Source organism: Cibotium barometz, chromosome 25, assembly GCF_041138505.1.
Source record: "Cibotium barometz isolate CiBa-2024 chromosome 25, ASM4113850v1, whole genome shotgun sequence".
Classification (NCBI taxonomy): Eukaryota; Viridiplantae; Streptophyta; class Polypodiopsida; order Cyatheales; family Cibotiaceae; genus Cibotium; species Cibotium barometz.
In genome coordinates, this window is record NC_141070.1 from 9,592,550 (window position 1) to 9,736,728 (window position 144,179).

Here is a 144,179-nt window from a genome sequence, read left to right on the forward strand (position 1 = left end):
ACCTTTGGAGCCCTGATCATGGTTAGTTTGAAACTAGTTGTGCTGGTTAGAGATATTTGCAAGAAGGTTCTGAGTGAGGAGGCCGCTTTCACTTCTTGAAGACAAATGAAATCCACTTGGATATTGGTTTGGAACAGCCAATTCTTTATTACTCTAGCTCTAGTAGCATCTATAAGACCTTTGGTGTTATATGATAGTATGGAGAACTCTGTCATAATTTTTGATTTTTTTATTGCGGGGGGGGGGGGTTTGACTCTTGCGGTCTTTTTTCTATGGGAAGGGGAGAGGCCATCCCACCGACTTGAGATTGTCTTTTTTGCATAGAAGACTCATTTTTGGATTGATCACATCAATTCTACTAGTTTGTTTAATTGTCACCAAAGAAATTGGCTTTTTATTTCCACCAAGCATGGATTCTTTCTCTTAGCTTGAGAAGGGCCAAGGTCGAGGTTAAATTTGGACCCATCTTGAAAGTCCATTTCTTCAACCTTGTTCTCTAGGTCACTGCCTTGGCTCTGCGAGTTTGGAACCTCTTCATCACTAGATGATTCTATAATCTTAAGTGTAGGTTCAGAAAGGTCCACTAGCAGAGGAGAAAATCTATTGCAATTTGGTTTTCTTGGTTGGTTTCTTGCAGGTTGGGAACAGTTTTGGGGTTTTCCTCTTCTACCCACCTGTTGGTATCCCTGGCTGTCCTTTGAGGGAGATGGCTGATTGACAGGGGGTTAAGCCAGTGGGCGAGAACTTGATAGGGCAATTTATGATAAAATGGTCTTTTGACTCACAGTGGAAGCATGTGTTGGGTACATTTTTGAAGACAAGGGACTGGTCTAGGGGAATAGGCAAGCCAGCGTCTATTACAATAGATTTCGGGAGATCTTTTCTCAAGTCTATTTTGATTAGGGCTTGAGGATGCCATCTAGGGTTGAAGTCAACATTGGCCCTAACCCCAAGGAGTCTACCTACGGGCTCGAGAAGAAGTTTGATTAAAGGGTGCAGATGTAGAGATAGATTCGGCAGTTCAACCCAGACGGGAAAGAGAGTCGGTTTGGGTCCTATAGGGGAGAAATCAGTTGACCATTAAAAAAGGGATAAAGTGGAGTTTTTGATAACCCATTGCCCAGCCCCTAGTGCATTGAGGGCCATACTTTCTTCCTTGAAGAGGAAACAAAAGTAATTGTTTGGGAGAGAAACTAGGTATGTTCTACAATCACGCCCACGAATCAACCAGTTATTCCTTATCTAGGATTTGAGGACCTCTGCAGGAGGTCGCGGACCATAACATAACCCTATAAGAGCTCTGGTCTAGTAGACTCCTTGCCACTCCTGAACCAGCATTGTAGGGAGTGAGACAAAGAGCTTACCATGTCTGCATGCTGCACCTTCTCCTCCAGCATCGCCAAGTCCTCATTGCGCGTGATATTGGGCTCCAACTCTGCACGTTCCCCCAGGCTTCTTGAGGAGGGAAACCAAATCTTCTCTCTCTCCATGAGGTATAGGCTCCCGACATGCTCTTCCCCCTATCTCTTGCGTTTGGGGCTGTGGGGGCTGGCTGGGGCCAGCTTGGTTCTCCATTGAGACTGACTGAGAGGAATTTGGGTTGGGAACTAGAAAGGCTTGGGGACGGGGTGAGAATAAGCCATTTTTATGCACAAAAATGGGTGACAAGTGTGAGATGGGAGAAGGTGGGTAGCTAAAAATAGCTGCCATTTGCAAATCCATCGCATGGCTGACATGTGGAAAGAGGAATCCCGAGGGCTGACATCTCCTATCTTCTTCATGATGAGGGAGAGCAGGGGCGGCGAGTTTGAGGTTCAATACTTGTGTCAGGGGAGCAAGAGAAATGGAACCTATGCCGGTTCTCGAGGTCTAAGGGGACTCTCGAGGTCGAAGGGGACGTGCCTAGTTTGGTTCCAGAGGTCCTTGTTGGGTGTCCCTCTGGCCTGGTGGCCATGAGGATAGACTGAATCACCTGCTTCGCAGCCCTGTGGTTGGTTAGCTGATGGGATTGGTCAGGGAGAAAGAGAAAGAAAAACCCTAATAGAAGTCGTCCATACACATACAGACGACAACACTCTCCCGTGTCCCCCACCTTCGTGTCATCTTAAATTATAAATTTTAAAAAAGGGTTTCATATATTCCTTGGCTACGGGATTAGCCTGGTGACCATTAGGACGGATTGAATCACCTGCTTTTTTGTAGCCCTGTGGTGGTCAGCTGATGGGATTGGTCAGGGAGAAAGAGAAAGAAAAACCCTAACAGAAGTCGTACGTACTACACATAGAGATGACAACACTCTCCCGTATCCCCCACCTTCGTGTCCTCTTAAATTCTAAATTCTAAAAAAGGGTTTCATATATTCCTTGGCTAGGAGATTAGCCGTGGATGAGATTTGTTTAAAATTTTTCACAAAAAGCTTTAGATTAAAGCTTGGTCAAAGCTTTAAAAGGCTTTAAATTTATTAACTTACATAAAAAAAAGTAAGCAATCCTTATCTTTTGTCTTGGGTTGGCTGCCTCCAAGCTTTATCTTCTCTTTATTTTTGTCTTCTCTAGGTGTTATCATGCACATTTGGTTTTGACCAAATCATGCCAAATTAGCGAAGGTTATAGCTAATATCATAGCTATTCTAAGCTATTGAACCTAGCTTCTAGAGTTATAAAATCTAAAAGCTTTATTATTTTAACCGCTCCAAAAGTTTTTAATCATGCTCGAATTGAAAGCTTGTGGAGTCAAAATTTAAGTGGCCCAAAACCTTAAGCATAATTTTTATACGAGGGTGTTAAATAGCTTATGTATACCTTTATTTCCCTTATGAAAGCATAAATTAAGACCTTCTAAAACCAAGAGATGGTGGAACAATTAGCAAAATTTTTCATCATGTGACTCTAAGAGCAAAGCTATTAGAGACTTCTCTTTAAACTTATATGTTAATTGGAAAATTATGACCATAAGGTTGTCTTCTTCAAGTTTGAGGGACACATGCCCTATATACCTTATGAAGGTACTTATAAAAGAATCAATGAATTTATGCCATAAATTTTGTCCATTGCTAGGAAGAATAACATGTTCAAGTTTATTTCTTTTGGCCTAGTTTGTATTAGAGAGAAATTATTATCTTGTCCTGTTTGTGTACATGTGAGTTCACATGGAATTCCACTAACACAAGTGCATGATCATAACTCCTTCTTTGAAAGGTTATACAAACCCTAAATCCTACCTAGTTAGAGACCTTCTTTATGGCCTTAAGCAATCGCACATGACCTTTCCCCAGTAATGTCTTTTGACATCAACTCACCTATGAATTGAACTTTTTATTTTGATTCTTAAAGAGAGTTACAGTGAAATAGTTAAATTCATGTTTTCACTGTATCAATCAAAGTTGTTAGAATTGATACTACTCATTCATTATATTCATGTTTATAATATGTTTGAATTTTGGAATGTATTAAAAGTCAATCCCTCTATTGTTTATTTACAATCTAACACCCACTCAAAACCCTCCCAAAGAAGACCAAAAATAGTTATAAGACACCACACCAACAAAAAGTGAAGGTTCTCATAGATTCTCTATTTTTATAAAAAGGAAAGTTCTGAGACCATCAGAAATTCTTTTCGTCTATGTAGCATTATTTTTCGAACATCTCCTCATCATGACACTTATCTACCATAGGAACTCCTATGACTCATGATCTTTGATTATTTGCTCTCTATAGTCTCCTACAAACTCCATGCTTGCTTCTTCTTTTTTACTCTCTATTCTCTCATATTTGCTTTTATTATTTACCACTCCTTTTTCCATAAACTTTGGCTGGCCACTATGCATGTATTTTGGCCACTAAAACCATCTTATTTTACTCTCTACACTTACTCTAAGGTCTACCTAATGATCTATTACAAATAGTTTAATTGTTCCCCACTCTAAGGTTACTCAATGACTCATGTCATCATAATAGACATTGCATGTATACATATGCCCATTACATGAAATTCCTTCTGCTTCTTCAACATCCCCTCTCAAAAGGAAGTTTATATCTTCAACTCTAAGTTCAAATTTGAATCTCTCATGTTTTTCCTTTCTCAATGCTTTTGTCATAAGATCTATAATTTGATCATGTGAATTGATATAGATTTCATCTATTTCTTTTGCTAATACTTTCTTCGGCACATAATGATACTATACTTTCACATGTTTAGTTCTTGCATGAAACACCAGATTATTAGCTGACTAAATCGAGCTACATTATCACAAAACATATCTAGCTTCCCACTTCAAAACCCAAATTGTCGACTAAGTAAAGGTAACATCAATGAAACCTCACACAAAGGTTGAGCCAATGCCTTGTACTTAGCTTCTATACTGCTTAAAGCCACTATTAATTGTTTCTTAGAAAGCCAAGAAACAAATCCATTTCTAGGTGAACATGCTATACCCGTCACACTTCTCGTACTTGGATCTCCTACCCAATCTAAATCATTGTATACCTATACTCTCAATTGTTTCTCTGTCATAAAATAAACCATGATTCATCATAGACTTCACATATCTCATGATTCTTTTCACTGCATCATAATAAAGTTTTCAAGGTCCCTGTATAAACTAACTAACTACACCAACATTATATACAATATGAGGTTTGGTGAAAGATAAATAAGCTTGCCCACTAGCATGTAATATAAGGTTATATCTCTGAAAAAATCTTTGGACTCAGCTCTTAGCTTTTGATTCACATCCATTGGCATGGCTAGTTGCAATCTTGCATACCAAAGTCTTCAAGGAAATCCAAGACATATTGCCTTTGGCTTAAACACATCATCTTCTGTCTTCACAATGTCTATTCCTTAAAATAACTTCAACTCATTAAGATCTTTCATTTCAAATCCATCATGCAACTATCTCTTCACTATTTCTATTTCTTTTACATTATTCCTAGTCACTATGAGATCATCTACATAAATGACTATGAGCCTAAGACTCCCATTCATATGTAGATGACTATAAGTGTAAGACTCCCATTCACTTCTCTTACAAAAAAAGAGTGATCAACAGGGATTTAGTCTTACACTCATAGTCATCTACATAGATGACTATGAGTGTAAGCCTCCCATTCACTTCTCTTACAATGAGTGTAAGCCTCCCATTCACTATGAGTGTAAGCCTCCCATTCACTTCTCTTACAAACAAAGAGTGATCAACGGGGCTGATATGAAACCCTATTTCACGTCTTGGAACTTGCTTTAATCCATATAGTTATTTTCTCAACTTACATACATGTGTCTTCTTTGAACTATCCACAAAACCCTTTGGCTGAACCATATACACTTCTCATGTCCGATTCTTATACAATGCATCCATTTCTTCCTTTGCTATTCCTTACTATTGTTTGCATCTTCAAAACACCTTGGTTCAATGCATTCATTCATTCACCTTTTCCATACACATATAGTTATTGACATAATTTCCATATGTAAGATGCTCTTCCACATACTACTTAATAAGTATACTCCTCCGCAAGTATGGTGACTCCCTTGGTGAACTCACATTCTTAGGCATCTCTGCACTTAGTGAACTCACATTCCTAGGCATCCGTGTACTCCTCCTTTACAAGTATCGTTACTCCCTTGGTGAACTCACATTCTTAGGCATATCTACACTTTCCACATATCCTATATGCACTTACACCCCATTCTTACCACATTTTTATAGGGAAGACTCCTCAAGTCCATGTGCATCACTATCTCTTGAGGGTGGTATACCAATAATCCTCTCATCCATCCATAGGACCCATTCAATTGATAATGATTGTGTATAAATTGACCTCTCTCAGACATGTTTTAAACTTCATTTGTATCCCCAAATACATGTACAACATTATCTTGATGTCCCCTAACAAGCAATATATGTATATGTGATGAAGATAAGGCCCTATTTTTACCTAACGCTAACATTTGTTGATTTTTGATTGAATGCTGTCCAAAATCCGGAGCTCCCCTCGTGTACTAAACCTTATGGTTGGTAGAGAATCATATAAATTTGCCTTGATGGCTTTCATTTGACTTGATTTGACCTTCAGAGCATGTAGAAACCTCCCTCTAAATCTGACCTATTTTTCAACCTTTTTTGAGGTTTGTCTTGCTTGTTTTGCTATACCATCAAAACAATGAACTATCCCATGTTTGGCCACATTAAATATACCATTTACATCATGTTTTAGATCTTTATATGTATTTACCACATCATTCACATCCTCTTCAATCATGATTTCACCCACCACAGCTTGACCTTGTAACTAGTTTGTAAACCAATCTTGCATACCATGCTAATACTTCATCAAATCTCACATCTTGGCTTATATAGCTTCTTTTTCATTAAACCTCACATCTTGGCTTATATATAACTTATTTTTCATTGGATTATATGTCCCAAAGTCTTTTCTCTCCTCACTCACACTAATGAATATGCATTTCATAGCTTTGTGTTGTTGTAGCTTCGACCTCACCTCTTAAGGTACTTGTATAAAGCATACACGACCAAATATTTTCAAGTTTCTTGCATCCACTTTATATCCAATGCATATCTCCTTTGGTTTTGCAACTCCAAGCATATGATTTAGAGCTCAATTGATTAGAAACACAACATATGTGCATGCCTTAGCCCAATAGAAGTTAGGCATATTCATCTCATTAAGCATGGGTCTAACTATCTTTGCAATATATCTGTTCTTTCTTTTAATAACCTCATTCATTTATGGTGTATAGCTTGTATTCCGTGCTCTTGTAAATAAACATCAAACTCAAGTGATAGATAGATACTTATCACCACCACCATCCATCCTCATACTCTTTACTCTCAAACCTATTTGATTCTCAACCAAAGCACAAAATTGTTTAAAGTTATCCAACGCTTCTGATTTATGCCTGATTTATACTCTTTGCTTGTGCATACATTTTCTCATACCACTGTAGTGCATGCATCCAACATAAACATCTGAACTTCTCTTCTTCCTTTTTCTATGAGCTCAACCATTTGTCCAACTGATAGTAAGTAATTTGTAATACTTGGAACACATAATACATTATGCAAATGTTTCTCCTCTTTGATGTCTATTATCTGTATTGGTATGTCACCCAGATGAGTAGCGGGATGAGTTGTGTCATTCTCAAAGTCACCCACATGAGTAGTAGGATGAGTTGTGTCATCCTTGATAGTCACATATGAAGGCATTTCCACTTCCTGCTTTACTTTAAACAATTCATCATGGCTGGTCATATGATTACTACAGCCTGAGTTGATGTACCTCTTCACATACATTTATACTCAAGCTTTTATGCTCATGATTCATATAAAACAATTGGTGCTCCTCTCTTCTTTCACTATGAAAGTAGATGCATAGTTACCTTGATTATACCTTCCTTCTCATACATCCCTATAAAAACATTCTCGAATCATGTCTCCTGTCTTCCCATATAATGGCATACAACTTCACTTCTATCATGACTCACACCACAGCCTCTTCCTTAATTTGCATACCCACTGTGATAGCCGCTTTGTTAGTATAACCTTGTCCATAACCTTCTTGAGATCCTCGACCTCTTGAAGTCTCTCATGCATATCCTCTACCTCTAAAGGCGCCTCTTCCACGAGACTCCATAGTCTCCTCTATCTTCTCTTCCTCTTGCTCTCCCTCAAGCTCTGCCTCTTCCCTATTGGTTCTCTCCTTGATATCCTCTTCCTCTTTGACTTCCTATTCTACCTCCTTGACCTTTTCCTCTTTGTTGGAATCTTCCTCTACTTGTGTAATATGTTGATCCCTAGTATCCTTCTACATTTGATGAAGCTCCTTCCTGTAAGTGATTCTCTTCTTGTATCACCTTTGGCACCTACTCTCTAGTCCATATGTAGGTAGCAAACACTTTATAATCTTTGCCTAAACCTTGCAAGCATGCATTCACTTTAACATCCTCTTTAACCATGTAACCAAATAATAATTCTAAAATGAGTCTACAAGGCTCTGGATCTTACCCACATAATTCATAATGCTCATATTGTTCCATTTCACATTGTGAAGCTCTATTTTTAATTGCAGCTTTCTTGCTTGTGATGCACTCTCATATAAATTTGCAAAACAATCCCATAGCTCCTTGACTATTGCATAATCCTCAACATGTGGAATAATTGAAAAAGAAAGAGTCTTAGTTATTAGATAAATTACCTTTTTATTCTTCAATTGCCATTTCTTTCTCGAGTCGCTTGATAAGTAGCCGTCATAGTAGACACTTGCTCTTATGTATGTGGCGAGTTTGAAATTGTCGAGGGTATCCATTGATTAGATCCCATGAGACCATTATCTCTAAATACAGCTTCATTTTGTCGTCTTGTGTGGTACTTACCTTTGTCCAATTTCTCCATTGTTGTAAGATTTACGTCTCCAAGTTGAACTCTCTTCATATGTGGTACTTACCTTTGTCCAATTTCTCCATTGTCAGATTTACATCTCCAAGTTGCACTCTCCTCATATTGCTTGTGACTTTTTTCTTATAAAGATAATCTCTCAACACAAGGAAGGTACAAGATTTTCTCTGATACCATGAAAAGAATTTGTAGCAAATCCACACTCTCATAGGTTTTGATCACTCGAGACAGGAAATTTTTGCGAACTCTCAAGAAAGAGCAAAAATCACTCAAAAATTGATAGAATTATGAACAATTATTCTCTAAACACATAGAAGATACTACCTATAGTTAATATGAGTGATTAGTGATGATAATTAACATAAAGTATGAACAATTTGTCAAAGACATTGAAATCTATAGTAGAGAGAGAAAATGGGAACTATAGAGAGAGAAAGTGTGTAGAGAAAACACAAATTTTAGACCCAAATTGATCTCTATTGCTTGTAGAATATTACATTAATGCTTGAGAAGCTATTTTGCACTCCAAATCTTTGATTCTTTTCTATCTACAACCTCCCACAAACTCCACACTTGCTTCTCTTTTTCTCTATATTTTCTCATCTGTTTTACGATTTACCACTTCTTTGCCATAAACTTTTGTTGGCCACTATGCATGTATTTTGGCCCACTCAAATCACCTTATTTTGCTCTCTACACTCACCCTAAGGTCTACCCAATGATCTATTTTAAATTTTCCCCACTCTAATATTACTTAATGACTCTTGTCAGATGGAGAAGCAGTAGAGAGGTTTATATGCAGATAAAGAGTCTACAAGATGTGATGAAGATAGTTTATATATGGATAAAGAATCTACAAGATCACATGACAACAATGGAGATCACCAAAACCAATGAAGAACTAGCACGCACGTGCATCAAAGCTTTGCCTTCAAAGTATGACAATTTGGTGACCTTACTAAACATACAAGTGCACAACATCAAATGGTGATAGTTTATATGTAGATAAAGAATCTATAAGATCAGATGGCAGATAAAATACCATGAGAGCTTGCATTGGGTGAGAAAGGAGAACTATGGTGGGTGTATATGAGTGGCGTTCATAGTGGCTTGTGTAGTGATAGTGAGATAGTGGTTATAGATGGGCAAGATAGAACTAAAATAGCAAACCCATAATTTTTTTCTCATTCATATGGCGTATTGAATAGGCAAGATACATGGCTACACTTTTACAATGATTGGTGCCATTTGGCAATGACCTTTTGTTGTTCATTGGTTTGTGCTATTGCACCCTTTTCTAATTGGACCACCTTGACTTTTCTCTAATGCTATTGGACCACCCTTTCTACCATTCCCTTTTCTTTCTAAAGGTGCCATTGGCTTTATGTAATGTGAGATTCACACAGCTAGCATCACTATTTTAACACCCCCCTTTGATGCTAGGCTAGTCATGACCATTAGCCTATGTCACCAAAAAGTGTAGGTGTCCCCCCCTTAAGCTAGGCTCAACCAATGGTGTATTCATTATGACAAAAGGGTGTGGGATACTCCCCCCTTGAGTGCCCACATTTGTTCATCGCTCATGGAGTCACAAAAGGTGTAGGAGTTATACATAAATTGGCTTGAGCTTACAAATTACAAAAAAAAAAAGCTTTTTCTCATTGAGGTCATATGAAACAGGTGGCGCATTTGATACAAAATTAGATTGTTGCTTTTTAAATGAGTAATTTAACCTTTGAATGCTTAGATTTTGTCCCAAATATCTTTTCTAACTCATCCCAACCCTCTTTGGCATTACTAATGCCAGTAATATTATGAATTACTTCATCCCCCAAAGTCGATTATGCAATAGCTAGGGATTTTTCATTTCTCTCCTCCCAAAGCTCTCTTAAACTTGACTCGGTTTGCCTCCCTGGCTGTCACTAGCCCCCATAGATTCTTTCTCATGAGTAAATACATAAGCTTGGATTTCCAAGTATGGAATCCAAAGCCATTAACCTTATTCACTTCAATAGTCTGTGCCATGGTGATGATGACACATTACAAGGAACTACAAATAGCAAGGTCTTACCACTTGGGACTCCCAAGGGTAGTGTCTAATGCCTTACAATAAAATGTGTTCAGTTGGGCTTACTAAAATGAGTGCAAGAGGTTGATTTGGCCACAATTACTTTGTTGAGCTAAATACCTTGTGTGTGTGCACTTATGCAAGCTGTGCAAGGAGGATTATGTGTGAGAGGACCTCAAGAGAAGGATTAATTTGATGAAGATTAACTCAAATAAAGCCAAATTAAACTCCAACAAATTGTAATTGAAGACTTTTGAAAAGGAAGTTGAAGTTGATTATCAGTAGCTTCAATGGAAGCTTGATGATGGGGTGGATAGCTGATGACAAAATTAATCCGTACGGCCACGTGGGTACTTAGATCACGACAAGACTTTAGAGCCTCTTATAAGGTTGCTAGATAAGCCTCCATCTCAAGCCGTTTTAGTTTAGTCTGCACCGTTTGAGAGAATAATCCTTTTTCACCTTGCTGCCTACTTTGCTAAAAACTGGTTGTTGAAAATTGAATGATGCAAGCTTTCCAAGAATGAAATTGCCAAATTAATATCTTAAAGAGGAGTGCCCTAGGGTGCTCTAAGTTCCCCTAAGAGGGTTTTACTCGTGGGTGTGTGTGTAGAGAGTAGTGAGCGAATAAGATGTGGGTGATAGTGGATATGGCAACAAGAAGGTTGAAGCCTAATCATACTTAGTAAGTTAATTAGAGTGGAGAATTGAAGCAAAAGAGTAGAGAGATGACTAATGCAAGCTCATAGCATGTAACCAAGCTCTAATACCAAGATAAAATACCATGAGAGCTTGCATTGGGTGAGCAAGGAGAGCTATGGTCGGTGTATATGAGTGGCATTCATAGTGGCTTGTGTAGTGATAGTGAGATAGTGGTTATAGATGGGCAAGATAGAACTAGAATAGCAAACCCACGATTTTTTTCTCATTCATATGGCCTATTAAATAGGCAAGATACATGGCTACAATTTTACAATGATTGGTGCCATTTGGCAATAACCTTTTGTTCATTCGCTTGTGCTATTGCACCCTTTTCTAATTGGACCACCTTGACTTTGCTCTAATGCTATTGGACCACCCTTTCTACAATTCCCTTTTCTTTCTAAAGGTGCCATTGGCTTTATGTAATGTGAGACTGTGTGCTCATAAGCACATAGCTAGCATCACTATTTTAACAATGGGAATAGTGGGGATCACCAAAACCAATGAAGAACTAGTAGAACCAGCATGTAGGTGCATCAAAGGTTAACCCTCAAAGCATGATAGTTTGGTGACCTCACCAAACATGTAGGTGCACAACCTCCCTACATCTTACTTTTAAGGATTTCAATGCAATGTTGGTGGAGGAGGAGATACATTTTAAAGAGAGGGATGATGGTGACACTACATTCTCTACAAATATAAAGAAAGGCAAGTGGGAGGGCTCTGGTAACCTCAATGCTTTTGAAAAGAAGAAGAAATCAAAGGCAAAGTGTTTCTACTACTATGACAAACCTATTTATGAGATCAAATCATGTAGATTGAGATGAGAATGATGACACTCTGAAGCCTTTAAAGAAGTATTTTGGGAATGCTGAGTTGGAATTACAAATTTTAACGAAAATTAAGACGATATGTGCAAAGGCAAAACATTCATCAACACTCAATAGTTAAATAATTGACATTATTAGCAGCATCTTGCCAAAATTTGACCAATAGTCCATAATTGTCAAATTTTGATAGTAGCCTACCAAAATTTGACCACTAATCCGTATGACGAGTCAAAAACTGTGGGGGAGTCCACCTGGGAACGATGCCAAATTTCTAGCCATGGGAACATGCACTATTTTTTTTGTTTCTAGCAATGGTAATACTAAGAAGTTATGTTTGATGTGCTTTATATGTAAGGGCTATATGCTGTTACAACCATAGCTGATTGTGGCTTGAAAAGGTTCTCTTCGATAAGGCTAATGCAATCATCATAGATGCTAGTGATAATATTCTAGGGAGAGGGGAATCTAGTGTAACAACTTGGTGGCATGGATGTTGTTACAAACATAGTTGATCATGATTAAAAAGGTTCTCTTTGATAAGGCTAATGCAATCATCATAGATGCTAGTGATAATATTCTAGGGAGAGGGGAATCTAGTGTAACAACTTGGTGACACTGATGTGTTACTTGGTTATTTTTTTATGTGATATGGACATATGATATATACATAAAACAATGTGATGTATGTTTTCTTTTGGAAGGAATATTTTTTCAAATAAAGAAGTGTATTGTGAACTGTTGTTTTTTGTAAATGAAGTGTGTGAGTAAAGTGGGGATTTCAATTATGGACGTGTAAGTAAAGTGAGTATGTGAGTTCATATTAACTTTATAAGTCCAGTGGTGGAGAATGGAAGGCTAGATCCATGGGATTGTGTGGATAGGCTGAGCCTACGAATCTAGTCAAATTTTTTTAAAAAAAAAAGATTAAATACTAGAAAGTGGGTAGCCAAGTAGACCCAAGAAGTGGGTACTTTCCAAAATAACAAATAAATTTGTGTCTTCTAGAGTAAGAAAAGACCTATGACGAGTAGATTGGTTAGAAAACCATAAACAAGGATAGATGCCTTGACTTTTTATAATTCAAGAGTTACGACATTTTGTTGAGCCCAAAGGAGTCACTTGATGTGACCTGCTTGTGAGAATTATGAGGGAATATACTTGGAGAAATCATTCACCTTTCCTACATCATGAGGATTATTCTAGTCAGACTGAGAGGATCTGATGGGATAGCCCAGCATTAAGACATTGGGGTACGAGGCCCCAGTGAGTCATTCTACCCTTAGTGTGATTTTGCTTCCATAGATATAGATGGCAAAGCTCCACACTCATGTGTGATAGCTATAAAGTGTGTGGAAAAGGAGTTAGTCGTGTATCTTTATAGGCCTCTATGTGCAGGGGTGGTGAGAGGCGGCCACCCCATGACATGATCGTGTCGGTGCATGGTCATAGTCAATGCCATCTTCCATGGTGTAGACTTAGCCTATAAAGAGGTACTAGACATTGCATATAACATAGAGCATTATCCCCACCTCCCATAACCATCCGAGCTCATCTTGGTTCCCATTACTGCATAATGTTAGGACATGTTATCAGAGAGTAAACTCTACCTACTCTATGTGAAGCCTATTTGGCAATGTGGAAATGTAATCCTAGCATACTATTGCTTGGACAATACAATATGAGGGTGTAGCATTGATATCTAACATGCGTATATTGAACCTTTTTCATATTGATATAATTAACGCTTTGGTAAACAAAAAACATGTTCATTATTCACTCCTTTAGACCTTGTTGATAATCTTATGAAGACACTCATATTTACACACATAAATTTGATGTTGCTAGATTATCTTATCAATCTAAACCTTTACGTGTATCAACAAATTCTATTCCTCTTTTGTAATAATGAAATGTGGGTGACCTTGGTAAAAACCTTCACCACCCGAACCTTTATGTGCATTCGATGCTATTCCTCCTATTATAATGACACGTGGACAACCATGGTAATAAAAGTCACAAAATAATGCATTTTTTACCATTTATTTAAAAGCTACCATGCTTGAAATATTGGATAGATGTAGGCGTTTGTGAAAGAAATATTTACCTAGACATGAACTTTAATGGGCTCATCAACATCAAACACTTTCTATCTAAAGTTTTGATCAAGATTTCATAAAGATTCTCAATATTAATGTACAACTTTTACAAGGAAAATAAGATGCTTAATCATTTTTTACAACTAGCTTGGAAAAACTTCTAGGGTCCTAGACAAAGCATAACCAAGAAAGGGGCTAAACATGCCTTAGGCAATAGCAAGGTGTTGTATCTCTTTAAGAAATGGATACAATGTACACCGTGAATCTCCACAATAAACTGAGGAGTAAAGCTAATTAAAAAATCCATGACCATGAAGAAGTGTACTGCTCACGTATTACCAGAGTATGACTATCAATAAAGCATATTTCTTTCCCTCATAACCATGAATAAAGTATGTTGCATCTTTATTATAACATGTGTGGGCCACTTGCTAAACTGTAAAAGACACAAAAGATTGTCGACATGCTAACAATCTCCTAGATTATCTTTATGTCATCTATTTCATTCAATTCTCTTTAGCAAACAATTTAAGAAGAAACGTAAGCAATCTAAAGTACACCATTGTGCAAACATAACAAACCGAGAATCTAACAAACTTGGCATAGAGTGGAAGGTGTATGAGAGCTTCATGAGACACCCACCCATCAACCTTGAGAATATGCAGCATGTTGTTGATTACCAATACTTGCTAAAATTCCCAACTTAGGGTGGAGTGCAAGGCTGCCTACCTACAACCCCATTTATACGACCATGTCCAGGATCCTTATGTATCCGATGGAAAAATAGAAGTTATTGTTCATGCATATGATCCCCAACCTTGACTACTAACTACCATAGTAGGAGATCCAATTACTCCATTATATAATGACGATGTTTAACTAGTACATAACCTCCATGATTCACCTCCTCCCCCACTTACATAAAGCAATGAATTTTCTAATTGAGTGAAAAAAAAAACCAAAGAACTCTTCCATAATGAGAGCACAATGTATATGCATGCATAAACTAAACAATAATATGTATATATGTAAAACAACTGATTGAGATCAACAATACTTAGCAAAAGAAGTAATTGGAAGTCAAAGTTGAGACTTAGCTGTATAAAGCGTGAATCGTTTAGTTTTATGTTTGTCACTATTCTATTGTGATCACATAACTTATTACTTCTTTTGCTAGGTTTTGTTGATCTCAATCAGTTGTTTTACATATGAAGCCAAAATAATTTAAAACTAAAAATAAACTTGATAGAAAGGTACACATAACTGACCTTCAAGAGTACCAAAAGGAAAAAATAAAGGCTAAAACGATAAAGAGAGATCAAATCACTAAGGATCATGCTTTATATCTAGTTGTTAAGAACCTAAATAAAAAAATTTAGTTAAATTTAAGTAGCATGAATAGCGACTCTATTAGTTAAGTTCAAGCCTTTACCTTGTAGTGTGAACAACAATGTGTCGGCTTGTCTTTGCTCACGTCTTCCACATGCCAATTACATCTTGGAAATTGAAGTCCAACAAACTTGAGCCTTCCATTGATATGCGCATCAAAGCATCAACATTTCTAGTGCTCAAGTGATTTCTCAACTTAGTCTTAATGGTATATTTTGAATGCTAAATCCCCTCTTATATAATGCTATGCTACGACAGTGGATCATAGAAATTCCTGCTAGTCTTGATAGCAAAGAATACTTATCTTTCATTAGGTCATTTCTTCCTATAACAACCCATGTGCTTCTTAATCTCCACCCCTCCCACTCATTGGAAGCTTAGTAGAGCTTAGAGTAGTGATATTCTTTTTTTGTTTACTAATGCGTCTAAAACTTCACCATTCACTCTCACCTCTTCTCCGTAAAAAGATACTAACAATTTAATCTCGAAATGGCCATAGTCTTTAAATTCTTTTCCCATAAAAAACCTATAAGGAGCCGAAGCTCTAAAACAAAATATAATTGTCACAAAATTGTTCTTTCAAATTCTTAATAAATGAGACAACAAAAGACATTTGAGATAAAATTGATTGATGTAACAAAGAGATTTTAGGCTTCCATATGCACATGGGACTTAGGAGCATTTACGCATATGGTGTTAGGACATGAAAACCTTGGGACTATAAAATACACTAGTCCTAAGATGATGGTACCTTGTTGTAAACCTTTTACTATCATTTGATATTGGATATCTTTACACTTCTCTAGCCTTTTCTCTAATCCAAGCTAATCAAGAGTAATTAAGCTAATCTTAAGATATTCCAAGTGTAGATTTCTTACATCAGTATCAAAGCTCTAGGCTTATACCTTGATACTTTGATTAGAAAATGATTAATGCTTAATTCATTTTTAAATTAGTGCTTCTATATATTTTTAGATTTTTTATTGATTCTACTTTGAATGGATTAGTAATAATCATTTTTTAAATTAATTTTATTTTTAACATAATTTTTAAATGTGATATTTTTTTGATTTGAGAATTAACAATGAGATTTATATTAAGCATTTTTAGATCTATATTAATCACTATTTTTAAAAACCCTAATCTACTCATCACCTCCTCCAAAATAAAGCTTGCACTATCTATAAGACATGACAGTTCTCCCATTGAGATCGTCTACATAAAAGTAACATCTAGATTAACTTAGATTTAACCTGATTAACCTTGAATTAGCTTAGATTAAGATGATTAGTCTATGTTTAGAGAGAGAAGAGAGAGTAAGGCTTGTATATTCATGATTATCAATAGATCAAAAGATTCAAAAGGTACAATACTCCTCATACCTTTTATAGTCCTAAGATCCATGTGCCTAATCTCACATGAAAATGACCCTAAGCCCATGTGCCTAGGCCCATCCCATGTGCATGTGCATCCTGAGAACACTTTGTTACAAACCATCTCCTCCTAACATGATTTCATCCTCGAAATCAAAGGGTGGTCGTACCCAAAGAAAGGATATATACAAGTGGCTACGTGCAAAAGCTAAAAATCACATCTATGACGGAATGTTGATGTAGCGGAAGACCCATACATGAATCATAAGACCCCAGGGAAAATCAAAAAAGATAAAGAGCTCCTGTCGTCGATGATGAGGCTATCTATGCAACCACCTGGATTGAAAGGAAATATGAGGCATGCAAAATCCAAGGCAACAATCCCACGACAATCTGGTACAAGTGGAACGGATAAGGAACCACTATCGATGACAAAGCTAGTCAAGTATCCTCCAAGATCCAATGGAAAATACACTAGTATCGTCCCAAAGATTAGATAATCCAAACAAGTGTGACAACATAGATGGAATGTAAATCCAGACAATGTAGGCTCCAAAGTAATGCCTCTCGAATCACCTGGATCCAATGTAAAATGTAGAAAGCCAATGTCAATGTCGTGACCGATCCATCCTTTTGGATTGAATGGATAAACACCCATGGCGATAACGTAAGACGAAGCTATAACTCCACCTAGGTCAAATGGATAGCCAAAGTGTAGATCATCTAACTATGAAACAAATGTGTAACCACACCTCGATCGAGAACAAAGTATCCAAGATCCTCGTCCAAAGTGAAATAACCACCAAAAATATCATCAAATCCATGGTCCAAATAACTGCTCAGGTGAGAATCTGGATGTGATGCATGTAAATCCACATAATGCACCATATAATCACATACCATGCATCACTACATCAAAAAGTAAATGCCCTGGCTACAAAGAAAACAGGATCGTGTCAACAACCATAGAAGCCAAAAGAACACATCTCAAGATCGGCATCATGCGAGGATAAGAGTGAATCAATGCTGTCATCCCATGTAGCACACTCAAAATGTCAAAAACATGATCCACTACATCAATAGGTATATGGACATGAGCCAAACCATGCACTACATCCTCATGTGCAAAACCCTCTATGTGTGTATAATGATCTAAGGTATCAATGTACTCATCAACATCATCATAATCATCATTGAAAAATGAGGAGATATTCTCACATGAAAGATAAATGGTATCATCCCCTAAATCATCATCTACGACATCTTCAAGGCCTCCAAGGTCATCCTCATAAACATGGTCTATTTCCATCAATGATTCCCCTATGTAACCTATATCCCATGATAAATCTATCTCCAAAAACAATATAAGATCTAAGGAGATGTCTAGATCAAATGTAAAGCTCTCTAGATCCATATGCATAATCCTCTCCTATGAAACCTCACCTCAACAAAATCATCATTATGCTCATGTGCAATGCCTTACTGCCCAAGTATATGCACTAAACCCAAGTAAATACTGTCAGGTATGCTATGAGAGCTAGGAGTAGAGATAGAATCATAGATATCACCCTGAATAGAGGATCTAAAAGAGTACCCTGACTCATCTAGTACTAAAAACTTACATCTATGCTCCTCATGCACTATCATATCCTCATCAACATGTGAAGTATCAACATCCCAAATCTCACACACTGCAATGGATGGATCAGTAGTCAAGAGTTGATCCCCGCGATAGTCTAATGTATCACTATCTTCTAATGCTTCACTATGATCCATTGGAAGGTAGGTAGACATAGACGTATCATCACTCACAATGCTCGGAATGCTCATTGCCATTCCTCCCACCAAGATTATGCCCACATGATCTGACTCACACATATCACTATCACTATCACATACATCATCATGTGTATGTGTCAGTGACAATACGTACATGAGTATCACTATCATCATGTGTATGTGTGCGATACATCAATATCATGTGTATTTATTTGTGATACATCAATATAGGTATGTGGGTGTGATACATCATATGTGCCGATGTCGATGCAGTATACATCCTCAGGAATATAATCACGGCTACTCAAGAATGTAGGACACTTAAATAAGCGACCATGGGAGTAATCCCAACTAATAAAACTGATCCATTTGCCTCCACCAAATATCTCAATGACCAACAATTAAAGGATCGCTAAATGTGCCAATCTCTCTGTATAGACAATAAGCTCCGCAACTCCATCCTCTATCTATGGCCTGAATGAACTATCTCCTCATCACATGAAATATATGATGAAGGATCCAATGGTCGAAGTCTAGATGTCCTAAATGTATGCACAAAGCCAACAAAACTGATCATGTCGAGTAACCCATGGTAGTATACGAAGCATCCCAACCAAGAATCTAGCATCACATGCATTCCCAATCATCAAGAATCACAAGATGATAATGTCGCCAAAGATAAGAAAGACCATGGCAAGTAGCGGAAGGGTAATGGTAATAAACCATGGCTATGTGTGAACACTGCCCACCACAAAACACACAATAAGGGTAAACACACTCGACGCTAAGCGTGACCAAAGGCTTTTAAAAATCCCAAATTTGAAACAAGATCCAAATTCACATAAGAATCACCACACAAGTGTCCAGAATCATGCAAATCCAAACCACATAGTAGAGTGCATAGTGAACACTTCCCAAATACAACAAATCGGGTCAATGTCTACAAATAACCTCCTTGAGACTCAAGGCATGTGAACGAAATCAATCACCGCATCTGATAACCCAAATTCATGTGGACCACTCTACGTGTGAACTGCCCCTTACTCCCAAGAAAAATAAGGTAAATGAGAAAAAGTATGAAATGAGGGTGTAATGGGTTGGGGTATATAAGTGTGAATGGCCTAATAAACCCTACAAAAAACTAAAGGTTCCTCACTTTGCTTCTCACGTGTCTTTTTTTTCTCATCTCTTTCTGCTTCACTCAGAAATTTCACTTTAAAACAAGATTAAGGTTTAGGCAAACTCACTACACAATTATTGTTCCATATTTTGAAGAAACTTGATTTTATGCACTTCTTGAAAGTCTATACCAAATCTTGAAAATCTGTTCAAAAGTGCAATGAATTTGTACTCATCACAGTACTTTGAAGCTCTGCGACAAAAATCTGAAAACTCTGGAGAGTAATCTGAATACTCTGCACAGCAATCTGATTATTCAGCACAGTAATCAAAATTTTGCACACTTCTTCAAACTATGTACCAATTGCACATAAAATCTTGAAATCTGTAGCAGTTTTGTACAACTCTACACAGTAACCTTGATTCTCTATACAACAATCTTCTTCTTGCAATCTTTTTCCAAGAATTCAAAAATTTGACAATCTAGAGCTGGATCTTGAAAAAATAAAAACTTTAAGCATTGATATTTGAAACTGTAGGCTCTCTAAGCAAGGTAATGCAAGAAAATTCCTCAATATTGGTTACTACAATCTCTACAAAGCCTAATTTTGAAAACCAAGAAAATCAAGATCAAGAAGATCAAGAAGTTCAAGAAATCAAACAACAAAGTGGATTAAGGTTCTGAAAATAATGATTAATATAAATTAAAAAATAATTAACACAAATTTCTTTAATAATCTTATCAACAAAAAATTCACAAATCTGAAAACTCTGTAAAAATTAATTTTAAAAATGATTAACACTAATCAAGATTTTAAAAATACAAGTCAAAAAATTGAATTAACAATAATCTAAAAATGATTATCATTAATTAAGATCAAAAAAATGCATTCTAAAAATTAAATTAAGCATAATTCAAAAATGATTATTACTAGTCACTACCTAAGCAAGCATCTAAGTCAAGAGCCCTGATACCAATGAGAGAAAGTAACATCTAGATTCACTTGGATTTAGCCTAATTAATCTTGGATCAATCTAGATTAAGCTGATTAGCCTATGTTTAGAGAGAAGAGAGTAAGAGACTTGTGTATTCATATTTATCAAAAGATCAAAAGATTCAAAAAGTACAATAATCCTGGAGCATGTGCCTTTTATAGTCCCAAGGCCCATATGCCTAATCCTCCATGTAAGTCCATGTGCCTAGGCCCATCCAATGTGCATGTGCATCCTAAGAACACTTTGTTACATTGTCGTTAATACTATCATGGAGCAGTTGGTCCATAAACAACGCTCACTTTTCAACAGCCAATCATGCTTCATGTGCTTCGTACTGCTTCAGGAACTAGTGTAGCATCTACTAAAAGAAATTACAACATGTTCAACAAACTCCATGACCTTTCATAAGACAAGGACCAACTATTATCTTTAGTCCCATGGCCTACTAGTTTCCACATCAACTCGAGAAAAAAAAAAGCAAGTAATTTATACAAATTATTCGAGACGGTTTCTCTTCGAACAACATTAGTGTTCGCATCATCCAAGATGATTGCACTAGCCTGACTAAAATGAACCCTCAGGCAAAGGTAACGATATGTGATGGACGTGACGCAGAGCAATTTGATATTCTCCAAAGAGGTGACATTCTCAACTTTTAAGAATCACTACAAAAGAAATAGTACACGAGCCTTCTACTGGACATTTCCCATCATTCCTAACCACTTCTATGATGGCATCTCCTATTGAGGACACGATTTCTTTTAACTAGTCATGTATTGGGATGCTCCACTATCAATGATCCACAAGCGATCAAGAACTAAAGAATGGTCTATCTTTATAAAAATCTCTTAGAACTCCGATTCCACTTCAACAGACTGAACATACTACTTTACTAATGTGCTTCCCTCTTATTGCATTTTGCTTGCATATGATCAAGCTTAACACAATAGAAGAGGGGTGATCAAAGTCCTCTTATTACCTTTCTTTGTACAAGTTTTTACCATCTTCTTTCAAGAGGGGTGATCAGAGTCCTTCCTCTTACCTTTCTTTGTGCTTATTGAGGAGGCAAAATGAGCACCATCTCTAGACTTCAAATGCATCTTCTCCTCCATGACCATAGCTCTAAAATCCTCTAAAATCAAGCAATTTGATATTTGAAACATCGAGGACATCCTCAGCTTTTAGTATCACTACAAATGAAATAGTGCATGTGGCTTTTGGTCGACAACCTTTACTGCTTCTAAGATGGCATCTCCTACTGGCTGTAAAGATGAATATCTATCCTTCTAACTTGGGACGTTCCACTGTTGAACCATTGAGAGTTGAAGAGTGGGCTGATTTACACAAACCTCCTCGATTACCACTTCAACAATATTTCCTTGAATCCTTTTTCTCCTGGGTTTCAACATGCCATTCTTATCATGTGCTTCCCTCTTTTCGCAATTTGTTTATAACAGTATTGTTTTAACTGTCTTCTTCTTTTTAAGTTAAAGAAGAGGGATTGTCAAAGTCCTCCCCATTTGCCTTTCTTTGTGCTCATTGAGCAGGTGGAATGACCACCACCTCTAGCCTTTGGACACATCTTCTCCTCATGAGCAAAGCCCAAAATCCTGAAAAGTCGAGCAAGATTTCTCACGGGAGTACTTAAAGAAATGGCCAATATTTCTAAACAAGTTGCAGATACTCGCACATATGCAAGATTTCGCTTGACTTACTGATCCCAATTGTTGCCATCCTTTCTCATAGATTCTTGATCCTCATAATGAATTGCTATCATCTCGAGCTGCTTCGACGCTAGCTAATTCTCGTTTCTTATTAAACAGTAAAAAGTTTCATTGAATTTTATTAATTACTGAATTCATTTTTTCCACTCATTGTGTGCCCCTAATAACATTAACCCCCAAATCGTTTAAGGTGGAAAATGCAATGTCTTCGAGGCACTCAAAGAATCACGCCAGTAGTATTACTGATTCAGAGACCATACGAAAGTCCATGAAATAGTAACAGATTCATTCTAACCTTTAACCTTACCTCTTCTTGCCAACGTGATAACTTAAAACTCCAAAATAGCTCCATATGTCTTGGTGACCAACCATGATGGTTCGAAGCAATCGTCCCTGAGCGAGCTCACGATCTAAAAATACCACTTGGCCGTCCATCCACTTGCCTTGCTCTCGTGCTTCCATCAACTTAATCGTCTGAACTCATCGTTGCTAGTGTGAATTAAAATCATCCTAGATATATTTGACCAATGTTTCGCAAAGGATATGGTATGGAGGCTTTATGCAAAACCTGGAACTAAGCCAAGAGTGCTAATAATTTCAAGTCAGAAAGTCTGTGCGCAACAACCATGCATTGATTGACCTCCGTAACGGGTGGTACATTTGGGCCAGAAAAATTAGAGATTAGAGCTGAAAACATACCTTGTATGATTCTGAGGATTTTGCTCTAGCAGTAGAGCACAACACGCTATAATATAATTACTTGTATGCTAGCTATGCCCACCCGAGGCTACGCTAGCTATGCCCACCCAAGGCCGTCATTCCTCTTGCAGACATATTAGGTACCTACTTCTTAATAAAAAAGAGAGCCTCAAAAACAAGCTTTGGATACTATTCAACCTTCAGTTTCAGCTCTCATTCCATATGAAAGCTCTGCTGAAAGCTGCTAACATGCATAAGAAACTCACTCCGGAGTGAGAAACCATCCACAATTCCTGGATGCAAGAAAGAAAAGATTATGTCAATTGGCGAGTGTTAAGGGGCATTATTTGTAAGCATATGTTGCAGCTTTTTCCCCATACATGAAAACAGAACATAAAGCAGCATTTTCATGCATTCAAACTCCCACACCTTGAGAATTGCACTCCACTTGGCATTATTAAGATCTCTTGACGTTTTTATATAAAGTATCAATCGTCTCCTGAAAAAAGACACATATATCAAGCTATTATTCTCGTCAAATGCAAGCAACTCACAAACTACTGACCAGATCCTGGGACTGTTTCAATTTTCAAGGGTTAGCCCACCCAACAGAACAGAAGGGCCTTGACCTGCTTGCTCTTCACGGTCTGGGCCCTCAAATCGTTACACCTGCTCCTCCCATCCACCTATCGTCTCCCTACGTGATGTAATAAGTCTGACACAAATGACCCCTACTCTGCCTGTTTTAAGGCCTCGCATTTGCATGCAAGGGTGTGCACAAGTGTGGCATCCTTGAAACAAGAGAGAAAGAAAGATGGCATCACAAATTTTTGTCATGAACCATATCCATGTATTCGCCCTTAAGAGAGGAGAGAAATAGCATAATGAATTTTGACATCTTGTCATAACCAGATCCTGGCTCCCTTGAGCACGATCAAGATCTACATCACTTACACCAACCCGAGGAGCCCACATAACTGCCTTCTTTTCCTTGGACTTACCTGTCACATAGACTCTGAGAAATTAATGCGACTTTCTTTCTTTCTTTTCTTTCTATATGTCAAGCGCTGTGCTTCTTTGGCTGGCGGTAGACTAGGGTATCATAGAAGCAGTAAGTGAAAATCTAGCATGTGGACGGACCATTCCATACAGGAAGAAAAGCAAAACGGTTGTGTGTCTGACCTCTCTCCTATGCTCGATCCTCTACAAATATAAACAACTCTCCAAAATCTCGCTGTCGTGTTACCAAGGTTACACTCTCAGGTCTCTCCCCTCAAAATTCCATTTAAGGCATCTAGATGGCACTGCATGCACTTCTAATTAAAACCTTAAAGGAAGAAAACCAACCTTGTAGTACTTCAGAAGCTGAGGGCGTTTCTTCTTGTAGGTGGGAGTAATCAAATCTCTCTCTAAATCAAAAGTCTGTGGCTCAAGATAAACAGCCTTAATGACCTCAAATCCCTTCAACTGGAAGATAAAAGATGTCGTCAGCCTCAAGCACCTGTGATAGGGCTTTGTGCAAGATATACAGAGCAGTTGCACTAGCAAATATTGATGTTAAACGCCATTTTTATGCTAGTATCAACAGCACTACTTGCTAAATTCAAGTTTAAACAGCACTACTTTGCTTCAGCTTATCACTAGAAAGCAGCTTACCTTCTTGCTTTTTGCAATGGCACCTAGCTCAGAAAGAACATGTTCTTTGACCTTTTCATTAGTACACAGAGATTGAAAGTCGCCCTCCAGCCCATTGGCCTTCGCCCAATCCTCCAGAATCACTTGGCTGGGAACAACCACAGCTACCAATGTTGATTCGAAACTGTTACCGTATATCCAGATCTGCAAACATTAAACACGCTCATCTGGAGTAGAAATAGCTAAATTCTTGAAAACATTATATGCAAAGAGACCTCTATTAGATACGAGGCACAGAGTACCCAAGTAGCACAAATCACAATCCCCCCTCCCCCCCCCTCCAAATCCCTAGGCATGCATGCATGCTTATGTGGGCATGCGTACATGAATGTGCATAAGACCGAACTGTGGAAGTTTGAGAATTGTACCGATTCAACAACAGGAGAAAAGCTGTAGACGTTTTCAAGGTTTTCAACTGCTACATACTCTCCTTGTGAAAGCTTGAAAATGTTTTTCTTTCTATCAATCAACTTTAATGCACCATCCAGTTGCCATTCTCCAATATCACCTGGATATACTTTCAAACCAGCATTAAGAACTGTTGCCATCTATTTCTGACGTTGAAAAAGCCCTCGTGAGCCTCAGGAAGAGTTACCTGTATGAAACCATCCGTCTACCAGGACCTCATCAGTGAGATCATTACGTTTATGGTAGCCAACAAATACACTTTTCCCTCTGATGCAAACCTCCCCACGAGGGGTGTCAGCAAGTGCATCATAACCCAATTCAGGAACCGATTCAAGGCACACTTCAATGTTTGGCAGTGGAACTCCGACAGTACCCATCATTGACATGACATCAGGAACAGAAACAAAGCTTGCCCCGCATGTTTCAGTCAATCCTGAAAAAAATGAATAGTATCAAAACAAGGTACGGTGAAAACAGGAATTAGGAGCTTTATGTATGTGTGGCTCTCCTAGGTGTCTTCAGTTTAGAGAATCATGCATTGTTTTATAGCAGCCTTCCAATTGAGGAGCTGTAACCTCAGACTTGGATCCCCCATGCAATAGTTGGCTAATCTGGAATCTTAAATATGACAAAAAACAAAAATGTGCTTTTCTCCATATCAAAGAGAGTTTAGTCTTTTTATCATAAAATCTGAGTAGAGTAGTTGCGTCCCCACTTTAAAGACTACTTCTTAAAAGTCTTAAAGTAATTATGAAGTCCAGGCCTGTAATTCTCTTGCTGACTATTGGCATCTTGATAAAACACAACCAACTTCTAAAAGATAACAATGAAGTCCCATCATCCTCTTCTAGCTAACAACAGTACAACTTGAACTAATGAGCTCTCTTCTAAGGCATCATAGATATATTTTATTTCTATTTATGTATACTTACTTATTTATTTTATAGTTATTTATTTATTTCCATAATCTCTCTCTTGTCTCAACACCTCAGAGTGAAGACAAGGTGTGACACCTCACACGTGGCCAGACCGGGGAGCAGCCAGGCAGTACACAGGACAAGGCCCGGGGCCATGCATGGGTAGCCCATGTGCAATCAAGCAGTTTTGTGCACAAAAGATGGCCAGTCGGGCTTATGCACACCTACAAGTATAAATATAAAATATTAAGTCATGGCCTAATGTAATGGGAAAAAGAAGACTTCAATACTTTCCACACATGTTATAGCGACGCGAAGCAGGCTGACAGCCCACAAAACCGTCAAAGGCATCTGCATTTCTCAGCGTTGGACTTCACAGAGCGTTTCCCTCTAGGCGAAGTGCTAGCCAGGAGTATTGAGCAGGTCACAAGGCTGTAGTTGACATTTTCACTCAGCCATATCTCCCGTATTTTCAAGAATTCAGTTGTAAGCTATTTCTCGTACATCATACAAAACAATAATGTGATTGCTTGGATAGGGAAGAGCCCCTAAATTTCAACATGAGTGCACGAGGTCAGGTTTGGGAAAAGCCACAACTCGGGTTCTTTATGGTGGTGCACCCCACCCACCTTCCTCAGTGCAAAGGGATGCAACCCTTGCCATCTCTTTGATCACTCGTTTAGTAGTGGTTCACACATGGATACAAAAAGTTGACACCAATGTCGCCATGACAATCGGCTTGAGAGATCTGCAAGCAGACATCTTTCTGACTACAATCTAGAGAAGTGTTATGAGAGTAGGCATCGCCATGATTAAAGTCCAGAGAGGCATCATCACCATAGCTACAAAAGGGAAGAGCGTCACAAGAGCACGCATCTAAGCTTTGGAGACAGCCGTCATCAGCAGTACATACTACAAAGCTATGGTTGGTCACACACGAAAAACTATGAACACCCTCTTATCTAAATTTTAGGGTGCACTTATATTTTGTAATTGGTACACATTTCATTATCAAGAAATCTACATCAAGGTGTGTGCTCTCTTCCTCTCACGCTTGTCTGCATCTCCACAACTAGGGGTGTGCATTGCAGCTTCCCTGACCCCAACATTTGGTATCAGAGCTGTCGTCAAGGTTCCAGCCTCCTGCACACAAGCTCCACCTCTGTTCACAGCACATCATCCCCTCTAGGAACCATACCGTGCGCACCCTCTCCAGTAACCTTGTTTTCTACACTCGTTATTGTCCCAGGAGAGGCCTACTACCGTAACTTAGCTGCCCACCTCCATCCCCGACCAAGAGGTCCACCTCCCCCACGCTGGCGGAACCACCTCCTCCGCCAGCCCTAGCCGAGCAGAGCCCACAGGGCCTGACACAAGGAACCCCACTTTTCGACCCCCTTTACGGCAGTGGCCCCCGCACCTCTATTTGTGCCCAACCTTCGACACACTCACTCCTGCATCTTCTCCTCGTTGTGGTCCTTCTGCACATTGATCTCTTGCACCACTTGCATATCTGCTACTTCTTCATCGGCCTTGCTCAGCCATTTTCTCTTGGATAATTTTCTATGCTCCATACATTGTTATTTTCAGTACACTTCTAAGTGTCTTCCTTCCGTGAGCTACTCGCAACGGTTGCATTCAGAGGGCACTCTATTTGCAGTGTGTTGGACAAGTAGCATTTAGTTTCAGACAGATTACCTTTTTGTAGGCAAAAATAGCTGCAAATGATGTATTTAGAATGCTTGGAAGTTGGTGCTAAGGCTAAGTTGGCTGGGATTAACTATCCACTATGGTCATACGTGATGAGGCATGTGCTTGTTGCCAAAGGCTTTTGGAATGTGGTGATTGGACTTGAGACACAGCCTTCCTCACCAACACACTGGTAATCTACTACAAATGCTTTGGAGGGACATACTGCATCTCCTTTGACAACATACCTTCTACCCTAGTTGCCTTCGTGCATCAGCAGCTTGAGACATAGCATATGAATGAGGGACATTTGATGGATGGTTTTCATGAAAATCAAGGATTTGAAAGAGCAGCTTGCAAGTGTGGATGAGGTGTATCTTTCCAGTTCATTGGTGCCCATCATTCTCAATGTGTTTCCAAATTCCTACCAGAATTTTGCGTCTACCATTAGACTCGTGATGAAGGGTAACTAACATTTGATGAGTTGGTTTCAATGCTCTTAAGAGCAAGAAGAGCAATCAAGGCAAAGCAGGTCTGTTATGCATATTGGGGATTAGGGCTTTGTAGCAAATCAACGCGGGAAAGACAAAGCATTCTCACATAGGGGTAATAAGTCTAGGAAAGATTCAGCCCAACCCTCTAGCAAGGAAGCACAGAAAGAGGGCGACAAGCCTAAGCAGAAGGGCAAGTGTAACTATTGCAAGAAGCCTTGTCCTTACATTAATGAGCATAGGAAAAAGCCTAGCAAAGGAGAAAGAGAAGAAAGATTCAAGCATGGTTATGGCTAATGCATCAGCACCTAGTGCTAAGAAGAAGGAATCCTCGAGCTATACACACAATGATCGAGCAGTCCATGTGCAATGTAGTTACGATCCTTCTCTACATGATGTATGCATGACAATGACCAATTCGTATGTCTAGTATTTTGATAGTGATACTAGCAAGCACATGACTTCTCAGTGAGATCTGTTTACATCTCTTGGGTCTGCTCCCCAAGGAGGTAATGTCACATGTGTGAACAACTCCTATCCTGCGAAAGAAGTTGGCAAAGTTGTACTCGTTGCTACAAATGATCTGCTCCCCAAGGAGGTAATGCCACATGTGTGAACAGCTATCCTGTTGGCAAAGTTGTACTCACTGCTGCAAATGGTGGGACAATTATTCTCTCTAATGTTTTGTATGTATGAGGCATTAAGAAGAACTTGTTGTCAATCTCAACCATTGCTAGGACAAGCCTAGTGGCCAGATTTTTGAATGACAAACACACAGTTCAAGATCGGAGTGATGGTGACACCTTGGTTTGCCTCGGTACATTATGTCATGGCCTTCATAGGTTGGAGATTGGCACATGATGCATGTTCAACCCCAAGCCGCACATGATGCCTATTCACCAAGACTTTATAGGCTGGATGAGAGAGGTTGACACATGATGCTTGTTCAATCACTGCCACACGTGCTATGAGTGATGGAGAGCTATGGCACGCCCACTTTGGTCACTTTACTTTGATAGTTTGTTGCATCTTAAAAGGCAAGATATGGAATCAGAGTTGCCACAACTTGAGACACTTGTCAAACATGTATGTGAGGGGTGCATTTTAGACAAGATGCAAGATGCAACATGCATCATTCCCAAAAGCTGGTTCAGTGCCTACTAAATTACAACTAGTACACTGTAATCTATGTGGTCCTATGAGGACACCATCTATTAGGGGATACCTCTACTTCGTGACATCTAATGATGATTACGCCAAGCATGGTTGGATTTATCCCTTGAAGCAAAAGTCAAAGGTGTTTTTGTGTTACTACCACTTTCTCTTTGCGGCTGAAATGTGTCTACATGTAAAGTTGGAACCCTTCATAGAAATCCAAGCGGGGGGGAGTATATGTCAAAAGAATTTTCTTGAAAGTGACATAAAACATCAATTTATGGTGCCCTACCTACACACCTCAGCAAAACGGTGTGGCAAAGAGGAAGAACATCTCTTATAGAGATATCGTGTTGCATGGTGAAGGGGCAAGATTTGCCTCACGGTTTTTGGTTGGTGGTTGTTATGTGTGCCACATGTGCTCAATAGATGTGTGAGTTCACATGTCTATGGTAGTGTTGACCACTACAAGACAAGGCTTGTTGCAAAGGGTTATGCTCAACAAAAGGGCATTGACTATGATGAAACCTTTGCTCCAACGTCACATATAACTACTAGTAGGTGTATCATCGCCTTGGTAGCACATTGTGGTTGGCATGTACATCAATAGATATCAAGATTGCCTTCTTGAACGGCGATTTGCATGAAAAGCTATATGTATCTCAACCTCATGGTTTTATTCAGAAGGACAGGAGAAGAAAGTATGCAGGCTACAAAAAAGCTTTCTATGAAAGTACCCTCTATGTCAAGAAGACTAAAGAGGAATTTTTAGTCGTCATTCTATACGTTGATGACATGCTGCTCAAAAGCCCTGAAGAAAAGATTTCAGCCTTCAAGACTGAATTCCAAGCTTCATTTGAGAAGACAGATTTGGGCACGTTGCATTACTATTTGGTTAGGCATTTAGTTTCTTCAAGGTGATTATGGTATTGTCATGTTTGATACGTGAACTCATCTAGAACCAGGTTTGGACACTTTTTTCCTCTTTAGGAGGTTTTTTTTCCCTAGACCATGTGAGCAGCCTCTTAGGGTGTACTTATCTTTTGTACTGGGTACACATTTCATTATCAAATAATCTACAACGAGTTGTGTGCCCTCTTCTCTCTCACACTTCTTTGCATCTCCACAACTGCTACATCCACGACTAGGCAAGCATAGCCCAAAAAAACAACCAAGCGTGTGAAGATTCGTGCAAGGATTTCAAGGCCCTATTCCTGATTCTGGCTAAGAAGTAGGCTCCCCAAGAGGATTCTTTATATCCATTGGAAGAGTTAGCCATGGAAACAGAGGTGATTCCTACATAATCTTTTACTTTTTTCATGTTGTCTTGACATCCAGTTTACTCATGGATCACATGTAACAGTTTTTTACTCATAGACATTCATACTATCTCTATCTATCTACACACATGTGCATGCACACACACACACACACATACACACGCACGCACGCACACACACACACACACACACACACACACACAGAGAGAGAAGCAGATGTGAAAGCAAGCCTACCGTAACCTTGTACTGCAATAGAACAGGTCGTCACTCTCAGAAACTCCTCAACATGCCTTGCAAGCGGGGCTGCCCCTGACATGATAATGCGAACATGACCTCCTAAACCTTGCTTTATCTACATTCCAAAAAGAAAAATCAGAGTCATTTTACATAAAGGGATACATCCTCACAGACATCAGTAATTTTCAATTCCAAAAAGCATATGGAGGCAAAATCAAACTCATTTTGACATTTTCACGCCTATATACAAATATATATATCACCTTACTGAAAACAAGATTGTCAAAAAATGGTGACGCCTTGTCCTGCTTTGAGCCCTTCAGCATGCGTCCAAGTTTGCTGCAAGGAAAAAAACAAAAAAAAACAAAAAAAGAGGAGCATATTTTGCACCACTTCAACATTCACAAGAAAATTGGAGAATGATCACAAACAAATGCAGCAGCAGGTGGCATGTGAACACCTGACCGAGCATATCTAACTACACTTCACCAAGAAATCGGGAAAGCATGAGCAGACACGCTTATACAAACTTACTAATGATAGCCCAGATCAAAAATTTTCTTTCGAAGAAAGCCACCTGCACTCACTTTTTGCAATGCACCTACACACATAAACAAAGAAAGACACTGGGGATTAACCAATCCTATAACTTTTATGTAATTTTTTGGCACTAATAACAGTCACACGCGATTTGTCCTTAAGTTGGTCATCAAATACTGCCTGCACATAATTTTCCGAGAGAGAGAGAGAGAGAGAGAGAGAGAGAGCTCCCTGCGCTTACTGCCCAGCCTCCACCAGACAGCCCCACCCCCCCCCCTTCCCCCTTCCCTTTCCTTCCTTCTGCGCTTGCTCCCCCTGCGCCCCCGCCCTGCACGCAAGCTGCCCCAGCCCCCCATCTTCTCTGCCATGCAGACACCCCCCCTCCCCCCAAACCAGCCCCCTCCCTCACACGGCACCCTGCCAGCCATCCCAGCTTCCACCCTACCCCCCCTTCCACCTTCTCCTTCTCCTGCCCTTGCTCAAAGCGAGAGAACTGTCACACCCGGCCCCCCTTTTTTTGGATGTCTACCCACACTGACGCAGCTCACAGATATACATTTTCTATCGACGAATTTCAGCTTTTGGCCTCTTCTATCACCGCCGTGGATAACAGCACTCAAGTCGGCAAGCGTGTTGGCACTGCAGCCGCCCCGCACGCAGGCAAGTTAGAGACCTGCTTCAGGCAGCCTTGGTTGGCAACCAGGGCCAGATCACCGACATTCAGTTCATGGGCAAGAGCTACGTTCGACTCCTTGACCCTCACCCGTGAGTGTCCTTGACTAGAGCCCACTCCAAGTATGGGAGTCACAGCTCTCCTTGGCACTCTGACAACATGGATTCTCACCTGAGTCAAACCCAATGGAACAGGCAAGAGGCTTTCCAGACAGAGTGAGCTTCCCAAGACTCCCCAAGGATTGCATGCCAATTCTTCCAGCGATTGGTAGGATCCTTGGTCAGGTACTTGAGACACTCCCCACAGTGGCTTTCATCATCGCCCAAGCAGCGAACATTCCGGCACTCCCCATAATCATGACATTACTGGAGTCTCTCCTCCAGGAGATCAACATTCCCTCCATGGACCAGTCCTTCTTCACTCAGTGTACTCTCGCCTCCCTGGTCAGGGTTACATCTACTTCCAGAGGGACATTTGGCATACGTGTGCCCCTGCCACCAAAGCACGGCAGGCCAGACTTCTCACCCCCACGCGTCTACAACTCCCGACTAGGAGGTCCATCTGAGCCTTGTCATCGACAGCCCCCCTCCCCAGGAGCTCCACCAGATCCTCGTCATCAACACCCCCCCCCTCTCCGCCACCTCAGTACTGGCAGAGGAGGAGAAAGCCCGCGTTTGGTTCCATCCCCCAGCTGAGGGAGGAGGACCCCATCCAACCACCTGAGTCCCTCCCGTCGTGAGTGGTTCGGCAACATAATCAGAAGCACCGACACGCACAGTGCCACCACTGGCATCAGGAGCCCTAGGCCCTTGTAGATGAGGAGGGCCGACTCCAGGGGCCTCATCCACAGACGCCTCGTCATGATTCCATGAGACGAACCGTTAGGAGCCCTCACATTCTGAGGCTGTGGCCGCCAGCCTCACCTTTGACCACAACACGACCCCAGTATACCACCTGCTTGCACTCTTTCCAAATCTTCTCAGACCTGGTGGAGACCCGTTCCATGCTTTCTTCAGGCGTCTCCCGGTGGATTCAAGAACACAGTTTGAGGAGACCAGGGCACCATTACAAGTTTGTGTGGTAGCTCTACCACTCTCCCCCTTCCCCACAGGATGGCGAGTTTGAGGAGACCAAGGCACCATTGCAAGTTTGTCGTAACTCGTACCACTCTCCCTCTACCCCAAAGGATGGCATCTTCTCCAGAAGCAAACAGGGTTTCATCTATTCATCTACTTTCACCTCACCTTTCTCACGGAGAAGGGCACCTTCACCGCCCTGAGATCTTGCCTCAGTAGGTGCCAGCAGAAGCCCTTGTGCAGTAGAGCCACCTAGCCACCACCATTAGAGGTTACTTGGAGCAGCTTCGCCCACTGGAAGACAGCCACTACTTCCCCTCGGAACCAGCCCCGAAGGTGCAGCAGTTGGAGTCTCTAGCCGTTGCACGACAACTCCGCTTCCTTCCATAAGGATTGCCCCATGGAACATCCGAAGCCTGGGTGGTGCCTGGTTTAATGAGGCACACAGAGGATCCAAGAGGAGCTTCAGAGAGCACTGATTGGTGGTGATCTTGAAATTTTCATGGTGCAGAAGCATCATCGCACAGCTGGCAGGATCCGCATTTGCGGAAAGATCCTTCCAGGCAGGAGCCACACAATCCGGTCCCTAGCTTTTGGGCCCCACGGAACGAGCGAGGTGTATGCTGAAAGGGTTAGGCACTATCATCCCCGACCACACCTAGTGGCTGATTCTACACATTGGGGAGACCCGCCTCAGCTCCTCGACATCTATGCCCCCAATAGGACCACTGAGCACACCTGCTACGACCCTATGTTTTTCTCTGGACAACAAGCAGGTGGGCACGGGCACGGGATGGACAGTGTGAACAGGCACCAATTTGGATATGAAAAGGAAACCCATATGTGTGGCCAGCCCAAGTATGAAAGGGGACAAAAAGGATTTTAAAGGTTATAAGGTTTTTAAACCTTTGATGATTCAAAGTAGAGTGGGTAAAGCATCGAGGGACATATGTGGGAAGTACTTAGTGGATGTATAGTTTAGATGCATTGAGTGCTTTCATATGCTCATGTTGTACCTTCAGTCGTCGATGCCCATGGGTGCAAGGTTGCGAGTAGCCCTTAGACTGTTATTTTGGTGTGTGTAGAGCATCTTGAGAAGCATATGGTTTGCGAATGCATATATGTGTCATGCATATGTTTGTCATATGTAGAATGATGCATGATTTTGTTTTTGGCTAACACAGGTTACGTGTTTCCACTTGGTTTTAAACTTTTGCTCCAGGTTCTGAAGGAACAAGCAAGAGTTGTTTGTCACTTCGATGTGACAGTGTGGCCTTATTGTCCAAGATGATTGTTTCATCACCCAGATGCACTTGAGGGCCATTGCTTTGGTCATATGGGGACTCTTTCTTCATTGGATGCTTACTGTGTTATTGAGTGCAATCGAGGACGCTTTGTTACGACCCTGTGTTTTTCTCTCAACAACAAGCAGGTGGGCACAAGCACGGGATGGACAGTGTGAGGGGCATCAGTTTGGATATGAAAAGGAAACCCATATGTATGGCCAGCCCAAGTGTGAAAGGGGACAAAAAGGATTTTAAAGGTTATAAGGTTTTTAAACCTTTGATGATTTAAAGTATTATTATTTTTGGAAGTTTGCGTTTTTGCTATTGGCTTTTTGGAAAGTAGGCGGAATCGCGTTTCTGGCTATTAAAGCTAAGGGTGGTGGCCGTGTGGTCATTGTCAGGTCGCCATGTGGTCATCGTCGAGTGGCACGTGGTATATATGGGCGCTTCACCTTGGACCTGGCGGCTGTGCGTACGACTACAACCAGGCGGGCTGCGTACGGCTGTGGGCGCCAGGCGGGCTGCAGCCAGCAAAGGGGCGCTAGGCGGCTGTGCGTATGAGCTACAGCCAACAACCGGCGACCAAGCGGGCAACAGCGGGCAGCAACAGGCAGCCAGGCAAGCGTCAGGCAGATGCAGCCAGCAACGGGCAGCCAGGCAGGTGTCAGGCAGTTGCAGCCAGTCGGGCAGATTGCAAGTGAAACAGGGGGGCGGCGTTGCTGGACAGAGACAACCGACCACTATTGTCTATTTTTCTCTCGCTTGGTGCTATGGAAAACAACCCTGGGTTTTTGGCACCATGATTGGATGGTGCATGTGTGGACTTTTCTCATGGAAACAAGACATTGGTTTTCGAGAGGAAACAGGACTTTGGTATCAAGGAAACAAGCCTATGGTTTATGGAATACCAGTCTTTAGTTTATCGAATACAGGTCTTTGGTTTCATGTGGAACCATGTCTCTCGATTCATGTGAACAGGTTGTAGTTTTCTCGAGGTAACATGCAAGCAGTGACTATAGGGAAGGACATATGGTTTGGTACAGCCCTATTGCTATTTGGGAAAGGGTTTGAGGGATCCATGTTAGCAATGGAAAAGACCTTTTCAAGCAGAGAGGTGTTGTACAGGTGTGCCTTCTCTATGGAATGCTTTGCTGTAATAACGAGAATTCTTTTTCTTGGTAGTCCTGGGTGAAAGCTTTGAGGGATCCTATTGGTGGAAGATTCTACAAGTTGTACTTTGTACTCAAATTTTGATGAAGTAAAGAAATACCGCAAGGGGCGCCCCTGCATTTTGGGGCCAATCGGTGTCTTTGTACTATTTGCAAGAGCACTCTAGCTTCCCCTGTTTGTTTCCTTTTCCAGGTCCCCATGGGTGATGAAGTGTTTTGTGTGCGAGTGTTCGTTTCACCGCCCGTCAGATTTCTGAAGGCCGGTTTCAACACCACCTTCGAGCTTCAGGTGCAACAGGGACTCGGGCTCCTGGTGCATGGGAAGAAACTTTAACATGCTTGAGGATCCCGAGGACCACAATGGTGGATGCCCTGACCCGACAATCTCTGGCCCCGAGGGCTCTACTAGGGAGGAGCTTCTCTTTCACATCCGCAGCCAGGACACCTGGCACCTTCCTAGGTTCGGCCACGCTCAGGGCAGCCTCACCTTCTCCCACTCCGACCGATGCACCGAGATCCCACTCTTTCACGTCTTGACGGCTGTGGGGCTGCATCAGGGGAGGCATGATCGGCATCCTTGCCGGCACAACATTCTCCGACCTTGCACCAGTGATTCTCACCCTCACACAGCCAGTCCAGGTGGACAGCCAGCATTCAGTGAGGATCCCAAACAGCATGATTCACAATCCCCGAATTGAGGAGATTTGGACCTCCTAGAGTTTCGCTCCTGGGCAGGCAGCGACCAATCTGGATGCTGCGCTGCTAAAGACTAGTATCTCCAACCCTCTACCCAGGAGAGATTCATGGCATTCAAAAACCAGGAGCAGAGCCTATCCTGCAGCTTAGTCTATCTTCAGAGGCTGTATGAGCAGACCCCGGAGAGTCCCTGGGTTCACTCCCAGATGGAGGCAGCCCGCACTTCCCTGGAAAGCCTGGAGGAGCAGCGGATTGAGTATATATCCCCTGCACGGCGTTCCTTCTGGATCCAGGCAGAGGACAGGGTCTCCCATGAGGTTTTTTGCTGCCTCAGGACCCCATTTTTGGCGAGAGGGCAAACAATAATGCGTGAGCTCAAGATTTGTCATCTCAAACTCTGCACTAAGCACCGTCTTGGTGAGAATAGTACACAACAATTTGTTTGTGCTTTTGGCTTGGCCATTTGCTTGTGGGTAGCACCACTTTCTTTATAAATTGTTTCATGATTGCTCACTATTTCTAGTGCAATGTACTACTTGTAAAATATTTCTAGTGCAATGTACTACTTGTAAAATATTCTAACCACATGATCTCCCATGTCCAATCCTCATATAAGACTGAACGGAGATTGTGTTTTCACATGTAACTGGTAGATACTCACATCTACTTTAGTGCAAGCATAAAACTCCAATCAATTTCCCCGTATGTCCCAAGCCCTCCAGCAACTTGAAGACAGCACACGCCTTCAAGCTACTTTTCACCCCACCAAATTAGAATCAACTTAAGGTAAGAAAAAGTCCACGCAATCCCATTAACTGAGATCCTAAAGGACAATGGTTATAGCATATTCCACCCCCATCATGTCCATGGGTTACACCCCATCCACCGGGTCGGAGTCCAAGAATCAAAATAACCCAGTGAAAATATCTCTGACCATTGTGGGATCCAACCACATATACAAAGTCAGTATCTCAAACCAACTGCTCTAGACATTAAGTCGAAGACTGAGAAGTTCCAAACTTCTCGTCTCTCTCATGTACAATCCCGAACCACCTCATGCATCAATATAATTTGGCCATCACAAGAGAGTATGTGATGAATCATAAAACTTGTCACCTTACCAGTGATATGCCAATGCTCAGACAACCAAGAAATTCCCTTATCTTGTTGTCACTCACAGACTAGCACTACTCACAGTTACCAGAGGTTAACTACTCCATAGCATAGAGTGTTCCAACAAGAAACCCACGAAGCCTTGGGAGATCTTACATGGGAATACCCTCTAGCGTCCCATACCACCATAGCACACCCCACATAAAACCCATGTTTGATCAAAGGTGGAATGGCCAACTTCCCCCCCCTACAAACCTGCCTTGAACCAACCGAATTTTTCTCCGAGCACCAAGGTCAAACCTTAGGTCAACTTGAGGGTCAATCTAATCCATGCAAAGTCAAGGATGAAAGATACCACCATGTTCACACCCCAATCCATGTCCCTAGCTTCTGCAATCAGCTCCACACGTTGTTTATAAGCCACTTGGAAACCTCAACCCAGGCATTCTAGGGTATGACCACCACCACAAGACTACCTAGCTCAGCATCTCGTCTTGGGTTAAGTCAACACGCTACAATGCAAGACTGCATGCCACTAGCCACCCAATGGCTATTCAAATAATCGCAAGGGTTCAGGGTAAAGCCAAGGGGTGTAATCTCTTCACCAATTTAAAAAGAACTATCCACACATGTGGAAAAGTAAAAGCATGTAACAAATTAGATTTCATCACCATTCAAGAAAGACCTCGAAAAATCAAAAATTAAAATTAGGGATTGAACAAAAAAGTATGTAAAAGCAAGCGACATGACGTAGCATCTGTGAAGTAAAGACTATTGAGCCATTCCTGGACCCACCAATGTGTGCAAATTCAAACTTGAATCTCTTTTAGCTAAAGCCTCTTGTCCTCTACCAAGGGATCCTGGATAACACGGTCCTGTTTATCTATTGGTGGTGGGTAAAAACCTAGCCATCCCTTTGGCTTCACGTACTCAAAGTCATCATCGTCGACCAACTAAACGCCGTAACTGCTAGAAGACTTCACCAAATTATTGGCTCTTGACTCCATGCAACTTCAATGCATACGAAATCAATTGTGCTAACTTGGAGAAAAGAAAATGACAAGAAGGTAATGGAGTACGAGAGTGAAAGGTTAGGAAAAAAGCCTTCGGGGTAGATGAGAGGGCTGAAGTAAAGTTTGTAGCTTTCGGAGATCAAGAGCTTCGAGATGACATATGTAGATTTTGCACGTGTATGTATGAGCCAATAAGAAGGAAGAGGCTGAATTTATAGGGGAATGAGTTTTAAAAAGCAATTGCTTCAGTTTTGTGCTTTTTAAAAGCTAAAGCTTAAAAATAAGCCCCCTCCCGCTTTAGTACCCAAAAAAAAAAAGGATCACTTGTGCTTTTTTTTATCTTACACTTTTTCCCGTTTTAACATCCATGCCTCTTTTAGCTTTTTTTCCCCCACAGCCCCCTACATCGCTGCCCATTGCCCACTGCCCATCCCAAGCCTTGCGCATCTGTTCAGGCTGCTGCCTGTTGAGCTGCACTGTTTTTTTGGGTCGCTGCAGCATGGCTGCCCGCCAGCGCTATGCGTGGCCTGAATGGGCTTTCTTGGCTGCGCCCCATAGCAGGTTGCTCTTGACTGACCTGTACCTGGCAATACAACATACCCTCTGGGCCACTGGCTGGCCGTTGCGCAAGCCTTGGCTAGCCACCTTTGGTGCCCACCTTAGCCCTCCTCTAGGCTTGCCTATCATGGCTGCCTTAGGGCTGGTCAAACCACCTTTATGGCCAGCCGCCTCTCATGCACACAAACCTGCCTCATCCAACTGCCCCTCGTTTTGTCTGCATTACAACCCACATACGCCTAGCACGCGTGCTTTTCTCATCTACAATCACAAGGGAAAAATCAAATTGCACAAGGAGATGCTTTAGGCCACCATGGCTTCTCGCCCTATGGTGTACAGCCTACATACAAGGTGTTCTTTCTGTTGGGGTAAAGGCACTATGCCCACCCTTGTAGTGTGTACAAGCCCATAAGTTATAGTACATAGTACACTTAGTACTTTTAATGTACTAAGTGCACTGTGTGTACTAGTGCAAAATATACATGTGTGATAGGGGAGTCACACACTCATTCTAATGAGTTGACTTATCCCCACATATGTCTCTCTCTCTCTCTCTCTCTCCCTTCTTCTCTGTGTATGTCTCCCACATGAAACCCTAATTCTCAGCTCCATCAACTGGTATCAGAGCTTTGGCTTCAGGAGATCCCTATGGTAGAGAGTGGTAGGGTTTCTACATCGCAGAGCTACTGTGGATGGACTTGTGAGCACCTTCGAGCTTGCTGTCGTGTTCGGCGCTGCAAGACAGTGAAAGTCGACTGTAGAAGAGCTGCAGCGTTGGAAGTCGCCTGTGTGCAGTGTTGGCCACGAGTTGCAGCAAGGCGTTGGCCCTACGTGGCAGGAGTTTAGTACGCAGCTGGAGGAGTCGGGCAGGAGTTTAGCGGCGCTCAGCCGTGAGGAGTAGTCGCAGCGTCAACACCCGTGAGAAGAGTCTGTGAGCGCCGTTGTGGTGCGTGTACCAACGTGCCGTAAGCCAAGGCCAGGAGGTCCCGTCGGCCACTGCACAAACTGCGCAGCCCGACTACTGAGGCGTTAGACGGCTGGCTACTAGGCGGTTGCGGCGGAGCCTGTCAGCGATTATGAAGGCGAGCTCGAGCGACTGGGAGGCGCTGAAACGTGGGTTGCAGTGAGTGTGGTAGGCTGGGCGAGCACAACCCGCCACCACTAGGCGAAGGCGTTGGGCGGATATATACACGGCAGCTTCTTTTGCAGCACGCCTGAGGAGCTCCCGCCACGTCAACAACCAGTCAGCACTTCAGCAAAGCAGCTAGGAGAAGCCTTAACCTGCAACCTGCAAGACCTACACAGAACAGCAGCAGCATCATCACCCCCTTTTTCTGCAACAAAAAATCAGAAATTACAAGGTATTTGCTTCAATTTTTTTTGGGATTTGCAATTGAGCAGGTACAATCATCAATTGAGCAGGTACAGGTGCCAAATTGCTCAATTTTTGAGCAAAATTGGCAAAATTGGGTGACATTGGTCACATTCAGGATCAATTTGCAGGAAATCGGATGTCAAAATTTGGGGCTTTCGATGTGATTGTGCAATTGGGCATTCATACATGCTGTATGATGTGAGAAATCTCACATTTGGGCCAAAATTGCAGGAAATTGCAGTGCAGATCAAAGGGCTTTTGTGCCGATTGGATTGATTTGCATGCAGGCACTCGCATTTGATGCTTTGGGCAATGTGTTGATGCCTGTCAAGCACTCAATGTGCCTGTAAATCAAGGGGCTTTTATGTATTGGATGTATATGTGGCCAGGGGGAAGCATTGTGAAGACTCTGGATGCCTTCATGTGCGTTAATGTACCATGTATGATCAGAAATTGATCTTAAATCAAGGGGCTTTTCAAGATTGTGTGCTTGTTGAGCTTGGCAAAGCAGCAGGCAAGACTTTTATTCCTTGAATCCTCAGAAATCCACTTGCAATCAAGGGGCTTTTGCCCAATTTCTGTTCGGGACTGTTGTATGTAGTGGTGGGGATTGTAAAAGTCTGATTTTCACTCATTTGGACAGCCAGGAGAGCATTTATTGCTGTTGTACTTGCTGGTACAGATTTGGTACAACTTTTTACAAGTTTTGGCATGGCTGTACATTGATTTGAGTGAGGAAAAGGTTCATTTTCAGCTGCTGTACTTGCCGGTACAGATTTGGTACATCATTGGTGAGCACTTAGTACTGCTGTACAGTACTTTGGAAGGGGAACATAGCACATTTAAGGTGCTGTCCTAAATCTGCAGCAACCAGATTTTGGTGATTTTATCACATACAGTGGGAGTAGAGTTGCATTTGTGCTTCCGCAGTGGGAGATAAACTTTGGGAGAACAACTGTGAGCACTTTGTGTGCTTTTTGTGGCAGGCTTCAGGAGAGGGCACTCCACACTAGATCGTATCTTTACACTACGGGGGATCATTGAGGAGGGGAGAGCTCACGGGCATTGGATATACTCCTGCTTTGTGGATTTCCGCAAAGCTTTTGATACTGTCCCACCGGCCAGACTGATGAGGAGACTACAGGATATGGGAGTGCCAGCAAAGATGTTGTGGGGGATTATTACACTCTATGAGTCAGTCACAGACAGAGTACGGGCTCCAGGAGGTGACTCAGAGATAATACACAGCACTATCAGGGTGAAGCAAGGCTGCCCCTTGTCTCCTACTCTATTTGGTCTATACATTGATGAGATCTCGGATTACATAGACAAACAGAGCCACTGAGTTATGCGGAGCTCGACGCCCCAGATCCCATGGCCCTCGCCCACGACCACGCCACCACAGGAGGATCCAAGCCATCATCTCCCATCATCGCAAGACCTTCTCGCGCCAGCTCAATTTTACCACCTTGAGCACCATGTCACAACGGCCCATGAGGGATGTATCAAGGTGATATGAGAGCTCTCTACTCATGTACCTAGATCAGATTTTAAAGTTCCAGATTTTTGTTATCTTTCTTTATTACTATTTTGTACCCAAGATGATGTACCTCATGGATATGATGTAACCTTTTGGTCTCATAGGTCATTTTGGCCTTTTGAAGTTGTTAATACAACTTTCTTTCTTTCTTTCTTTCTTTCTTTCTTTCCTACCATTATCTTTCCACCCCTCCCCGTTCAGTTGTTAACATGCAGGCTGCTCTATCGACGAGTGTTGGCTCTCTCTCATCTTCGAATTTGCAAGATAACTCCATGGCAGTCGCACCATCAGCCCTAACTGAGGCCGCCACACCTTGCTTATTCCTAGAAGCAAGCCTCGAGCTTTTAGCATCAACAATCTCCTCCCTCGTGGCCTCTTCACTTGTTTGCAGGACTGTGGCAAGCCACCTAGCACAGTGCCAAGCAACCCTCACTAGTGAGGGCCCAATGTAAGCCCAGCGGGGCATGCTATGACAAATTCCACCACGTATCCAAGAGAATAAAAAATAGAGAGGGAGAGAGTAGGGTTTAGAGAACTTTGCACATGACACACGTTGACCGGGAAACAGGTCCCGCCCCCTTTCAGGAATTTATTCAGGAACAATCCACGAGCTAGCAAACCAAGATCAATACAACAATGAATACAAAAGCAAACAGATGTGCCGATGTAGAAATAAATATCGTAGTTGATGTGAGGCACGAGATCCTGTTGCCGAGCACACCACAGGGATGGCCCACAAGATCTCTCACCGGGCTAGTACCAAATCCAACATACCCCAAGCTTGTAAACGAAGTACACCAGTGAATCGTGTAGATGATGAAGTATATGATGATCAGCCGTAGGTTTGATGCTCAATCCAGGGTAGAAACAGCCCACAAAGGCCGCACATGGGAATATGAACCAAGACTAGTCCACGTGGCATCACGGCAACCGTCACAAAACAACAGCAAGCAACAACAGGCAGCAGCAATCAGCCAGCGTAGATCAAAAGCAGGCAGCAGTTCTGTACAGCAGAAAATCAACAGGCAAACGGCACACACAGCCGTACGACAGCACCAACAGCAGATAGTCGAACGGCAAGTAATGGGTGCAGGCAATCGTACAACGCAGACACTAGGTGGCGCAGATCAGCAATACGGCAGCACTCGTACGGCGCAGAATAGCAAGGACAGTCGGCTATGAAAACTCACGCTTGGTTGATAATGTTGATGATGATGATGATGATGATAATTAAAAACGGTTCATGCTTGTTTTATACTTGAGGGAGGGGGGTCCTGCTTTTTGCCCAAAAGCTATCCATGCTTTTGCTTTACTTTTTTTACTTTCCTCTTTTGACTTTTTACAAAAAAAATCTTTTCAAACAAGGCCAATCTTCTACCAAGCATTTTTGTGCTTTGCTTTTCCAACTTTAGGGACCGGGACTCGATTTTTGGCCCTAGGGTTGCTTTTTGAAAAAGCAGCTTTTTCATTTCGGTACTACTCAATCCCCTCTTGCCAGTGATGCTCCTAGCTCGTAGTCAACTCAGTTTGACTGTTTGCTTTTCTTTGCTTTTTGACCAAAACTAGTGCTTTTCCATGTGCAGACCTTATGGTCCCTATCCCCAAACCCAGAAAAATTTCCAACATCCATTTTCTTGGACACGGCTTCTCACAAGTGGAGTTTGATTATCCCACAACGGCAAACCGGGTGCTTCAACAGATCCTCATCGCGATGCGCGAGTGTTCTTCACTCAATGGCTTCACGGCTTCAACCCCACATCCCACCCCCTAGCAGGATTTTCTAACTTCCCCATGACAATCTGTTTCCCCAGCCTCCAAAAGGAGTATATCCCCCTCTTGGAGTCGATGTTCTTCACTCAATGACATTACGGCTTTGACCCCGCATCCCACCCCCTGGCAGGATTTTCTAACTTCCCCATCAGAATCTACTTCCCCGACCTCCAAAAAGAGTAAATCCCCCTTCTAGAGTCAATTGAATAGGTCCTAGAATCCCCCCATACAACCGTCTCCATGGAAGCCAGGGCAACAAGGATTCCCTCCCTCCAAGAATGCAAAGCCTCGCCAGATGCCCTTCCTCGAGTCATTGCACTCCCCAGTATATGGAGAGGGGGGAGGGGGGGGTTGATTCTGCAACGAGTCAAGTACTTAGGTCTCCCAGGTAGTGCTTCATTTGCAGGCACATGGGACACCTGGCCAAAGCCTGCTCTCAACGGCAAGCTCACCAAGGATGCCCCAGCTAGGAGGGAGGAGGCCAGAGGTCAGCCACCTCCCCAAAGGCAGACCCTATAGTGGACTTAGACCACTGGGAGCCAGCTCGACGGCCATGCCGACAGAATCGCACCACACAAGGACATCAATGTCAACAGAGCCAGCCAAGTGGGACCCCCGAGGCAACCGTGCCTACTAGCAAACCGTTATACGCATCCAGGCAGTCACTCTCTCTCCCACCATGTTGGAGATGGGTGCCTCAGTGATATTGTCACTCATTGTCAGGGCATTGTAATCAAGATGGATCCCTCATATCCGCCACGAGGTGGTCTTGTTTTTTTTCTACATGTGTACCAATGGCAGTGTCCCTAAAGCCGGCATACCACTATCTTTATTGTGATGGATGGAGCCCCGAGTATCCATACAGTTGGCCGAGAGCAAAATGGATCTTCATGGAGGGTAAGATCAAGGCTCATTTAGCTTGCCTCCAACCTCAGACAGATAGTAACTACTCCCCCTCCAAACCATCCCCCAAAACCCTCTGTGCAGAGGGTGTGCCAAGCAGAACTAACTCCTCCCATTCATAGACATGCGGGTAGTTTCTAGGAACATTCACAGGATTTGCGGAACCCGTTTCCATAGCTGAAGAGGGGTTCTTCGCCTGGAGCTGCACACAGACGTAGTAGGCACAGACTTAGTAGGAGACTCAATGGACACCCTATTCCTTCAGGAAACCACCTCTCAGAAGGACACACCTGTAGAAGTGGGAAAGTCTTGCCAAGATGTAGTCACACCTCTTGGTCGGCCGCCATTGTTCTTGAGGGGAACCAGGGGGGTGTATGCATCTCAGTCTGTGAGCAATTGCTCCCGTCCATGCTGGACTCTGGCACCATTGTACAGGGGAGATCCCAGTGGGATTTCATCAGGGTTGGAGAGGACTGGGTGGATCTCCCAACATTTACGACCCCAACAAGGCGGTGGGGCAGACAGAATTCTAGAGTTCTGGATATAAGTGTGGCAAGAGCTACCCAAGGCATTTTTGGTGCACGGAAGGGGACTTCAACATGTAAGAGGACCCACACATCAGACAGGGAGGAGGACTAGACACTATCTCAAGGGCCGAGTACTCCGCTTGGGAGGAGTTGATATTCACCATGAGAGGACAGGACCCCTGGCACCTACTGGAGTCCGGACGCATCCACGAGAGCCTCCATTTTTCTAGATCAGGAGGATGCACACACCAAACCTTTCCTGCATTGAAAGATTTTATGTGGATGAGTGGGGTTGCAGCTGGGGAAGCATGGAAAGCGTCATTGCAGGCACCATGGTATCAGACCATGCCCCTGTCCTCCTTCACCTAGAGAACCCCTGGAGACCAGAAAAAGAGCGGAGTGCCCACATCGCAGAGAGCCTAGTCCAAGACACAGAGATTGGCATTAAGATCAAGGAGATATGGGGAGATCTCACTTTCAGACAGGGATCAGCTGCAACAGATCTAGACCTCGGTCTTGGAGAGATTGGCTCATTCTTATAGAGGACACACCAGGATAGACTCATTCTTATAGAGGACACACCAGGATAGACTCATCATATTTCGGGAGCAGGAATGGAGCCTTCGCAGAACTTTGGTAAGCGAATTCAGGAGCAAACTCCAAATAGCCCGTGGATGGAGTCCCACATGGAGACTGCCCACACAGAGATACACTCGATTCAGGAGAGGAGGGTGGAGTTCAGGTATGGCGCCCATGCTTCTTTTTGGACCCAAGCAGGAGACAAGGTCACGGAGGATTTTTTAGAGCTGACAGGACCACATCACTGCAGAGACGGGGTCCACAGGCTGAAAGGTCCAGATGGTACCATTGAGTCCGACCCGGCCCCAGGTGCATACCATTGCCACAGATTCCTACAGAGGGCTTCTTTCGGCCACTCCCCTCACCCCCTAGATTGATGCAACAAGAAAGAGGGTTTGGCAGCACACACGAGGTGGTCTGCCCAGGTCTGCAGAGCTTCTGAGTTCCCGTTTCTCGAGAGAATGGCTGAGGGAGGCTCTTTTTGTGTCCTGCCACACGGCAAGTGCCTCAAAGTGGATGGTCTTCTAGCGTCGTACCTCCAAATGGTCACCACTGTCCTTGGGAATCAGGTGAATGAGCCCCTCTGAAAGCCCCTCCAGCATGCGGCCAATGATCATGATCTCATTGAAGGCAGCCTGAAAACGATGGCATCCTCCATGAGGTCCCAGTAAGAAAGAAAAGGAAGACTGCAGTTCTTACAAAATCCTCGCCAAAGCCATCAGCTGCTGCTGCCTTCAGCCTCACCTTCCAGATTGGATTCATGGCACCAACGGGTTTCATCCAGGATAGGAGCACAGTGAATAAGATCGTCACCTTTTCGGAGGCGACCGTCATGGCATGTCTCCACCAGGAGGATATGGCAGTACTATTCCTGGATTTTGAGAAAGCCTACGACAGAGTAAATTGGGCTTTCCTATAGGGCACCATGCTTCAGATGGGATTCCCAACAGGCTGGATCCAAGGAGTCTCCACACTTTATTCTGCTGCCCACAGCCAGATCCTCAATCATGGGGACAAGGGGACAGATTCCAGATTTCCAGATCAGCCCGCCAGGGGTGTCCGGAGTTGCTAGACTCTTGAGTTTGCAGAGGACACAGCTGCCAACCTCTCAGGAGAGGAAGGGAACCTACAGAGATTTGAGCCGTCCATTGAGGACTTCTGCTTAGCTTCAGGCACTCAGATCAACTCGCACAAGTCGTGTGGTTTCTGGGTTGGCTCCTCACCCACCCCGGCTTGGCGACCAGTTTAGTCTTTTCAGTCAATCTCCCATGGCACCACGGTCAGGTATTTGGGTTGTCAGATCGGAATTGATATTTTTCCCGAGCAGCAACTTCCCCCCTTCTTCTGAGCATTCGGAAGAAGCTTCTTTACTAAAGTACTGCCATGCTATCTGTTTCCAGTCACGCGTGGATGTGGCCAGCCAGGTACTTCTGGCTACAAAGTGGTACATTACTTCTTGCAAGGCATTCTCTAGGGCATGCCCAGGGCAGGTGTCGAGGCTGATCCAGAATTTTCTTTGGGTTGGGACAACGGTCGGTCATCTCGACGCAGGCGACGGTGGAATGGGGGGTGATCATCCAGCCTCGGCATCGTTGTGAGCTGGACATCATTGAGCCTGCTATTCAGAGCTGGGCAAGCTAGTCATTCGTGGCCTCCATCCAGGTGGAGAGCCCTGAGAGGCCTTTCTTCTCTCGCGAATTTCTGCTTGCAGCCCCTCTCAGTGGCCCCTGGGGCCTGGACCCTTAGTGTGCATTGGATCTTCACAGAGCCCATTCTCGCGGTCTCAGTTCCTCCTTCGAGGACCGCTTTGTAGCTGGTTTGATTAGAGCTTGCGGTTGTCTCAAGCCAGCACTCATCCAACTGCCACCGACTTAAGATGAGCAGAAGAATCTGTTAGCCCTTGATTCCGGACACCCTCTTGAGGATGCCCAATAGCCACCCCCTGGGCGCTCGCTCACATTGCCTGGGGACCCCTCTCCACTAGTCCCACTCGACAAGAGTTGGCCAGCTTCATGAGCGCACCCCCCCCCCCCCCCCCGCGCGAGACACAAGTCAGACGCCTACATGGGATTCAAGACGGAGAGCAGGTCACCCTTGGAGCCTTCACACACCAAGACATCCCCCTTGCGGTCCTCGGCTCTGACAAGGAAAAGGGGAAGGGAGAAGGGGGGGGCGTGGATCCACACTCATTTTCTCTGTTGGCCATTAGGGTGGGGGGCGTGGATCCACTCATTTTCTCTGTTGGCCATTAGGGTCGGCTAACTCCCCCCCCTCCCCCCCCCCCCCCTCCCCCCTTCCCCCCCAAGGACTTCATCGACAGCTCTCTTCAGAGGGTGAGGATTCTTCGCTTCCATGGTCATCACTTGCACATTGTCACCTGGGGAGCAGTAGCCTGGACGATAGAGGCTAGCCCCACCCGTTTCTATGAGGAGGCTACAGGGAGGGCAGGCCCTCCAACTTTCATACTGCAGGACAAAGACAGTTCCCACTCCAAACTTATTTGCAGAGACTTGGTCTCCAGGCACTAGTCAAATATGGGAGATTATCAGCAGTATTGTTCCCTGGCATATATGGCGAGCCACTTGCAACGAGGCAATCAAGGGAACATTCAACCCCCCCTAGCTGAGTCCATCTGCTCCATTTAGACCGATATCATTCATACTCAGGTCCTTTCTCTCCGATCAGGACAACAGGATCATTTTCCCAGTAAAAAAAATAACAGTCAAGTGCATGCCAGACTATAAATCACTATTAAAGCTTTGTAAAGTTTTGGCATTAATAACAGTGTGCATGCCAGACTATAAATCACTATTAAAACGACACAGTCCCCATTGCTATGTATTCGTAATGCAAACAGACCAACCTGCATAAACCCTATCATAGACCCGAGGGACGCCGGCAAACACAGTTGGCTTTAAAGCACCAACATCCTCTAAGACAAGTTTTACGTCCTTGGAGAGCAAGTACAACACAAAGTTTAGCTAGAAAGAAAACGAACCTTTTGAAAGGTAAACCAAAAATGAAGAATAGAAAGCTACTGCAGTTGAAAGCAATAAAACAACTTACTCCTTGCCAAAACCCTATCGCAGCACCACTGCGCACACAGTATTCCTCAATCAGGCGATCAAATATGTGCGCTAATGGAAGAAAAGAGAAATAAACATCGTCCTCTGTCATCTGAACAAAAGTGCAACAAATCAGTCCACTGGATGGAAAAGCATGGCCAAAGAGAAGGGAACCAAAACTTTTATGCCAGAGGAAAGAAAAGAAAAAGAGAGCTTTCTAGAACCATATCCAGTGGCCCAAATACTGTGCAGAAAGCTACGCCAACTAGCTACAAGAAGCCCAATACTGTGCAGAAAGCTATGTCTACAAGCTACAAAACACCCAATACTGTGCAAAAAAAAAAAGCTACTTCAACTAGCGACAAAAAACCCAATACTGTGCCGAAAGCTACATCAACTAGCTACAAAAAGCCCAATACTGTGCAGAAGCTATGTCGACTAGCTACAAAAAGGCCAATACTATGCAGAAAGTTATGTAAACCATCTACAAAAAGCACCAATACTGTGTCCGATACTATTTAGAAAGCTATGTCAGCTAGCTACAAAAAGCCCAAAAGTGTCCAGGAAAATATGCCAACAAGCTTTTAAAAAAGCACTTTATTGAAGAAGCCAATTAAAATTCAGTCTTCAATAAACCGCATTTGCTCTACATTTTCTCTATTAACACAGATTTACCTTCTCACCCAGGGAAGCAAGTAATCTATCAACTCCAGCAATGACATCTGTGATATTTTCATGGGTTAAAAGAACACCCTTGGGTTCTCCAGTAGTACCACTTGTATACATAATGGTAGAAATGTCTTCCTTTTTGGGAGGGGTTAGGGCTACCGGATTCTTTGTACCCTGCATGAGCCAAAAAAGATCACAGTTGTAGATTAACAGCCTTCTTTTCCCAAGTAGAATGTTATGAAGGGATTTCAGACAACCCCCATTTAAGGACTCAATTAGGAAACCCAAAACCCCTTCATTACAACAAATAATGCTCACAAAGTTCCAAGGCTCTGTGTCAAAAGTGTTTTGCTCACCAAATTTACAAACTCAGTCCAAGAATACGCTGTGACATTGAAGCGCTCTGCCTTGTCTCGCTGTTCTTTTGAGATATCTCCAAAGGAAACCAGAGCTGCAGAGACGAATGTAGCCTTCCTTGATTACATTGAACACCTTTTCTTGAAAAGTAGAGAAAAATACATGAGTTTTTCATGGATTTCAGAGATTCACTGGCAATTACATACTTTTCAGAAAATCTGCACATCTGGGTACGTATTCCAGCATCTGCAGATTGAAATGTTGAAAAGTAAATAAGAAAATCTTATTAAGTGAGAATACAGACATCTATGATCTTTTTTTTTCCGAGAAAAGATCCTTTCATTAGTTATATAAAAACGCCCGTAGGGCTACAAAAGATCCTCTCTGCTCATAAGAAAACAGAGCAGAGAACAAAGCAAGGCAGCCAGGGAGACTCTCCCTAGGTGCTAAAAAATACAAGAATCAGTACAAAGAAACTGAGAGGCTGTATCATACAATAGGAGGGGGGAAAAGCCAAACAGGTGGCCTGTAGTGCCAACGGGGGGACCCCACGTGTAGGGTATAGAAGGGGCCGCTGCGCCAAGTGGTGTGAAAAGCCTGGCGCCACAAGATCGCCTCATCCGAGTCGCCCCGGATGCGGTCGTACTGTCCTCGCAAGGTGTGGATGAGCTCCTGCCAGATCCCCCGAACAATCTCGACTGGTGGCTCCAGTCTCCCCTCAAAGACCCTGAAACACCGGGCCCTCCAGGTGAACCATATGGTGAGGCTGCTGAGGAGCTCCCATCGTAGATCCCTCTCCTGTGTCCAGCCGGCGGACGAGAAGTCCGGTGAAGGAACAAGGCGAGGCTGGCCCCTAATGAATCTGATGGCCTGGCTGTCCTGCTCCATCTCATAGCCCATAGCAGGCCCAAACGAAGTCGACCAAGCAGCGGCACCCCACGTATACATCCCCTCTGGAGAGAGGGGGGGCCAGAATGCGCAGCATCCGCAGCCAAATCTACTGCGCCTGAGAGCAGTCCCATAGGCAATGTCTCTGTGTCTCCATAGGGTGGCCACATCGGACGCAGGCCGCCGGAAGACCGCTGTAGACAAGCCAGGTGCCAACTGCAGAACCCCTGTGAGCGACCAGCCACCACTGAAAAGTCGAGATCCTGCGTGCCTGTCGATTAGCCCAGAGCCTGGTCCAAAAGTCCTCAAGGAACTCCGGTAAGAGTCCCTGAAGCCGCCAGTGCCCCGATGCAGCTGGAGAGACCATCCTCCTCGCCGTCAAAATATGTCGCCCCAACCGAACAGTATACTGGAAAAAGGTGATCTCTGTGGCCTCAAGGGATGCATAAGGATCATGCCACTCGTACTCGCCAGGGTCCCACTCGAGCCGGGCCAAGGGGCGCGCTGCATATGCCCATATACGCCAATCAAAGTCCACATCTGAAGGGTCTGGGTCAATATGCCACTTCCGAGAAGCGGCGGCCACCACCCGTATCCTCTGAAAGATGCACTCTGCAACCAAAGGCGACTCCACCTCCACTCTCTGAAGCCTGCCCTCATCCTGGATCTCATAGTAGAGGCATCTGCCATCCTCAGTGCAAGCTCTGACAGCAATCAGGATCTCCAACTGAGTAAAGGCTCCCATCCACCGTGGGGCCACGGGCTCGAAAGGCGTGAACCACTCCTCTGTGAGTGCCTCCTGAATGTCATCCCTCATAATCAACCCCCCTCTGAAGTGACCCAGCCTCTCCACCTGGATCTCCTCTAGGAGACTGCAGAAGGCCTGCCAGACTCCAAAACTGCGTGCTAGGCCTGCCGCCAATGGTCCCCAAGCTAGACGAGGCCGAGAAACCCAGCATATGACCCTGCTCTGTGCGAACCGCTGGGCTCCAGATGAGCGGCTGTCTGGCCCGCTCCTCATCACAAGAAGGAGGTCTCTGAGAGAGCCCCGGTCTTAGCAACTCCCAAGCTCTCAGGATGATCAAGGCAAATCTGTCCTCCCATCCTCTACTAAGGCATGTCCTCCTCATCTCTATGAAGATCCATCGTATCTCTGGTGCCCAAGTGCCCCCTGCTGGGGGAGCCCGAGCCTGCAGCCGCTGCAAAAGGAGCTCTTTCCAAGGCTCAGCGCCTGGAAGCAGCCCCCGAACAATAAGCTTCCCCAATACGGCTCTACTCTGATCAACTGGATATTTAATGCCCAAGCCTCCCTGGGCCAACGGAAGTGTAATAATTGCCCAAGCAACCTTTGCCCTAGCAGGCTGACCATCCCGCCCAGACCAAAGAAAGTTCCTGATCAGCCTCTGTACCTGGCTGATACAAGAGCTCGAGAAGATCCAGCAAGACGTAATGTACCACATGGTCGCTAAAAGCACCTGATTTGCCACCACCACCCTCCCAGCCAAGGATAGCCGAGCTGTACTCCAATACAAAAGCTTCTTCCGAATGCTCAGAAGAAGCGGGGCAATCTGCTGCTCAGGTGACAAATCTAGTCCAATCTGGCATCCCAAATATCGCACTGCTGTGCCAGGAGGAATCCATCTAAAACCCGGGTCTGGGCTCCATGCCGGAGTGGGAGCGCTACCGATCCAAAAGGCCACTGTCTTGCGCCAATTGATCAATGCTCCCGAAGCTGCACTAAAAACCTGGAGCGACTGCTCTACTCGCTGAAGATTGGCCTCCTGGCCATGCAAAAATAAACCCGTGTCATCAGCAAACTTAGCATCGAGCAGGTCCTCCCCCCTGACTGGGAGCTGGAGTCCTCTCAAACCAACCTCCTCTACCGTCAGATACATGCTCATAGCCTCCGCAAAGAAGAGAAAAAGAAACGGGACGAGAGGACACCCCTGACGGACTGATCTGGTCAACTCAAAACTCGGCCCCCTTCCTCCTGCAATCAGCACCTGGCTACGAGCTGTGGAATAAAGAGCCGCCACCCCTCGAATCCAACCTGGCTCAAAGCCCAGGCGAAGCATAGTGCCCTCTAAGAAACCCCAATCGACTCTATCGTATGCCTTCTCAAAATCGAGAAGCATCACGACCAAGTCCTCACCAAGAAATCTAGCTCGGGCCGTCGCCTCCCAGAAGGTGAAAATGTTGTCAAGGATACTATGCTCCTTGACAAATCCTGTCTGGGTAGCATGAATCAACTCCCCCAGGAAGGGCTGGATCCTCAAACTCAAGGCCTTTGCTAAGACCTTGTAAATAGTATTGAGGATCGTAATAGGCCTCCAATGCCGAATATCATCTGATACTCCCTCCCCCTTGGGGATAAGAAAGATCAAGCCCTCTGTAAAGCTCTGTGGCATCACCCCAGTGTCCAAAACATACTGAAAGCCCCTGCAGAGGCCTGGCCCCAAAAGGTCCCAATAGCGCATAAAAAAGGCAGGCGTCAATCCGTCCTCCCATGGGCAACTATGACGCCGGAGGACCCTCAAGGCCTCAGCAAGCTCAACCTCTGAAAGAGGCTCACCCAGAACTGTACGCATACGATCCGTGACCCTCCTCTGCACATGGGCCCACACAGTCTGCCTGCAAGCATCCCGAGCCTCAGTGGGTGGCTCCGCTGAAAGCAAGTCTCTATAGAACCCAGTGGCTATGGCTCTGATCTCCTCGGGCTCAGTAGCTACCGATCCGTCCGGCCTCCCAAGGTAGCGGACTCCTGCTCGAGCATGGCGGACCCAGTAATCTCAAAAACTCCCCAATCACTCTATCACCAAGCTGCGTCCACTAAGAGGCCTGGCGACGATAGTAAAACTCATGTCTCCGCTCCTCTGCCTCTCTAACCTCCTGGTGTGCCTGGCTCAGCTGAGACGCCACCCACTCACATGTAGGCTGCTGCTCCTAAAGGCGCTGAAGCGAAGCAAGGCTACATCTCAACCGACGCTCCCTCTCGCGGGCCTCTCCCAGCCGTGTCAAGGCTGCAGCATGCAAAAAAGAGCTGAGCTCGATGAGTCCCTGGGCACACTGGCCTGCTGCATCCTGGCCATAGCTCTGACTATCATGCCATATCCTCTCAATGTCCTCAGCGAGACTAGGATCTGTAAGTACCCTCTCTGGGATCCTCAACTGCATGCTAGTCTCCCGTGTCCTCTCCTCAAGAGTCAAAATAACTGGCGCATGGTCTGAAAAAGAGATGCCATCGAGAATGCCAACGCAGCCCCCTCGCTCCCCTAACCTGTCGCCCACACAAAAGCGATCAATCCATGATAGATTAGTCCCTCCCTGCGGGCGATCCGACCGAGAGAAACTAAGACTGTCCTGAGAGCGGGAGAAGGCCTCATGCTGCCATGCATCAGTGATCTTCAATGTCATGCAAAATCGCTCCCAAGCTGCAAGCTCCATACCGTGCACTATAACATGATTGCCTCCCACCCTATCGGCCGGGTCCTCAAGCATGTTGAAGTCTCCCCCGACACACCAATGTGCGGCCTCTGGCAATGCATCCGTAACCTGGGTGTATGTGGAAGGACATAGAGACACATGTATGTGCATGTATCCCCTATCAAAAGGTGAAATTTGATAGGCAAAAGACACCAAGTTTGCTTCAGCTATTGCCTATTCCCACTCAGCCATGGGAAAGTATTACAATGAATTTCATTGTGGATTTGCCACGAACCCAATAGGGTAATGATGCCATTTGGACAATTGTGGATAGGCTTAGCAAGCAAGCTCAATTCTTACCAGTCAAAAAGACCATCAAAGATAAGCATATGGTTAAAATATATCTTGCACATGTGTTCAAGCATCATGGAATGCCGAAATCCATTGTGGCGAATAGAGATCCAAGGACTACAAGTCTCTTTTAGCGGGCCTTATTTGATAATAAGAACACCAAAGTGGACTTCTCATCACCTTATCACCCTAATATTGATGGGCAAAGTGAGGCTTCAAATTCAGCCATGTTGGATCTCTTGAAATGTTATGTGGCAGATCAAAAGTCTTCTTAGGAGAAGTACTTACCACTTGTGGAATTTGCATATAATACCACAGGAAAGGCCCCGTTTGAGATTGTTTATGGTAAGGTGGTTTTGCCACCCATCCTTCGCACAAAGGACGCAATATTTGCGGCTGACAAGCACATAAGAGACTTGGATACTGCCTTTGCTCACATGCGCACAGCCATTACAAGGTCACAAGACAAACATAAAAAGACTACCAACAAGCATAGAAGGCAATTTGATGTCAAAGAGAATGATTAGGTATTGCTGAAATTTGAGAAAGCAAGACTTGCAAACAAGCCTGGCAAAGAGGGTGCATACCCTAGGCTTGCAACCAGGTACTATGGGCCTTTTTGAATGATCGAGAAGAACAATGAAGTGGCTTTCAAGTTGCCATTGCCTAGTCATTGGCATATACACAATGCTTTTCATGTGAGTCTCCTTCGCAAGTATGTAGGGCCGGAGCCCAGTGAACCACTCATTGAGGATCCACCAAAAGTGGATGAGCTTGAGGAGATTTTGCAACCAGAACAGATTGCGTATCTTGTTGCAAGCAAAATTGTCCGGCGTAACCTTGTGAAGTTCAAGAACTATCTTCCCATTGATGCTAAATGGATAGATGAAGAGTTCTTTAGAGATTGCCCACACTTGCTTCAAACGTATCTAGATGCTTTTCAGTTGCAATCAACTGTCTAGAAGCCGGAGGGGATGTCACCATTTGGCCACCCATCTGGTCCACCCGTGCTTTCTCATTATGTATGTACATTGGATTGGCGTCCATGGCTATTGCATATGCCGGGGATTGTTAGGTTAGGGTTGCACACAGAGAAGTACAGCAACAAGCACTCTCAAGAGTGATGGTGATAGATGCTCACACAAAGAAGATAGCATACAATATGTGTGGAGCTTGGAGATTGACTTCACAATATCAAAATACAATAACTGTGGTGTCCTTTCACACCTAATATCCAAGGGACAAACCCAAAGGGAGAAAGGTGCCCTTGGTTAGCCCATGTTCACATGTAGCACTACTCATAGCATATATGCCAATAAATCCCCCATGTAGTGACTATGTGAACCTATACAAGGTGTGCAGCAGATCACTCACTGTACGAGAGTAAGCCTAAAGGTTTGCGGAAAGCTTCAAACTTCTCTGGAGGCAACGCCTTCATGAACAAATCTGTAACATTGTCCTGTGTAGCGCAGTAAGATAATGAGAACTCCCCTGCATGAATCCTCTCCCTGACATAGTGATAATGAATCTCTATGTGCTTAGTACGTGCATGAAACACTAGGTTTCGTACCACAGCTATAGCACTCTGACTGTCAGTGAGTATGGTAGTGGGTATCTGCTGAAACTCAAGAGTTGTACATTGATTTGTCTCATAGGTCGAGTTCGGCCTCTAGTAGACGTTAATACAGCTTTCTTTCTCTCTCTCTGTCAAGCTCTCTCTCTCAAGCAATGAGGTCCGAAGGAAAGGAAAAGCATGAGGCTTTTGCCTTAATTACCACCACCAGTGAGAAACCTACCGGTGAATCGAGGTCATGGAAATGGACGTGCAACTTTTGCGGGAAGGGCTACACAAGTAGCGCCACGAGGCTCCTTGCACATGTGTCCAAGCTTGGTGGGGAAGTTGCGCCGTGCAAGGAGATTCCTCAAGAAATTGAGGATGGTATAGTTAAGAAGTACTCGCACATCCGCAACCAAGGCAAAGGTGGACGTGGGGGAGCTTCCATGTCCCATACCGCCGCATCCGTGACTCCTTCCCCCATCCCATCCGGCTCCACCTCTGGCGATTCCAACTTCCAATCGAAGAGGCCAAGGCAGGAGAGCTCTCCGGCAATGACGCAAACCGCCATCAGTGCAAACATTAACAACCTCACCTATGTGAAGACAAAGATGAAAGCCGTGAATGAGGAGATTGCATGCACAGTCATCGATTGCAATCTCTTCTTCCATGCAACCGCATCAACCTGCCATAATTCACATGCCCAAAACTTGCATGCCACAATTATGCCTTGTGCATGACAGGTGTAAGAGTGGTAACCACATGAGCGTCATGCACTCTCCTGTCAAACCTGTCAAGCTGATATAGCCCATGGTATAATGTGCTGGAAGTGACCAATGCATAGCCACCTTCACGGTCTTTGATTGTGCATCTGTCATCCTCAAAGTTCACTGCATATCCTCTTTTAGCATAAGAGGAGACGGACATCAAGTTCTTCTTTATCCCTGCCACATACAATACATCCAGAAGACATAAGTCTGCACCATCTGCTGTGGTGAGGATCACCGCACCAACACCCTGAACTGGATAAGAAGAATTGTTTGCATATGTTACCCGCTTGCCTTCAGGGGAAGCCATAAGCTTCTTAAACAAATCGCTTCGTGAGGTAATGTGTTTAGAAGCTCCATTGTCAAAGTACCATGTGTCATGTCTTTCATTAACATTGAGAGACATATGCTCCAATGATGCATCATAATTGCAAGGAAAGTCCACTTATCCTGCACAAGATTTACGAATGCATCATCTTTTCTTGCAAGTGATGAAGAAGAATCTACAGCTTCTCGAAGTGGACAAAACTCAATGCCCACTGCCCAAACCTTATCCCCTTTGTACAAAGGGAGCAATCAGCAATGTGTCCATCCCAGCTTGCAGCACAAATCACTTGTCCTCTCTACCTGACACCCAGGGCGGACATCTCATCATCTCTCTCTTCCCTCTCTCTAGATGAGGGTGGGGCGCCCTCCTTCATGAGGCCTTTTGGCTGTATTTTGTGCACTTTCTCCTTCCCAACTCCATATCCAAGCTTACTAGTGTATTTTCCTAGCTTCAAAAAGTGTTTCTAGGTGGTCTTTTGTCATGTGCACAGTGTGTATCTACCGTGTGCTACACGCACGCAAGACTGGTTTCGAGGCTTGGGGAAGCTTGGAACTAGGCAGGCTGATTGACGAGCTGAGTTAGGGAAATACTAACGAGCGGGCACCCAAGTGTGGACGCCCAATGACCGGCCAAGAGCCTATAAAAGGGTGGCCAAGGTTAGTTATTGGGATATAGAGAGTCTCGCGAGTTTGTGAGAGCTCTATGGTCTTGGAGCCTGCTCTATGGTCTTGGAGCCTGGATCTAGTGCAGACGTGCACCTGGTTTGCGCAGCCGAGGCCGGCAGTGATCTCGAGGCCCGCGAGGGAAGCTTCGTGGCGGTATGGGACGTCGCGAGGAGGAGATTGGTTGGTACGTCAACCTAGTTAGCTCAGCTCGTGGCTCGGTGGGGACAGCCAAGACTGTGGGCTTGCCCACGGCTGTCATGGTTGGGAGGTGAGTCAGGCTTGCATCCCCTTGTTTGTTTGTTCGTTGTTTGCAGGATTCGAGTTTCGAACCAAGATCGATCACGAGCAGATCCGTGGGGATCTGACAGTGGTATCAGAGCATACCTCGTGAATGAGCAAGTCGGTAGGTAGAGAAGAAGAGGTCGAAGAAAGGTATGTGTTAAAAAGCTTGATGTGTTTTTTGTGCATAATGCAGTTTTCAGTTTCAGTATGTGTTTTTCTTCATCAAAGAAACCCATGTTGATGGGAGATGGTAGTTAGGAAGGGTTGATTGCTTTGCAAGAAGTAGGGAAGTTGTTTGTGCAGTCGCATGAACTGTAGGGAGAGAAACAGAAAAAGCACGTTTGCTTTTCGTTGAACACATAAGAGAGAGAGAGCGAGAGTACAAGGTTGACGTGTTGCTGGCGGGTGAGCTTACTGGTCGGAAAGGCCCTGCTGGCAGGCGCCTAGGCTTGCGTAGCCAGGCGGCCAAGCAGCCAGGCCCACGTAGGCGCCTAGGCTAGGCCAGGCGGGCTGGTGCCCAGGCCAGGCCGACGCCCAAGCCAGGCAAGGCAGGCGCCCAGGCCCCGTGGCCCTGTACCCAGGCGTACGCGAGGGAGGCGCTGTGCACACACAGGCGCTGGCCGGACTGCAGGCGCCGTCAGCACTTCAGCCGACGTTAGCAGTTGGTGACGCCTGCAGACAGCACGCCGGCAGACTATTCCTGGAGGGAAGAGAAAAAAAAACGAGGAAAGCCTTCGCCGTTTTAGGCTAGCTTTCGTTTTTTTTTTTAAGTTTAATTTTTTATAGATTAAAGAAACCCCCCCTCTCCAAGGTTTAAAAGTGTTTATTTTTTTTAGAACTTAGAATATATATATATATATATATATATATATTCAAGAAAAAAACAAAAAAAAACAAAAAAAAACACAAAAGCAAAGAAAAAGCCAAGCATAGCTTTTGGGGGCTTTTAGTTTTTTTTGGGAAACCTTTATAAACCCCCTCAAGTGGGCTTCTTGCCACACATCTCTCAAGTTTTCAAGCTCTCAAGTTCGCTCGCACTTTTGTCGTGCAAAGATCGAATTTTCTCTCCACGTACCCTCTTCACGATGTCGACCCAAGAATTGGAGTTGGAGCCCCTTGTGGAACGCGAAGACTTGCCGGCTACAGAAGGTACCGATGCCCATCTTTTTGACGATTTTGTGTCAAAATCAGATTTCCAAGAGTTCAAAGTAGCTCTCGAAGCTTCTTTGACGAAACGTCAGGCACAAATCGCAGCCCAGATGCAAACTTTGCAGAACTCCATCGCTCTATTGACCACTACCCTCTCTACTTTCTCGGGTATGGATACCTTGGCTTCAGCTTTAGGCCCCAACATTACTCCGGAACCGTTCGGGGGCGAACAAAAGCAGCGCACCAAGGAGATCGTGGACACGTGGCTACACAAGTGGCAAGTTCACTTTCAGTTTCATCCATATGATGATGGAAAGAAGATACAGTTAGCAGCAGGTTTCCTGTCCGGCCAAGCATTGCTTTGGTGGAAGGAACTCAACCCTAAGCCAACGACTTGGGCACAATTCGAAGACGTTTTCAAGAAAGAATTCCTCAAGAAAGAGGATGATTACGATGTTGCCCGGTTTTCCGCTTTGACCATGACCTCGCAGCACCTCACTTATGAGGTCTACCTCCAGAAGTTTCGTGACTTCCAGATGAAAGCTACAAGGATGGATCCCACTACTCTTTTGGGGTTTTTCGTAGCTGGTTTACCAGACTCGTACTGATTACAGGTTAAAAATAGCAAATGTAAAACATTGGACGAGGCCATTCATTCAGCTCGTATCTATGATGATACGATTGTCTCTTCCAAGTCGAAACCCGTTACCGAGCAGGGGAACAAGCATAAAAGAAAGTTCTCCGATTCTATGGCTAACACGACAGAAAAAAAGTCTTCGGACCAACCTTCAAAGAATTCAAGTTCGACACCAGCGAAGAAGAAACGACTCCTTAGGACTTTAAAGCTCAAGAAGGAAGGACGTTGTTTTATCTGCGAAGAAAAAGCACACATACGTAACGAGTGCCCAAAGCAAAAGGGTACCAAGTCAAACGTAGGACCCAAGCCAAAGGCAACTAACCAGTTGTCTTTAACGGGTAGGTCAATTACTGTACTTTCTCGCCCTAGTACTTGTTTTGATTGTCTGTTCAATTCTAAAGTATTTGGCTTGCATGATCTTCTCTGAGTTTATGGAGAAGTGAATGGCCATAAAATTCACATTCTTTTAGACCCTGGCAGTTCGCATAACTTTGTTAACTACAAACTTGTGCAGAAATTGAGTCTTGATACGACACTTAGCGACCATACCTATGACGTACGTCTACCTGCGGGAAGGCAAGTTTAGGATCGCAAGGTGGAGATGCTTTCAATCCAGATTCAGGACTACAAAGATACTCTGGAATGCTATGTTATGCATCTGGAAAATGTAGACTTGTTATTAGGGATTGAGTGGTTTAAGACTCTTGACGTCCAGATAGATTGGTCTAGTCATATTTTTTCTTTTCAGCATAGGGACACCAAGTATAGTATTTTAGGTGATTGTATCCATCCCTCTCACGGACCTCTTGTAAATACAATTGATTTTGGAAATATAATGAATTCTTCTTTGTATACCGCTTTCCATTGTGTATTGATTCCACTTTCTTCTTTTCTCATCTCTTCCATGGATGTAAATGAATTGAGTGTGTTTGAAAGCAAAGAATTACAGAAGATACTTGATTCATTTCAAGACGTATTTCCTAAGGAACTGCCATCGGGTTTACCACCTGAACGGGTAGTAGATCATCGTATTGACTTGATCCCTGGTGCTCATCCTGTCAATATTCCACCTTATAGGATGAGTCAAGCCGAGGAAGATGAGTTGGCTAAACAACTCGAAGATTATTTGAGGATGGGCCAGATCCGTCCAAGTAAATCACCTTGGGGTGCACCTGTGTTGCTTAGGAGAAAGAAGGACAATACTTGGAGAATGTGTAAAGATTACAAGAGATTGAACAAGCTGACCATTAAGAACCGTTATCCTCTCCCTAGATCAGATGACCTGATTGACCGATTAGCAGAGCGAAATATTTCACGAAGATAGATTTACGTACTGGCTACCACCAGATACGTATTCATGAAAGGCATGTCAAAAGAACCGCCTTTCGGACTAGGTATGGCCATTACGAGTTTCTCGTATTACCTTTTGGGTTAACCAATGCTCCAGCCACTTTCCAGCAAATGATGAACGATCTTTTTCGTGAATATTTGGGAAAATTTGTGGTGGTGTTCCTAGATGATATATTGATATATAGTCGTACTCTTGAGGATCATGTCAGACACCTCACGATTGTCTTATCTATTTTAAGACAGAATCGACTATATGCTAAGTTAAGTAAATGTGAGTTCTTTATGACCGACATCATTTACTTGGGACACAAGATCACTAGAGATGGATTGAGCATTGACTATGACCGAGTTCAGAAGGTTTTGGACTGGCCTATACCGCGAACAGTGAAACAACTTCGTTCTTTTCTCGGTTTGGTTGTTTTTCTTCGGAAATCTGTACGGGTGTACTCTCAGCTCACACTACCGATGACCAACTTATTGAAAGGTCGTGGACATAAGTCAAATCAGCCTATCACTTGGAATAACGATTTGGATATGGCCTTCAGACTTTTGAAAGATAAAGTCAAGGAAGCACCTATCTTAGCATTGCCTAATCCTAGTCGGCCTTATGTTCTTGAAACTGATGCCAGTGACTATGCTATCGGGGCTGCTTTATTTCAAGATGGTAGACCGGTTGCTTTTGAAACTAAAAAGCTAGACGACACTCAATCTCGTTGGCCAACCCTTAAGAAGAAGCTTTATGCTGTGATTCATGCTCTCAAGGTTTGGAGACATTTATTTATATGGCTCCAAGTTTGTGGTATTGACTGATCATCAGTCAATCAAGTATATGTGTGATGCGGATGATTTGAAAGGAAGGAAAGCTCGTTGAGCGGAGTTAATGCAAGATTTTGATTTTGAGATCTGTTATCGGAAATGGTCCATGAATAGTATTGCAAATGCGCTTAGTCGGATTAGAGAGGTGAATACTTTGTCGTTCACCGAGATTTCTACTGACTTATTTTAGTCATTGAGAGGGCTTTGCAAGACTGATAGTTATTTTGGTCCATTTTGGCAGAAGATCCAGGACGGGAGCTCATTGATTGACCAAGACTCGGTGACTGAGCAGTCTATCATTCAGGCTGCAGGAGGACAGTGGATGATTCGGAATGGTTTACTATTCCGTAATGACAAAATTTGTGTACCACAGATCTCGGACATTACGTCCAAGATTCTTAAGGAGTGTCACGACGCCCCTTCTGCTGGACACCCTGGGGTACACAGGACACTATCATTAGTGAAACACACTTTTTATTGGCCAAAGATGAAAGGGTATGTAGAAGATTATGTTCTCAAGTGTCAAATTTGTCAGGCAAATAAAGCTGAACGCTTTAGACAGGCTGGGTTGCTGCATCCTTTGCAAATCCCAAGTAATAAATGGGAAAGTATTTCTATGGATTTTATTATCGGATTGCCAAGAACACATCAAGGCCACGATTCTATTTGGATTGTGGTAGATCGCTTGACAAAAATGGCTAGATTTTTACCGACCCGGAAGACTATTACAGCTACCCAATTAGCTCGGCAGTTTATCGAGCAATTGTTTAGACTGTACGGGTTCCCGCAGGACATAGTCAGTGATAGGGACTCTAAGTTTACGAATGATTTTTGAAAACTTGTTTTTGAGAAGTTGAAAACAACTTTGAATTTGAGTTCCTCTGATCATCCTCAATCTGATGGCCAGAGTGAAAGAGTGAATCAGATTTTGGAGGACATGCTTCGAGCATATGTATCCAAAAGACAGAGTTCATGCGAGGATTATCTTCCTATGTTAGAATTTGCATATAACAGTACTAAGCATACGAGTACAGGGTTTAGTCCTTTCATGCTTATGTATGGTTTTCAACCTAGATCACCTGTTACAGTAGGATTCTCAGGACTTCAGCATGATGCAGCATGTAATTTTTTGCAAGATATGCAGGAAATGTTACAAGTTGCGAAGGAATCTATTAGAAGTGCTCAAGACCGAGACAAGTTTTATTCTAATAGACATTGTTCACCGAGAGAGTTCTCTGAAGGAACGATAGTGTATTTGTGAGTTCCGAAAGATTTCGAGACTTTACGGACAGGTAGATCTCCGAAATTATCCCCTAGATACTGTGGACCATTTCGTGTTACACGACGGATTGGTTCAGTTGCATATGAATTGAATTTGCCTTCTCATGTGAAAGTTCATCCTGTATTTCATGTCAGTAGACTTAAGGAAGTACTGGGTGGAGCAGATCAGTTAGTTACTCCTCAAGAAATTATAGATGTCGAGGACATGACATTTGTTCCGCACGAACCTGAAAAGATTCTTGGATTTCGTGGACGAAGATTGCGTAATACGCTTATCACGGAATACAAGATCAAGTGTAAGGATCGTGTTGAGGAGGACGCTACATGGGAGACATTGACTACTCTTCAGAGAGATTACCCTAGCTTTTTAGTGAGCTCAGGAGTGAGCTCTTAGAGGAAGGGGAGTATGTCATGTGCACAGTGTGTATCTACCGTGTGCTACACGTACGCAAGACTAGTTTCGAGGCTTGGGGAAGCTTGGAACTAGACAGGCTGATTAACGGGCTGAGTTAGGAAAATACTAACGGGCAAGCACCCAAGTGTGGACGCCCAATGACCGGCCAAGAGCCTATAAAAGGGTGGCCAAGGTTAGTTATTGGGATATAGAGAGTCTCGCGAGTTTGTGAGAGCTCTATGGTCTTGGAGCCTGGATCTAGTGCAAATGTGCACCTGCTTTGCGCAACCAAGGCCGGCAGCGATCTCGAGGCCCGCGAGGGCAGCTTCGTGGCGGTATGGGACGTCGCGAGGAGGAGATTGGTTGGTACGTCAACCTAGTTAGCTCAGCTCGTGGCTCGGTGGGGACAGCCGAGACTGTGGGCTTGCCCACGGCTGTCATGGTTGGGAGGTGAGTCAGGCCTGCACCCCCTTGTTTGTTTGTTCGTTGTTTGCAGGATTCGAGTTTCGAACCAAGATCAATCACGAGGAGATCAGTGGGGATTTGACATCTTTACTCTCCCACACACTCCCAATGACTGAAATTCAGCAAAACAGGTCTTATATTTGCTGTAATTTTTGGTCTTTGCTGAAAACCCTAATTTCAGCCTTCCTTTTTCAAGTTGAATCATAGGAGAAGCTTTCCCAAGGTTCCCTTCATCCTCTTAAAGACTTTTGTCACAAAGGATCGTATCAAATTGAAGATTGAATTCAACATTCCAAACGCTTCCATCACGAAGACTTCTGTTGTCATTGACTCTAGTTGCCATAGGTAAGCTTTGATGCTTAAATATGAAAGCAAGTAGCAAGAGAGAGAACCAAGACTCCATGTTCACATACCCTGTGTAATGTTCTCTCGTCCTACATGCTCTCTTGTAGATTATTGCTACCATGTGTTTGTAGAACAATAGAGAGGAGATGGTAGGAAACATTGGCACTTGAGAGGGCAGTGTGAGTTGCAAATCTACCCCGACAACCACACTGTTTGCAATACTGTATTCATTTGCATTGGTATGGAAATCTAGTCAGAAATGTCCATGACACTATGTACTTGATTCTCCCAAGATTAATATACACCATTTAAGAGGGATAGGCTGTTCTAGCTCATCATGCGTCTCTTGTCAATTCTGCAAATTACATCTTGTATTGAGCATATTGTCCATTAGATCTTGACGTATTTAAGTGTATTGATTAGCTTTGTGTTCAACCAAGTTACAATATGAGGTTACAACAGATCCTTCAAAGGATTATTCATGACACACAAAATGGGTTCCTCCAAGAAATATATTTGACATTATCTTCTCATTTTGGGAAGCTATAGAGTGGATTAAATCTAGCCAACAACCCCTTGCCATCCTCTTACTCTACTTCGAAAAAGCATATGATAGTGGATTGGGACTTCTTGGAAGGCACAATGGCAAGTATGGGGTTTTCCCACAACTAGATCAAAGGGGTTTCATGCATGTATAGGGAGGCCCATAGCAAAGTTTTGGCTCATAGTGGTTGAGTACTTTAGGTACGGTACGGTACGCGTATGAATACGTAAAGTACGCATTGGGATGAGTACTTTAAGTACGTTCACTTTTTATTTAAAAATGTGTATATAAAAAAAAACACATAGTATAAATCATTCATAATTTAGCAACACTGGTACACAAAGATACACAAAAAACAATTGAAATTCAAACATGTATGCTATATAAATGTCAAATGAGCTGCACTGCATACAACATGAAGTCCTACTAAAGCTGAAATCCTAGTACATACTACAAAGTACAAACGCCAATAGCCATATGGCCACCTCTTACTCATCATCATCCAAGCCTGAAGATGAGGATGATGAGTAGTCTCCATCTGTGAGGAGATCCCCATCAAAATCATATAGTGGCTCCCGGTATCTCCTCAACAATGGTAGAGGTCCCAAGTATCTCCTATGGAAGAATCTGCATCTGGTGCTCTGGACCACCTCTATCAATCGCTCTAGCGGCTCTCCCTCTGGCATGTGCACCACGAGTATACACCCTGGTGCCTCTAAAGGTGGAAGGACAACTCTACTGAGCTGAAGAAGTGAGGAAGCTGGTAGTGAGAGCTCAAGACCGAGCTCGAGTGACTCGTCTATCAATGGACTCGAGCTCTCTATGAAGCTATCTGTATATCTTCTCCTGCTCATCACATACTATGTCGCTCTCCTCGGCATGTTGCTGGCTGCGACGCTCGAACTCCTCAACATCAACCTATGGAGCTGTATTCACTAGTAGTTATTAGTGACTAATCACTTTAAGCTTACTATAAACTTCAAAGCGTATAAGTATGTCGTAAATTTTTTTACCTGTTTTCATCTATCCATCTTTCGAAGATTCCGAATTAGTCGAAGGTTGGCTCTGCAAAATATCAACCTCTCTAGTTGTGCCATGCTCAAGTGGTTTCGGATCTTCGTGTGGATAAGAGAGTAGGAACTCCAGTTCCTCTCACAGGCTCCAGAGGAACAATCCTTAAATCCACCAAGATTCAAGTCTTAGTTATAACAAATCTTAAAGCATGCACCCTACACTTGTAACTCCAAAGACGAATTTTTTATCAATATGTATTTTGTATTATTACCTAGGATAATAGCCGAAGTGCAAGGGCTTTTAGTTAAGGCTGATGGTATCCATGTGTCTCCCACCAATCAAGAGGTGTCTTACACACCTCTGGCAACATAGAAACACGCGACAATAGAATTCTTCAAGGTTATTGGAGTATCCTATCATCTCTCTATCAATGTGTACCTGTTGCTCATCGGTTAGTACATGACTCATGTACTGATCTCTCATGGATAGAAGCGTTGTGTCCATGAAAAGATCTGCACTCTTGTAGAGAGGATGCAATAGTGTTGCCATACTATGAATTAGACGACGCATCCAATCCCATTTCCTCTCTACAAGGCGCATAATCTCATCCACCGTGTGAATGTCAACAACCATAAGTACATACTACGAACTTCGAAGAGTAATTTATAAATACTAAATATTAAATAGACATTGCAATTTACAATTCAATATTTAGTGTTTACCTGGCTCTGGAGATGACTGTGCATGATGCAAGCTCTCTCTTCATCTTGTGGAAAAGATGATAGAGTATTCCCATGGTAGACCCCTCCATATCTGTGATACGCAAGAGGATAAAGAGAGGTTTCAAGACTATGGTTATGCTATGTGCTTTTGTCCAAAACTCCTTATCTAGCACTTTTCTTTGGATGGTCCTTGTGGCTTGTTGCTTGCGGCTTGCGGCTTCATGATTTGCATTGTGCATTTGCCTCCAAGGTGCATCAACCATCGATCGGCGAAGAGCATCTCGAACATCATACAAATGCTCCAAGACCAAATACATATGAGCAAATCTGGTCTTGGAGGGTCGTATGATATCTTTCGCACTATGAGAGCGAAAAATAGCCAATGCCTGGTGCTTCTTTCTAAAGAAAAAAGCTATGTGTGTAGCATCCTCGATGATGGGCTTCACCCAACTCAAGCTCCCAATATCCTCCATAAGGAGTGTGCAGCCCAAGGAGTCCACACAATGCTTGGAAACTCTTCCTAAATCAGCTCACCCATCCTCTTGTAGTTAGAGGCATTGTCTGTTACCACTTGCACCACATTCTCTATCCCACCTCCACAATAGCTTGACGAACGTGGTGGTAGACAAAATCAACTGTGATCCGCTCCCCTGCCTTGCTTGCATGTACTGCACACAAAAAATAGGCGCCAGGACATGAAGAGACCAAGATATTTATTATATGGCGCCGCCTCGTGTCACTCCAACCATTTGAAATGATGTCCAACCATCTGAAATGATGGTGCAACCAAACTTCTTCCAACCTTCTTTGATAGGTTGGAGAGAAGTCTCAATCCTCTCCTCCTCTTCCTCCAACATGGTGGTCCTCATCTTATTGTACTCTAAACATGTCCACCCATCCACATTGCCTACAGCTGCAACAGCGGCAATCATCCTCTTCCACTGGTCTATGCGTAGCACATTGAAAGAGATATTACACTCAATGAGAGTGCGCTCTATCTCAATCTCTGCCCTGAAATGATTGGAAAAAAAATAAAAATGCATAACTAATAGAGGTAACTTCTAAAAATAGAGGGCTTAGGGAATGATTGAAAATAGAGGAAATTCTTGAAAATAGGAATTTCTTGAATTGGGGGTAATGATTAATCTACATTAAAATTAACTTATTAAGGGTAAGATTAGTTTAATTAAGGGTTGAGAGAGAGAGAGTTTGTGTGTCATCAATGATCATTCATGAGAGAGAGAGAGAGAGAGAGAGAGAGAGAGAGAGGAGAGAGACGGGGAAAGAACTGAAATGAAATGATATATTAACGTCTTCAGAAGGCCAAAATGACCTATGAGACCAAAAAGGTTACAACAATTGGTGGATCTGATACAATGTCTCTGTAAGAAAAGCTAAAAACAACTAAACAACTACCTGAAACTGAAACAACTATGAGGAAAAGTACCGTTTTAGGAGAGAGAGAGAGAGAGAGAGAGAGAGAGAGAGAGGGACACACCTTAAGTAATAAGGCTTAGCAGCCCCTAGTACTAGACAGCAGACGGGCGCTGGTACGGGCCCGAGAGAGCCCAGTATGGTGCAAGTACGAGAACGCGACGGCGGCCCAAAACATGAACAAAAATGATTTTTTTTTAAGGTACGGAACCCTACGCGATGCCAAAGCGATGGGTTGGGGATTTTTTTAAAAATGTCCACATCAACTGTTCCGTACGCCCTACGAAACATACGGATCCGTATGGAACGTACTGAACCAATCCGTACCAATAAGGAATGCAACTATGTTTTGGCTTGCATGGGACGTTGTGAGCTCTTTCAGATTTTCCGCTCGGTTCGACATGAATGCCCCCTAGCTCCCTTATTGTACCTCATAGTAGGGGAGGCTATGAGAAGTTCATTAGGGCTATCCCAAGAGTCTCGGACCTCAGACTACCTCACATACAGAGGAAGAGTTATTGGACTCGGAGAAAGCCAATGATAACGCGATGTTTTTGAAGGCCTCCCATGCATGTCTCTATGCCTTCCATACAGCCTTGAAGATGTTTTGTTTTGCAATGGGAGCCACCATTAATTGGCACAAGTCAATGGGATTTTCGATCAATGATTCTCCACATGCAGACAAGGGCATGGATGTGGGGTTTACTTGGATTAAGAAAGAAAGAAAGCTATATTAACGTCCACGGGAGGCCGAATCCGACCTATGGGACAGATCAGGTACATCCATTTACATTCCACTCTGGGTATCGATGCCAAAGAGGCATAAAACTGAAAAAAAAATAACTCAAAATGAACTCTTAAGACTCGTAAGAGTTTAAGTTACAATGGGTTCTATTGCATCTAGTTCGAAATTGAGGTTCAAAATAAAAATAGCTATATTTCATCCATGGATGGATTTGCTCTTGAGGGGGGTGGAGTACGGAATTCTTTAATGATTGCTTGTCCTCCTCTGTATATTGCCCATTTGCCATTCTTTCTTGCTTCTTTAACTTTATTCAGCTCTGCCGATTTGTTCTTGAGTTGTAGCGGGGTGAGTTCATCAGCTATCCATACCTTTGCCCCTTGGAGAGACCTTGTTTGCTTCATCACTGCTATTTTCTCATTGTTGTCCATATAGGAGACTTTTGCCTGTGTACCCTTTACTATAATAGAGATAGGATCTCCTAAGTCCACGAAGGGGACTACTTTGCTCAGTTGTGCTGTAAGTACATCTGTATCTAATATGTAGTCTTCTCGAAGCTCTTGAGCTATGTCTGCCCTATCCCAGCCTTGAGGAAGACCACCGACCCTGATTACCTTTTTGTTACTTTCCATTCGTTCCTTTTCTTTGACCGCTGATATGACTTCTTTAACAAAATCTTGTGAGTTAACTGAATTTACCTTTGAAACATGGTTTGTCGTTTCTGTTTGTAGTGTTGTAGGTATGGGTCCTTCTCGTGCTTCCTCTTGCTTCGTCTTCATGGCTTGCACTTGCACTTTCAGCTCGTTGATTTGTTCATCTTTCTTGATAGTCTCGTGTTTCAGTGCTGCTGATTCTCCCTGGAGTTTCTTCAGTTCTTGCATGAGGTAGGCTTCCCATGGTGTCGGATTAAGAGAGGATGCACTACCACATACATTGGCTGCTAGGTTGACATTAAAATTCACAATAGTTTATGCATGTGCTCATGAGCATTAAAAGCAAAATTCAGCAATGCAGTACCAAGAAGCTTGATTTGCCATCTAGAGCCTTGGCGGTTAACCACGTGCTACTGGCAACTACTTGGTTTATCACTTCTTGTTGGGTTCTTTATAGGGGATGCATTGGCCAGTTACGTCACCTCATTCAGAATTTTATTTGGCCAGGATTAGATGGCACAATACAGACCAAGGCTAGAGTCGCTTGGGAAACCATTATCTTACCCACGGAAGAGGGGAGCTAGACCCAAAGGTGCAGCGTAAGGCATTGCATTGTAAAATGATTGTCAAAGGATTTCTGCTTGGCACTGAGCCATGGAAGGAGGACTTTCTCATGGAGCACATTACGAGGTGTACTCCAATTAGAGGAGCTGACTAGATATACAGCCCACACTTTATCGTTTCAAAGGCAGAGCATCGCCCTCCATCTTCCTCATTGGTTAGATCCCTTCTATGGACTTTGGATTGCATGAGGAGATTCTTGGTACACATACCTCCTGTAACATACCTTCGTAAGGGCTGTGGCACCGGTACCTAGCTTATCTTTAAGAAAACAACAACTTCACACAAAAAACCTTCAAATAACCTGAAAATAAAACAAAAGAGAGAGAGTACAAAGAGAAGACACCACACTAGGGGTCAGAATAGCCTTGGGCCCGATGAAGAAAACCATGGAAAAGCTCTTTCTGGCAAGAAAACTAATATAAAACCTGTTTTAATGGTTTTTGGGAAATAAAAACCTCCAAAAAGCAGTTTTTAGGGTTTTTGAAGCAGTTTTAGGGTTTCTGAAATTTCTATCTATACAGCTCCGTACACACGTCCATATCGCCCATGCATATGCCCATACAAGTCTAGGGCTGACCATACATCTGAAAACCAAGTTGTAGAAGGTGTTGATGGCGAAGACGAAGCTCTCCATGATCATAATGATGCCCACACACCTCCACAATCTCCTTCATGATGCTACAAGAGAGGTTCAAACCTTTTTATACTTGAAAAGGGCTCTGCTTTCTGCCAAAAGCTTGTCCGTGCTTTTGCTTTGCTTTTTTTCCCTTTTTGCCTTTGCTTTTGCTCTTTTTACTTTTATTAATAAAATATTACTCAACTTTTGGTGCTTTGCTTTTTTGGCTTTAAGGCCTTGCTTTTTGGCCTTAGAGCTGCTTCTTGAGAAAGCACCTCTTAGCTTTTTGGTCCGGCTCAATCTTCTCTTTCCAATCATGCCCTTGCCTTGCAGCTTTTTCTTGCTTTTTGACCAAGAATGGTGATTTTTCTCAATCAAACCTTATGGACCCTATCCTCTCGTGTCTTCTTCCAGCTGTCTGGTGTCCGGGCATGGATTTCATCATGTGAAATAGAGCTAGGAGGGCCAAATAGTTACACAAAAACATAGCTCATATTCAGTATCCATCACATCAACTGCATGTATCAATACATCATACATCTCTCACAGGCATCATAAATATATGCATCCTGAAACCACATAAGATAATCTTGCACATGACATAGCACTAGGGATTGAAGTTGGGCCAACCCCCCCTGATGTATCTTTGTTACCAACAAAGTATTCTCCTGTACAAGATGCGAGTGCCTGGGAGATCCACTCCTCTGCCAACACCAGTCTCCAAATTTATCCAATTCAGCGAAAACAAAGCAAATAGAAGCTCTTGGTCACCAACCAGAGCAAAGCAATCACCAATTGCTCAACAAAGAACGTAAACCCTCAGTCACCAACCAGGGCAAAGCAGTCACCAACTGCTCTTTAAAGAAAGCAAACCCTCAATCACCAACCAAGGCGAAGCAATCACCAACCAAGGCAAAACAGTCACCAACCAGAGCAAAGCAATCACCAATTGCTCAACAAAGAACGTAAACCCTCAGTCACCAACCAGGGCAAAGCAGTCACCAACTGCTCTTTAAAGAAAGCAAACCCTCAATCACCAACCAAGGCGAAGCAATCACCAACCAAGGCAAAACAGTCACCAACTGCTCTTCAAAGAAAGCAAACCCTTGGTCACCAACAAGAGCAAAGTAGTCACCAACTACCTTCCAATGAAACCAAGCCCCCCGTCACCAACCAGGGCAAAACAGCCACCAATTGTTTTCTTGGTTTCACGGCTATCCAAACAATTGTGCAATCCAACAACCCCAAACAAGCTCAAAATAGCATTTCAGCCAAATCGTTTAGTAGCCAGAGCGTATGGTCGAACCCAGGCACAAGTTGTATGGTTCCGACCCAAGAAACCCTTGTCATCTTTCGGAAATATGCTGTAGATCAGCACAGCCAGCGTGTAGGGAAGCAAGGGACGTTGTCGACCAGCCCTAGAGAGCCTGTATGCAACTCGACTGTCTCCCTATAGCCTGTATTCAACTCGGCCAGCACAAGAAAAGAGAGAAATCACTGTCGACCAGCCCAGCAGTACATGTTTTAGTAGTCGACCAGCGACCAATTGTCTGGCACCAATATGAGCAATCGGCCAGCTTTAAGTCTCTTCTCACTGCAATACAACAGCCTATGCTTTGACTTGCTCTATTTAGCCGCCCTGACTTTAGTAGACAAAGGAAATAATAATTAAAGAAGGTTAAGTGTGCACATTTACCACCTACAAAACACATAAAATCACCGCCTTAGTCCAAACAGGTGTGCACACGTGTCCACGTGGTGTCCAAGCATCCCCGATGCCCATGGATATTCACAGGCAAAATACCAAGCAATGTCCAGGCAAACAAAACGAGTCACATGCAAGTTCAGTTCACAGGCATGCTTGTGCCCAATGATTTGGATTAATTCTCCCAACCTGCAATCTTGTACACCAAAATAGTCGCGACCATGGGCACCACCCATTTTGGATCCAAATACTGTACTCACTAGAGCAACTGCCCTTGCATGAGTCCATAGTAACCTGGACCGACAGAAACGGTCGGTTCGGACCGGGTTGGAAACGGTGTTTCCGAGTTTCCGCGAGGTTGGAAACGGCAAGAAACGGAGTTTCTTTTGAATTTATTTTAGACATGTAAAAAACATGCATAGAGACTTGAAAGCACTTGCCCTTGAGAACACTTGCCCTTGGAGGCTTGGGCTTGAGCCTTGAAGCTTTGAAGAATGGGCTGCCCGGCAGCCACCTGTGAGACTGGAGAGCAGGCTGCTGCAGAGTACAGGCCTTGGGGCCTTGTGGGGGCAAAGGCTTGAGCCTTAGGGCCTTGGCCTTGAGCCTTGGGCCCTTGTGTGGCAATGGGTGATAGGCGCAGCGTTCGTAGAATCGCAGGAAAGGAGGAGCGAAATGAAAAAATCACACACGGCCCCCCGTTTAAACTGCCAAAAAAATGTACGGAAACGGCGTTTCCGCCGGTCTACCGTTTCCGGAAACGGCCGAACCGTTTCCAGAGGGTGGAAACGCCGTTTCTGGTTACTATGCATGAGTCCAGATAACTCACTAGGGTCATCAACCCTTCCATGACTAGGGTCACCAACCCTTGCATGAGTGTACAGATTCAGTAGTCTTTTTGTTATAACTTTTTTTGCGGGGTTTTTTCTGCATTGTGTTTTTGCATGTCAACAACCTGTATTTTGATGCTTTGATGACCCCTCCACGGTCAGCTGACATGGCTGGCAAACATCCCATTATGTGCAATGACTTTATCTTGGATGAGTATGGAAGACCTCTTGTGGAAACTACACATATTCAGTGGGCTGGCTGGGAGACGCTCTTCCACACAATGCTGGATCGGAAAAGGCTTAAAAGCCTCACGAAGGATCAGAAGGTGGTGCTTACAAGCATCTGAGGGGAACTAGTCACAGGATTGTGCAGATTGATGCTGCCATACCCAACCACTCGATCACAATGACCTTCTTGGAAGGGTTTTTGGAAGTCTTCTCACAGACAGATGTACCTCTACAAGTTATGGGCCTCCCCACGCCGAGGGAGGATGATCCTTTTCTCTATACAGGATGAATGGTATTCAGAGAAATGTGACATAAAAAATATCATCGAGGGGACCCCGGTGAGTTGGAGTGGAGAGATGCTACCAACCGGATGAGAGGCATGCCTTTCTTTAGTTATATTGTGTTGGAACACCAAGCATCTTGTCTTGGGACACATTCGGAGAGTCCCTACTCTCAGACCTCATTGGGAGGCTTATGATATCACACCTGACATTCGAGGACTTTTTCGTGGAGCTTGTGACACTCTTTATTTGGCTTTCTCTACTTGGTGGTCTCGCAATCCGCCGTTGGTGTTAGCCCAACATGCCCAAGATATGCAGGAGCTTCAGAGATAATCTACCATTGCTTATGGGAGTGCAAGGAAGCACAAAGGATTTGGACTGTCATAGCATCTCCCCTTGGTAGGGTGAGGAGAGATGCTTACATTTCTTTGGGTGCTATCATTTGGTTTACACAGTCGAGCCCACAACTCGGGTAAGAGGGGAACGATTGGGATCTGATTAGTCACGAAGATGCTAAACAGTGCCATCTTCACAACCTACCGAAGTCCAGATATGTCCCACCTTCACAGCATAGTCACCAGAAATGAGAAACGGAGGGGAAACGTTGAGGAATGAAAACGGGGAAATGAGTTTTTAGGGGTGGAAACGGCCGTTTCCTGTGACAATATCACTTGGGAAACGAGAAATGGCCATGGAAACGGATGGGGTCCTAAGACAGAGAAATGTGTTTCTAGGGACTGAAACGGCCGTTTCCTGTAACTATGCTTCACAGAGGTTGGACAGTGCATGGGAGATTATTTTGCTAGCATTGCAGCCTGGAACATTTGGAAGGCCAGATGCACTGAGGCCATTGAGGGCACTTTGGTTTATGATACACAGTGCATCTACGGGATTTGGAGTGATATCACCCACACCCTCATGGCCACTTGGGCCAGAATCCAAGGATCTTGGAGCGTTGAGAAGAGAAAACGCCGAGTTTATGAAAGAGTGGGGATCATGGCATCTTTTTCACTGCCACTCACATGGGACCTTGTTGGCAACACAAGCTGTCAAGTGGGCATCAACATCTCTCCATGACAAACATCACCCCTCTTATTTTGAGTAGAAGCTTTTATGCTGGACCTCCATGCACCTCTCCTTGGCAGGGTGAGTAGTGGTAGCCAACAAGGCTCTCTTGTGCTTTTATGCTGGACCTCCATGCAACTCTCCTTGGCAGGGTGAGTAGTGGTAGCCAACGAGGCTCTCTTGTGGGACACGTGAAAACGCAAGCAATAGTGACTATTCACTTGTCCTCTACAAGGAAGCCAGGCCTACAGCAAGTCCAGCCAGTTCCTCCTGCATCCTATCCCCTATACATAGGTGCTCCATGAGTCTTGATGACTCATCCCTGCAAGAACCCACAGCCAGTGTAGCATGCCCAAAGCTGCACACAGGCAAGGAACACAAGGAGGAAAGGTGCAGAAGCCACGGGCCAGCAGTGAATGCAGAAACATTATATGTAGAGGTCTACTGGAGGAAAACGCGAGTGCTCACGGTGCTGTAGGGTGCTGTCCAGAAGTTCATCAGATAGGCACCTGCCCAGGAGTACTGCACGAAGTCGCGCCAGTCTTTGAGGGCTGAATTCAGGCCACAGGTCAGTCCATACACATTCAGCAATAAAGCAAATACACCTTCACGGAGAGAGCCCTTCCAATGGTTATTTGGGACCCAATCTGGTGTAGTCTCTCTCTCATTCACTATCTTACGTGCGAATCGTGAATTATGGAATGCTGAATTTCTGCTCTAACCAAGTTAACGAATCCATCTCCAAGCTTCTGCATGTAACAGCCAAGATAGCCTCAAAGTCACCGTTCAGCTCCCCCAAAAAAGCTGAGGACAAGGGATAATAGATCCAATGGTGTAAAGCAGAGCCTTACTGGGCAAGCTTATTGTCTGTAGCCCCTAGCCAAGGAAGAACCATGAAGCGACTTTGTTTTTACTGTGCAACAGCAAGCAGCCTCCTCTCCACAAATTCGGTACCTCTTAAATTGGAGTCTTTTCTGAGACTCGGATATTCTTCAACCAGCTCCCTTCCCCAACCCCCTGCCGCCGTGTCAATGAGCAGCAGCTAAGCGAGCTTCAGGTATGGAACTCCCTCTTCCGCCACCCCTTGGGTGCCCCGCACCAACATCCCTTCCATTTGTGGTTTGACGGGGTTAGCAAACCTTACAAAAGAAATGTTATTTGCTAAGTAAGGAAAGTGTGAAGTGCTAAGTGAAGTAAGGGCTTGCATAGTTTGGACAAGTGAGAACAGCGAAGTGAATTCAATTCCAGGAAACCTTAAACTTCCTCCACAGTACAAGTCATTGGAGTTTAGAACAAAGAAAAAACTTCCTCCACAATATAAGTCAATTGTGATCACTGGTTTTCATTGGAATTTTGAACAAAGAAAAAAGACATTTTAAAAAAAAGAGCTTGAAACCATTGCATACTGCTGTCATTTTGGATTCATGAACAAATGCCAACGAAACCTCCGCATGCCCCACAATATATTCCACGGCATCTGGACCTTTAAAACAGAAGACAACAATGAAATTAGGAGACCTCAGCACACAGGGCCTAACTTTGTATTGACAATAAAATAGAATAACTATTTCAGCCATATCCCATTAAAAGAAAGAAAATTACTTACCAAGTGAGTCATACAGGGGAACACAATAAATGCTGTGACCATTGCAAGCCTGCAGTCAGTGGTAGCAGACCAGATAAGCAATTTACACATCTCTTTGACAACTGCAACTTCAAGCAATGCTGCTGGCCTATTCTTGCAGGCAGAATAAGCTAGACAAAACCAGGATTTTCCCAGAAAGTAAACTGAAAATGCAAGCAGGACAAGTTCAAGGGTTCTCACCTCCATGGCCATCAACCATTCTGGACTATTCGATCCATAAACACCACAACGTCCCCTCTGCAAATGTACAGCAGTGTTTGGAAGAAATAAGTCAAAATCAACAACAATGTCAAAGGGTTTCGTAAGAATAACATCAAACCCATATGGGCATCATGCTGATAGGGGAGAGTACAGGATTTAGTCCACTGTTGCGCATGGCCGAACCGACAGCAATGACTGTATCGTAAGCTTCTTTGTAAGTTCGCCAGACATAATCACCAACCTTTGCAAGAAGCATCAAAATCAGAAACTAAAAAATAGAATCAGGCCAAGCAAGCTTGAAACAATAAATGAATTACTAATTACTGAGTTCCTACCCTGGTCACCCACTCTTTGTCATCAAAGTACGTGTTTCACCTTCCCTCTCAAGCAAGGCAACACCTCTGACCTACTCCCACACTGTAGGAAAAATCTATCTTATAGAACACATTGAACCTCCCAACTTTTACTCACTTTGTCTCCTACTTTTTCTCGATGGCCAAGCATTCGTCTACTTGGATGTCTGTTCACACTTTCACTGCGACAAACACCACAGTAACATTTAGTGGCAATCGGCGAAGTTTTAAAGGCATCTACTTCCAAGAAGAACTTGAAAAGATTTAGTCAAGTTTATGAGTGGGATGCATGCTTTACACACACAAAAATGATGGAAAACTAGACCAATACTTTTGGCTCAAAGGCCACCTAAAAAAGAAAAGATCATGACAGTGACAGAAATAAGTCCTCTGCAGTGAGACTCACACCAAAGTAAAACAATACCTGAATACAAACTTTTTATTGAAGAGTTTTGTCGCAAGGATTTTAATAAGCTTTTTAGCAAGGATCACGCCACCCTTGTTGCAAACTTCCAGGCCCTGATGAGTGGTGTAATCAGACCCACAATATGTCCAAGCCATCGCTTCGAAATTCTACCAATCGCCTCTCATGACCAAACCAAATTTTCCCCCAAGAGACAAGGCTTGACACAGAGCTTGCTAGCATATCAGGCCATCGCCCTTTCATCGAGTTCTCTCCTATATTCCCTGTTCTCCAATAATGAGCTGGACAAACCTCTTTAGGCCCTTCCTCACAACGAAGTTCCCGGAAGAGGATGGCCTCCGACTCCCGCTAACATTGGGAGCTCTTGAAAGCCGCCCTTCGGACAGCCTTCAACAAGGTCATGGCAGCAAGTATTTTCCCAAAGTGCTTCACAGAGGGCCTAATACACTTAATACCCAAAGAAAGCCACGGGGAAGAGGGGGGGGGGGGTGTTTGCTGGGGGGAGGGACTACCTAGAGGTCAAGCAATGGCATCCCAACACCCTCACTCATGTGCATAAGCTAATCCCCATGCTCATGGACATGTTTATCCTCATTAGCATGTATATGGGTAGAATTAGATGCAGATTTAGACATGATTTCGCAGCCCTACGAGCACCCAAAAGTGCCCAAAAGATGCGCCTATGGATGGGACACCTTAGGGGCATAGTTTGGACACAAAATATGACTTTTAGGACATTGTTTTGTGGGCTGAGAAGGGGAAACGGACCTGCATACGACTTTGAGCCTATAAAAGGAGGCATTAGGCTTCAGCAATCATCATCAAGCAAAGATAAAGGAGGATCCAAAAACAGAGACTGCAAGTCAACAAGGGCAACATTGGTCGATCAAAGCTTCTCTTGTGTGTTAACAAGTAGAGGATTGCAAGGATCTTTAGTATGCATCACAAGATGACATGCATGATCAAGATCTAGGATATTCATGTATAAAATCATGTTTTACAATGAGGTGTATGATTAGCATTACACACTCGCAAAATGTGCAATCTGATCTGCTCCTGCGAGCTACGCCCCATCCCCCCCCTCCCGTCTACCCTCCCCCCGCTGCCCCTCGCCGTCGCGCGCCCCCCTTCCCCCCCCCCGTCCCCCGCCTCTCCTCCGCATCTCTCCCCCGCCTCCTTCCTCGCTTCCTCCCCCACCATCTCCCCCCCGCCTTCTCCTCCCCCGCCTCCTTCCTCGCTTCCTCCCCCGCCATCTCTCCCCCCCCCTCCGCCTCCTTCCTCGCATCTCTCCCCCGCCATCTCTCCCCCGCCATTTCTCCCCCCCCCCCCCCCCCCCCCGCCTTCTCCTCCGCTTCGCGGCTCTTCCCCCCGCCTTCTCCCTCGCCTCCCCCTCCGTCTCGCCCTTCCTCCCACCGCTAGCCCCCGCCCCCCCCCCCCCCCCCCCGGGCCTCAGCTCCCCCCTCCCCCCGCTCCGCCCCCGCTATCCTCTCACCTTCCGCCTCTCCGTTTCCTCGTAGGGCTGTGTCCCTCCCGTTGGTGACCCCGGTCTCTGGCCTTTTCCCTCTGGAGGACTCCATGGAAGCCGCTCCGACTACCCCTGCCGATTCCGGTCTCCGTCTGGAGTTCACAGCTGCAGATCAGCAGTTGTTTGTTTCCACAGTATCCGCTCTTGAGGCCTCCTCCTTGGTCTACAAGATAGTGGGTAGCCGTCCGATGCGGAGAGAGCTTCGCGACCTTCTGCAAGGCAGCCTCGTTGGCATGCGCATCGATTTTTTGGGACGTGGCTACTACCAGGTGGATTTCGAGTCCCCCCAGGCAGCTCAGACGGTGCTGGCTCGGAGCCCCATTGCCCTCCGCTCCTCCCGGGCGTTCCTGGCACGATGGACTTACAGTTTGGACCCCGCTTCTGACCCACTAGCAGGCGCGACAGGTTTCCCCATCACTATCTGCTTTCCTGGACTCCGCAGGGAGTACTTGCCCCTCTTGTCATCCATTGGCAAGGCGTTCGGGCAGGTGGTGGAGACGCCTCAGACAGCGGCCTTAGTGATAGCTCGGGCAGCAGGACTCCCGGCCATTCGTGTTGTGGTTCTGTCACCGGAGTCCCTCCCGAAGACGATCCTCCTCCCTTGTCTTTCTGGAGGACATCTGATACAGCGCGTGGAGTATTCGGGCCTCCCCGGCCAGTGCTACATCTGTCGGGAGATGGGCCACCTCGCACGCGCTTGTCCCCGCAAGGGGGTTCATCCTTCACGCTCTGCCGCCTCTAGACCCCCTTCAGGAGGCCCGAGGGGTGGCCATCCACCTCAGAGATCGGACATCCCTGGCTCGTCTCAGCAGGCGCCATCATCTGACGAGCAGGCCCCGACGGAGGATGCCGCGCAGTCCCAAGAGGCTGGCGGATGGCAGGAGGTTCGCCGGCGGAAACGCCCGGCCCGCAGGGACCGTCGCAGACACCAGCAGGCAGCACAAGCTGGCGGACAGGCTGGCGAACAGGCGACCCCGACTGGCGTCCAGGCACCTACCCGCACTTATGCTCCAGTCAGGGATAGGCGGCCAGCAGGTCCCACCCCGATGAACAAGGATTCAGTCTCAGTGCCCGTTGAGGCCGCCGATGGAGCCCCCCACGTGGAGACCCCGCTCCCGCCTCCCCCCGCGGGGGGCCCCGCCCCCTCCATGGAGCAGATTCCTGAGGATCCCGGGCCGCACTCTGCGACCCCCGGCCCCTCTTCCCTTCACTCGGAGAGCACTCCTTCCTCCCTCCCCTCTCCCCCCCAACCCCCCCCTCCCGCCTCCCCCGGCGGCCCCCCCTGACACCTCTCCTCTGGCAGATGCCTCTCCATCCTCTCCTCGCTCTCCCCCCTCCTCTCCGCGAGCCACCATCCCTCCCTCGGCCTCTCCAGGATACTCCTCCAGACCACCCACTGCCCCAGGGCAGCGCAGCTGGGTAGGCCAGAGTTTAGTTCAGCGGCTGTTCCACCGCCACTCCGGGCCGGTGGAGATGGCGATCATAGCTTCGCCTACCACAGAGTTCTCTCCAGCCTCCCCTAGGGGGCCCCCGCGAGTGATGGGGCTCCCAGTGGATTATGGTTTTTTCAGGTGTCTCCAGCTGGATGCTGGCCCGTTTGAGACACTGGTCGCGCCCGTGCGAGTTTGCGTGGTGTGCCATCCCTCTCGTTCTCCTTTAGTGGTGAGCAGCATGGTGGCCTTCTCCTTTCCTCTCAGTGTTTCCCCAGACACAACATGGGATTGCAACTCTATAGAGGAAGTTTTGCGTGATCAGATACTGGAGTTTTCTCACCACTTCAGTGACCTGGGGCTCACGGACCTATTGCAGACCCGATTACACTCAGCCCGCATGAGCTTGTTTGGTATAGGAGATTGGCGGGCGGATCCGATCCACACCTCAGTTGAGGCGGTGCTACTGATTCTCCTCCACGCCGCCCCGAGGGTGCAGCCTACCTTTAGATACATATATGCAGAGGATTGGTCTCACGCCTATGCCCTGGGAGTGGGGCTGGACATAGAGACAAGTCACCCTCTTTTTGGAGAGACTCCGCACCCGGACAGACAGTGACTTCTCCCTCCAAGCCGGCGCCCAAGACTCACAGAGTGGAGGGCAGCTCATCCGGGCCGGCTGAGAGGGGTGAGCCAGTGGCGGCTGCTTCACTTGCCATAGCTCATCCATGAGGATCCTCTCATGGAACATCCAGGGTCTTGGTGGACCTCGCTGCTACATTGGTCGGGGCAGACTTCGCCAGGAGATCCAGAGGGCTCTCGTTGGAGGACCCATAGATATCCTTTTCATCCAGGAGCACCACCTTTCTGCCGGGCGTACCCGCACCTACGGGAAGATCTTGCCAAGCAGGAGTCACACTTTTTGGTCACCGGCATATGGCTCCCAGGGGAACCAAGGGGGAGTATGCATCTCAGTCAGCGAGCAGCTTCTATCCGAGGTTGTGGATTCTGGCACTCTGGTCTAGGGTCGAGCGCAGTGGATCATCCTTCGGGTTGGGGAAGACCGCATTGGCTTCCTCAACTTCTACGCCCCTAATGGGGCGACCGGGAGAGCTGAGTTTTGGAGCACCATTAGGCAGTCCCTCCCCATGGCAGACCATTGGTGCCTAGGGGGGGATTGCAACATGCTGGAGGATGCAGAGGACAGGATGGGGGGCAGCCAGGAGACCATTCATGGGCCGGAGCTCGCTGCCTGGGAGGAACTAGTGCTGCAGGTGAGAGGCCAGGATCCGTGGACTCTCTCGGAGTTTGGCAGGTTGCAGGGAGTTTATCTTTCTCGCGCTCGGATAGACGGGCCACAGGAGTTAACCTTTCCCGCATCAACAGGTTTTACATTGATGAGTGGGCTTGCGATAGAGGTGGCACTGTGGGTATACTTGCAGGCTCCTCGTTTTCAGACCACTTTCCAGTGCTTCTCCAGATCGATGACCCTACGAGAGGAGAGCGAGGCCAGAGCGTCCAGATTCCAGATTGTCTCATAGAGGAGCCCGAGATTGCGACCAGAGTTGAGCAGGTCTGGCAGGAGCTTCAGTTCAGGAGAGGATCGGCAGCCAGCGATCTTAACAAGGGTTTGCAGGAGATCAATAGGATGCTCAGACAGGCTGCCCTGGACCGTCTGGAGGCTTTCAGAGAGCAGGAGAGGAGCCTGCGGAGGAGTCTAGCTTCCCTTCAGAGACTTCAGGAGAGGGAGCCTACGAGCCCTTGGATTTCAGAGCAGATGGAGTCAGCTCGCACAGAGATCAAATCCATCGAGGAGAGGAGGGTGGAGTTCCGATTCCATGCTCGGGCTTCTTTTTGGACACAGGCTGGAGACAGAGTGACTCGAGACTTCTTTGAGGCGACAGGGCCTCGCTTCAAACGAGAGGGTCTCAGGCGTCTTCGGCAGGCTGATGTCCAGGTGGTGGTGGATCCCCCCAGGGTTCGGGCGATCGCCACAGATTTTTACAGGGATCTGCTCTCTACTGAGCCAGCAGATGACAGGGTGAGAGAGGCTCGGGAGGCAGTCTGGAGCTTCACGAGACCGGTTGTGCCGGCCCATTTGCAGCACTCCCTTCTCTCCCCCTTCTCGGATACGGAACTGGAGGAGGCTCTTCAGGCACTTCCTCGGGGCAAATGCCCTGGTGAGGACGGTCTCTCAGTGGCTTTCTTCCAGGGGTACTGGGGTCTCTTCCATAGGGGTTTCAGATTGGCATTCCAGGAGATCATGGAGTCGAGAGACATGCCGGACAGCATGGCAGAGGGGTTGATTCACTTGATCCCCAAAGAGGGAGGAGACAGACTGGAGATTAGACAGTGGAGACCGATCACCTTGCTAGGCACGGCCTACAAGGTCCTAGCTAAGGCGATCAGCAGGCGGCTTCAGCCTCACCTTCCGGACATCATCCACTCCACGCAGACAAGCTTCATCCAGGATAGGAGCATCTTGGATAACATCTTTTCTTTCTGGGAGGCTACGGCTTTGGCTAGATTTCGGCAGGAGGATCTGGCAGTGCTCCTTCTCGACTTCGAGAAGGCATATGATCAGGTGGACTGGGCCTTCTTGGAAGGCACTATGGAGAGGATGGGCTTCCCCCCTCAGTGGATCCGTGGGGTCTCTGCACTCTACACATCGGCCCATAGCTACAGGCGTGCGCGGAGAGAGGTTCCAGCTCTCGTGCTCGGTGCGGCAGGGGTGCCCCTTGGCGCCCTTTCTTTTTCTTTTTGTGGCGGAGGCCATGAGCACTTTCTTGACGGCACAGGATACAGGTTTGCGGGGCCTCCAGCTCCCCATCCGCACCTCGGAGGAGCTCCTAGACTCGGAGTTTGCGGATGACACTGCTGTCTATCTTCAGGGAGGGGAGGAGAACCTCCGCCGCTTCGCCTCAGCCATGGACAGGTTTTGCAGAGCTTCGGGCGCTTTGATCAACTGGCACAAGTCGTGTCGGCTGTGGGTCAGTTCTATGCCCCCCCCGACCTGGAGGCCAGTTGATGGGTTTCAGTGGTTGCCCCCCGGCACTACAGTGCGCTATTTGGGATGCTATGTGGGCATTGACATATCTCCGGAGCAGCAGATAGCCCCCCTTCTTCTGAGCATTCGGAAGAAGCTTCTGTATTGGAGTACCGCTCTTTTATCTCTGGCTGGCCGAGTGGTTGTGGCCAACCAGGTTCTGCTTGCTACCATGTGGTACATCACTTCTTGCTGGGCCTTCTCGCGGGCGTGTATTGGCCAGGTGCAGAGGCTCATCAGGAACTTTCTTTGGTCCGGTGGCGACGGGCGGCCCGCCAGGGCCAAGGTGGCATGGGCTGTGATCACCCAGCCGAGGGAGAGAGGCGGCCTGGGCATAGTTGATCCTATTTGTCAGAGCCGAGCTTTGCTTGGCAAGTTGGTGGTTCGTGGCCTCCTACCAGGCGCTGAGCCGTGGAAGGAGTTTCTTGTTTCCAGGATTCTCAACCGCACTCCTTCTCTTAGCGGCCCCTGGACCCCCAGCATCAGGTGGATCTTTACAGAGCAGCGATCCAGAGGAGTGGGCCTTGGCTTCGAGGAGCGTTTTGCAGCTAGCCTTCTGAGGGCCTGGGAGCATCTGAGGCCGTCACTCTTCCAGACTCCCCCGGGCACCGACGAGGAGCGCCTGAGGCAGCCATTGATCTGGAACCCCTTGATCCGACTTCCCAGTGGTCATATGGTTGGATCGCGATCTCACGTGTCGTGGGGCCCGTTGAGCTCCGGCCCAGCCCAGTCCCTAGACGACTGGATATGTTTTCAGCAGCTGCCTCTAGAGGCTCAGGAGAGGAGACTCAGCGGGATGAGGGGCAGAGAGTTGATGAGGCAGGACATTGAGGCGGCCATCCCCCGGGAGTGGCGGACTCCAGTACAGGACCCTCCACCTCCACAGTGGATGGGCGTCTTGACTCGGCATTAGATCCTTCTAGCAGTCTGCGGCTCAGCAGAGAGAGTCGCCCCACTCACCTTCGAGGTGGGAGAGGGAGGCCAGCTTCAGAGGACCCGACTAGATTTGGATGAGTTCCAGGGTTGTATCTTTCAGAGGGTGCGGGTGGTCGGCTTTCATCAGAGACAGTGGCATGTAGACCCCTCACCGGCCTCGATAGGGGAGGACTATTCTTGGAGATTATGGGCTTGGGACAGCAGGCCTCTTATTCGCCTTCAGTGGGATCCAAGCGAGTGGCTTTGGCGAGATCCCTACTCGGCCCCTACCAGCCCAGGCACCCCCTTTTTTCAGTACACAGCGAGGCTGGGGCGGCGGATCCAGAGGCACAGTACAGCGGGCACCCCGGCGGCTGCCGAGCATTGGCGGCGACAGGGGCTCTCCCATGCCTTCCTTAGGGACTTCTGGCAGCGCCTTTGGGCCAGCTTCCGGCCCCGGAAGGTGACGCTTTTTCTCTGGCTTACAGCGCATAGAGGACTGGCTGTGGGGGCTTGGCTAGCTGTTGGCAGACACCCAACGTCCTGCCCTCGGTGCGGCCATGCACAGGAGTCGCAGCGGCACTGCTTATGGGATTGCCCATAGGTGGACTTTTCAACCTCGGGTGAGGTGTGTTCCCACTCTATACTTCTCCGCTCACAACCATGTTCTACCGAGAGTCCGCAATAGTCTCTTGATGGCTATCAAGAGACCTGCTTTCTCGGAGTCTGCCATGGATGACATAAAAGTAATAAAGGTTATGTTTGACCAGAATTATCCATGGGTTTCACGTGACATTAGAGTCAAGTGGTACAATCCCCAAAGTTTCTAGGTTAGCTCAAGTGGTACTCTTCCCCAAGCTAGTGGCTTAAGTGGTACTATTCCCGAAGCATGGGCTTGACAAGATAGACTAAGTGCTATAATTCCCAGATCTATGCCAAGTAGCGGACCAAGTGGTACGATTCCCAAGTCCTCAAGTTAAAGTAGTATGATTTCCTGATCCTTGGGTTATGGTACGATTCTCGAACCCTATGGTCAAGTGGTACAATTCCCAAACCAATGTTAGACGAGCTCATGGTTGTACAAGCATTGAGAATGGGAGGTTTTTTGCATGTGTGTTTGCACTAGCATAAGTGTGGATACTGGATTTATGCTTGAGTATGTGCATGTGTTGTTGCTTGCTTGTACAATGTATCTATTGCCCAAAGGAGCCGAGGATGCCCGGAACTATGCAACCTAACGACATGTTGGATTACTTGTTTGTTGACATATTTATGTGTTGTCTTTAAATGGGGAATTCCATAAGATTTAGGGTGAAAACCTTATAAACGCTGTAATTCCCACTATACTAGTGTAGTGGGCAAGCATTTTCATTTAAAAGGACACCCACTTTACTATACTAAATATAAGTATGGGCTTCCTATATTTTTTATTTAGTCAAAAGCCTCGTATTTTGTAATTTGTTGACGAAAGCTTATTTTTTAAAAAAAATTAAAGCAAGTTAAAGCTTTTCCCCCAAAAAATATGTATACATAAGTGTACATACATACATATATACAAGTTAAAGCTTTTTCCTCAAAAAGCTGCAATTGTATATATGTATACATTAGAGTACATACATACATACATAAGCTACCCTTGTATATATGTATACATAAGTGTACATACATACATACATACATACATACATACATACATATATATATATATATATATATATATATATATATATATATATATATATATGGGCTCTTGTGCACTTGTTATACATCAAGCCCTCTCCGCATGCTCTTGTTGTACATCAAGCCTCTTTAATCAAAAGCCTCGTATTTTTTATTTAGTCAAATGCCTCATATTTAGTAATTTGTTGAGGAAATGCCTCATATTTTGTAATTTGTTGAGGAAATCTTAGTCAAATGCCTCATATTTTGTAATTTGTTGAGGAAATCTTATTTTTTAAAATTTTTTAAAAGCAAGTTAAAGTTTTTCCCCCAAAAAGCTACCCTTGTATATATATGTGTGTGTGTGTGTGTGCGCGCGCGCGCGCGTGCTATGCTAGTCGTGCACATGTCCATACACCTGGGCTGCATCATACCTGCTCTGTACACTCCTCTGTTGAACTGCCGTACAGAACTGCTATGCACCGATCATACCTGTACCACCTGTACCTGCTGTCCGTATAGTGTTGACCTAAACCACAGAACCATGTCGTACCATCTGTACCCGATGTACCTTCTCCAACTGTTGCCCTACAGCTGCACTCTCAACATCCCATCCGTACAACCACTGTACTGGCACCATTAGTGTGTACTTCGTCTTCATCATCAGCACCTCCTGGCTGCACCGTTGCCGTCATCACCATCAGAGGCTACCCTATCATTGGTGTGACCTCCGCCTGGGTGTTGTTTGCGTGAAGACTACACACATGGCTGCCTATACACTTGGCCGCCACCCCAACTTTGCCAAAAGCGTTGGAGAGCTTTGGAATGCATTGAGCTTTGGAGACCGACACAGCACGTTGGCTTCAGATAATCACACATCTCGAGGAGTCTCTTGTCTTGGGTAGGTTGGTTAAGTACATGTAGATTCCAATAAGGCCACATGTGAGGTTGGTTGTGGAGCATTAGATGGTTGATCCATCTTACCGGGCACCCTGTACCTTGGCATGGGATGTTATGTCACCTACTCCATGGGGAGACGAGGGATTGTGACGGAGGAAGAGCACTCTAGAGACTTGTCCTCTAAGTACTCTTCCAGGGCACTGTTGCTTTTATGTTTCATGTGGAAACCTGGTGGTCCTACGGGACTCCCTCATGCTTGTACTTAAATACTCGTGTAATATATGATTACCAATGGGGGAGTCCCCTTGTTTTCCGGCCCAATGTGGTGTCCTTTGTTGTCATGTGAATGTGGGAATGGTTTATCAATTTGTCAACTTGTCTTAATTCTTGTTAAGTAGTTGAGTTACATTCATTAAACACAACAGATGAGTTACCTTGGTATTAGAGCTTTACTTCCTCACTTTTGTGAATCGGAAGACGGTCCAAAGGAATTTTTCTTCACTATTTGCAAGGATTAAGCTATATGCCAAGCCATTCAAACTCACATGCAGCAAGGACATCAAGAGTACAAGGAGGCTTTGCAGACGGAGTTGCATCTAAGGATCTGATGTTGTAGAATCTTCAAGAGGACCCCGAGATCAAGAAGATTGTGGAAGACGAGAAGCGTTTTGGCAATGGAAATGAGTTTCATGGAGGAGTTGAGATATGAGCCCTCTATATTGGCTTTATCGTACTTGGCTGAGATTGGAGAAATCTTCAAGGATCAGGATAGTGAGTATCTCTTCAAAAAGCTCAATCAATGGAATTATTTGTGAGCTACAAGGGAAAGCATCAGATCTGTCGTTCATCGGGAGGAAGATTCCGCAGTTTCACATCATGAGTCTTCTATTCTGGAGAGACCCGATACTAACCTAGTGCTGACAATCCTCCACGTGATACACGATCACGCTCATTGACATGCGAATAGGGACACTTATCATTCTCGGGAGGAAAAGAGGAAAAGCAAAGAGGAGGCCTCTTCTTCTAAGAAGAAGCGGGTCAAGGAATTCAAGTCTAGCGAAAAGACAATGAAGTTTGAGAACTTCATGGGCCAATTCGATACTAACAAAGCTTTGGCTTTCCTTTCTTAGTTAGAGATAGCCTTTTGTTATGAGGAGTTCTCCATAACGTCGAAGCTGCACTTTGTATCTATGCACTTGAAGGGGACCACAAACAATTTGTGGTTGGCATAAAAGCTTTCCAGCGATGCTCCACCCAGTTGGAAAGACTTCAAGAATTTTAGCCTCCTAACTTTAAATGGCACATCAGGCACGAGTGGGATAAGCTTTCCCAAAACGAAGGCAAATCCATCACTTCTTAGATCTTGAACTTTTGGAGAATATTGGTACGGGTCATACCTTTCATGACGATCTCAAAGAATGAGAAGAGGCAGAAGTTTGAGTCTCAACTTTCCTATCATCCAAAAGAGCCTATAGTTGTATCACAATCGCTCTATGCAGTCATTGACTAGCTCGACACTTTCCGCCGAGAACTTGCACATTGATCGGTTGCAAAAGAAGATCGATTTAGCAACGCCAAAAGGAAGGACAACACAATCCAACTTCAGTAAAATCGTGGACAACCACTCAAGAAGGATTTTTAAGGACTTCCCAGAGCTAAATTATGATTGTTCCATAGACAACTTCATATCTATGGAGATGGTTGCTACATTGGGATTCAAAAAACATGACACAGGAAATTCACACACAGTCAGTTTCTGTGTCACATGCACAAATGTGGACATATTTAAGCCTCTATTTTGGCTATCCTTTTTTGAGTATTGACAAGTTCTTTTTATGAGATTTTGGGTAATTTGTTGTCCAAAGACCTGGCCGCCCACAGCAATCGAGTACTAGTAGGGTCAGTTCCATGAGCCTATAAACAGGCAAATGCAATTCATTGTGTATTCATTTGATCCCTCATAGGTGGGACAGGTCATGGGCATAGATGTTATACCTTTTAGGAGGCCATGATTGGCTAGGATCTTGATATGTATATACAGAAAACACAGCTTCTTCTTCTCTCTATTCATCTTTGCATTTTTGCATAGTTCTGAAGACAGGGAATTCTTATGCACGTTACATTGGTATCAGAGCCTGGTGGAAGTCCTAGAGGTGCTGAATTGGCGCAGATTTGGCAAACGTGCAGTACAAAGATGGCTGTTTTGGGGTCCAAACAGAAAAACACAGCCAAGCGATTCTTCAACATCAAGTATTCAAGTGGTGCCAAACAGAGGGCAGCCATGGGGTAAAGAGCCCCCAGGTGGGTATCATGGGGTATGTAGCCCCATGATGCTCAGCCCAACAACCATGGTACAAAGATGAGGGGAGGAACAAGGGGTTGCACGTTTTCAAGAAGGGATCTAAATCTCAGCCCAAGAAAGTGCAAGCCTTCAGCCCAAGGGGGGGACAAGATGAGCATGTGCACGCAAAACAAAGTGTAGATTGGAACAATCCAAGATTGCGGCAGAACGTTTTCAAGACAAGATCTAAGTGGTCAAGAGTGCCTCAAGTTTTAGAAGCAAGATGCGAAGGATGGAGTCCACATGGAGTAAAGAGATGATGTCAATCATCCAAGATCAGTCGTATTCTCGTTATCAAGCTTAGCAAGAGGGGATGTCACATGCACAGATGTGGACATATTTAACCCTCTATTTTGGCTATGATTAGGAGCCTTTTTAGGCATTGACCAGTTCTTTTTATGGGGTTTTTAGTAATTTGTTGTCCAAAGACCTGGTCAACAACAGTTGGGTACTGATAGGGGCAATTCCATGAGCCTATAAATAGGCAAGTGCAATTCATTGTGTATTCATCTGATTCCTCATAGGTGGGACAAGTCATAGGTTTGCAAGGATGTTATGTTTTGCTTGGTATGTCGTGGCATGCTCGTCTTGACCTTGGAAAGAGCTACAAGACAAAGAATATTATCTTCATGCATAGAGGTACAGATATTGATGCAAGTGCTCCAAAGGATTCTATCCCACAAATTCAAAAGGCAATAAAGAAATCTATGACTTCATACTTGGTTTTTGTTTATGATGATGTTGAGCATAGTAATGTGAATGTGGATTTGCTTACTAGTGATAAGCTGAATTATCTTAATCAGTTTAAAGATTGCTTTTAGGAGTCATTGCCATGTAAGCTTCCACATGAAAGACCAAAGGATCATCGCATTGATTTGGTACCTGCTAGTTCTCCTCCTAATCCACCCACTTATACAGTAAGCGCCAATCAATAGGAGAAAAGCATGACTGACTTGTGAGACAGAGTCCTTCACCTTATTGCTCTCGCTGGTCCTTTTGGTTCAAAGGAAGGATGGTTTATTCCATATGTGTGGATTATTGGGCTCTTAATAAGATCATTATTAAGAACTATGTTTCTCATTCCTTGGGTCAATGACATCTTGGACAAGTTGGATGGTTCCGCAAGCTTTAACAAGATTGACTTGAAGATGTCATCACGTCAGGGTTGTCCCTCGAGATATTCACAAGACAAGCTTTTGGATCCCTACAGGTTGGATGGTTCCGCATGCTTTAACAAGATTCACTTGAAGAGCAGATATCATCACATCAGGGTTGTGCCTCGAGATATTCATAAGACAAACCTTTGGATCGTTTTAGGGTTGTATGAATATCTGGTAATGCCATTCGGCCATACCAATGCACCGGCTACATCCAATCAAATGAAGGATTGAATTCGCATGGATCCCATAAAGATCCGAGCTGTTTGAGATTAGCCAAATCCTAAGTCAGTACCAACGTACAAAGCTTGCTTGGCTTATGCTCGTATTATTAAAGGTTTATCAAGCATTTTGCGCATATTGCCTCTACTTTGCATGACTTGACAAAGAAGAGGGGTGTTTTTAAGTGGACTTCACATGAAAGGGATGCTTTTCATAAGCTCAAGGATGCAATCATTAGGAAACCAATGCTTATAATTCCCGATTTGCATTCAAAGTAGCATTGTAGAGATGCTTGACAAAGAAGAGGGGACCATGGAGATGTTTTCCAAGCCATGTACAATCCAGCAAGCACATCAAGCGCAGGGTGAGTTGAGGGTGCTTCGATGGATCATGAAAGCGGCAAAATGGAGGATCCTCTATAAACACATGCGGTTGTTGGGTGTGAAAAAAGAGGAAATCCTGTGAGAATATGTGAATATGAAGCGGAAGCAAATAGAGATCACACAAGAGAGAGTAGACAGCCAAGAAAGATCCAACACTTGAGCTAGAAACTAAAAGTATTGAATGTATTGAATTGTATTGAATGAAATATGAAGGCACAATGGCCATGCTTATATAAATCTCATGTAGAGCAGTCGGCCAGTAGCACTGGAGGACAAATGTCCATGACATATAAAAATGCCTAAAATAGCCTAAGAAATATAGGAAAAATCCCTTAAAATATCATATAAATGTCTAGATAAAAAGGGGATAAAATGGAGTAAAAGAGAGCTGGAGATGACATGTCCAACACCTCCTCTTAGCTCCAGCACGGAAGTCCGACTCCCCTACGAGTAAGGAGCTGGTCAATAGTATCTCGAGGAAGAGGTTTGGTGAAGTAATCAGCAATGTTGTCTTGAGAAGGACGATACTCCAGTGTAATGATGCTGTCGACGAGACCAGCTCACGAACAAAGTGAAAGTGGGCCTCAATATGTTTGGTCCTGCCATGGAAGAATGAAGTTCGAGCCAACGCCAAGGCACTCTAGATGTCTGTAAGAATACCGATCGGAGAATCCGAGAGTATATCAAGATTGCTCAACGTCAGGAACAACCATAACAACTCACAGCAGGTATCTAGATAAGCACGGTACTCAGCCTCAATAGAAGATAATGAAACTGTATTTTGCTTCTTGGATCTCCATGACCTAAGACCGGAACCAAGAGTGAAGCAATAACCAGAAGCGGATTGTCGAGTATCTTGATCACCTGCCCAATCAACATTAGAGTATCCAACAAGCTCAGAGACTCCTCTGAAAAAGAGACCACAGTCCAAGGTATCAGATAAGTATCGGAGAACCCTCAGAGCGGCCTACTAATGAGAATGTTGAGGAGCGGAAGAAAACTGACTGAGAACACTAACACCGTAAGAAATGTCAGGCTTGGTGTAAGTCAAATAAAGAAGAGAACCAACAAGCCTTTGGTACTATGTATTGTCCTCGAAGAGAGGAGAGGGATCATCACAGGAGAGCTTGGAGATAGGATCCATCGGATAAGAAATTGGATGACACTCAATCATTTGGAACCACTCAAGAAGAGCAAGAGCCTCTTTAGCTGTAGTAGACTCATATAACAGTATCACTATGCTCATCAAGGCGACGTTACAAGAATGACGAAGCTGTTGTAATCTCCATGCCCGTGTCATCAAAGATTGCGCTGAAGAATCAGTAAGCTGTGGTTTCCAACCATCGTGGAATCTTGGGGGCAATCTTTTCTTGCACAGGAGCAAAAGAAGGAGGAGAAGCCAAGGAGGGAGGAAGTGGGGGTGGGGGTGGAGAGGCAAGGGATAAAGAAGATTTTTCTGCCAAGATATAAACCAAAACTTTGCGTGAGTAATCATTGATAATAAGCATAAAGTACCTGACTCCTCCTTGGGTAGTAGGCCGCATGGGGTTGCACAAGTCCATATGAATGAGCTCCACAATACGAGAAGCCCGATGAGTAGCCTCCTGAGGAGAGGCATCTGGTGTTTCTTACCATGAAGACAAGCCACACAAGCAGAGTAAGAGGGTTTCAGTGGTGGAAGACCCTCGACCATCTTCTGAGAAGATGGCAGCTACAAAGAAGTATAATTCAGATGCGTATCCACATGAGCTACCAAGGCATAATAGCTTTGAAGAAGTTGCAACAGATGAGATTGGGACTCGATCAAAGAGCCTCCAAAGTCCTTCAACCAATAAAGACCACCTTCTTGGATACAATCTGCAAGGTGGTGGTGTCGATAATCTCAAGGAGGGAACTGTCGAAGTAGACACCATATCCTTTCTCCGCAATCCGAAAACTGAGAGGAGATTGCTGGAGAGCTTGGGAACATGAAGCACCTCCTGAATGGTAGAAGGCTGGCCCGAGAAAGAGTTAAGTTACACATTACCAACCAAAGAGGCCTCCAAGTTGGAAGCATCACCAATGGACATCGTCGAAGAGCTGGGACGAATGTCATGAAGAATGGTTCTGTCAAGAGTCATGTAAGTAGTACACTCACTATCAACCACCCAATCCGTAAGACGTGAGGTGGAAGGAACAGAGAGTCAGAGGGAAGCTCCTCAATACCGATGAAGACAGTCTCCTTGGTGGAAGAGGATTTTTGAGCCTGGTTGGTGGATGAAGAGGTTTGATTTGGGGGGGGGGGCGGGGCAGGGGAGTCTTAGCAGAACCACCTTCTCTCTTCTTGTTGCAACAATCAGGTTAAATGTGACCTTTGAGACCACAATAATGACAAGTAAGCTCCTTGTGAGAGGGATGGTTGGCAGATTGGTGGTCACCTTTGTTGCTCGTGGAAACCTTGGACTACCATTTGCTTTTGCCCTTAGCCTAAAGAAGGGTCTCGAAAGCACCCTGGCTGGTCTTCTTTCTCGTGGCCCTATCCTGAAGCATGCCAACAATGGTATGTAAATCACGAGTAGAAGGAAGAAGTGATACGGTATCACAAAAAGCAGAGAAAGTCTCGCGCAATTCGGCGAGGAGCCGATTGACAAAGTACTCGTTAGCTTTGCTCCCCAAAGAGACCAATTGTTTCTAAATGGTTATGAACTCCATAACTGAATCCATGATATTAGCAATATCAGCGAATCTTCAGATTGGAGAGCTGATTCTCCAAGGGGACCTTCTAAGCAGAGTTCTCACAGTGATACCTCCTCTAGATAGTATCCCACAATTCTTCTGCACTTTCCTCATCGTTGTCATCAAATTGACGAGCAATAGAGGGTTTTATGTTGAAGAAGATAAAGGCATGAGCCCTTGCATCTTTCTCAACCCAGGCATCAATCTCAGCCTGAGGAGAAGTAGCATCGATAGAGGCATTAGTACCAAAAACAATACCCCATAGCCAATGATATCGAAGGAGAGTCTTCATCTGTAGTGCCCAATCAAGATAATCCGTTCCATCTAGATGGATTCCTTGGGAAGTTGAGGAATGGATGAAGAGATGATAGTCAATGTAGAAGCCAGGGAATCCTCCTCTTGAATTTAAAGCAGAAAGGCTGCAAGTAGGTACCCAAGGAAGGCCCGCTCTTCCCTAGACGCTAGGTGAGGTGAAAGAAAGATGTACAATTGTACTCCTACTGGAGATCAAGGCACGAGGGTGAAGACAAAAGCCGACCTGATGCGCGATGAAGTAAGGGAGGGAGAGGCTAATGGAGCAAGTGCACGATGTTGCCACTAAGTCGGAGGTAGAGACAAAATACAAAATTAGGCCAAGAGAGGGCGGGCTCGGAAAAAAATAACGAATGTGCTGGTGTAGGAGAAACGCAACATTAAAGCGCTAATTTGTGTGATGAAGTAGATCTCCAAAACATAGCCGCCAACGGGGCAGAGGAGAAAAAAACGCAAGTTGAAAACTCTTCTTGCTAATCTGTGTAAGCACAAGATATGTGAGAATATGTGAATATGAAGCGGAAGCAAATAGAGATCACACAAGAGAGAGTAGACAGCCAAGAGAGATCCAACACTTTAGCTAGAAACTAACGTATTGAATTGTATTAAATTGTATTGAATGAAATATGAAGGTACAATGGCCATGCTTATATACATCTCATGTAGAGATGTCAGCAAGTAGCATTGAAGGACAAATGTCCATGACACATAAAAATGCCTGAAATAGCCTTAAAAATATGGAAAAAATATCAGATAAATATCTGGATAAAAAGAGAATAAAATGGAGTAAAAGTGAGCTGAAGATGACAGCTTCTGAAAGAACTCATCAATCCACTAGTACCAAGCCCGCGGAGCCTGCTTCAGACCATATAAAGCTTTCTTCAACCGGTACACCTGAGCCTATTTGCCTGGAACAACAAATCCCGGTGGCTGATCAACATAAACCTCCTGTGTAAGCTGTCCATTCAAGAAAGCCAACTTGACGTCCATCTAGAATACGGGCCATCTATGATGTCCTGCAAGAGCAAGAACGATGCGAATGGTAGTCATTCGGGCCGTCGGAGCGAAGGTCTCATCGAAGTCGACTCCAGGGCACTGAGCATAACCCTTGGCAACCAACCTCGCCTTGTGCTTATCCAAGCTGCCATCAGCTCGGAACTTCGATTTGAAGATCTAGCGCACACCAATCACCTTACGCTACAGTGGCCTAGGCACCAAAATCCAAGTGCCATTCCGTTCAATAGCATCCAACTCTGCTTGCATAGCACGACGCCAAGGCTCATGTGAAAGAGCCTCCTCCACAAAAGTGGGATCAAAAGGACCATGAATGATAGAGGATATATGAGCATAGTCAAACATGTTGCCCTCATGAATTTGTTTCCCTAAAACTGGAAGATTGCCTGAAAGAACCAAGCAGCGGAGCAGAAGGAAGCTCACGTAACCCAGAATCACGAACTGTCTGAAAGTACCATCCAAGCACAGATCTGCTCAAACTCGCTGGAGGAGGAGAAAAGTATCATCATCTTACTGAGAATCCACAGCTGGAGATGCAACAGAAGCAGAGGGAGGAGGAGGAGGAGGAGAAGGCGGAGAAGGAGGCGGAGGAAGAAAAAGCTCACCACCCCCCTCTGAAGATGTAGGGATCTCGTCGAACACCACATCACGGCTCACAACTTTGCCGGCATACTGATCATAATGCCTTGGACACAGTGCTATATCCGAGAAAAGTCATGCGCTGAGACTTCGAGTCCAACTTGGAGCGATGCTCCTTAGGCACATGTACATACGTCAAACAACCAAATACACGGAAATAAACAACAAAGGGCTTCTCACCATGGAAAGCCTCATATGGAGTTTTATCTGGAAGCGTAGCAGTAGGAGACCTGTTCTGAATATAGACAGCAGTGGAAGCCGCCTCAGCCCAAAAACATCGAGGTAATGAAGAATGCTCAAGCATAGCACGGGCCATCTCCATAATGGTCCTATTCTTCCACTCTGCAACTCTATTCTTTGATGGAGTATATGCTGTAGTAAGCTTTCTCCGAATGCCATGGGTCCTGGAATATTGTTGAAACTCCTGGGATGTAAACTCACCCCCTCTGTTAGTCTTGAGAGCCTTGACCGAGGAATCGGTCTCTTTTTCCACCTCAACTCTCCAGTCACAAAAGTGTTGAAAAGCCTCATCCTTGGACTTCAAAAAGAAGACCCAAATATATTTGGAGAAGTCATCCACCATCACGAGCATGTACAACATCTTACTCAAAGACGTGGTACTCATAGGGCCACATAAGTCTGCATGAACGAGAGCAAGTGATATCGAAGACTTGTGTGTCGCCTCCTTCGGAAAGGCGGCTCGGTGTTTCTTCCCTCGTAAACAAGAGAAACAAACAGAAGATGGAGCCTTGATGGTCGGTAAACCCTCAACCAATCCATCCTTCGAAGCTCACTGTAGAAGCTGATAGCTCAAATGGCCAAACCGAGCATGCCAAAGAGCAGAAGAAGGCAAAGCAGTGAACTTGTACAGACCACTATCTTGGACTCCATGAGCCAAGATGCTACCAATCTCCTTATCACGAATGGTAATCTCATAACGAGAGAAGATCACCTCCGCACCCTGAGTTGTAAGAGCACTCACTGACAAAAGGTTAAATGCCAAATCTGGAATGTACAAAACGTCAGAGAAGTACCTCTTGTCCTCGGAAGAGCGGAAGATGGGGATGGTGCCATGTCCATGTACTAGCACAGAAGAAGAATCACCGAAAGTGATCTCGCCTGTCCTGGCAGTGAAGTCCTCAAATCAATCTCGATGGGGTGTCATGTGAGCAGTAGCACCGCTATCCACAATCCATAACCGCGACTAAGAAGTCACAAGAGCAAGTACACAACGAGTACCTGCTAATAGAAGAATACCATCATCCTTCTTGGTCTAAGACACCGCTGTAGAGGGAGAGTTCTTTGCTTCTTCATCCCGCTTCTTCTTGTGACATTGGGGCGATTTATGACCCTTCTTGCCACAATAATGACACTCAATGTCCTTGTTTTTAAAAGATCTGCTTTTGTCTTTGTCTTTATCCTTGGAGTTCTTGTCAAAACCCCCTTTCCCTTTCTTCTGTTGATTCTTCCCTTTATCTCGTGCAGCCAAAGCTCCATCAGAACCACCAGAGGTGCCAGTCCGCTCCTCAAAGCAAGACTCAATCTGCATAATGGAGGGGAGAACTTCCTCCCAAGTAACTGGAACAGGACGAGGAGAAGAAACAAGAGACTAAAAATAAGCATCAAACCTCTCTGGAAGCTTGGAGAGAAGCCAAATAGCCATATCCTTGCCACAAATAGCAAGCTCGTCCCGGAGATCTTTCATCTTCGAGATGAAAGCAGATAAAGATGGAAAGGCAAAAACTAATATGTTCATAAGCTGCTTTTCCAACACCAAAATCCAACCCGGAGACTTAATCTCATAGAGATCTGCAAATGCCTTCCAAACTTCATGTGCAACATCTGCTGTATCCACATGAGAGAGAACAAAATCCTGACAATTCAACATCAGAAAGGAGAAAACACGACGATCATTCGCCTGCCAAATATCAATCTCTGCTTGAGTCACACCACCGGAAGCAAGGGTGGGAGGGGTGGCATTGGCAGGTGTAACGAGCCAATCCCAAAGATCCACGCCACACAAGGCACCTTCCACACTGTAGTTGGAACCATCCAACTTTACAGACTTTGCCCCTGTCGACGACAAGGCAAAAGATGGTTGCCTCTTACTACTCCATGAAACTGCTCTGAGCCGAGGGAAAAATTGTAGCCTAGAGTGTGCTGAGCAGAGAGTGCAAGAGAGAGAGAGATATATGGAGCAACTATGCTGAATATACTGAAGTGATACAGTCCCAAGCAAGAGACAGAAAGTGTCTCATAAGTTGGGCAGAAACTGGGGATGAATGTGCTAACACATGGCACTATTCCATCACCTTTGGCCTCAAATCCTTTGTTACACAAACACGTTTGCATCATAAAAAAACCCTCCTTGATGACATAAGAAGTCACCAAATCTCCATTCTATAATATGTTCCAATTCAATCTCCTAAGGCATCACATTTAACCATAAATGACAAATCTGGAGTAATCAACATTGGTCCTTTACTAGCATAAAATTTCAATACTTCAAAAGATTCTTTTTTTCAACTTAGGTTCACCATAATCCCACGGCTTTCTTTGTCCAATCATGCAATGGGCTAAGAACCACTGCAAACCACGTGACGAACTTACTAGCATAATATCAATCAGGTCTCTCTGTCTTCTTGCTCTAGCTTGTTGGAACAATTTGCAGCCAAGTGTCTCTTCTTTCCACATTGAAAGCACTTCCCTTCTCTAGCATATTCCTCAAGTTGCTATTTTCTTCAAAAGAGTGGAGATTTGTCCTCACTCGTTTCCTTCTTCTCTAGAGGCTAAGTTCTCGATTGGGATCCTCTTTAAACTTCTTCTTTTGGGATGGATCCCGGTTATCATTCTTTGTCTTGCCCTCCATCCAAGGCATGTACAAAGCCTCGGCTTGCAAAGTTTTGTCTTGGGCTTCCTCCAAAGATTTCGGTCCAACCATATACACAGCTTGCATAAGCTTAGGTTGAAGTCTATTCACAAACTTGCACATTTCCATTAGCATTGGAATAGGAGTATAAGAAGTAAATTTCAATGAAACAGTTGAAAAGTTGTAAAGATACTTGCCACATTCTCTCCAACTTTCAATTTTACCTCATCCCATTCTTTATGCACATCTGCTTCAAAGTTTGCGGATAGAAACTTCTTGTTTGAACATAACCTTGAAGTCACCAGTCCATGATTTTGGCTCGCTTCCTCCTTGCACCACCTTTAGCCACCAATTCAAGGCGGCGTCCTTCAAATGCATACGAACCATACGAAGCTTGGACTTTTTAGAGAAGTCCTTGCCTCCAAAAGCGGCATCAACTTGCTTAACAAAAGATAAAGCTTTCTCATGTACCGCTTTCCATAAAAAGCATCGAACTTGACTTGACGCTCTTCTCTCCCGGCTCGAAGTCCACTTTGTCGGTTATCGAACGCTCCTTTGTCTTCTTTTCCCTTACTTGTTCCAAAGATGATGTATCTGAGAGCGCAGGCATAGAAATAGCCTCCCTATTTCCTCCACGGAATACAGACCTAATGGCTCTAGATCTTTCCACGATAGTAACTCCTTTAGCATGAAGATAAGCTTTCGCAGCTTCAACTCCTTCGGCTTCGGTGGCTCTGTCCTTGATAAAGTCTTCAAACATTTGAGCCCTTCTTTTGTCATGTTCCCTCTTGGCTCTCCAACCTAGGAATTCCTCATCCGTGAGCAAACGCCTGAATTGTTGAAAATCATGGTACAATTCTGACAACACGGCAATGGTCTCATGGATAATGGATCGATGTAATATGCGGAAGCTTCGGAGAAGGATCGGTACTTCAAAACTCAGAAATCAACACTCTTTTCGCGACGGAATTAACGCACAAACTGAAAGGAGATGTGCAGAAAATAGAGAGAGAAGGGGGAGATGGAGAGGAGAGGACACAGTATTGGGTCCCAATTACCCTCTGTAGGGCCCCCACCACGGATGGTGTATTTGCTTTATTAGAATGATGTATATCTGAAAACAAATACAGAAAACTTGACCTTTTCTTGGCTGGAAAATCCTGCCCTTGACCTGAATCCTTCACCCCTTTGCGTTAGCAAGCCCTTGGCTATCTTGGCCCCTTGGTTTGCTTGAGCACTTGGTGAAAAATGAGATGAAAGATGGGATTGTGGACCTCTTCTATTTATACTACCCTTCAGGGGCAGTCGGCCAGCATAAGAGCAGGCGGCCAGCATCAGATATGTCCCACGACTGGATATTCAGCATTTAATGCTGAAAAATCCCATTAAATGCTGAAAAAATTCCCATAAATCCTGCGCATCACTTCCTGGCTGGCTGGTCATCAGGCGCCTGCTTCTGAAGGGCTGGGCATAGCGCTTGCCCACAATCCATGGGCTGGGCAGCCTGTATGGGCTGCCCCATACTTGCCCTACAGCCCTATGAAGGCTGTCCCCTCCTAAAAATGGCCTGATCTTTGCCCTAGGACTGTCCTACAGCCCTTCCATGGCTGGTGGGTCCAGCCTGGGCCTTACTAGCCCACATGGGGATGGTTTCACGCCATTCCCATGCCCATACTAAGCTCCGGGGTAGCCCTATGGGCTGGCCCCTTGTCCTAAACATACTCTACTCAGTGATCTAGCATTCGGTACCTTACCAGATACACAGAACCACTGACATCATTCTAGAGGGAGACTCACAGCGCGGACTGGCACTGATTCATGTGCAGGACAGTGCACACCTGACCTTGGACTCATGTGCAGGACAATGCACACCTAACCTTGAACGACTGAGATGGATCCCTGGCTAACTCGACCCGGACTGGGCTCACATGGGACCAGTTCACCATCCCAAGTCCTGCACCTTCTGTACAGAAATGTCTACGTGGCATCCAAGTGCGGGATGCACGTGACATCCCCTTCTGCTTAACTTGACGGAAGCTGCATAGCCTCCAAATAATCCGTCAATAATGCCGGATAGTCTTCAAAAAATTCTTTGTCGAGCCATACTGCTTCATGAGTTCCTCGGTCCTGAAACTTCGTGAGGAACTGTCGTAGTCTTCGGCCGGAGCCATGCTTGAAACGGTGCAAAAGGATCTATTCTGGAACCATGATTTCTGCTTCATCCACAATGTCTGGTTCCGCTTCGTCTTTGACCTCTGAAGGGGGTGGACCTGCATATGGCTTTAGCCAACTGACATGAAATACATCATGCATAGTCCAACTCGGAGGTAGCGTTACCTGCATAGACACCTCATTAATCTTTTTCCAGAAGGGAAATGGTCCGAAGCTCCTGAAAGACAACTTTGGGCATCGCTTGCCCACCTGCTTCAATCTTTGCTTCATAATCCGAAAATACACCCAATCCCCTTCCGAAAACTTCATATCCCTTCGTCTTTATTGGCCTGTCGAGTGTAGGCCTCTTGCGCTTTAGCCAATCTGTCTTTAACTGACTCTAGGATCTCCTGGTAAGACTTCGTCACTCTGTTCGCCTCCGGTACTGAAGACGAAGTCCTGGTTAACAACGACTGGAAAGGTCTTCCAAACGCTGCCTCATATGGAGTCCTGCCAATAGCTGAAGAAAAAGAGTCGTTCAAAACAGCTTGAACTAAAGGCAAAAACGATTCCCACTTACCTTGCTGATCGTGGACATAACACTTCAGCACATCAAAGGCCAACTGGTTGTATATCTCTGTCTGGCCATCTGTCTGTGGGTGGAATGCACTGGAAAAATTCAACTTAGTACCAAAATTATCAAACAATGCCCTCCAAAAATGACTGGTAAACTTGGCATCTCGGTCTGACACTATGGTTCTAGGAATCCCGCCAATCGGATACCAATGCCGAATGAATAACTGGGCAACATTCTCGGCGGTCACATTGGCCCTGCAAGGAATAAGCATAACAAATTTGCTAAACCTATCAACAATAGTTAAGCACTGCGTATTACGCTTACTCGGACTGGGAGGCAGATTTGTGACAAAGTCCATCGAAATGTCTTGGAAAGGACCCTCAGGAATTAGCAAGGGCTGTAACAACCTTATCTTCTTCCCACGAGGAGCTTTCACCTTTTGACAAATGTCACAACGTTGTACATATATAAACACATCACGCCTCATCTTTGGCCAATAGTATTGCCGTTCTAATTTCTCCAGAGTCGAAATCATGCCCCAATGACCACCTGTAATGGCGTCATGGACATCATGGAGAAGAGCTGCCCTGAATGACTTCATGACACACAGTAGACCTTTGTAGAAAAGCCAACCATCGCGTATCAGAAAGTGGCATGGTCCTGTGGCATCCAATGCCTGTTCCCACTGTGTACCGAATTCCTCGAAATCCGCGTACGTGTGCTTCATGTCTTCTAGTCCTGTACCAACAAGGTCAAGTCTAGTGGTCTGAATCGTAGATACTTGTCCCTTCCTGCTTAAAGCATCGGCCACTGGATTGGCCTTTCCTGGAAGGTACTCAATCATACCACCGAACTGCTGGAATATCGTAGATACTTGTCCCTTCCTGCTTAAAGCATCGGCCACTGGATTGGCCTTTCCTAGAAGGTACTCAATCATACCACCGAACTGCTGGAATATCTGACTCCAGCGGTGTTGTCGATCACTCCACTGTGCACTTGGCATCGTTTGAATCCAGCGCAATGCCTGATGGTCAGTGCGAACCTTGAAGTCACGGCCATACAGGAAATGTTTCCAATGTTTCAAGGCCTGTATAACTGCTAGGAGTTCACGATCATAGACTGAGTAGTTCTTTTCGGCGGGGAGTAACTTACGAGACATGTAAGCTTCTGAATGACCATTCTGTTGCAATGCACCTCCAATTGCGATGTTACTCGCATCGGTGATCACTTGAAATGGTTCGTCCCACGAGGCAAGGGCTAAACAAGGCGCTTCTGACAAAGCCACCTTGAGGTTCTGGAATGCCTCCAACGCTCATGGAGTCATTCAAATCTTTTGCCTTCTGGTTTTCACTCCCTTTAGCAGATCAGTGAGATCTGCCGAGAGATCAAAAAACTTGTCAATGTGGGTGGAATATACCTGGCATATACCCACAAATGATCTAATGTCATAAGCTGTCTGAGGTACTTCCCAGTTAACAATCTCGGCCACTTTAGCCAGATCAAGTCGAATGCCATCAGCACTAATTATATATCCCAAGAAATGTACCTGGAACAGATAAAATTCTGACTTCTTTTCATTGACATAGAGCTCGTTGCTTTCCAGCAACTTAAGGACTTTCTCCACATCAATGTCATGTTGCTCAACTGTAGCTGAAAAGATGAGTATGTCGTCCAGAAATATGAACACACTTTCCAATCAAATCCCGGAAAACACGCATCATCATGCGGTTAAATGTAGCTGGGGCGTTCGTCAAACCAAATGGCATGACCACAAATTCATAGTGGGCCCGTTCTGTACCGAAGGCAGTCTTGGGGATGTCCCCCTCTACAATCCGTACCTAGTGGTACCCACTCTTTAAATCCAGTTTTGAGAACACCTTTGCTCCATTCAGCCTCTCCAGAATATAGTCAATTCGAGGCATCGGGAATCTGCTCTTGATAGTTAGCTTGTTGAGTGCACGATAATCGACACACAACCGGAAAGACCCATCTTTCTTCTTGACAAACAAGATCGGTGCTGCAAATGGCGACATGCTGGGGCGGATGAAGCCAGCTTGCAACAATTCTTGGAGTTGGCGGTCCAATTCCGATTCCATTGCCTTGGAAAGGCGATACGGAAACTTGCTCGGGGGTTCCGAGCCTGGGAGGAGGTCAATCCTGTGATCCTCCGGTCTGGACGGGGGGAGCTGGGGAGGGAGGCTGTCCCGAAGAAAAATCTTCTGGAACTTTTCATGGAGAACCGAGTACTTCTCGGAAGCACTGGCCACCGTTTGGGCTGTCTGGATGTAAATCATCACACACTGTGCGCCTTTCCTGACTGCTCGCTTAGCCTGCAAGTGGCTTATGAGCGGAAAGTTTGGAATACCTGGCTCACACTTAATGGTCATCGGGGTGTTTGACACATTCCGATTGACATCAGGAAGAAACTTGTGAAACCACTGGATACCCAAAATTATGTCTGCTCCTACAAGAGGGACAACCATAAAGTCACACACAAACTCTATGCCTTGAATCACTAATTTAGCACCTAGAGCTTCATACTTGATGCTCGTTGTCATACCTGTGCTAAAACCCTCAACCTGTTTGTCCACCGGAGTCAACTCGAAACGGGCACGCCTAGTGGCCTGTTCCGTGACCACATCCTCCGTGATGCCGCTGTCAAACAAGACAACGACTCTCTGGCCACCTATGTAGCCAAAGGACTTGAGCAATTCGTTGCGCTCATACTCCTGGTCATGGGCGCCCTTTTGCTTATCTTCGAGCTCCCGGCTAATAATTGCTCCAACTGAAGCACCGGGGGTTGAAGAACTAGGGTTAGCCGCTGGGGTCTGTGTGGGAGCTAAGCTCACCACGGCTGTGGAGGCGGCAGCGGCCTTTGGAGGCTTCTTCGGACAATCCCGAGAAGTATGTCCTTCTGTATGACAAAAGAAACATCTACCCTCCTCCTTGTACTGAGAAAGCTCCTCAACACTCAACTTGCCACCTGTCTTGCCTGCCTCCGCTTTCTGGTCTGGAGTAAGCTTAGACGCATTGTTCGAGTTCTTGGAGCCAGAGGCTCCCGGGCTCTGTCCTGGGGAAGACCCCGTCTGGTTCTGGCTTTTGCCCCCCGAGGTGTTAGCCCTGGGAGAAGCCGGCTGGGAAGTCTTGGGCTTGCCACCATTGTGTTTCATTTGTGCACTCTGCGCAAGCGAGAGTGCGTCCTCAAAGGTGGCTGGCCTAAACATACGCACCTCCCATTGGATTTGCGTGTCCAGGCCATACAAAAACTGCCCTTTCTTGTACGTATCAGATAAGCCTAATTGCAGACATAAAGTCGAAATTTTATTGGCAAACTAAAGGATTGGTTGCGCATTCTGACGCGCTCCCTTGAACTCGTCTTCAAGTCGCTCAAGGTAGTGGGGCGGTAGAAACCGTTGCTTAAGGTCGCGGACGAATTCGTCCCACATAAGCTGCCATACCTGCTCTGGTGTGGACGTGAGCCCACTCAATCCACCAAGGAATGGCCTCACCTTCCAAGTACCAACTAGCTAAGATCACTTTGTCACTATCTGTTTTCCTAACTGCGGCAAAGTAAGCTTCAAATTGATGTAACCATGAATAAAGAGTTGTGGGATCGAGTTTACCATTATACTTACTGAAATTCATTTTCTCGGGAAAATGATTCGAGGGTGCCGCCGGTGTCAATCTGGCGTCCAAAGCTCTGAGGTAACGCTCGTGTTCAACGCATCGCATGGCATCGTCTTCTCGTTGTCGGATCTCCAATGCACGCATCTGCAACTCAAGCAAGGAGCTTGGCTGCGGCGGCTGAGACCCCGCGAGAGGGTCCCTGTGACGAGGATCTGGTATCTGGAATACGGAAGGAGAGGAGGAGATGGAAAACGGGACGCTGGAGAGCGGGAACGCTCCTCCAGAGCCAAGATCCGCGCCTTCTGCTCATCCAACTTGGCTGTCTGGTCTGCGATTGCTTGCATCATCTGGGAAATCCTACTCTGATACCACTGTAAGCTCAACCGGGTGTGTCGTGACAGAGTACACCACGTATCCAACATATAGAGAGTGAAGATAGAGAGAGAGAGAGAGAGAGAGAGAGAGAGAGAAGGGTTTAGGAAACTTTGCACAATACACACATACTAAGCAGGAAACAAGCCCCGCTCCCTTTCAAAAATTTATTAAGGAACAATCCACGGGCTTAGCAAGCTAGGATCAATACATCAATGAATACAAAAGCAAACAAATATACCGATGTAGAAACCCAAGTCGGAGTCAATGTCAAGGTACGAGATCCTGATGCCAAGCACACCACGGGGATGACCCACAAGAATCTCTCACCAAGCTAGTATCACATTCAAATCCAAATCCAAGACCAACTGAAGATTCAATCCCCAATCTAGAGAAGAACAATCCACAAAGAGTTTGTACAAGAGAGTATGGATAGCACCAAGTTCGCGTGGCTACATGGTAGCCGTTGTACGACACAGAGCAGCAGGCGGTGCAGATCCAGTCAGCAGCAATCAAGCGTCAGGCGACAGCAAGCCACGACACTAGCAAATCAATCGATGGCGACGACCAAGTGGTAGGTGGCATAGCTAGGCAGTTTAAGTGGCGCAACCTGACGACATAGGCAATGCTGTCAGCTGGCTGATGCGGCAACCAATAGTAGCAAACAGCGGCTTACAAGTGGTGGAGGCACTGGCAGCAACTAGCACCTGCAAGTGGCGGCCGCAGCAGCACAATCAGGCGGTGGCAATATAGCAACAGCCAATACAAGTAGCAAAATGGTGCACAACAATATACGGCACCCAGGCTCATGCGTAAAGTGGCCAAGCAAGGCACAGTAGATAGGTGGCAGTGATTCTAGCGACGACAGCTGGCAATTTAGTTGGTGCAACCAAACAATGGAACAGCAGGCGGCCATGCAGTTTCGTATAGCCGTATGAAAGGATGACTTGGCATAGGCAAGGGCCGACAGTGACGTTCTTGAGCAAAGGCAGCTCTGAGATTAAACTCCATGCTTGGTTGTTGGCGATGATGATCTCAACGTTTTGATGATGATGGTGATAACGAACTCAACGCTTCAACGAAGATGGCCACGGCTTAATGATGATGATGAAGACATTGCTCTCCAACTTGATGCTAAATAAAGGCTCGTGCTAGTTTTATAGTTGGGGGAGCCTTGCTTTTTACCAAAAGCTAGCCAAGCTCTTGGTTTGTCTTTTTCAATTTGCTTTTCCTCTTTTAACTTTTTAACGATAAAATATTACTTCAAATATAGCCAACTTTTCCAAAGTTCTTGTGCTTTGCTTTTCTGGCTTTAGGGCCTTGCTCTTTGATCCTAGAACTGCTTTTTGAAAAAGCGGCTTTTTGCTTTTCTGTCTTGCTCAATCCTCTCTAGTTAGTGGTGCTCCTAGCTCGGGGTCAACTCAATTTGACTTTTTGCTTTTCTCTGCTTTTTGACCAAAACATATGCTTTTCCTTGTGTCAACTTCATGATCCTTGTTTCCATGCTTTCATCAACTTGTCCAGTGTCCGGGCACGTATTCCATCATGTGAAAAGAGCTAGGACGGCCAAATAGTTACAATTATACAGGCAAGATGTTAATGCCAACCTGACAGCCAAGGTATCTAGCAATGCATCCTCTCTCAATCTTCTAAGTATATCCCACATCCAAACCTCAGTCTATCTACGAAGAGTCACCAATCCAAAATCCGTTGATTTGTGCCAACTGATGGTGGCACACCAATAGCCAAACATCTCCAAGGCAGTGCAGAAAGCATAGAGGCATGCCTGTGAGGCATCCAAAAACATCGCAGTATCATCTGCTAACTCTGAGTCCAATAACTCTTCCTCTGTGCAAAGAGACAACTTGAGGCCCGAAACCCCTAGAATAACCCTAAAAAATCTACTCATAGCCTCCGCTACTATAAGGTAAAGTAGTGGAGCTAAGTGGCATCCCTGCCTCCCAGAATGGAAGATCTGAAAGCCCTCACCACTCCCCGTAGGCCAATACTATGCTATGGGTCACCCTATACATGCAAGAGACCCCTCTGATCCACTCGAGAGAAACCTATCTATACCATCGTGCATTCCAAGAAGTCCCAATCCACACTGTCATCATAAGTTGTTTCAAAGTCCAACAAGAGAATGGCAAAGGATTATTGGCTAGATTTATTCCACTCCACAACTTCCCGAAATGAGAAGATATTATCAAAAATACTCCTTTCTTGGAAGAAACCATTTTGGGTATCATGAATACCCCTCTGAAGAACAAATTGAGGCCTCATACTCACTGCCTTCCCTAAGATTTTGTACGCAAATCCCAGCAGAGTTATGGGCCTCCATTGTCTAATACTGGTCTTGTCCACACCTTTCAGGACAAGGTGGATAAGACCCTCCATGAGTAAAGGACGCATCATAACCGTACACCACATCTGCTCTGCAAAGCAATAGTAACATCATCGCCAAAAACTACAAAAAGAAGGATGGAGAAATACCATCATCCCCTGGGCATTTTCCTTTCGAGGGCTGCAAAGCATGTCTCGGCTCATCCTTCGAATGGGGTGTCCAAAGAGCCGCACATATCGTCTATAATAAGCATAAGTAGAATGTTGTAGACAAAATTGTGTCAATCACACAACTGTTAGAAGTCATCTCCTGTCCAGTTTTATACACCAGGGCCTTTGTTGTGGGTGTGCCCGCCCTTATGAGGTGTTTTATCATTTTTCCTCACTCCCCGTATTTTTCCCCTATTTTTTCCCATTTTTCCAGTGGTTGGGAGGGTTGCCAGAGGATGCCAGGAGCACTCCAGTGCTGGCCGACTGCATGTTTCTCAGTCGTGGGCTACTACACTGCTGGCCGACTGCAGTTTCTCAGTCGTGGGCACTTTTCTACTGGCCGACTGCTCTCCCAGGGGCATATATATAGGCCCCCAGCCCCATACCACTATTTGTATCATTTCTCGGGATCTTCTTGTGTATATACGCCTACATCTCTCTCTCTCTTGTGCTGTTTTTCTGCCTGCATTTTGCTCTTGTGTTCCCAGATCTGGTCATCATCTCCGCTGCGTATTCTGACATGGTATCAGAGCCCTAGGCTCTAGATAGGTCTTGGGATTTGTGTGAGCAAGAGGGGGACTGTTTTGTGGCTGATTGGTGGACTGTTTTGGGCTGATCGGGAAGAGAAGGTGCAAGAGGGCTGATTTGCTGGACAACCACTTGCAGGTTTTAGTTCTTCTTTGTTCCCACCCACCCACCCTTTTCAGAGTACATCCCCGCTATGGCAGATCGGTTTGAGATGGCCGAGAGACATGTGAAGATCCCGACACTCCCCACGTTCCCGGTGGACCATCAGTTGGACGGGAGCAACTACGGCATATGGAAGGTGATGATGGAATCTGTTCTGGAGTCCTACGACCTCGCCGATTTCGTCGTTGGTGGTGTTCCACGGCCGGAAGTAGAGGAAGGGGAGTTACCGTCGATCCGAAAGGACCGGGAGGCCCAAACACGGATGTGGGATCGTGTCGACGCCAGGGTCCGTTCGTTTATTTTCCTCAACTGCACACCACAGGTAATCAATCATGTAAAGCATATGACGCTAGCCAGAGGTATATGGCAGCATTTGGCCTCACTTTACAACAGGGTATCGCCCATGAAGAGGATTTCCTTGGAAGTACAGATGCGGGTTATGAGCCCTGCAAAGTCGTCGACGATGCGGGAGCATATTAACAAGCTACAGGCTCTTCAGCAGGAAGTTCTTCAAGCTGGGAAAGAGATATCGTCAGAGGACATGGCCATCACGTTGCTGTCACACTTGCCCTCTTCGTACTCAGCATTTTACTCGTCTTTGATTACCAGTGGCAGGCTCAGTACCATCACGTGGGAGGAGCTTGTGCCCATGGTCATGGACCAGGAGGAACGATTCACGAACTCTCCTCAGGGTGGAGGTTCGGAGGCCTTTACTGGCCAACGGTCGAAAGGCCGTAACTCGGGCAAAGGGAAGGCTTCATCGGAGAAGTCTTCTGAGAAGAAGTCCGACACTGACCACGAGAAACTGAAGGTAGAGAGGACCTGTAATGACTATGGCGAGAAAGGCCACTACTGGAGGCAGTGTCCCAAGCGGAAGACCGAGAAGGGTGAAGACTCCTCAGCAGCAATCATGAAGACTCCGGCTTTTGTGCACCTGGAGGTGATGGACACCGATGCTTCATTTTCTTCAGGTAGGGAGGAGATTGGAGGACTCTCCGCAACGGATACTCGGGAGTGGATTCTCGATAGTGGTGCTTCCAGGCACATGACTCCTTCCCGTTCCGGTTTACAGGATCTCTGCAGGCTTTCTGGTCATATTCTTACGGGGGATACGTCCACTATCCCAGTTCACAGTGAGGGCAGGATGGAGATAATTCCCGATGGCAGAGGGGGGAAGCATTCCTCCCAGGTGTTGTATGTTCCGGCACTTGGTTTTCATCTGTTGTCAGTGCATCAAGTTTGCAAGACTGGCGTACGGGTGGAATTTGATGAGCATTTTGTTGCTCTCCGGGACAAAGCAACAGGCCAAGTGGTTTGGGAAGGCGGAGTGGAGAATGGAGTTTACAGGCTTTCAGCACTCTCTCTCCCAGGTCCTCAGGTTTGTGATGAGTGGCAGTCTGGTAATGGCCACTTGTGTGTGGATACGCTGCAGGTGCGGGCTTTCCGAGACCAAGTGGTGGATAGCTTGCCAGTAGATGGCAGCAATTGGCAGGAACTTTCCAGTACTGATGTTGGTAGTTCTTGTGTTCGTGAGTCAGAGGAAGCTAAACAGGTCACTTATGCTCTGATGTCTCGTAGTGTTCGGGACATAGAACTTCCAGTTGTTGAGGATGTTCTTTCCACGGGGACCTTTCGGAAAGCCAGGCTGGTGACGGGTGCTTACTTGCAGAAGGAGGTGGTTTCTCCACGCTTTGTGGTTCCGGATTCAGAGGGGGTGGTTGACAGGTTTCATCAGGTTTCCAGGACTTGTTTGTGCACCATAACAGGTGGTGATCCTTGTGAGCAGTGTGATGTCTCTGTGACTCAGAAGCTGTATGGTTCATGGATCTGGTTGATGGACACCAGATTGGACGGGAGCTTCCTGATGAGGCGGTTGAGCTCATGGTTGCAGATGTCTCTTTGGGAGGCAAGATTGCGTTTCCTGTGGTTTCTGCAGCATGCGAAGGATCATGGACTCTTGTACACAGGAGGGGGGTTGTTGGATGGAGTCCGACTCCGCGGTTGGAGTGACTCGGTTTGGGGAGGAGATCCGGACACGAGGAGATCTACTTATGGCCCAGGAGCAGTTTTACGGAGCAGGAGGAGGTTACATTGCAGGTTTGGGCTTCCATTGGAGGAACCCATGGTCATCCAGAGGCACTTTGTTCGTAAACAAATCGTTGCTGATGACATCTTGCTAGAGTTCTGTTCGACGAAGGACAGTACGGTGGACCTCTTCACGAAGTCGCTCTCTCAGGATTTGCTCAGGCGGCACCCCAGCTCCCAGTGGTTGGTTACACAACCAGGAGCTGAGAGGGGGTATAGAAGTCATCTCCTGTCCAGTTTTATACACCAGGGCCTTTGTTGTGGGTGTGCCCGCCCTTATGAGGTGTTTTATCATTTTTCCTCACTCCCCGTATTTTTTCCCTATTTTTTTCCATTTTTCCAGTGGTTGGGAGGGTTGCCAGAGGATGCCAGGAGCACTCCAATGCTGGCCGACTGCATGTTTCTCAGTTGTGGGCTACTGGACTGCTGGCCAACTGAGTTTCTCAGTCGTGGGCACTTTTCTGCTGGCCGACTGCATTTATGCAGTCGTGGACATTTTTCAGCAGTCGTGGGCACTTCCTTTGCTGGCCGACTGCTCTCCCAGGGGCATATATATAGACCCCAGCCCCATACCACTATTTGTATCATTTCTCTGGATCTTCTTGTGTATATAGAGCAGAGTTACATGCCTACATCTCTCTCTCTCTTGTGCTGTTTTTCTACCTGCGTTTTTGCTCTTGTGTTCCCAGATCTGGTCATCATCTCCGCTGCGTATTCTGACAACAACAACATTATGCACACCACACTAGGGCATTGAGCAACGTCAGTGGTTGGGCTCCCATCTCCCAGCCGTTGCTACCCCCTAAAAACCTAACCGGATGAGATATCTATGACAAGGTGCCACCACACCCTATATATGGCTCTTCGACTTCCCATGCTCTTGCATATGGGATAATCCACCACAACTTCCAATCATGCGATAACCCAAGAGTAGCTACGAGAATTGCCACCTCCAATACCCTCCTTCAATTCGAGCACCTCGATCAAACAGAGGTTAGGACCGCCCAAGACCACATAGGCCGAGCTCTGATACCATGTCAAAGTCACGGGACAACAGTACGCACGCCACCCTAGGACACTGAGCAACATCGGTGGTTGGGCTCGACGTTGCTCCCTCCCAAAAACCTGATCGGATCTATGACAAGGTGCCACCACACCCTATATATGGCTCTTCGACTTCCCAAGCTCTTGCATATGGGATAATCCACTACAACTTCCAGTCATGCGATAACCCGAGAGTAGCTACGAGAGTTGCCATCTCCAACACTCTCCTTCAATTTGAGCACCGCGTTCAGAAAAAGAGGTTAGGACCACCCAAGACCACACAGGCCAAACTCCGATACCATGTCAAAGTCACGCAATAGCAGTACGCACACCACCCTAGGGCACTAAGCAACGTGAGTGGTTGGGCTCGCCATCCAAAAACCCAGCCGAAAGAGATATCTATGACAAAGTGCCACCACACCCTATATATGGCTCTTCAACTTCCCATGCTCTTGCATATGGGATACTCCACCACAACTTCCAGCCATCCAATAACCCGAGAGTAGCTACGAGAATTGCCACCTCCAACAAAAATTGTCTAGCTGGACCTTGTGCGTGGTAAAACAAGCTAGATAACCAATCATGCAGATCTACAACCTTGTAGATGCTTTTTCAGCTCACGTCAGGCAAAATTCAAGATAATGAAGGGTGGACTGAGAGGAGGACATTCGCCATTGCATCCAATGGCTGTGAGATGACCCTCTGATGCTCATTGTAGGTCGATAATGCCACGGATGCCATGCTAGCACTAAAGCTAGTGACTTGTGAAGAACCATTTGGCTATTAGATTAGAGAATGTGTAACTGAGACATTAGCTTAAAAACGGGCTAGAGCAGACGCATATTATATTAAACATAACATCTACATAACTCGCATACCAGACAGATAACTGAAGGCCAAAATTTTCCCTTTTTTCTCTACCGCAAGAGATGTACATGGAATTTCAACAAAGGAATAAAGAAAAGTGTGTTTCCAGCCAGAACCAACGAAATCTGGGCTTTAGAGAAAGAAATGTCTCAGAGCAGAGCGATGGCTAAAGGGAGAGGAGGGAGATACTGTGCTACACACACACAAATACCTGAAGAGGTCCCAACAGGTTTCCAGATTCGGCGATGGCGATGAAGGCGAGTTGCTGGCAAAAACGCTTCGAAAGACGGGGCCAACGGAGGGGCGGCCATCGCCACGCGAGGGCTTGGAAGGCTCTACATGCTCAATGTAGCACTGCCGCTGCGGCTCGGCCATGGCGACCTCAGCTAAAGAACAAGATGCAGGAACTTAGGAAGAGAGGAGAAAAGGGCAAGCTCTCTCCCTCTCTCTCTCTCTCTCTCTCTCAGCGCGCGCGTTGCTGTCAGTTTGATAGATGAGCCTTTAAGGTTTACGGTAACACTGTCGGTGTCATGCTTAGGAATCATTCCTGCGCTCTGTTTTAGCGCTGTGTTTTTGTCCTTGGGACCCATGGTTTTAAACATTAGTTCAGCCTTCATATCCGACTGAAATCCTGGATCGTTCTATGGAGTGTCTTCTCCTAGGTCCTATGCTTTATTCTCCTCTAGCACTCCTACTATAGCAAAGCTAGCTTTGTTGCTAATACTCATATGATGTCTTCTCCTCTAGCATTGCTCCTAGTAAAACTAGCTTTGCTTGTAGCAATAGTTATAGCTTTGTAGTTGGTCTACACATCATGTGAAATTTCACATTTGAGAATGCACCAAGGTATTAAAGAAAATGAAAGCTAATAACCATTGGTATTACAAATACCATATCTTACTATTGTAGATAGCCTCGTAGACTTCGAGTGAAATCGTAAATAGTTTCCTCTCACTCAAAGAAGGCTCCATAGAAAATTTAATACATCTGACAAGATGTATTAAATTTATAGTAGTAATCATCTTCACATCCAAGCCCACTAATCCTAGGGAAGGATTAGTAGGCATCCCCTAAGCAGGAAGAGGTAATACCTTGCCCATGTGTAATAGCCTTACACATCCATGTTCTTATCAAAGAAGAGCCACCTATGGTGCCAAATCCCAAAGAGTGTCGGACGGCTTCATTTTGACCTCTAGTGAAAGGATTAGTACACATCCCCTGTGCATTGATAGGTCCAAGCCTTCCATGGATCATCATAGTCAACACGATATTTTCTCTGATGTGATAGGTGACGACTTCATTTCGACCCCTAGAGAAAGGATTAGTGCACATTCCCTACACATTGGTATGTCCAAGCCCATTAATCCTAGGGAAGGATTAGTGGGCATCCCCTATGCAGTAAGAGGTTATACCTTGGCCGTGTGAAATAGCCTTACACATCCATGTTCCTATCAAAGAAGAGCCACCTATGGTGCCAAATCCCAAAGAGTGTCATGCACACACTTTCGTGGCATCTTCAAGCAACCCTAAAGCTCAAAAAGATTACCACAATCCCACAATGCTCGTGTGCACCACACCACAATACCAACTCGCCATCTAACTGGAAAGACAAAGCTTAATCAAGCTCGCCAGCAATGACATCAAGGCTTTCGTCATGGATAGGCAAGCGACTCTCCTAGATAGTGAGGCCACATGGTAAGCCAAAACCTTAAAACCCCATTGTACATATATCATGTAGCACATCCTATTCATTGCACATATACATATATGTGCATGCGAGAATTATAAAAAATTCAAAACTAAAAAAACGACCAAAAAATAAAAACATGCACACTCAGGCCCCCTCTACAAACTAGCTTCCTTGGGGCCTTTTAATTTTCCTCCCCCTTAGACCCTTAAAACTTCTTCCCCTAAATTTTTAACACACCCTTGGAGAAAATTTCCACACGCACACACACAACCTGAGGAGGGAAAAAGTGACACGTTATCACGTAGGCTCACATTGTCACGTCATCACGTAGGCTCACATTGTCATGTCATCACATAGGCTCATATTGCGAGGTTATCACATATATTCACGTTGCCACATCATAAAATAAAATTCCAAAAAAATAAAAAAACACAAAACAAAAAAAGTGTCACATCATCACCCAAAATAAAAACTTGGAAAAAGTGTCTCATCATCACGTAGGCACATATATGGCACATTGTCACATAGGCTCATGTTGCCATGTCATCACATACAAAAAATATTAGAAAAGAGTACTATGCCATCATATAGACATGCATTTCCATATGCTCACATTGCCATGCCATTACCCCAAAAAACTTCAAAAAATGCCACATTATTACGTAAGCTCACCTGTGCCATGTCATCACCTTAAAAATTTTGAGCATACACAAAAGTCATTAAATAACATTTCTAAAAGCTTTCAAAGGAGATCCTTGAAGGCTATTCACATCAAAAACTCTAAAAAGTGGTAAGGACATTGGTTAAGCTAAACGGCATAACTCAATACACATATATTCCCCATTCCATAGAAAATGATAGCTTGTGTTGGTTATGGTTGAATCGATCATGCTCAAACACGATTGGTGCTGACCTCACCGAAGGCCTATTATCGTGGGACTTGGTTATAGCCTCAAAAACCTTCTAAGAAATTGTAAGCCTTCTTTTCGATGATCTCTCCAACACGTAATCTACATGTGCTAGTGAACGTTAGTGACATTAGCCTTCTAAGAAATTGTAATCCTCCTTTCCAATGATCTCTCCAATACGTAATCTAAATGTTTCGGTGAACATTAATGGCGTTAACCTTTTTGAGGTTGATGTATACCCTAAGTTTTCTATTCTTGTTGGGGATAATCACAATCGGTGATACCCATTTGGTATGCTTAATCCGATAAACAAATCCACATTGATGAGATTATCGAGATTGTTTTTTATGAGTTATTCATACTTGGGATTCATGTTGTAGGCTCTTTGTTTGAATCTTTTTGCACCTTCCATGACATCATAGAGGTTTCACTAGCTTGAGGGAATTCTCTTCATGTCCATGTATTTTCAGGTAAAAAGGTCTTGATACTCCTTACGTAGAGTTATCATAGCTAACTTTCTTACTTTGAAGTGTGATCTTTTATAACAATGAATACTAGCTTCGGTTCTTCACTTAGGTGAGCAAGGTTGACTTTCTTAATCTCATCGGCAGGGGAGGTATAAAGCTCTCCTCTTGAGCTTGTTTGAGTGTTTTTGTAGTGCCATTGTGTCCCCATGCTGTACAACTTGAAGTACTTAAGCACTTGCCTTAGATCTTCTTTTGGAGGCTTGATGAGCTCTTTGATCTTTTCTTCTCTCTCTACCTCTACCTTAGCTTGTTGAGATTTTGCCTTGCAAAAATAAAGATCCTTACTTTCTCTCCAGCCAACATTTCATGGCTAATGTCTTGGCCCAAAGTGTGAACAAAATTAGGCCAATAGTCCACTGAAGATGTGTTACAGGACCATGGTACATGGAGATTAGAATATTCCACAAATTAAATAATAGAAGAAGTAAAACATAAACACCATAGCATAATTCAAGAGCATAAAAATTAAAGAACACAAGATTGGGTAAAATCTCCCCCCCTCCCCCCCTGACGTGTGTGGCTCCACTCCCACACGCGGTATTTAAATCATACTATCATAAATTTAGCCCTTGGAGCCATAAATAGCATAGCTTTTTCCAAAATAGGGCTTTTACAAAATTGAACCATTGTCCAATGCTTTTAAAGTATCATATAAAAAATAAACATTGCCCAACATATGTATAATGGGCCAAACCATACAAAATCAAATATTTAGCACACATGTGCTCGCTAGATAATCTCGTCCAATGTCCACCTTGGTTTCTGAACTCACGATCTATACTCAACATAGTCCACAATGTTAGATCACAATTACTTTGGAATCACTTACAAAAATAATTATAACAAATGGAAATCATTTCCTACCATGCTTCACACATAAACCATGCATCACACATAATTAATTGGATTCACTCCCATGATAAAATATTTTGAAAAATCTCACTCCCGTGATAGTCCTCCCATTTGAGAAGACAATCGTCCTCAATTGTAACATGTTGGATTCACTCCCAACGTCATCACACATCTTAAAGTTGATTGGATTCACTCATGATCAAACTCCTATAATCTTTATGTTGAGATGTCAAGCTCAACACGAGTTGACACTCACGAGGCGCCTGCATGACCATTCGACATTATATCACTGGCGGGTTTGGTACCTAGCACTGACATATCTTTGCCAAAGATTTGACAGCTGGACTACATTGACTAGTCCACATCTATCCACTCCTATTAGCGTGTTCACATTATGGACTGCTTGTATATACTCTATTATGTGTGTTAGTCACTTTATCTTCTTTGTATACCTTTTTAGTTGTGAGAAGAAGAAGAATAATTTTTAGCCTCTCACCTTGTGTGTTTTCTTGTAGGGTTTGTGTGAGTGTGTGTGTACTTGCAAGAGCTCAAGCTCTCTTCTCCCCTGTATCTCACCTTGTGTGTTTTCTTCTCCCCTGTATCTCACCTTGTGTGTTTTCTTCTAGGGTTTGTGTGAGTGTGTGAGTGTGTATGTGCTTATAAGAGCTCAAGCTCTCTTCTCCCCTGTATCTTTTCATGGTATCAGAGCCTTGTTCATGTTAAGGGCTGAGCAGCAAGCAAGAGAAGCACAAGAAGCCGTACGAGTGTAAGAGCTTCATTTACTCTTCCCCCTTTGTGTTTACTACACCCTTATCAGGAGCTCTTCAGGAGGCACCGACAAACAAACTCCGATTGAGGAGATTTCTTCGTAGAAGCAAAGCTATAGGGCAATCATATTGTTTGTTGGACATCATTTTTTTGGGTCAAAAAAATGTTTCGAGTACGTTTGGACCTCCATTTTTCAGTTCGCAAAATCGATCCCAAGCATTGCGGGTAAATTTCGATTCTCTGCAGAACTCTGTTTTTGGAATTACAGGAAGGGCAATTAGTTGTGCAAACACTGTGTGTGCTGGAAAAAGGTCTCAACGTTGCCATTGGGTGTATATATGTAAAGTAAGGTCACTGATTGTGATAGTTTGGGTGCAGTATAGTACCGCTGCAGAGAATACAACAGTTCGTACAAGTCAAGTAAGAGTGTTGTTGTTGGTAAATTTGTGTTGTAGAAAAGATGTCGAATGATGGAATAAACCAGATTGTTACAGAGAAGCTTGACAAGAACAACTTCCATGCTTAGAGGTTTAGATTGACAAATTTCCTGATGGGAAAAGGTTATTGGGACTACATATTGAAGGTGAACATGATGAGGCACCGGAGATTAATCCAATTACTGCAGATATAAAAGAGTTCAAGATTGGAATCAAGGAGCAAGGAAAGTCATGTATTGGCTTTCTATCAGCATACATGACACTATGATTGGGCATATACAGGATGCCAAGTCACCTAAGGAAGCATGGGACACCTTGGTGAAGTTGTACGAAACCAACACCAAGGCATGAAAAATTCAGTTGAAGAATGAGCTTCATACTGTGGAGAAGAAGAATATGTATGTGAATGATTATGCTTTGAAGATCAAGGGCATTGTGGAATCCCTTGCATCAATTGGTGTTTCTGTTGATGATGATAATAAGGTGGAAGTGTGTATGCATGATCTCGGGCCACAATACAAGGTGTTCAAGATGTCTATTCAGATTCAAGAGAACATTCTCAACTTCACAGATTTGGTATCAATGCTGATCATTGAAGAGAAGAACTTGGGTGAAGATCAACAGTCTTCACAAAACAGAAACAATTCAGAGCAGCAATCCAAGTGCAGGTAGAGAGCGAGGTAGAGGTCATGGACGTGGCCAAGGTGGTGGCTGAACAGGTAATCAGAATTATGGTCAGCACAATAACAGTCCCAGGATTCACAACAACAATAACATACAAGTGGAAGAGACCAGCTTAGAGCCAGGGGGAGTCAAAGAGGTCCTGATAATTGGCAAAGGTAGCATAATGATACATGAGGGTGTTTTTATTGTGGTAAGCCTGGACATGTATAAGTAGATTTCTATAAGAAGCAAAGTGACGTGTGAAACGAAAAAGTACAGTAAAACAACTATACATCCTCTAGCAGAAATAATGAGGATAATGAAAGGTTATTTGTTATGCAACATGTGGTTAATGATGTGTCTAGAAATGATGTAGCAGCATGTAAGGATGATATATGGTATGTTAATTCAAGTGCTTCAGACTACATGATAAGTCATGGTGAGTTTTTCAAGGAAATGAAGTCTTGAAAAACCAAGTTTTGTCGAAACAGGGAATGACACTGCTCATCCCCATGTTGGAGATGTGCTATTATCTCTGCATGATGGTAAAGTGAAGTACCTTGCAAATGTGCTTCATGTTCTAAACATTACAAAGAATCTAGTTTCTGTTGGCCAGGTGATTGAGCAGGGTTTGCAGGTTCGGTTTAATCTTGATGGCTGTTATGTAGAAGACTTTAAAGATAAGTGCAGGTTGGTTACAAAAGGCAACAAAGTGGGTAGAATGCTTACATTGAAAGTAAATATGCTTGAAGTGAGTGCTAAAATGTTTGTAAATGGTTCAGGAGTTGTTGCAGATATAGACATTTGGCGCATAAGAGAATTGGGCGTGTAAATGTGCAAAGAATGAAGTCTATGCAAACTAAACAAATTGTGACAGGGTTGCCTAAGTTTAAAGTTGAAGGTATGCAGAAAGTTTGTGAAGCATGCCAATTTGGAAAGCAAACAAATCATGTATTTCCACATGACAGAAATGTGAGCAAAAATGTACTAGATGTTATGCATTCAGATGTATGGGGTCCTATAAAGACTAGGTCTATGGGTGGCTGCAGGTACTACGTAACATTCATTGATGACCACATGAGGAAAGTGTGGGTGTATTTCATGAAGGAGAAGAGTAAAGTGTTCACTCATTTTCAAAACTTCAGAGATAGGAAAGCGCATGTAAAGTGCCTAAGGTCAGATGGAGGGGGAGAATACTTCTCTGATGAGTTCTCTGAATTCTTGCAAAAGAATGGCATTCATAGACAATTTACATGTAGATACACTCCGTTAGCAAAATGGAGTTACTGAGAGAAAAAACAGGCACATTGCAAAGATAGCATGAGCATTGATGGCAGAGAAGAATATGTCGCATAGCTATTGGTGGGCTGCGCGGCTGTGTCTATATCAGTTTATATCATGAACAAGACTCCTACTGCATACATGATGTAACGCTAGAGGAGAAGTTTACTGGCAAGAAACTTGATTTGTCTCACTTGAAAGTTTTTGGATGTATTGCATATGTGCATGTGCTTACAGAAGATCTTTAACCTTTTGAGTTATTTCAGTACCTAACCCCACAGCTACTGGAGATCGGGGTTGAAACCCATACATAAGCATAAAAGGACTAAAGCTTGTAGCGACATGCTTTGCACTACTGTAGGCAAATTCTAAAATTAATAAGTAATTTTTCCAATTCGTTTGCCGTTTACTCAAATATACTCTTAGCATATCCTCGAGTGCTTGGTTGACCCTTTCTGGCTGACCATTACTCTAGGGTGGTCAACTGAGCATTATGTCCAACCTTTTGAACATTGCTCGCCGAAAGTGACTATTAAAATTCTGGTCTCTATCACTGACTATATTGGTTGGTAGCCCATAAAGTCGATAGATATTCTCAATGAAAAGCCAAGCTAACTCTGGCATTTTCACCATTTTTTTTTAGTCAGAATGAACCGAGATATCTTGGTCAACCTATCAACTACAACCTAGATGGCATCATAACCTCTGCTAGTTATAGGTAGACCTATAATAAAATCCATCGAGATGCTTTCCCACTTACCATCAGGGATCTCTAATGGTTGTAATAGCCCACCTATCTTAAGATGCTCAGCCTTATTGACCTTGCATTTTTGACAATGCAAAACATATTCTTGGACGTCCGTGTGAAGTCCAGTTCAATAGAATTGCCTTCTCACTAAAGTATAGGTCTTCCTAATTCTAGGATGACCTGTACTTGGACTATCACGACACTCATAAAGTATTTGGCACCTAGTGTCAGAGTCCGAGGGTACACACTCTTCCTTTGTATAATAAGTACCCATTATCGATGCTTCCCAACGATTAAGCTTATCTCTAGAAAGAGAAGAGATGGGTGTGGAACTATCATCTATACTCGCTACTGCTTGCGGAGTGGGAGGGATCCCTATGTGCAACAACTGTCTACACCTTTGCATATAACTGATCATGTTCACACTTGCCTTTGAGTGAATCTAAAAATTCACTTTTCAACTCCGTGAAACTCAACAAGTTGACTTTAGGCATGCAACTTAAGGCATCTGACATTGTATCGACCTTGGTTGAAAGTTGAATTCTTAGAGAATTTCTGCCCATCTAACTTTACGACCTTTCAAATTAGTTTGAGTTGTCAACCATTTGATACTCTCATGATCAAAGACAATCTCAAACTTAGCATCGTAGAGATAATGTCTCCACTTGCCTAGAGCATGCATGATGGCAAAAAGCTCACACGATCATACGTAGAATAATTCCATTGAGCTTTATCTAACTTCTTGATCTCAAAAGCTACCGATCTTCCTCCTTAAAGAAGCACATCACCAACTGTATGGTCACTAGTATCCGTTTCAACCACAAACGACTGATTAGAATCTACTATTGCCAACACAAGTGCAACAGCTATAGCAACCTTAATGTTATGTACACATTATATGTGCATATACTAGGAGGCTAACCCACCCTAGGCATGTGAACATGGGAGCACGGGAACATGCTCTAGTGGGGCAAGGGTTAGGTCTAACCTTGGGTTGAGAGGTTAGGGTTAGGCAACCAAGGATCACACATGGAAATGGAGAGTCAAGAGTCACTTGAGGGCCCTCCTATATAATAGGGGCATGGGGCATTCTCAAGGGATGTTCTCTTGTGTAGAACATTGTGTCTACTCTCTTGCCACTTGAAGCTAGAGCCAAGTGCTACTGGAGTGAAGTCATATCTCTTGGTGGTATGGGATACTAAGATAAGATATGTGATACTTCATTGTATTTATGTATGCACCCTTGGGCTCGGTAGTTGGGTGGATGAGTATATGCCTGGTTATTAGCTAGAGAGATCTTTAGGGTTTTAACACTTACGGCGGCGATCGAAATTTTGTTATTAGTCAGCACCCCAAACAAAGTTGTGACCCTTAGCCTTTAAATGGTCCATCATGGGAACCACTAACTTAGCATAATCTTGGATGAATTTGTGATAGAACCCTGCCAACCCAAGGAATATATACAATTCCTCCATATTGGCTGGATGAGGCTACTTAAGGATTGCCTCTACTTTCGTAGGATCCATCTGAATTCCATCTGCCGAGATCATGTGACCCAAATAATGAATCTCTGAGGCAAAAAAACTCACACTTGCTCTCTTTAGCATACAATACATTCTGCTTTAGCAGTTCGAACACTAATTTTAAGTGTTGCAAATGCTCTTTCTCAGTGTGACTAGAGATCAAAATATCATCAAGAAATACTATAACAAATTGACCAAGATACGGGCGTAAGACACTATCAGTAAGCATCATGAACGTACCTGGAGCATTAGTTAGACCAAACGTCATAACTAGAAACTCATAATGCCCAAATCTGGTACGAAAAGCTATCTTAGGCACATCCTCCATGCGGAAACAAACTTGACCTTAAGTCAATCTTGCTAAAGTATCGTGCACCTTGCAGTTGATCAAAAAGCTCATCAACTCGGTAACGAATACTTATTCTTTATCATGATTGCATTTAAACCTCGAAAAGCTATCTTAGGCACATCCTCCATGCGGAAACAAACTTGACCTTAAGTCAATCTTGCTAAAGTATCGTGCACCTTGCAGTTGATCAAAAAGCTCATCAACTCGGTAACGAATACTTATTCTTTATCATGATTGCATTTAAACCCCAATAGTCCACATATAAACTCGTAGACCCATCTTTCTTCCTCATTAATAAAATCGATGATGCCCATGGTAAATTGCTAAGCCTAATGAAGCCCCTGGCAAGGTAGTAATCAAGTTAACGCTTTACCTCACTAGCTTCACTAGCGTTAAGCTTATATGGAGGCTTGTAGACTGGCTTTGCATCCTTGAGCACTTCAATGACATGCTGGACATTGCGCTCAGGGGGCAAACCAGACAGAAAGTCACTTGGAAATACATCATGAAATTCATGCAAAAGATTTTGCAAAGAATTAGAAACTTGTTGAGTGAACTTAGGAAAAATTTTAGTTTGTTCATTATTATGCATAGCACTAACATGTTGTTTACAAATGACAGAATTGAGAGATTTAATTCTCAAACCGAAATTAAAATCACCACCACTAGCATCATTATGAGACAAAACTGAAGGAGACATGTAACACAAAAAGAGATTTTCTATTTCATGAGCATGTACAAGGCGATCCACTTTCAACAGAACAAATGAGTGGGGACGGAGGCACATCACGTTCACTTTGCAAATGAACTTGTTTACGATTGACCTCAAAATCAAAAGTATTATCTAAATAACTATGAGAAAGAGATGGTCCTATAACTGAAATAACCATTCACGACCCAAAATAACATCAGCTCTCGTACTTGAAAATCTACGTACATTTCATGTCCCTGAATAGTGAGTACGTGCTTAACCACTGTGTCCCATACATGCTTATCATGCCCATTAGCACGTGATACCATGTATTTATGATCACTAGGGCTTTGTGGTAATTTTAAATTTTTAACCAAATGATGATTCAAAAAGTTATGTGTAGCCCCATCGTCAATCATGACACGAACTCTTCATCCGTTGAATGTGTCCATGCATCCAAACCAAATCATAAGGGTCGAAAGAGGATACTCACATTGTAGAGGTTACACAACACTCATGCGTGTCGGTATGGCATACTTGAACTTTAAAAAATTTCTGAGAAGCTTCAAGTGGCAAGACTTGCACCGTGTGCACCGCCTTACAACCGCTCTTATCAATATCTTTACCATGGTTCTTTAGACAATTCTGTTTATCATGATTAGCATCCATGCAAATAAAACATAAATTTTCTTTTTTTAGCTCTCTCATAATCTTGTAGAGATAAGGGACCACTTGGCCCCTTAGCCTTCTTAACCGCATCATTACCTTGTTTGGCCTCCTTCTATTTGTTTCCCTTAGAACTGCGGAAGTCGGATGCTCCAACCCAAGGTGTCTTGGTTGTACATTTCTTCTCAATATTATCATCGAAGATCTATGCACTTTTTATGGCCTCTTTCAAAGTTTTAGGATATTGAGTTTTAACCTTAGTTTTAGATTCATTATCTAAACCATGTAAAAAACCTCGTACTTTATGGAAATCATCCAAACCTTCGAGGTTAAGAATTATCTCGCGATACTTGGAAATGTATTAGGTCAATGTAAGACCTTCCATCTTACAATTGTCCCAAGCATCCCAGTTGCGATCCTTCTCATTCTTAGGTAAGAATTCTTTTCGAAAAAGTACCTCTAAAGCAGCCCATGTCGTAGGTCAATCACTCTCACCGAGACTCATCCACCACTTGTAGGCCCTGCCCTCAAGCGTGAGAGTTACCTCGAGTGTGCGAACAACATCAGGAGAATGCTTCAAAAGGTGCAAGTTCATCCACTTTTGTAAAAAAGTATTCATTGCATCTTTATTACGCTCCTCTTCCATGCAGAACACAGGAGGTTGGGCATTTCAGTGTCTTGAGTTGACATCCCAGGAGTAGATTCCCCTAGAGTATCAACCAAGACACTCCGAAACCCTAAACTAGTGACCAACTACTTAAGAGTCTCTTGCATGGTCTGTAAACTTTGAGAAAGAACAAGTAAACTTTGCTCAATACATTGTGTGCGTGATTCTAACAAAGTATGTGCATGCAAATCCATAAATCCATGATCACCCATATCTAGATCAGCCATATTGGTATCCAAAGATGGATGACCACCATGCTTCTGTCCCTCTGAGTGCTCAGAATTTTTGAGGTCATGGTAACAAATTAAATTCAAGTGTAAGATGAAGATGAATATCTGACCAAAACCGGCTCGACTTGCTTGCATCGACAATATGTTATCTGGCGGCCTTGCTATAGTCACCGCTCTCATCCCCTTGCCGTAGAGAAATATCAAGAAAAAGCCTCCTCAAAAATGAGAGAGAAATCCTCTTCTCTACTAATGTGTATTGGTGGCACTTCAAAAATATCTTCTCTGCTTTGGGGTATACGAGAGAGAAAGAGAGAGAGAGATATAGATGCTCCTCTCCTTCCGCCTGTGAGAGCGCAACGAGAGAGAAATAGGAGTGTGGTTTCTCTCCATTGTCTTTGAGACTGTTGAACTCTGCTCTCTTTGTTTGAGGATGGGCACTGAAATAAGGAAAACAAGCTGGCTGGCGTGTGTATCGCCGTTGGCCTGCTGGCCGCTATTTTTTTAAATTTTTATATATATCTTGGTCGGCTCTATTATTGTGGCTCTCTGCAGCGCTTTGTTGAGGCCGGCTGTGTTGCTTGTGTGTTGTCTTCATGCGACTGTCTCCTCTTAGATGTATACAACAAACGACTGTTGTAGTTGGCTGAGAACAGCTTCCACAGCTGTGCACTACTTCTTCCACGATCTATAGCAGACTAGAAACGGAAGAGAGAGAGAGAGAGAGAGAGAGAGAGAGAGAGAGAGAGAGAGAGAGAGAGAGAGAGAGAGAGAGAGAGAGAGAGAGAGAGAGAGAGAGAGAGAGAGAGAGAGAGAGTAGTTTCTCTCACAAGGGACTTTAAACACGTTCCTATATAGCAAAAAAAAAACATATTGCTAGATAGATTACTAGAAAAAAAATGAACATATCTAGTAAAAGTCTAGATCTAGGAAAAGTGGAACACTTCCTAGTTCTTCATTATAGGAAAACACTTGCTATATAGTAAATAACTAGCAATAAATTACTATATAGTAAACTATATAATAAAAAGTTTTAATATAGTAGAAGTCATGAAAGCATTCACTATATAGTAATTGATCTAGGAAAACTTTCCTCTATAGCAATGTATATAGTAAAATATTGCTATATAGTAATCTATATAATAAAATATTACTATATAGCAAATCAATATGTAAAAAATCACTATATAATAATGGTTATAGAAAAATAATTTTATAAAAGGAAGACGTGATTTTATAAAGAGAAATACAATGAAAATCAAGTTTTTTTATTTTACAAAGACGTACTTTCACAAGTGCAAATTAAAGAATGGAGTGTAATTAGACTAATTATCTCAAAAAGCTTATATATATATATATATATATATATATATATATATATATATATTTATTTGCTTAAGTGAAACACAAGAGAAATGTATAAAGAATAAAGATATGCTTTTCATGGTTACAAATTAATGGGTGGATTGTAGTTAAATAATTATCCAAAAAAACAAGTAGATATAATTTTCTTAAGTGAAACACAAGAAAAATCTACAAGACACAGAGACATACTTTCACAAGTGCAAATTTAATGGCATAGTGTAGTTAAATAATTATCCTAAAAAAGTATATAAAATTTTACCTAAGTGAAACACAAGAGAAGTTCATAAGGCACAATGAAATACTTTCATAAGTGCAAATTAAAGGATTGAGTGTTGTTAAATAATTATACCAAAAAATAAGAATGCATCTTTTTTTTCTAAAGTGAAACAAAATAAAAATCTATAAGGCACAAAGATATACTTTCACAAGTGTAAATTAAAGAAAATAAGAGTTTATAGGTAAAGAGAAACATTTACAACAATGTCTATAAGCAACGAAATAAACTTCAACACTATAATAGTTGAGAAAATAGTTTTATTACAATTTATCAAGCATAAAAATACTTGTTTACATGGTTTCTCTTGTAACATATTCCACAAAAAGGAGATAGTAGAAATCCATATGCATATGACGATAATTCCTTCTATAACATTTGTTCTTTGTAGAGTCATGCTCAGGATCTTGGCAATGTTTGTTGCCATGTGACTTTTTTTCAAATGTGTTTGTAAGCTTGGGTCTCAATGTCTTCCGTTTTCATAGCTTGTTCCCTCTCTTACTACTAAGTACCACAACAATGTGTATTTGGTCTCATCATCTAAGAATGCATTACAAACTAAAAGCTCAGAGTCAAGATCTAATGATGACGAGAAGCTATAAAAACTTCCAAGAATGCCCTTAATGTCCTCAAACAAAGGTATTTTGTCTTGAGGATACAAATCCAACAAACCAGTTCCATCGATAAGAGATTTGATGAAGACAGTCATAATAAGTGAGCATGGATCCACCAATCCCTAAGGATTGCTCGAATGTATAGACAGCTTGTGGCCATCCTGGAGGAATTCAAACAAGTGAATTGATGTCACACGAAAGCTCTCGGATTCTTCTTTTAGCCCAAAACACCTGTACTGGAACAACCTGATGCAAAACACAAGTACTGGAACAACCTGATGCAAAACACAAGTAAGAGAATGAGAGAAGAGAGAGATATATGAGTTTTAGTATATTCATATAGTACAAAAACGATGTACAACTTGGCAAGCTATAGGTTGCCTTGAAAAGATGATCTTGGACTCCAAAAAGCCCTAGTCTAAGACTCACTACATAAACGGATGAAAACCTACAAAGATCTTGCCTTGTGCCTTATATAGGTCTTGGGAAAACCCCATAAGCTGGCCGAGTCGGCCAGCAACAAAAAACAATAGTTTGTTTACTAGCAACGACACCTACAACCCCCTAACCCACTAGCCAACCTGGTCTTGCATCCACACGAGTCGGCCAGTAACAAAAAACAATAGTTTGTTTGCTAGCGACGACGCCTACAACCCCCTGACCCACTAGCCAACCTGGTCTTGCATCCACACGATACCCTTTCTGGTGCCCACTTTGCCCTGCTCATGCCCTATTCTATCTATTTTTTGTGCTGCCCTTTAGGGATTACCAATGGGATCAAGCATGTCATGCACATGACATCCCCCCTACTAAACTTGATGACAGGATTCCAACTTCTAACCCTAGATGACTATCATCATCCGCTTGTCTCCTCCTCATAGACTCCCAAACTTGTCATCCTTCCCTTCCTAGAAACCTTTTTACTCAAAACCTTGCCCAATCTCCTAATCCACTCCAAATCTGATGACGATATGTGCATCTATTCCACCTTGCCCCCTTGCCTTCTTGTTGTTAAAACCCTAAGATCTCTCAAGATAATTGTTATGCATAAATATGCATAAATCAGGCATAAACTCAACCACCCGACCACCCTCAAGCCCAAGGGATGCACACATGAATTATAAATGAAATACATCATACCTCTACCTTGATGTCCCATACCATCAAGAGGTATTACTCCAATCCAATAGCATGTAGCTATAGTGTGAAATGGTAGGTGAGTAGATATGAACCTCTACACAAGAGAGCATAACATAGCCTTGGCCTCACAAGCCCAAGCCTCCAAGCCCCCAAGCCGCCTTGAGTGTGCTCCATGCCCCTATTAGAAGGGCCCTCAAGTGACTCTTGACTCTCCATTTCCCATGTGTGACCTTGGATGCCTGACCCTAACCTTCATCCTTAAGGTTAGTCCTAACCCATGCTCCACTAGAGCTTGTTCCCATGCTCCCATGCTCACAAGCCTAATGTGGGTTAGCCTCCTTGTATATGCACACATAATGTGCATATAACATACTTCCCTTCTCTCAAAACATTGCACTCTATGAAAAGAAGGAGAACTGTGCTGAACAATCTCACAACTGACTTCCAAGTCGAAACCTCTATTTCCCTATCTTTCGACCTAATTTAAACCTCAGGGATTAGTCAACTAGAAAGTTTCCTTTCCTTGAATTCAAGTACCTTATCAGGTTCATGTTGTGGAACATAGGATAATTCAAGTACCTTATCAGGTTCATGTTATCAGGTACTTGAATTCAAGGAAAGTTTCCTTTCCTTGAATTCAAGTACCTTATCAGGTTCATGTTGTGGAACATAGGATAATTCTTCAACTTCAATGAGTTCTTAAGGAGTAACTATGTTATCCTCACCTCCCAGTTTCCCTTTCAATTTATTGATTCGAAAGACTGGATGAACTCCAACATGTGGAGATAGTTTAAGTTCAAATGCAACTATGCCAATCCGATGTATAACTCGAAATGGACCACAATATCTAGGAGATAAATTCGAGCATTTTTCTATTGACAAAGTGTGAGAATCTTTAGGAACATTAAAATAAACCAATGCTCCTGGTTCAAAAGATCGAGATGAGCATCCCCTATCAGCATAAAATCGTGCCCTATCTTGAGCACTCCTGATAGAATCTCGAGCTTTGGTCAGCATTTCTTGCATATCTCGCAAGAAATCCCTCGATGCATCAAGCTTGATGTCCTTAATACTGACATCAATAGCTGCCTTGGGTTGATACCCATACATAAGCATGAACGGACTAAACCAATAGCCGTATGAAAGTTCAAAACATTTTAAAACTGTAAATAGATAATGAAATAGCTAAATTAGTGAATAATGAATTTCAAGAAGTAGATAAGGGATGTTTAGAAGAAGAGGGCATGCATAGGAAAAAAGCAGTGTGATTGGAATGAAGGATGGGTGTGGATTTATGATTGGGCATATTTTGATAAGGAAGTAGGTCGTATGCTTTATAAATTTTTGCAAAGCAAGATAAAATTCTAAGAGTGTTTTTGATAAAGTGGGTCCAAAAAATATTCAAATAAGTGCCCTTTCTGAACAATGTGCAAGGTCTAACACTCATAAATTTGCTTACTCCTCTAGCACAAGCAAGTTGAGTATTACAGATATATTAAGCAAGTCAAAGGATAAATCTAAGCTTGCTATATCAAATCTTTTTTCTGGCGCATATTTTTTGCTATATCAAATCTTTTTGCTGGCACATATCATGTGACCAAGGGGGATCTTGCTTTTAGTAAGTTTTGCGATTTCTCTCTCTTTGTGGTTACTCCTCACTTTCAATAGATATGTAACATAATATTAAATCCTATATCACATTTGAGTCTATAGTGAGACAGTATCTTAAAATATTAAGAAACTTACATTTTTTAGTCTATGCATCATCCTTGTCATTAATGAAAGGGTGTAAGGTGTGTCATTAAAGGGTTGACTTTTTTGATTCCACTTACCTTTTTTGGGAAAATGCCTATATCCCTTTTATTCTAAATTCAAAAAAATTCTCCCCCAAAAAGAGAAATTCGTATTTCCCACTAGACTCCAAAATAATAATAATGATAATAATAAAATCAAAATTTAATCCCACGTGAAGTCTGGCTCACGCGTGAAGAGTAGTGTTTCACGGCGTGAAAAGCGAGTTTACGTGAAAAAAATAAAAATAAAAAAAAATCCCACGTGAACGAAAAAATGATGTAAACGAAAAAATCACGTGAATGGAAATATGATGTATGGAAATCCGATAAAAAAATAATTTAAAAAATTAAAATTTAATTTCCATGTGAAGTCCGGTTCACGTGCGTGAAGAGTGTTTCATGGCATGAAACAGAAGTTCACGCGGCCACAAAAAAAAAAGAAAAACGCGTGAAGAGTGTTTCATGGCGTGAAACAGAAGTTCACATGACAAAAATAAAAAATAAAATAAATAAAATAAAATAAATTCCCACGTGAAGTCTGGTTCACGCATGAAGAGTGTTTCATGGTGTGAAACAGAAGTTCACGCGGTTTTTTTTTTAAAATATGGAAACCACCCGTTTGGAGGCCCATATCTCCTAAACCATATATCCGATGAAGGCACTCTAGGGCTCATCGGAAAGCTGACATCAAGCTCTTCGACTTTGGACTTGGTCATCCGAAGTCGAAATTGATCATTTTAGTCTATGACTAGCAGTCTCAAAATTTGACCCGGAAATCGAGGCAAAAAATAGTCCAAAAACCATGAAAAATCGTAAACAATAGCGCAAAAACGACGACGAGCCATATTCGGGTAACTTTTTGAGGGTCTAGACAATAAAATTACAGACAAATCAGGGAAACAAAAGTAGTAGTACTCCAAAAATACTACAACTCCCTCATACAAAGTTTTTCAAAATTGCATTTAGAACACCCTCAAAAACGTGCTGCGAAACAGGGAAAAAATTCTCAGAAATTTTTTTCATCTTGAGATAGTGATGGAAAATAGGTTTTAGGACCTCCTCTTCCATCTAGGAAGTTCCTAGCATATGCTTTTTTTGAAAAAATATCTTTAAGGTTCACGTGCGTATAGCGCCTAAGCTAATTAGGGCAACATGTTTAATCCAATGAAGAGTACGCCAAGCCTCTTGAGACTGTAACGGGATGTGGGAAAATATAAAAAGCAAAAAAAAAATGATTGCTCATTAAGGAGCATTTAGGTACTCTGACATGGCCACAATAGAGGGATTGCTTGCAATTACACAAGGACTGAACCCAATGGCTGACATCTTCGAGCCATTGAGATCCATGCTGCCAATTTACCTCCCCATGCCTATAACACGCATGTCATCGAGTTTTACACCCCCTTGCCTAACATTCATGCAAATCCTATAAGTACCAACCATTTCCTGGATGCTCACATATTGGACATACTAACTAGTCTAGGAAGGGAGGTGGCCCAAGGACTTAGTGAGTCTCTCCCAACAAGATCACTCACATACGGCCTCAATGACTCATACAGAAATATGGCCGTACAAATTTCTAAAATCATGGGCAAATATGACGGAACAACAGATCCTGTTTAATTCATTAAAATGTTTGAACAGAGATGTGAAGCCTTTGGAAATCCCAACTGCCCCACTAAGGTACATGCGTTGAACTTATGCTTAGAAGGAAAAGCTAGTCGATGGTTCATCACATTGATGCCGGCGATCAAGACCAACTTCAAAACCTTGAAATCGGCCTTTATACATGGCTTTTCCAGACAAGGTGATCGATGGAGTGTAGTAACAAAACTCTATTCAATTGAACGTAAACCCAATGAATCCATTAGAGATTTTATCCTTCAGATAAAACTCTTGGACTCACATTGTGAGTTATGGGAAAGATTAAACGATGTTCAATTGAGGAGATGTTTCATGATGGGCTTAAAGAATAACATCGTACACAACTTGATCATTGTATCCAATCTAGAAACATTCGATCAATGTTGTAAAGAAAAATACGTTTAGATGACAACATGCTAGAAGATGATCATGCTACGAGATGTTTCTCATCTAAACCAAGTGAAGCAATGGCAAAAGAAAGATCCAAATTCTATGCAGCCTTGCTTAAAACCTTACGGAAGAGAGGATAAAAACCTACAAAATCAGACATCCTAAATGCTTGTAAAAATGACAAGCAAAATGCCTTGTGTTGAATGTAATCACTATGACCATCCCAATCCTCATTGTGCATATAAGGCACCTGTTTTTCTATACTGTATCTATTGGAAAACCTTTGACCATGATACGAAAAAGTGTTATGCTTCATCCACGATGGACTCAAAATCTCCCATACACAAAATAGAAACAATCCAAAGGGTAGAAACTGCTCAGGAAGCAATTAATCGGACGCCTTGCAAGCTCAGGAAGCAATTAATCGGACGCCTTGCAAGATCAGGCCGTGATGCCCATGAGGGAACTGCAAAAGAACCTGCAAGGGATATATGTGGTGTGACATGTCGATATTGGGCAGCATTGCAACACCAGGAAGCACTAGTCTGTGTTAGTCTCATGATTGGGTACGGGGAGGACTGCAGGATATGGTGCCCCCACGTCCATCTACTTCTCCTATCAAGAAATCTCATTGACCTCACCCCTGAAAAATTGGTTACCCAAATCATCATGCACAGCGAGGGCAAGTGTTCGTAGACATGAACTAAGGGCGGCACACCTCGCCTCTCTCCACACTGATGCAATGTCTGCAATGTCATGCATGCTCTAGCCATGGTTCCAGTACCAACAAAGTAATCTAGGACTGCATCCCTACAATCAGTGAACATCCCGAGTAACCACTTATTACCAGAGTACAAGCTCACAATTACCATATGTACAAATAGACAAAATGTGTCAGTGTTTTTATTATCATGGACCTCACAAGGTAGCAAACTGCATAGTTTGGAATATTTCCATGCCCATAGCTATTGACACCTTGCGACCAATGTGTGAACGATGTGGCATTGATCACATGTTCCAAGATCCCCAAGACGAGTTGCTTCAATGCAGCTTGTCTCACAAAATACAACTCTTAACATCTTAAGTGTACAAAATGGGCAATTGGCCACTGTGCCTCTGAATGTATTACACGTTTACAAGCCAAGGCACGACAAACAGTCAAGAAGAGTGTAAAAGACAATACCTCAACATGGGTAGAAGAACATGTTTTAAAACAGAACCCAAAAGAGGAAACAAAACCTTCCAAACCGAAGAAAAACAAGGGATAAAAATCTGTCGAAACCAAGGTCGAATTAAAAGACAGGGAAAAGGACTCTATATAGGACATAAACCCAAAAGGGGACATAAACACGATAGAGACAAAAGCTATACATGATGCAGAAGCATCCACATCAAAGACTACCACACAAACTTCAACACCCATATGTGTGACACACAGGATATAAAAACCCAAAAGAAAATTCAATCCCATCACATGGGTAAACATAGTGAAGAACTGACAAACCAAAGGAAGTCAGAAAATGAAACAAGGACTAGTACATCACTAAGTAAGGATGAGACAAGTTCTTACTCTTCGCTCATCAGTGCACCACATAGACCAATCAAGAAACTAGAATCCACCCAACCACCCCAAATGGATAATAATGATCACATGACATATGCAATATGCACAACAAATGAGTTCAAGAGTGCATGCTTAGCATGGTTGAATGTCTTATAGGGTCACCGGCTATGATTGAGCCTCATAATGCCAAACCTACACCAGCAACCAAGATAAGGAGTAGCGCTTTCCCTTTCAAGAGGAAGACATACACTCTACAGAAGTCATTTGAGATAGATTGTGCAAACTATAGGCTTGAGAAAGCACGTATGGAATTCGATAATTCCCTTACAAGATTAAAACAGTCTCTCAAAACCTCATACAGAGGAATGCTCTTCTCTCATGATAAAGCCAGAATCATATCAACACTTGCACCTTTAATGGCTCAACCTGAGTTATACAAGGACATAACGAACTACATAAACCAGGAATGTCAAGATTCGCAGGTTTCCAAACAGCCCTCATTAAGAATTGTCAGAGGGCCAAGTGTGGCATTGTACGCATTAAGTACTTTTGAAAAAGGTGAGACCCAAACAGAGGATAAAAGTGAATGGAAATATGAAAAAGACACAGGATTTGAAGCTAAAACAATAACCGAAACACCCATGGTTCCTTTGGAAGATTCTATCATGGTATGGTTGGATTTCCCTATAGGAAATGATGTTCAATGCAAACGTGCATTGATTAGCCCTCGAGCAAGTCATAACATCATGACAATAGACACTTGGGTGTCATTGGGACAACCTAAACTCACCCCGACAAGCAATAGTCTTGCAAAAGGAACCAATGAACAAAACATTGAAGTTCCAGGTTACTTTAGATACACTACTCGAACAATCAATGGCGATATGGAATTTACATTTCATGTCACCCTAGATTCCCTTGAGTATGATGTCATTGTTGGCGGACCTTGGATAAGTGAATTGTTGTATTCACTAGATGAATCCATGCAAACAGTCACCTTGAACACTCCTGCATGCAATGTACAATTGCTTACGAGAGGAAGAAACTTGCCAGAGCTGGAACTTCCAACAGTCACCTTGAATTGTTGTATTCACTAGATGAATCCATGCAAAGAGTCACCTTGAACACTCCTGCATGCAATGTACAATTGCTTACGAGAGGAAGAAACTTGCCAGAGCTGGAACTTCCAACAGATCTTACTGAAAAGATCCCTAGGATTTTGGTTGGATTGAAAATTTCAAATGAAATCACCACAGCTCAAGCACAGCTTTATCCAAAATGAGAGCACAATCTCATGATCCTCGAGCTATGGGAGTTGTTAGGTCAACCAACACTATCGGCACATCCTCAAAGGACTACCTTTACACAAGACTTGAACATGCCATGTCTGGGGTACTTTGAACATACAATTTATATTAAAACACCATTCATGTCTGGTCTTTCACGCCTTAGTGTTTTTACGTCTTAGCAGTTCATGTGGAGAAAAAAATGAGGTCAAAATTTATAAATTCAAGGAGTTCCATCTCACGGCTTAAGAACTTGCACTTTCACGATTTAAGTCTCATCATGGGTTAAGCCATATCACACAGTAGCCACTATATATTTGTTAAGCTTATGGCTTACTATTCTTTGGCTACATTAATGTAGCAGCTGCTCCATGAGTCCGAATCCATACTCATGCACTGGAGAACATTTGCACCAATGCCTCACCACCATCAACAACTTCTAGGTACATCTCTGGATGGGGGGAACCTGGGTGGGTGGAAGCCTGGTCAATGGTACAACCCATCGCCTGGAATTTTCCTTCAAATTATAAACCTCTCCAAAAGATGCCATAATCTTCACAACTCAATGATTTTCCATCCCTAGTGAAGATATCTATATTAGCCTCACAAGTCGACGTAATTCTTTCAATCCTCACCAACAAGTGGCTACTTCAACACAGAGCAGTTCAATAAGAGTCTATATGACTCAATTCTTGGACTTCATGTAAATCTGCTTCTAAGAGCACTTAAATATATATAAAAACATAAAAAAGCACATGGGCAGAAGAAGACAAGATCAGGTCTTAAACAACATTTGACAAGAATCCTGCCACACAAAGGGATATCATCACAAGCCAATTATTTCAAATGATGAATGTCACTTTTAAGAATTAAATGAGGAACTGAGAATCACCATCTCGTTCTGATGATTAAGTCTAAGTTCCTCCGGATCCTTCTCTCTCTTCTCTCCCATTATTAACATCTCTTAGTGTCACATGCAACAAAAATCACATGTAACCTTGCCGATGATTACCAAAAACAAAGTGAGCAAAAAAAAAAGCTCACACAAATATAAAATGCAATCATTCGCAAAAATCCCCACCCCGTTAGGAATTCCCAATACACCACTAACCTCTTCATTTATTAACTAGATTTTCTTATTCCTTCCGGAGGAACAGAGTCCATTGAACATCATTCAACATCAAAGCCATCGACAAAGCTTGTTCATTCTCCCCACACAAAGGTCTTCAACACGATCATGAGGACGCGATCGTCATTAGAAAGGGAAAAATTTTAATCCAATTCTAGGATTAACAAGAGGTATCGCCATTATCTTATATCAAGGAGTCACGATAGATACACCAAAGGGTCAGAGTGTGAACATTTATGGCCATGTATATAAGTGAATTTCTCTCACAATACAAGATACTCTCCCATTGTGCAATTGAGTCTTGCTCTTGCTAATCCTCTTGCTAATCCTCTTGCTAATCTCTCTCCCTAATGCATGCTAGTGAGTGTGTGTGAGTGAAGTAAGGTGAGAGGAGGGACGAGGACCCGTAGTGCAACGTGGCGGTGTGACAACGCTCACGGGAGATGCGGTGGAATTGCTTCTCAAGGAGTTGTAGAGCTTGGAGACCTCGAGCATTACGAGCTCGGCCATTGGAAAGATCCTCACACAACGGTTGCGGTTCACCAGGTAAGCTCTTTTTGGATGTGTTTCAAGGAGGGTTAGTGTGAGCCTTAACAATGATCTAACTCACACACATTACTATCAGACATATCATCATCCACGTGTATATGTAGTATCAATACTAGCATATGCATGTGTATCATCATGCGCACATGTATCAATATCATGTGTACGTGTGCAACACGTCATCATATGTATGTATATGAGATACATCATCATCATCATCATCATCTGTGCCAATGTCAAAGCGGTATACATCCTCATTAATATAATTGGGACTACTCAAGAATGTAGGACACTCAAATAAGGGACCATAGGAATCATCACAACTGAGAGAAACTGACTCACATGCCTCAAAAAAGTATCTCAATGACCAATAGAGTCAAGGGATCATTGAATGTGCCAATCTCTCTTATCCCATAGATGACGAACGTGTGTAGTCAATAAACTCTGTAACTCCATCGTCCATTTATGGCATAAATGGACTATCTCCTCATAACGTGAGATAGATGATGATATGAAGGATCCAACGTCCCAAATTGTATGCACAAAGTTGGCAAAAGTGATGTATAATCTTACCATGTCGCATAGCCCATGGTACCTCATATGAAGAATCCCCACTAAAAATCTAGCATTACACAGGTGTCCCCCCAATTATCAAGAGTCACCAAATGATGTTGGCATCGAAGAAAGAAAAGACCATGGCGAGTAGTAGAAGGGTAATAGAAAATAACCATGGCTATGCATGAACACACCCAACAAGCACAAAGCATGCAAACAAAGGCTAGACAATCCCCAAGTGTGTGAAACAAGCCCAAAATGTGATAATGCATGTGAACAAGGCTATAAAAGCACAAATAGTGTGAGCAAAGGCTAGCAATGGCAAAGTTTGCGTGTAAATCAAGGCTAACAATGCACAAAATGCACATCGTGTGTGAACAAGCCCGAATAATACATCAACACGTGTGACACACCTCACACGCGTGAAAAAAACACCCAGGAAGCTCGAGCGTGTGATCGAACATCAAAATGCATCTAGGCATGTGAATAAGCTCAATAATGCATGAATCCTGAACACGAACTCAAGACTCCCAATCTATGCCTCAATCCACAATCCACATGTGGCATGTGAAGAAGCATTTAAAAAAAAAATGCTTACTACACACTAAGGAAATGTGAAAGGAGTGAAACCCTAGTTTTTTACTAACGTTAAAATTATCCCCCCCGTTCACTTTTCATCTTTCTATTCTTCTTGTCTCTTCAACGACTTCACTGTGGTCGCCTGCTGCCTCTCTTTACCTACTTGAACCCATGATGCCTAGAGCTCCATGATGGTGGCTAGGTTCTCCATATCTAGGCCGAATGGTGAAACAACGAAATGAGAGAACACCTGCTCCAAAGTTGCAACCGCTGCTCAACACAAAGCTGTAGCTGCTACTGTAGTTGTAGATGCTGCACATGAGCCCGAAGAAAGCGATGATGGGTGAGAGCGAATGAATGTAATATCACCATCATTTTCTTCTCTTCACAGCTAGCTCCTCAACGAGAGCGAATGAATGCAAGATCACCATCGTTGTTAGAGAAAAAACTAGTAGTTGTGAGCCTATACTACTATGCTGCATTTTTAGAGAAAACGAGTAGTTGCTCAACATCCTCTTGCCCTAAGAGAGCTGCATTCAAGTGAGTAATCCCTCGGAACAACTCGGGTAGTTGTGAGCCTATACTTTTGTGCAAGAACCAAGGTGTTGTTTCTCTTGCGCTAAGCCTCAGAGAGAGGTGATGAAGTTGCTGCCTCATGGGATCACTAGGTACTTCTAGAGGAAGGGAAGGCAGAGCAGCCATAGCCTTTAAAAGCCATCTGATGAAGCTTCAGAGCAGCCACCACTGCATGCTAAGCTATCAGAACCACTTGTATTTCCTAGTAAAGATGTGAAACCAAAGCAAACATATGCCCTTGCTAAGAACCCTCTCCCCAATGCTTGAGCCCTCGCAAGAGCCTCAAGTAAAGCCGGAGCTTTTACATAGTGGCAAGTCTTAGAGAGTGAGAAGAGGATAATGTGAGCTAAAAGATTTGGTTTAGGTACAGTCACGACCAATGAGAACGAAGAGAAGAAACCAGATGCAAAAATGATGCAAGTCCAAGCTGTAAGGTTGGTTCTTTCCCAAGGACTTGATTCAGGCTTAATTTGTTGCAAAGGGGTGTGTTAATGAGGAAGCCCTGAAGCACGGCCGTCAATTGCACATGTTGCAAGTGTATTGATATCCACTATTGCAAACCCCAAACTGCATAACTTTGATTCTTTGTTAAACTTGCTAGCATGGTGTCTTTTAGCTCTTTACTCTTGAAGTAGGGATATCTTAAGCTATTTACTAAAGATTTACATGTGTTGATGTGCCAATATTGAGTTATGCACTTCTTGTCTTGTGTGCTTTGGTGAGAGCTTTTGTAAAGCCTAGTGATGCTTAAGAAGGACAAATGAATTTTGCAAGAAGGACCTTCCCACTCGTGAAGCCTTGTATGCAGGTTAGGAACCCTATGGTGTATGGCGAACACAGGCCTACACTTGTAGATTAGGTTCGATTCCCAGCAGGGTTGAACTTGCAAATCAATTGTTAGACTTGAACTTGATTTCAACTTGCTTTTTGCTTCATTTTTTAAAATTTTGCACACAAATTTGTTAATACTGCACACTTTTGCATCAAGAATTTATCCATATGTTCTTTACATAACACTGATGCATAGATCTATAATAGAAATGCCTTGAATACATTTCATTGATAAAAATGCATCAAAGATATTGCTGTCCACTGTGAATGCTTGCAAACGATGTTTTCTCAACACTATTCTTTTGTTGTATTTACATGAAAATTTCTCAAGATTATGATTATTTCCACTAAGATCAACAAGAAACATTGCTCTTAATCATCCTTGATCAAGAATTAACCAAACTGTTGTAATTAGTTCAAGATTTCTACAATTAACACTTCACACATACCTTGATCAAATCTGCACATTTACCTTTGGAAACTCCATCAAAATCTTTGTAAATTGTACTTTGCACAACTCTCTTGACAAATTCTTCTTGAATCTACAAACTACAACAGTAATTCTAATACAAAGTTGTGTTCTCATTAGCATGCTTCTTTTTGCAGTCTTTGACGGCATGACCCTTCTTGTCACACAGTAGTAGCACGTACCAGAAGTCTTCATAATGTTATTCTTCTCATCAGCATGCTTCTTTCTACAGTCTTTGACGGCATGACCCTTCTTGTCACACAAAGTAGTAGCACGTACCAAAACATTTCTTCTTCTTCTTGTCTTCAGAAGTAGCCACACCTTTGTGCCTTTTGCATTGGCCATAAATGTGGTGTCACCATCACGGGTCTTGAATCGTATCTCCTCCTCAAGTAGCATAACACTAAATTCTTGAAAAGAAAGAGGTGGTACTCTAACCTAGGTGTTTAGTGCAGTAACCAATCCATCATACTTTGGTGGTAGAATTCGGATACATTTCCGAGCCAACTCTTTGTTGGTCTTCATGATTCCCACATCAGTCATTGGTCTTGTAGGTTTTTGATCCGAGAGATAAACACTTCTACAACCTCTCCTTCAGTAAACTTTTCAACAACAAGCTGATTCTGCAGGTTTTAAATCTTGGGCTGATTATGGGTCTCTCATACTGATTTCTCAGTATGGTCCAAGCCAGGGATGCTTTGGTTGTGTGTTGAATTAGAGTAAGAACACAATCACTTACACTGGTAACAATTGCACAAAGTCCATCTGCCTTGTACTGCTTCCATGCTTGAAGAAGAGCATCATCTGGTGGAATCACTCGTGTTATCGCCAGGGTCAATGGTTTCCACCGATTCTTGGTCCGTCGTTCCTAGAACGGTCTCGAGTAGCTCATAGGAATCAAGGATGGCGTTAATTTTGAACTTCCAAAGAGTGTAGTTTGTCCCATCTAACTTGTGATATAGCAAGAGAAAGTACACTGGAAAATGCAATAGAGAGAATTTTAAAATTTTGATTATACCAAACAAGAGATAGTGTTGTACCCCCGTGCACTCTAGTGTACAGCTTAGATGGCGATCTAGATAGACTCTGGATTAAGGGTGTACTGAAATTATAGGGAATATATGTTCACAAGCATTGGATGCCTTAGCTTGTGCTGCCAACTATGTCCAATTATAGTGTTGTAAGTATTGCGGTGGATGTGCCCAAGACGTGGGCGGCTATGCTGCATTGACATGGCTCACCGCGCTCGCATATTCATAACGCGTCCCGACCGACCACCGCCCACTAATGATGAAATTAGTATTTGAGAAAATATTTCAAGGAATATTCCCTTTTTCTTTTTGGGTAACGCTTGTATTCCTCATCATCACCTAACCACCATCAACGGTCATAACTATGACCCCTTCTAGCATCTAACCTGGGATTCCCACTAAAGATATGTGCACCAATGGCTTCTCCTCATACTAGGGGCCGTACAAATGTGCACCATACATCAATGTGAGATACATGCTGAGAGGAGGGCATTGAACATATACGAACATAAACTTGGATGAAGAGAAGGGGTTAAACAATCCTGATGGACCTATGGTGGTAAAATGGTCCTAATGGATTTGTATTGGTAATAGAACCCTAGATTCTACGTGAAAGTTGGAAGAGTTTCAAAAGCTTATAAAGCGAAACGAACAACTCCAGGGTTAAAACCAATTGATGACTCAACCTATGTAAAAATAGAAATCATCCCTGAAATTGCTAGTTCAAATCACTCTTGATGATGAAAAACGAGGCGAGAAAAGTGAAGTCGGATCAATCATAATAGATCGAAACGATGAGCTTCTTGAAATGGCCAAGAAATCCGTGGAAGAGAAGTACAAATTCAAACTTCAAGATATATATGCTCGTGACTTTAAGCATTCGTCATCCACATAGGTACATTTTCTCCCTTTCCTTTTCCTTATAGCAGCATCAAATCTCTTGTTTTATGAGCCATTTCATCCATATCTTCGGTGTAGCATGGAAGAATGCTACAAAAAAGGGGCACAATGGGAAGATGGGAAAATTAGTTACTTCAATCAACATTTCACATGATAAAGAACGTAACAAACCGTCATAATTTGCAAAAATGACATCTACACTACAGTTCATCTACTAGTATGTATTCAATACAACACAACAAAGAGAAACATGACTATATAACGAAAGCCACCGTGTGCATAAAATAAAACTAAAATAAGATGAGTATCAAATATATAAAGTATCATCAATGAGTGTGGAGGCTCAGTAGTCATTGTATGGGTTATCAACAACCATCACTTTGTAAGAAACATGACAATATAACTAAAGCCAGCATGTGCATAAAATAAAACTAAAATAAGGTGAGTATCAAATATAGAAAGTATCATCAATGAGTGTGGAGCATCAGTAGTCATCGTATGGGTTATCAAAAACCATCATTTTGTAAGACCTCTCCTCCACTTCCTCCACACGTACCTTCTTGGCACTAGCTACTTACACAAGATGCTATACCACAACATTAACTATGGTGTCATCATCATCAAAAGAGAAGCATGGATAAGAAGATGCGTAACAAGCATGCATCATAGGCATCGTACCACACCCCATCTTGAGGACCAACCTAGATGGGGGACATAGAAGATGCAACATACATGAAATAAAGCTAGTGGATCTCTCCAATGCCCCATGCCAAGAAGCCGTAGAAGATGGCTACACTATCTTTGATCTCTCTGGAAGATAGTATGTCCATAAGTCACTTGTTGGATCAATTTGCAACCTACAAAAAAAAGTGCTACTCTCCACAATGTAGATAGGTGGTCTACACCCTACTCACCTAGCAATAAACACCATCAATGAACACCTCATCTGCATAGTGAGACGATTACACATGTTATACAATGTCAATCAATCAATGTCCACCAATCAACGTCCAACTTTCCAAGAGACCCACCATCAAGTCTAAAGATTGTCATGGATAAAGATTCTTCTCATCACCTCAAGTCCATATGGAAGTTTGTCATGGACAAAGATTCTTCTCACCGCCTCAAGTCCAAGGACATGCACGTATCGCTCCAACCAAGTCAATGCATGACCTATGCATGAAAGTTTGTCATGGACAAAGATTCTTCTCACCACCTCAAGTCCAAGGACATGCACGTATGGAAGTTTGTCATGAATCATGTCCATATGGAAGTTTGTCATGGACAAAGATTCTTCTCACCACCTCAAGTCCACGGACATGCACGTATCGCTCCAACCAAGTCAATGCATGACCTATGCATGAAAGCAAATTGGAAAGGCTCACTAACCCATCCTTGTAAGTGGATTTGCAATGTAAAAAGCAAAAACAACAATAAGCACTTGCAAGGGGAACCCACACTACAAGCCAACCATTGTCCGCTAAGGAGGTCGTTGCCAATGTGATTCCCATACAAACATGTTCCTCACTAAGCAAGTTCCATTGGTGTATCTCAGAATCTTTCTCCAGCTCATGTCCAGTAGGCAAGTCAAGGAAAACCAAGTCACCTACCCACTTCACATGCTTCCCCATCATCTTGTATTCATGGTCATCTCTAACAACCTTAGCAAAGAACTCATGCACAACCTTATGAGAATCATTCTTCTTTCCTTCCACAAAGTCTTACCCCATAGACAAGTAGTCACCCACCATGAAACCATAGGGCACATTACCATAGGCACACAACATAGTAGTAGGCGATGCAGGCATATATACAAAAGGCACCATCTCCCTAGTTGCAATCATATCATCTGCAAGGCATTCAACACAAATTCCAAACTAAATGTATATATGACCGACACCACCGTTATATGTACATTTCACATGGAGGTAGTAGACACCACCGTTTTACCTTTTCCAACTTTGCCAACATCCACATGCCCTACATCCTCCCATGGCGAACTCTCGTTGACTTCCTCTTGCACTGCAAACAAGATGGATCAAAACAAGACAAGCCATTATCAAACTTAATAAGAGACAAGCTAAGAATATCCATTCATCTCTACTAGTGAGAACCATCGTCTTGCCTTCCTGTATGTTGATAGTTTTTGTTGTGCGAGTCCTGACAATGCACACATCCTCAATAGGACCACTGACCTTCTTGGAATGAACTTTGTGCAACTCTCTCTTTTTGGCCAAAAAAAGTCCACTTCCAAGATCGATCCACCATGGACAATGAACTATCTCCCACTCTAAGAGGTTATACAAGCTTTTAGCATCCATAGATGTATCCTCATTACTTTTATCAAGCCATCCCTTACAATGATCAAGTAATCTTCTCAATCTTTTCTCCACCACCAAATGAGAAAGTTATCTTCATTACATCATCCCAATAAAGAACATTTAAAAAATTCACTTCCAATTTCAATGTGAAAAAATAAGAGTGATTAAAGTACAAGCTTCACCTGAACATCACACAATAACTTGTTGCTATACTTAGTTCATTCCTCTTTCTTTGTTGACTCCCCTTCCCCTTATTTTATGCTCTAGCCTCCAAGTCTTCCTCATCTGAGCAAACTTGCACTTTCTAGACTCTAGTTTGATCACCTCCATATAATCTTG

At 43.9% G+C, this 144,179-nt stretch overlaps 1 protein-coding gene across 1 annotated transcript; it reads right to left on the minus strand.

Moving 5' to 3' along the window:
* Positions 1-23,101: 23,101 nt before the first annotated feature.
* On the minus strand, positions 23,102-113,451 carry LOC147624225 (long chain acyl-CoA synthetase 4-like). The gene is made up of 20 exons (XM_086819172.1): positions 113,048-113,451; positions 77,438-77,501; positions 77,118-77,207; positions 76,946-77,002; positions 76,727-76,775; positions 76,527-76,603; positions 50,176-50,215; positions 49,969-50,063; positions 49,619-49,786; positions 48,945-49,055; positions 48,742-48,829; positions 31,595-31,661; positions 31,324-31,399; positions 31,058-31,175; positions 25,479-25,724; positions 25,252-25,391; positions 24,845-25,027; positions 24,536-24,655; positions 23,618-23,687; positions 23,102-23,481 (listed from the first exon to the last, which is right to left on the minus strand). The coding sequence occupies exons 1-19, from the start codon at positions 113,209-113,211 to the stop codon at positions 23,646-23,648; spliced, it is 1,995 nt and encodes a 664-aa protein (XP_086675298.1). The 5' UTR covers positions 113,212-113,451; the 3' UTR covers positions 23,102-23,481; positions 23,618-23,645.
* Between the last annotated feature and the right edge of the window lie 30,728 nt (positions 113,452-144,179).

Bases quoted from the DNA above. Each gene is read 5' to 3' on its own strand.
- LOC147624225 (XM_086819172.1), bottom strand. From the start codon at position 113,211: ATGGCCGAGCCGCAGCGGCAGTGCTACATTGAGCATGTAGAGCCTTCC. The intron at 77,003-77,117 runs GTACTCTCCCCT...GTACATTTGCAG, and splicing joins GCAACAGTGGACTAAATCCT to AGGGGACGTTGTGGTGTTTA. The intron at 25,392-25,478 runs GTAACTCTTCCT...AAGTATATCCAG, and splicing joins AGACGGATGGTTTCATACAG to GTGATATTGGAGAATGGCAA.